The sequence below is a fragment of the Anabrus simplex genome, chromosome 6 (assembly GCF_040414725.1).
Source record: "Anabrus simplex isolate iqAnaSimp1 chromosome 6, ASM4041472v1, whole genome shotgun sequence".
Taxonomy (NCBI): domain Eukaryota; kingdom Metazoa; phylum Arthropoda; class Insecta; order Orthoptera; family Tettigoniidae; genus Anabrus; species Anabrus simplex.
This window is the reverse complement of record NC_090270.1, coordinates 218,712,705-218,856,883: the sequence shown is the minus strand read 5'-3', so window position 1 is coordinate 218,856,883 and position 144,179 is coordinate 218,712,705. Positions and strand designations below refer to the sequence as shown.

The 144,179-nt window shown below is 40.5% G+C and overlaps 1 protein-coding gene across 2 annotated transcripts; it reads right to left on the bottom strand.

Annotated features, from left to right (window-relative positions):
• Positions 1-24,015: 24,015 nt before the first annotated feature.
• On the bottom strand, positions 24,016-137,301 carry LOC136876344 (nuclear receptor coactivator 6). 2 transcript variants are annotated; one of them, XM_067150200.2, is made up of 4 exons: positions 137,079-137,301; positions 136,378-136,421; positions 56,384-59,219; positions 24,016-28,428 (listed from the first exon to the last, which is right to left on the bottom strand). In XM_067150200.2, exons 2-4 carry the CDS (start codon positions 136,412-136,414, stop codon positions 28,104-28,106), a joined length of 3,198 nt encoding a protein of 1,065 aa, XP_067006301.1. In that variant the 5' UTR covers positions 136,415-136,421; positions 137,079-137,301; the 3' UTR covers positions 24,016-28,103. The 2 variants fall into 2 exon arrangements, with proteins under 2 accessions (XP_067006301.1, XP_067006302.1); XM_067150201.2 differs by lacking the exon at positions 137,079-137,301 and adding an exon at positions 136,647-136,771.
• Between the last annotated feature and the right edge of the window lie 6,878 nt (positions 137,302-144,179).

Here is a 144,179-nt window from a genome sequence, read left to right as displayed (position 1 = left end):
AGGATGTGACAGTGTTGCCAGCTTCTCTTTTTCGACTTCTTTTCCAACAGCACCAGATCCGATTTGGCTATAGACACTTTCGTCTTGCAATGGGATGAGGAATCGCATGCCGACCCCCAAGTGTGGCATTTTTTGTTCACCCTGAATATTGAAGCTATGACCTACATTTTTAATGAGCCATATATTGCGAGAGATTTGGCTCTTTTTCGTCTGCTGTGGATCGAGGCACCCGTCCACTCCAACGACGTTTGTAAATATCGATAGTTACTGGTAAGGTTAGTTTTACGATACCTCGCCAAACCACGTAACAAAATTTAGGGGAGAGTAGAAACTCTCACCTGGGGAAATGAAGGGGCCGCCGTGAAAATGTTTGGTTCGCTATACACATTGAGTGTAGTTGTCAGTACCTATCAGAAGGACTGTGAGATGTAAGGCCACAGTCTTAGTCGTACCCTCGCAACATTTAGAGATTGGAGCTATGGAACCCAATCCCCCATTCTTTCTTAAGTCCAACAGGAGGAAAGAATAGCATATGTAAACTGCGAACATATTATCTCACATTAATTGAAACAACCGTTATTAATTAAATTATAACCAGAGAAACCTAATAGTCAGTAATGAGTGTTGACCATATGACTATAAATGAATTAAGCCAAACAAGTGTTGACAATCAGATATCAAGGAAAGCGAAGGTGAAAGGCATTCACCCCAGTGAGTTGTCAAGACCAGATAACGGACTTTCCGCTCCCCTACCGTCAGGTATCTCAGTGAATGCGAGACGACACCCTTGCAAGGAAGTCTTGATCTATAAAGATGAGATTTTCACCCCTCATAGGGTGTTGTGAAATAAATTAGACAGTGTACCGGTAGTCTTCGAGTATAGGGTTCGATGACCTAGTGCAAAGAGGCATGTTTTGAATGAGTCTGTTGACCTCACAAAATGTGTATATGGGGGGTAAAATGAAATACAGTGGAACCTCGATATATCACATTACATCTGGAGCTAAATTTTATTTCGAGTTATCGAAATTTCGAATTATGAATAATACCGTTTTTGAGCATGTATAGCACGTAATTGAATCATGTATATCTACATTACTTTTAACAGTATTTAAAAATATACTAACAAACTCTCTTTAAGGTATCACTTTAACTATATCTGTTATTGTAGTAACTTTTTAGAAGAGAGGATACCGTAGTGAAACAAGAAACATACCTCCGTTAACACCTCTGGAAAAAAATCTGTTGGTCTCCTGTGTTTTTACCTTCTTTTCTTACACACACACACATTTCAACATTTGTTGCTTGGAAAACACTGTCATTTACATTCGAATGACTCTGTATGTAGGATCGAAGAACAGCCACTGCACTTAACGCCTGATCTGCTGACGGTACAGGAGAAGGTGGCTCCAAATCTTCTTGTTGGGAATCTTCTTCTTCTTCTTCTTCTTCTTCTTCTTCTCTTCTTCGTCTGTAGCAGCGCTGACTGTATTTGTAGGAGGATCGGCCACTATAACATCACAGTCCACATTTATGTAAGCCTGAGAATCAGCTTCGCAGTTAACAATCTACTGGTACTCCACCCATTCTTCAGGAACAAGAGTGGCTTCCACCTCTTCTTGTTCTGAAGCTCCTGACTCACCTTTCAAAAACCCTGCTTAGCGGAAACAGTCTGTAATGTTTTACTTCATAAGAACACTGAAATGTCATAAGTTACTGATTTATTCTTACAAAGAATCATCCTCTGCTACAACATCATCAAAACATCACCATGACTACTATACTATTACTTTCATGGAGTCCATATTAAGTAGATAGCAAGAGTATGTTAACGTCCATGGATGCTCAAACTCCTTAGCTGCGTAGCGAACAGGTACGGTCAATTAGATAATTCTCCACACTCCCCACCTTGAGCCGTATCACGGTTGCTCAACTCCAATGGATGTACCAATTGAATGGGTCTTCGAAACACTCTCCCCTCTTTATCAGTCAGCTCACAGGACCTGATCTTCCCATCTCGTCCCATGATGAGTTTGGAGATTCTAGCTATCTTCCAAATTTGCCTTGGTAGTTTATCGTCGCTTAGCAGTGCATGATCTCCTTGTTGAAGAAGTGGACGATTCTGGTTCCGTTGCTGAACTTCATGGAAACGATTTAGATCCAATAGATACTCGTTCCTCCACTGCTTCCAAAATGTGTTCAGTGCAGACTGTTTTTCTATCCACATCTGATTCATTTCTTCCTTTGTTTTGTTACTATCTTCAACATTGGTCTTTCTGTCTGGTAGCCTTGTTGTGTTATCACCAATAAGAAAATGTGCTGGTGTCAACGCACGATGCTGAGGATCGTTTTCCACATACGTCAAGGGTCTACTGTTGACTGTTGCTTCAATTCCGACGAGAACTCTGTAAATTTCTTCATCATCGAACCGCCTGCTTCCTAAGGCTTTCTTCAAACAGCTTTTCACTGTCTGTACCATTCTCTCCCAGAATCCTCCCCACCAAGCAGCGCGTTCGAGTATATATTGCCAATGAATATTTTTACCATTCAAAAAATGCACAATGTCTTCTGTTTTCAGATTTTCCCATAATGTGCTAAGTTCTCTTTCAGCTTTCTTAAATGTTCGTGCGTTATCGGACCAAATTGTTCGACATAAACCTCTTCGTCCAATAAATCGCTGTAAGGCGTGAATGAATTTCTCCGTACTCATATCTGTCACAAGCTCCAAGTGTACAGCGCGCGTGACAGCGCATGTGAACAATGCAATGTATCTTTTCCGTAATATGCCTCCATTCTTGGAATATAACGGACCTGCGAATTCCACACCAGTGGTCTCAAATGGTATGCTAGGAGTTACGCGTTCTGTCGGAAGAGGGGGTTCAACTTCCGAAGCTGCCTTTGCTTTCAGTTTTTTGCACGGTAAGCACTGTCTAATGATTTTCTTGATGATCTGTCGTCCTCGAAGTATCCAAAAGTCTGTCCTTAAAATACTCAACAAAATTCGAGTTCGTACATGAAATTGGGTTTTATGTTCTTCTTCTACTAACAGTTTTGTGAAATGGTGGTCACCATTTAAAATAATGGGATGTTGCTCGTTTTCATCTAAACTGGCAAATTGTAAACGTCCACCAACTCTAAGAATGCCATGCTTGATGAATGGAAAAAAGTTTCTAATTTTGGACTGCTTGGGTAGTTCTGACCTTTTCTGTAGTGCTTCTGTTTCTTCTGGGAACGATTCTCTCTGTGAATGTTTAATCCAAAACAGCTTTGCAGTTTGAATTTCGTCTAATTGGAGTGGGCCTAACGTTTTTTCTTGACAGCGTATATTTCGTGTAAATCGCCAAATCCATGCTGTAATCCTGAGAACTTTGGTTAATCTGCTATATCTTGTAATATCGAAAATCGCTTCTGTCTGTTTAGCTGCGGTAACATGGGAAACTGTTTTCTTCAGTTCTGTTCCAGTTTTATCAAGTTCTGTTTTTGATATTTCAACTGATTTCGGCCAATACTCTTCTGGTTTTACAAGCCAGTCTGGACCATGCCACCATGAGTTACTTTCACGCAGTTGATTTGCTGTTAGCCCTTTTGTTATATGATCTGCAGGGTTTTCCTTGCCGGGGCAATGACGCCACTGTGTTGGGTGTGACCTTCGATGAATTTCATGTATTCCGTTCGAGACGAACACGTTCCATTCCGACGCGTTTCCTCTTATCCAGTGTAATACAATGGTTGAATCGGTCCAAAATTGGACGTGGTGTAATTCCAAGTGTAGTTCACGTTTGACATACTCCGAAAGACGAACTGCTATGATAGCTCCCATGAGTTCTAGTCGTGGTAAGGATATTTTCTGAACTGGTGCGAGTCGATTTTTGGCTGTGATTAATTCGATCCTGACATGTTCGTTTATGGTCGTCTTGATGTAAACTGCTGCGCCATATATTCGTTCGCTGGCATCATTGAAAATGTGCAGTTCTCTAGTCTGGTCTTGCTTGATCCAAGATCCTATCCATCGTGGAATTTTAACTGTTTGTAATCTTTTTAAACCTTCTAGCCAGTGGTTCCACTTCTGAACTAAATCATGTGGCATAAGCTCATCCCAGTCGAGGTTTCTCAGCCAAGTTTCTTGGAAAATAATCTTTCCTGTAATTGTTGCTGGTGATAGGAGGCCTAATGGATCGTAAATTCTTGCTGCAGTCTTCAGGACAACTCTTTTAGTACAGGGCATGAGTGCTGCTGTACTTACGGTATTCTCGAACGAGAAGTAGAATTCATCTGTATCCGTATCAGTTGGAATGCCTAAAATAGATGTATTTTGGCGGACCACTTCTTTCGTTTCTCGCCACATCTGGTTCATTGTTATTGAGTTTGATAACCATTTGGAAAGTGGAATGCTGATCTCATTGAAACAATTTTTCATCTCTGTATAAATGTCTATCAATTCTTCATCCGTGTCTCCGCCTGCTGCTAGATCGTCAACATACACGTTGTCTTATAGAATTCTTAATGCGTTTGGATATTTGTCTTTCATCACCATTGCTAGTTGTCTTAAAGTTGCTGTCAGCAAATACGGGCTGCATGTCAGCCCAAATGGGAGTCGACAGAAACGGTATATTGTGGTCTCATTGGTTCTCAGCCACCCTTCTTCTGAACGAATCATTTTAAACCAGAAAAAACGAGTGGAATCTCTGTCTTTCTCATTCAGAATCAACTGTAAAAAGCTCTGTTTCCCGTCTGCTGCAATGTATTTGTTGAACGTTCGTAACCGAAGTAAGGTTGCTGTTGAATCTGGATTCAGATTGGGGCCAGATTCTAAGTTGCTGTTCAAAGACAATTCGCCTTTCCCATGTGAAGAAGCGTCAAATACGATCCACACTTTGGTTGTTCCATGATCATCTCTAATTACTGCATGATGTGGCATGAAGAATGTTTTGCCTCTTTGTGATTCCTCACTACAGAATTCAACTTGTTCGTTCTCAATGTGTTTCTGCATTGCTTGTACATAGCGTTCTTCGTATTTCTTATCTCTTGCAAATCGCTTCTTCAAACTATCGAAACGCTTTAATGCAATATTCCTGTTGTCATGTAGATTAGGTTCATCCTTTTTCCAAGGTAGGAATACTGTGCGCCGTCTTTCAGTTATCGCAAATTGTTCATTGGTTGTTGTCAAGATCTTCTGTTCCTTGTCTGTGAATTTGCGAGTTTCATCATCCCTGATTCCGATGCTCTCTAGCTCCCAGAATCTCCTCAATAGGGTGTCTGTTTCTGAGTGAATGAAGTATGAATTTGTTTCTTTTATCGAAATCCCAGTGCGACTTCCAAATAGAATCCAACCAAAAATACTTCTGCGAATGGTGAGCGAGTCTGATAAGCGGATGATGTCATCTTGGAAGATACGTTCATGGTAATCAGCGCCAACTAATATTCCAATAGAGATGTTCTTCGATATTTCATCCGCATCTGCAAATTTTAAACTGCTGAATTGTTGCCTAATATCCATTGGGACTGGTCTCAGAGCTTGAAAAGTATGTGTAGCTTCTAAAGCTTCTATCTTGATTGCAGTTCCCGTGGCTGCTCCTGTAAGTTGAAATCGTACTCGGTTGCGTATTGTTGCTTTACCGTGATGTTCAAGCGTTGAAATAATTAAGGACTCTTTTCCAATGTTTTCCAAGTTTAGTTTATCTGTTAGATCTTTGACGATATAACTGCGTTCACTTCCGGCATCAAGTAGTATTTTTGTCATATGCTGATTGCCGTTGCGATCAGAAATCCACACTAATGCTGTGTTCAAAAACATCTCATGCAATTGTGTATTCCTTGTCTCTGTAGTATGGACGGCTGTAACAGTTGTTTCTTTCGTAAGTGACTCCCCTGCGGTTACTGTCGTTATTGTATTCAAGGGTGACTTGCAAATGGATTTATGATGTCCTGTGTTATTACAGACTCGACATTTCTGATCTTTCTTTCTACAGTCTTTCATTTTGTGGTTTTTGCCTAAACAGATGAAGCATCGTCCATCTTTCTTTAATTTTTCTGATCTGGCTGCAACTGAGACTATTTTATGGCATTCGTTACTCCAGTGGCCTCTTCTATCGCAAAAGGCACATGTGATTGGGTTTGTTTTTATTTCATCGCTGTACGTTAGTTTAGGTGGATTATTTTGCTGTTCACTATGGTTACTCTTTTTTATTTCTTTCTTGTATTGACTGGTGTGTAGATTCATTGTTGTAGAGAACTGTTCTCCTAAACTGTCACTGAACTCGTTCAACTTCTCTGATTTTTCTTTGCTGAGTACCCTTTTGTCCAGGAAATTCATCAGGGCATCCAAGTTACCATCATCGCCCTGCGTAGTGTACCAGGCGAATTTTGTTTCATCTGGAAAGGCACGTAAAATATCTGCAGATAAAAAGGAACCAAGCATGCAGGCATCAAACCCAAGTCCTTTAAGAGCTGCAATATTCATCTGGCAACTGTTATATATGGTTCTCAACTCGGTAGTAGTTGGATCTGAATTTTTTCTCAAGGCACGGAAGAAATCGATATGTTCCTGTTGCTGTAACTTAATGTTGTCGAAGCGTTCCTTCAGCTTCTGAAGTGCGATCTTGTAATTTTCCTCTGACATTTTCAGCCCACTGATGAGATTCCTGGCTTCTCCTTCTACCAAGTTCCATAGATACAGATGTTTGTCAACTGGCGTAATTGCCGAATTATTATGAATTGCTGATTCAAATTGCTGATAAAATCTTGGCCAGTCTGAAAAGGTGCCTATGAAAGATTTAATTTCAAGCTTAGGTAAGCGTGGTCTCACGATTGCAGACTGAAGAATAGTTGTGTCATTCTTTGCGTTTGATTGCTGCTGGGGAAACCTAATTTCTTTGATCTTCTTGTTTGCTATTGCAATTAGTTTTCGGCCTTCTATTTGACGGTTTTCACACTCTTCTGCATTCCGTTCGTTCGCATCGTCTTCCTGCAACGCCTGTATCCGTTTCTGAATTTCACTCAAATCTAGTAGTAGTTCGTGTAATCTTTGCGATAATACTTCCATTTCGATGTCATCATATCCATCTTCGATCGCTGTTCGTAGTCTTTGAATGAGTCTAGTTTCCGACGATCTGGTTGCTGTTCGAATGCGTCTTTCAGTCTGTAAAATGTTTGCATTTGAAACTGTAAACTGAGCAGTAGGTGCGTTAATATTCGTATTCTCCATGTTTCCCTGAACTGAATTATGCACGAATACCGTTAACGAAAATAACACACACTACGTACATCGACATAACCGTATTCCTGTCTTTAACCTATATCTGTAATGTAATTGGTATTTCACTGCAACCTGAAGTTACACTGCATTCGTAAACAGTCCGGGTTTCCGTATTATGTTTTTACGACAGTAAATCTTAAGCGTTGGTTTCGTATAGTACTGATCCTGTCAACAGAGGCTTTACACTCTTGTAATATTCACTGTTTTTGCGACGCACTTTGAAACGTACACTGATGTTTCGTAACACTTCAAATGAGTCTGTTCGTAATGTATATAATTTCGTATATTCCTTCAAATGTATATCCGTTGCTTAAGAAATTGAATGTAAGTAGAGATCTTACTTGGGTTAGCTGGTTTCTTGTTGATACGGCGATGTTGCGTGATGCTGCTTACTGTTGTCCGTCCGCGTCTTTCTTGCCGCTGATCGTTCCACAAACGGGTTTCGGCACCATTATGTAATGTTTTACTTCATAAGAACACTGAAATGTCATAAGTTACTGATTTATTCTTACAAAGAATCATCCTCTGCTACAAGGATCATATAAGAGAAATAGATCCGTCACTCCTGTATAATATAGTTCACTGAGAAAACAGGTCATGGAAGCTATAGTGGCCCCTGTATCTCCGCCAACATACGGAAATAAATACCACGATAATACCTCGTAATAAACTTGATAATAACAGTTGTTACTTTGTTAAAATTTTAATTGTGATAGAGATAATGATTGCATTTCGGTAGGAAAGTTGTATCTAAAGCTTCTCTCGTGTCTTTTACTTGAAAAGCAAATTGCAATTATCGTATTTGTATGCTGGCAATACTGCTATAATGCTAGCTTGTATCGTTGTTTCACCGTTCGCATTTTAATGTACATTTACATCTATTAAATAATAAATGCAACATTGATTACTGAAAATGTTAATGCAATTCATATAAAACCCCAAAACACCCGTATTTGCCTAAATCACGATCTAACGTAACCTCATTCTTTCGCTCGTTCGTTAAACCCTTCCCACGACTTTTATGTATGGGAATGGAAAACAGGAGAAAGAAAGGAAGAAGTAAAACACAGCATAATGCACACAGTTTATATTTTGAATTTTATTCCAAACAGCAGGTAAGAAGCACAATCACACACACGTTTACTCGCAACAGCTAGGTAGTTCAATGTGAAATACGTTCATGATCATAATACTATTTCTTCACACTAAGAACGCGTATAATTGTAATTTCACTCCATACTCTCAAAAAACTGGATCAAAAATCTCGTTCAATGCGAAAGAATCTCAAAAATATTTCGTCTAACAAGCACTATTATTTACCGTACGACCAAGTTCCCTTTACGCGCAACGATAACAGTGTTGTGTTTTGAATTTGCTGTACCGCGCAACTGAATGTGTAATGCCAACCACTGCCTACTAAATTAACCCTCTATAAGAGAATTTTAGTTTTCACTAGTTGGCGGAGATTGAGGAGCCCATCTCGGAACTGCTTCGGACGCTCCCTATGAAGTGTCACCCCCTTGCTCTGCTACAACATCATCAAAACATCACCATGACTACCATACTATTTTACTTTCATGGAGTCCATATTAAGTAGATAGCAAGAGTATGTTAACGTCCATGGATGCTCAAACTCCTTAGCTGTGTAGCGAACAGGTACGGTCAGTTAGATAATTCTCCACACAGTCTACGATTGCTTCCTGTTTCACATCAGCCCACGATTTACTCAGCATTGTTATCGACTGTAGTAGATTAATGTCTGTTTATGACTCCTCGGATTCAATTCCTCTCAGAATTCTCTCAACAGTCCTCTTCCTATTGAAAGGCTTCTAGTTTTTAATCACGCCTTGGTCCATGGGCTGTAGTTTGGATGGTAAGTTCCGTGGCAAGAAAACCACGCGCACTGCCTTTAACTCCTGAACGAGCACCTTGGGATGAGCAGAGCAGTTGTCATCGGAAAGGAGGATTTTCCTCCCTTTACGCTGAAACTTCTGGTCAATACCACTCAGCCAAGATTCGTAAATGGAGCTTGTCATCCGCGACTTCGGGGGTTGCTTTCGTATTAATTCACACCCGAGTAAACGAGGTTTCACTTATTTTCCGATCACTAGAAGATTTAGTTTTTCGGTTTCCGACATGTTAGTTCCCAGCACCACAGTAACCCTTTCTTTACTTGTTAACTGTGTCTCACAAACCACAAATGCCGTATTACACAGTTAATGTTGTACGAAACTCGAGTTACAGAGTGTTTTTTGCTTTAAGGAAGAAAATGCTTGCTTCGAGAAATCTTGGCTGCGTGGTATTGACCAGAAATTTCGAGTAATAGAGGAATAAATACACGCGAAGAATACGACAAACGGCCGGGAAATTTAAGTTTCTTCGAGATAGAGAAAATTCGAGTAATGGGGGTTCGAGATATAGAGGTTCGGCTGTAACTTAATGAATTACTTTGTGAGAATGGATATCTCACACCGAAGACAGTTTTCAGTACTATTGTAGCATTTGTACTTTACGGTGATGAAATCCTAAGAAAATAGAATTTTTTAACTGACTACCAAGGACCAAGGGGGATGTTTTCATTCCCCTTCCCGAAAGGAAGGGGCGGGCCACCTAGAAGGTTACGCCTCCTCTCTGGCCAGGAGATTTCGCGGGGTTTGGGGATTTGATTCGGTTGGATGATAAAAAGGGGAGGGAGCTTTAATTTGGTGATTTGGAGGTATGGCCTCTTGGCTAAGGGGTGCAGCGTCTGCTCTCATGCTCTTTATTTATTTAGTTTTAGATTGGTTTTACAATTGCGGTTTACAAAAAAGTTACAGTGCTTCAATGGGTTTACAATGTGTTTTAATACAATTATTCAAAGTTATTGTTGGAGGTTAGGGAGGAGGAATTGGGTGATTTGCTGATATAGGGTGGAGAAGTTGAGTAGAGATGTGAGTAGGACTTGGAGTAGGTAGGATCGGTTTTGGTGGGATTGGGGATTGGGAAGCCGGGCGCGGTTGTGAGAAGTGGAAGGGCGTGGGGAAGGTTGCGGGGGATATCGGGATGGCTCCACACGGTGGTGGCGGCCGAATAGTCTTATTCCCTGCTGTATCAGTCGTTGGGCTTCTTGCGCTGTCTGAAGTTGGAGCCTCAACATAAAGGTGGGTCCGGCTTCGTTGAATATCCTGGATGCACGGAGGAGATGGAGTCCGGCCTGTCGAAGTTCCTGGTTGATGAGGTGCAGAGGTATGCCGGGGTTTACGCCTCTCACGACGCAGCTGGGGTTGCACTCGGGCGGTAGTGGTGGTGGTGGAAATGATCCATTGCATTCGCATTCGGGCGCTAGTGGTGAAGGTTGTCTGGAAGTTTCCATTGATTCCTCATCGGGTGGCCGGGCTGTAGTATTCGGTGGGGTGGCTGGAATGGGAGACATCATTATAGGGGAGGTGTGGGTCGAGACTGTGGTGGTTATGGGGGTATTAGGTGAGGTGGGGGTAGGATACGTTGCGGTAGTGGTGGTAATGGTAGTAGTCGGAGTTGTGTAAGTGTAGGACGGGGGCTGTTGTGGTGGGATGTAGGGAGGTGGCTGGGTGCAAGGTTTCGGTGTCTGCGGTGGGGGAATGTATACAGGCGGCCGGGTTCCCGGTTTTGGTTCGAAAGCATTCTCCATGTGCTGTGGGCATGAGGCTACGAAGTGCTGCCGTCCGTGGATGAATATTCCATATTTCAGCGCCTGCTGAACGTCGTGAGTCGTGGCCAGTTGCACCAGAAATTTATCTGTAGGGATGTAGTTCTCTAAGATTCGGGATGCGTTTGTAGCTGGTACGCCGCTAACTGACTAGTCAGCACGGGCTTATTTTCCTTGCATGCAAAGCATTCACTGCGTGCGTTATTATAGCGCAAAGAACTGTCTGAAGTACGGTTTTAGGTTGTTTCAACTCTATTGTGAATTTCATTTTTCAGAAGTTCAAAATTTCTGCGCAACTGCACTAGTTCCCTTGGTATAGTCTCGCAATTTAATCCACCGTAGAAAGAAAGAGAGAGCAAACTGAGAAGTTAAGGACGTAACGCATTCAGTCTTAAAACTGCATTTGGTGGCAGACATAGTTCTGAAACCCTCCGCATGATGTCACTGCACTTGAATCTTTGTCACCATTCATGTGCTACCCTCTGCCAACAGTTAGCAGCTTGGAGGAAGTCGGAATGTCCAGGGTAACATCGAGCGGGAAGCACCGATTACCCCCCCCCCCCCCCGCTCCCCTGGCGAGAACCTAACGTGAAGAAAGTGAATAATGCCACATCTCCTCACCAAACTCCGAAATCTGATTAATACACGCCTCGAACTTCTTTTTTCGGCTGGGTGGCATATATAGGCAGACGCCTAGTTGGCAGTCGCCTCCCCTACAACCATGTCACACTGCTTAATCCCCGGCGTGGACCTCACCGTACAAGAAGAAAACATCTACTACGACTTGCAAGCAGCTGATGTTCCGGCTATTAATACATATAGACTGACGGATCGCACTGCTAAGCCAACATCTCACGTGCTAGTACATCTACCAGGGGACCAAGACTAGCGGCACCTCTTCGCCTCCGGAGCCACAATACATAATAAAACTTATGCAGTTGGACCACCTCCGCCATACATCCTACATCAGCTAGCCGTAGACGCCCTACATATTTCCATCCTCCAGGAGCCTCCACTTATGCATGCCCCCACCCCCCCTCATCTCCTTCCCTCCCATCAACTACCTCCACTACAACCATTATAACGTCAGTTTGCACCCTTTCCCCAATTCCAGTCACCAGTACTATGTCCTTTCACCCATCACCCGTAATGTCAGCATCCCTCCCGCAATTCACACCTCCCCACCCCAGCACCCCCCCCCCCCTACCACGCAGGAAGTGACAGAGGCTGCTCTACCATCACCACCAAAGAACGCCGCCGCCCCATCAACATCAATACAGCAGACATCACCGCCTCCTCATACCAGGTTCAGCTGCGTACTATGGGGAGTAGCACAAGACATCCCAGACACAGAAATACTAAAGAAACTAAGAACAGCAGGCATCCCTGTCCAACGAGCCACCACGATACGCAGCTTCCATGACCCCACATACAAGGTGAGACTGCAACTACCAAGCGCAAATGACGTCAACCAACTCATCAGCACCGGAGTTCAAATCCAAGGACAACATCGCAGAATGGAACCCTCGCATTCTCCACCCCCACCTATCCGCCGTTCCCCCGAAAACAAACATCGTCGAGCCCGGCCAGCCCCTCCACCCGCCCAGCCATATCCACAAGTCTGCCCTCCCCCTCTCCAAACAGGTTTCATCCTCCCATCCCAACCAACGTACGACCCCCTTCGCCTCTTCATCTCCCCCCTATACAACTTCACCGCCACTATCCATCTCCTCACCTTACACCTAAATCCAAGAACCCCCTTCTGACCTACCTAGCTCATCCTAGATTAAAACTCCCCCTCTCACCAACATGTATCTGAACCCATAATTTGCACTTACACTGTATATGTAATCACATCTGTATATGTAGCTGTAATGACTCAATATGTATTTGTAACAATCTCAATAAAAAGCACGGAACAAACTACACCTCTTAGCCAAGAGGCCACATCTTCACATCTCCCTAATGATATCTTCTCCCTTATCCATCTCCTAACTCCATCAGTTTTCCACAACCCCGTCACCTCTCCTGGCCAGAGAGAGGCCGTCACCCTCTAGGTGGCCCACCCCTTCCCTTCGGGAAGGGAAATGAAAACTTCTCCCTAGGCCCCTAGGTCCTAATGCCATTTGGGGTAATTTACCTCCAGTGCTTGAGTAGTGGCTGACTACTGTGTTCATTCATTGTGTGTTTTGTTTCTGTGTCATTCCTCGTGTTCGACCTTTTATTCTGGTTTTTGTACATGTAATCTTAACAATGAACGAGTCTAAAACGGATATAATTGCTAATCTGTTTGAAATGCCATTTGCAACCCATTCGTCCAAAAAGTAAACAAACCCATAAATAAATAAATAAATAAATAAATTCTTGTCTTCATCCCGAGGTGTTGCAGGTCTTTTCAGGCACACCCCCCAATGGAGGAGAGCTGCATGTACCAATTCAACCACATACCAGCCTTCCTGCCAATCTTAAATTTCTTGCAGTACCGCAAATCGAACCCAGGCCGCCGAGAACGGCAGCTAATAGTGCTAACCGTTAGGCTACGGAGGCGGGCATTCAAATAGTTAAAGACAAATTTAAAAACAGAAACCAAGTATTGTATTCGTACATTCAATCCAGAAATATACAGCTATTTGGCTCTGCGATTCCGAGTCACTAAACAAATATTATTCTGTTGGCCTTGCTCATTGTTAGTGAAAATTCCCCCTTGGACCAGCAATAAAACTGATCCACTCTTAGCAGGTCAGCTGAATGGTGTGCAAGCTAAATTAAAAATAGTAGTTTCTAAGGCTGCTACACGCACAAGATTAATTTTGTTCTCTCTCAAGCCGTGTCATGCATGAAGAAATATCGTATATTCTTTGCAACGATGAGTGGATTTGCGACAGTTTTTAGCAGTTCTCCTGCTTGCTTGTTGTTTTAAGGGGCCTAACATAGAAGGTCATCGGCCCAGCAGTTCTTCAAATGGAACTAACCTGCTGGACAGTTTCCTCAAGAAAAGGTTTCCTAAGCTAGCTCCAAGAAGGCGAAACTATTTTAGCTGTTTAGTACAGACCAGTCCGCCTCTGTGGTGTAGTGATTAGTGTGATTAGCTGCCACTCCCGGAGGCCCAGGTTCGATTCCCGGCTCTGCCACGAAATTTGAAAAGTGGTACGAGGGCTGGAACGGGGTCCACTCAACCTCGGGAGGTCAACTGCGTGGAGGTGGGTTCGATTCCCACCTCAGCCATCCTGGAAGTGGTTTCCCACTTCTCTTCCAGGCAAATGCCGGGATGGTACCTAGCTTAAGGCCACGGCCGCTTCTTTCCCTCTTCCTTCCAATCTTCCCATCCACCCGCAAGGCCCTTGTTCAGCATAGCAGGTGAGGTAGCCTGGGCGATGTACTGGTCATTCTCCCCAGTTGTATCATGGACCTAGCGTCTGAAGCTCCAGGACACTGCCCTTGAGGCGGTAGACGTGAGATCCCTCGCTGAGTCCGAGGAAAAAAACGACCGTGGAGGGTAAACAGATAAAGAAGAAGTAATACAGACTGCCGTGGAATATAGTATCATCTCCAAGAGCTTTACGAAAAAATTTGGAGGAACCTCGAAACTGCTATATAATTATAAGCAATGAAGCAAGCGGGTGTCATGCGAATATAACGGAATTTCAGTTCAATTTTCTTCCGAACGTTGGTTTTTTTGTTTGTTTTGCTTTACGTCGCACTGACACAGATAGGACTTACGGCGACGATGGGACAGGGAAGGGCTAGGAGTGGGAAGGTAGCGGCCGTGGCCTTAATTTAGGTACAGCTCCAGCATTTGCCTGGTGTGAAAATGGGAAACCACGGAAAACCATCTTCAGGGCTGCCGACAGTGGGGTTCGAACCCACTATCTCCCGAATACTGGATACTGGCCGCACTTATCGAATGTTTATAATGAAGTATTTTCACTGACTTATGTTACATGTAACATCCTTCAATCCAAGAACCCAGACATTGCGTTTGCACCAGACAAGTGAATTCTTCACGAGTTAAAGTATCGATAATGCGAAACAGTGGATTTTCTAACGTCAGGGCCATGGGCGCCCGCAAGGGGGGGGGGGGGGCAAGGGGGGGCACTTGCCCTCCCCTGGAATTCTAAAGATGTTGATGTTCAATTGTTTAATATCATACCAGATTATTTCATAAACTGAAATTACTGACAGTCATCTAGCATACGTTATAACTGGAAGTTTCTGTAAACAATTTAATGTTGCTGACGTTATATTGGTTTTTATATTCAAGAAAATTGTTAATGTGCCCCCCCCCCCTGGAAAAGATCCTGCGGGCGCCCAGACTCTGGGCCAAAACAGAACAAAAATTTGATCCACCAAGAAAAGAAGAACATTTTCGGTTAAAGATGAGAATAGGAGGGTTTACCTCGTAATACATGATATTATTTTTGCGTAGTAATAATAATAATAATCGTATGGTCTCAGCTACCGCGTGCAGACATTTATATTTGACACCATCTGGCTGCCTGCTCGTCAATTGAGACGTTCCGTTTCACTCTAGGCCTACTAGATAGCAGAGTAAACCGAATGTCTCTTGGGCGTCTGTAGCTGAGATGTAATTAATTTTGTCGGATAAACACCAAATGTGTCGCCAGAGATCTTTTACTTGCGGATATCGTACGACATGGAGCATCGAATGGTCTTTCTTACACCCTTCAAAAGTCCGACTATCTCTGCCGGGTTTGAACCCGCTATCTTTGGATCCGGAGGCCGACGCTCTACCACTGGTCTACAGAGGGAGCTGCACACGGTAGTTGAGGCCATATGATTATTATTATTATTATTATTATTATTATTATTATTATTATTATTATTATTATTATAGCACAGTTAAAATGATCGCTTCTCTTCATTGCGAAATTTGTCCATCATTGAAATAGGCCTACTTGATTGTAAGACATCTTCATTTTTTCCCCGGCGATTTTCCTAAAGAGCAATTCAGTAAATTGATTGAAGTCTACTGTATAGACAGTATCTTTTGTATAGTGCGGCTTAAATCCGAATTGAGGGTAATGCTCACTTCTGAACACTTTCAAAGATAAGACTGCATTAAAATCCAGAAGTTCCTTGACCAGTGGTCTCCATAGTGGTTTTCCTGAGGTTTATAAATTGTGCACATTGATTACAACGCTCTTTTTCAGCCCTAAAACGAATAAAATATTTCATTCGCAATTCTCAAAGTCAGAGTCGTCTGTCTGCAATAGAAATGATGTCTATAGAGAAGGATCTTGTTGTGATGAAAGCACGTGAGAAGTTCTACAGTGACGTCACCAAGGAATTCTGCAAAAGAACCGTAGGATCGAGTTCACCTTCATGTTATTAGGGTGTGTAGAATTGGAATTTATGTAATACATTGTGCTACGGCATGGTTACTAGTCTAATGCCTCCGTGGGGAATCCAGGATACGCGACTGGGTCTCGAGATTTCTCGAGACTAGGGCAGGCACTGTTTCTTACGAGAAATTTCGAGAGATCTCGAGAGCGTTGTCCTCGCATTGTGTGGCGAGCAGCGTGTCGTAGACCTACGGGTAGATGGAGCTGAATGCTGTTTGTACCGAGTGTGCGAATAGCCATCCACGACCTTCTCCATTCCGTAAATACGTGTCAACAAGCGACTAGGACGTTCATTTCTACCGAGGCCTATTTTGACGCATCAGAACATAATTATAAAGGATACGCATTCTGGCATCGTACGCAGCGGTAAGTACACGAATGAGTAGGATAAGTACAGAAACTGACGGCTAATGTAGGTGTAGATCGTTATGCGATTCCACATTCAATATCCATGTGACCAGTGCTTGTGTTTACCGATATTTTGGTGACGAAGGAAATAATTCCTTACAATGTTATTGAGTATTCGCGTCATAATTAGGTTCTTCGGTATGTGACGGTGCAATCTGTAATTGTGTCTAATTGTACGCGACAACTGTAAGACGATTTCCGAAACGCAACGTAAATCGTGGATGTAGGTTATTTTGAAGAGACGCCACATAGCACAGCCTGCTGTGTTGTTTATTCAAAGGAAGTAAAATTACCTCACCAGAAATACTTCTGGGATGATCTGGCACTTAAAATCACATATCACTGAAAGGGAATCGTCACAGAGAACTCCTCCGGCCCGGTCTGCATCACAAGAAGCTACTTTGTGGACAATAACTGCGAGGTATCCAGGTAGGTTGTGGGATGAAAACGAATGTGATTGTCATCACCAGAAGAAACACGTTTATTAATATTAAAATATTCGTTGCTATGTACAAAAAATGACGATTGCTATGTTGCCAATTCGTACAGTTTAAGGTAAAGAGCAATTAAATACCGGTATCGATATTATTTATAACTACGAACATTCACAGATTATGCAGAGTTATTCAGCTAAGATGTCCTCTTCAAATAACTCGTGAACGATGTGAGATACTAACATTCTGTTTTCACTTTTGTTAATGATATTAAGGGGCTCATAGTTGAAGATGCAGTACTTAACAGGCTTTTGACATTTATCGGCACACACGTTTCCATATGAGAACTGCTGATGATAAACTATCAAGCTTAAGCTCGTAGCTACTGGGACGTCGCACAGATCGCAGCAAAGGAGAATCGGTCTCGAGAGCATTGCGCATCACTACCCTGTCGAAAGAATTGGAGCAAACTCAGGCATTTTAAATTACACGTTCCACTCATGCGTAATGGTGGTTGCATATGTAGCCAGGCACATTTTGCCCAGTCTCATTTTCGAAAATGTACGCCTCTGGTATCCAAATAGGTGTACATATGATTTACATTTATGGTGAGTCCGAAGCCTTGAAGCAACCTGAGACACATTCTCAACAATAACGAAGACATTCCGAGGCGTCTGCATACCAAGCCGACCAATCAATGGATTGAACTACGATTCCTTCAAGGAAGTATCAAGAAATATAAATAAATAAATTATTTACATTTATTCACAAATTATGCAGGTTATTCAGCTAACATGTCCACCTGAAATAAATCGTGAACAGTTTAATATACTGGCATTCTGTTTTCACTTTCGTTAATGGTATTAAGGGGTCCATACGCTAGTTGAACACGCATTACTTGTCCAGGTTTTTGCCAACATTTATCGGCTCACACGTTTCCATAAGAGAACGTTACTTCACGCAATAACTGCTTTTGATACACTATCAAGCTTACACTCGTAGTTACTGGGAAGTCGCACAGAACGCAGCATAGGAGCATCGATCTCGAGTTTCGAGCGAGAGCATTGCCCATCACCAAGTGACACTATCCACAGCCTCGTGGCACAATCTTTGGACATCGGCAAGCTTAGACGTATTATTTCTCTTTGCGTCGGTAGATGGAGAGTGGGTTTCAGCCGATGAGTGGCCACGGCTGGTCTGTGGTCCAACAATTCTGTACTCTGACCGGCCAACTGAGCAGAAAAGGGATGGCCACGACTCTACCGTGGCTCTACGCCTATGCATTCAGGAGACGGGACAGGGCTGTCCCCAACCGTTGGCTGTCATGAGAATGGTTTCCCGTGGTTTTCCATTCTCCTGCACTAACTCGAATGCCAGGACAGTTCCTAGTGCTGACCACGGCCGCCAAACACCTCACTTTCAACGTAACAAATCTCCTGGCATGAGAGACGGCGTCACCGTCTAAGAGGCCCGCCGTCCCTCTTCAGGGGGGAATGAAAACATTTTAGTAGCAGTTTCTCTCTGCCACGTAACCCTTCACCTGTGCCCACATGAATTCAATCACTTTGTACTGGCAGTGGTAAAGAGGTCATCTTACTACCTTATGACCCTGTCTTTCTGCTATATTACACAGTTCATACACTTTATTCAAGAGGTCTGTACGCGTATTAGCAGCAACAATTATTCCCGTGTATGCCTGTCATCGTATGGGATGTTGTGCTTCGTTAGCCAGCTTATTATTTCACTTTTCCTCGAACTTGTGGTTGGAGCTTTGTCTTACACCGTAGAATGATAGAATGATTGTCCAAAACAATGTCCACCTCTGGATAAGGTAGGAACTGTTCAACAACCCACTTTTTAAACAATTCAGAGTTAATTTCTCCGTGGCAATCTGTATTGCTACTCGATTTCGATCGATAGATTAATTTAGTTTCTGGGATGAATCTATTGACAGCTGATCCATAGTCTATTATTAGTCTACCGTCTTAACCTGTATAGTCATCTGGCCCTCAATTGCCAACAACCCTTTCTGATGTGATTTTCGTTCACCCAGCACTCATCAAAGTAGTACACAATTGCAGTACCACTTTGCCTTACTTCATCGTTCTTAAGAATGTTGCTCTAGCGGCTACAGTATCACTACGTTCCAACAGCCATTGCACTTCGCATACTTGGAATCCGATATATTTTAACATCCGTGAGGTTTCACTTCCTTCAAATTCTACGTCGTCGTTCATTTTAACAACTAATTTCTTTGGCGTAGGAAATTCTCCCTTTTCGTAAAATGCAAACTTTTTACGTCGCAGTACATTTTGATCGAATTCGTCTATACCGGTAACTATTTTAGGCTTTTGCCGCGTTTTTCCTGGACAATTAAATACAACATGTCCAGTCTGATTAAGTGACGTTTTTCCTTCAAACCATATATTTCAGCTGTCCGTTCCTGACACTTAGCAACATCGTGAATTGGCCCACAATTTTCAGCTTCCCTCCTGAAATAGTTCAGAACTTCCAACACCAGAATGGAAGGGGTCAAAATGACACCCGCCTCCTTCCTTAATACTATGCGCACTCTTATAATTTCCATTCAAATATCTTGACTTTTCATTGTTTTTGTTCGGCTTGCGGTGATGTATCGCACCCAACAAAATATTTACATTTTCAGAGATTTTTGGCCAGCAGAAGGGGTCATTTTGAAACCTGTACAACGCAGCAGTTTGCTCTGTCAGACAACAGAATGTGCCCGTTCTGGATTTTTAGTACTGTTGTCCTCTTACTGCCAGATGAATGTTCCAGTTAGTGGGATTATTGTATTCATCTTATCATTAGGAAGTGTTTTTCTTGTAGAAATGTCATGTTACGATCGTTTTTCAACTGACGAAATGTCTCGTATACTAAAAAATTCCAATGTGGAATCTCAAAGTGAACTATCCGATTCAGATGATTATTTTTTTGCTCGAGACAAGTGAGGACGATCATGAGACAGATGAACTATCAGCGGAAGTCGAAAATGCTTATCTGCATCCGAACTTGCCCCAGATATCAATCTCAGTAAGGTGTTTCATCAATGAAGATGGTCGCTCGAGACGGAACCGAGTGAAGTCCTGGATTCGAACTCATCTGGAAGGCCGGGCTACAGTAAACTTCCTGAAAGAGCGGGGAGGTCCCATAACATATACTTACCACCGAGTAGACGACTCGGTCATTAGTGCCCTTCGTCTCCTCTTTGATCAATCGGTGCTTCATCTAATAATACACAGAATCAATCGCTCAGAAAGAACTCAAGGAAACGGACTTTACCCTGTCACTCGAGAAGTTGGAGGCTATGATTGCCATCATGTATATCCGGGGTGTTCTGTGTTCAAAAGTCGTATGTGGATGATGTATGTGGTCGCGTATTTTGTGGACAGCAATTCATGGAGGACACAATGTTAAGAGAGAGCTTCTCAATTTCATCCATTTTGACGAAAAATCAACCCAATTGAGTGCCTGCCAGCTAACAGGCCTCTGAATTCTGGGACAAATCTGTGGAAAATTGCCTTCACTGTTACTGCCTAAGTGAAAATATAACAGTCGATGAACAGTTACTTCCCAGCAAAACCAGGTGCAGATTTACCCACTTTATGACAAACAAGCCCGACAATTACGGTCTCAAACGCTGGATTGCTGCAGGTGTGGCCATAAAATACATCTGCAATGCCTTTCCATACCGTAGTAAGGTTGACTCGCGTCCGGGTAAGCAGCCACCGGGAGAGTGCGTCGTGCTTTACCTCATGGAGCAGTTTCTAAACCGAGGGAGAAACATAACTGACAGCTTCTTTTTACAAGTAGCTTTACGTCGCACCGACACGGATAGGTCTTATGACGAGGATGAGGCAGGAAAGGGCTAGGAGTGGGAAGGAAGCGGCTGTAGCCTTAATTAAGGTACAGGTATTTGCCTGGTGTGAAAATAAGAAACCACGGAAAACCATCATCAGGGCTGCTGACAGTGGGGTTCGAACCCACTATCTCCCGAATACTGGATAATGGCCGCACTTAAGCGACTGCAGCTATCAAAGTCAGACAGCTTCTTCACATCCCTCCAACTGCTAAGAAGATCCAATACAAAAAGACTTTGTTGGTGGGAACAATCAACCCCATTTGTCATGAAATCCCTATTGAAGAGAAGTCCAGGTTTGAATTATACTCTACAACCATCTTATGATAGACTGGGAACACACAGTGCACCTTGAGAGTGTACCACGGGAAGAACAAGATCATTCTTCTTAACACACGGCACACTCAAGTAACAATGAGCACAGAAAAAAAGAAGCAGCCAGAACTGTAACTTTCAACAACATCATGAATCATGGAGTAGATGTGGTTGACCAAATGTCTCTTAAATATACCACCAAGGGTGCATGCAGGAGGTGGCCAAGACATGTCTTTCACAATATCCTAGACCTAACAGCTATCAATGCTTGGGTCATTAACAACGAACGGGTAGAAAGATAAAGCGGAAGAAGTTCATCCTCCATCTGGCATGTGAACTAAAAAGATGAGCAAGGGCAACAACAAGAGGAAGTGGTAGGACTGTGTTCATCGAAAAAGGAAAAGAAGTACCAAGTTGGTCTGTGTACAATTAGCCTACGCAGTGGCCTCCACGGTATGCACTAGCCAGCGTCTTGGTAGGTGTGCTAGGTACCAACTGATGAGCCCAGCCTAGCACACGGGGGCGAAACGCTGGCAACCAAGAATGAGTTAGCTGGAAAATTTATAATGCCCAATAAAGGACCATTTATATTGGTCTGTGTAGAGGCAACAAATCTAGTGATGCCTGCAGCAAGTGCCTCAAAGCAGTGTGCAGAAAATGTGCACGAAATGTAGTAGTTGTTTAATTTTCTTTAAGTATTTCTGAAAATGTATAATTGTTGCAATTAGGACGACTAACAAAAGGTGTTCAATTGGTTAATTTTGTGATAACTCCTTAGAGAAACATAATGCAGTTGTTTGTGATTATTCATGTGTCCATCAGTAACATTAAAGGACCATACACAAAAGTCAGGTCTTTTGTGTGTAAAATTAATTTGTGGAAACACAGTAGAAGAAAATACATCTCTTACTGGGTTCTAATTTGAACATTTTCAAGCATTTCTTTTGATGGGTCAAAATGACCCTCTACTGTTGTTCTAGAAATGTAAGATTCTCAGCCATTCTAGTGTTACAAATGTGTTCTCTATCTTGTTTATGTAAGACCGAATGCATACTTCTGTTGTCTTCTATGAGAATATATATTAAACACTATGAATACTAAATTACACCCCAATAATACTGACTGCCTTGGAGTGAACATGTCACAAGACTTGCCACTGCGCAGCTACGGTAAGCTGCCATGTTCATCTACCAGTCCGCATAGTTATGCCACTGCATAAGATCCTATGAACATGTCCATTTAAAATTTCGAATTAGTTCTTAGATAGTAATTAAGACTGCCAACCTGTGAGTTTTATTTATAAGGTATATTAATATGCTCATTTCAAATTTTCAATTACTTTTCACACATTAATTTTGATCATTGAAGACAGGTTTGTATACCAGTACCTACGAGGACGGTTTGAAAAGTTCTCGGAATCACCGCTAGAGCTAGAGCAACGAGGTTCCCGCGCAATAATCACACATCCCTTGTGAGTGAACACGTGGTGCGTCAGTGCAGGAGTGTGGTAGTGACGACTCTTTGTTGTTGTTCCTGCGTAGTGATTTGTGACAATGGAAAAAACCGAGATTCGAGCAGTGATTAAATACTTTGTAAAGAAAGGTATGAAAGCAAAGGAAATTCATGCCGACTTTCAGAACACACTGGGGGACTCTGCTCCTTCATTTTCAACTGTTGCCAAGAGGACCAGAGAGTTTAAATTTGGTCGGGAGAGCTTGGATGATGATCCGCGTAGTGGACGGCCAAAAAGTGTTACGACCCCAGAATTTATCGCAAAAGTGCATAAAATGGTCATGGAGGATCGTCAACTGAAAGTGCGGGAAATTGCTGAAGCTGTAGGGATGTCTTCTGAACAGGTATATTATATTTTATCCGCAAGATGGGTGCCACGGCTCTTGACATTGGACCATAAACGCACCAGATTGGAGATGTCCGAACAAAGTCTGACCCGTTTTCAGTGCAACCAACAAGATTTTTTGCACCGGTTTGTGACTACAGATGAAATTTGGGTCCACTACTAAACCCCAGAGACAAAACAAAAGTCAAAGCAGTGGAAACATGCCGATTCACCACCACCAAAGAAAGCAAAGGCAGTGCATTCGGCCGGAAAGGTCATGGCCTCAGTTTTCTGGGATGCAAAAGGCATTCTGCTGATAGATTATCTTCCTACTGGCCAAACAATTACGGGGCAATACTATGCAAACCTCCTAGACCAATTACAGGAAAAGATACGCGAAACAAGGCCTGGTTTGGCAAGTAAAAAGGTCATCTTTCATCAGGACAACGCTCCGCAGCACATAAGTGTTATTGCCATGGCAAAACTTCATGAACTGGGGTACGAATTGTTGCCACATCCACCTAATTCACCTGATTTGGCACCATCAGACTCATCTATTCCCCAAGCTGAAAATTTTCCTCGCTGGACGGAGATTTTCAACAAGGGAAGAACTGACAGCCGAATTGGAGAGGTATTTTGCAGGCCTGGAGGAATCTCATTTTCGAGATGGGACAAGGCATTGGAACATCGCTGGACCAAATGCATTAGTTTACAGGGAGACTATGTTGAAAAATAAAAGCAGTTCCACCGAGGTAAGATACTTAATTCTAGTACATTCCGAGAACTTTTCAAAACACCTACGTATATAACAGTATCGAGGAAAAGTTATTAGGATTATTGTTCAGTAAGGTAACTCATATTATATTCATAAATTTTTTAATATATGTTAAAAAATTAACAAGGTACACATGTCTATTTTATACAGTACCACACTCCAAGAAACATCCTTACCAATGCAGTAGTACAAAAAGTATAAAAACATTCACACTATACATTTCAGTACACAATGAAGGCAGTCATAAAGTCTTTACTAATATTAAATTAACAATTGCACTCAGTTTAGCTGGTGATGTAACTGAATAAATCATGACTTGATCAGTAGAATATCTTAAATCACTTTTTGCTAAATAAGTTTTCTAACTGCAAATTAAGAGAAAAACTAAGTAGCACCTTTTGGCAAAACATTACCTTATTGCATTTATGTAGTAGCAATGTGCAGTAGCAATGGAGGATACATTTCATCTTATCAGCTGAAATTTTGTTTCTATTATTTTTTAACTAACTTCTAAAAAACAGCCAGTGATGAGAAAGATGAAGTTTTGTTATTCTGTAAATTTGTAATTTGTTTTGAAGATGTTTAACTGTTAGAATTTGATATTACAGGTTCCAAAACATTAATGAAAGTAAAATGCAAATGGAAGATACAGAAACAAAATCTACTGATTTGCATAAGCACACTTAACAACATATCACATTTTGAGAGATAGAGAGGAAGAGATAACATTCTCTTCCAGAATCTGTACAGAAATCATCAATTCATATACATCTACACAAGACATTTTAAAAATGCAAAATGTTTTCTTCATGAAGTGAGTGGAGCAGGTGTAAGGAATCGTTTTGTAAAGTAAAATTATACCAATTTTAGTAGGAACAATCTCTAGCTTATGAAACCCCAGATGAAGGTGCCTCCCTCCCTTCTTTCTCTCTCTCTTTTATGGTTCATTAGAACAGAAAGGTTAGTAACTGGCATTGCTTCGCGTGCGCATAAGAAATGCAAACAAATTTCACTGAAAGTACTGAATAAAATGTCATTCAGATGACATATTAAAATGAGAAACAATCATTGCCACCAGAATGTTGTGCCTCTACATGCAAAAGGACTTTTGAATCTACTGAAGCACAAATGAAACAATGAATTTTTACTCTTATATCATCTTGCAATCATACTGAAAAGTGAATAGAAAGTAGTTTTATGTACATTCTAATTAAAATGTATGTATCCTGAATTTTCAATGATTCTTATGGGAGAAAATAGGAAAGCTACTAAAAAAAAAAACTAGCAAGGTATTTAAAAAAAACATGCTATTAACCTTCCTAGACAACATTCAGGCTATATGCAATCATCAAGTAAACAAATTTAAAATACTTATCAGTTCAGAAACAAATAGTAATTTGAAATAATGGAAAGTAAAATAACTCCCACTTTTGCTCAAGGACTTGCCAAAGCTTGCACCAAGAAACTTGGAAAACAAGAAAAGATGTGCAGTACCATCTGAATATTACACAAGCTTTAGGAGCCAAGAGCTTCACAGCATCACAGATTCACATTTTAACAGGTTTCAATAAATTTCACCAAGTGTTAATATATAATGCTGGAAAATGTTTTAAAACACTTACTGCATATGCATTCAAATTTATGATTAAAACCTCTTTGTCAGGAGGGAAGTTCTAAGAAACTGATCCAAACTTACACACTGAACTCTAAATCTGATGATGCTAAGCACTTGATTAATATTACCCTCTATTCCAGTATGGAAATACTGGTAATTGTTCACATGAAATAACTGATGCACGAGTCTGAGCATAAAAATAATAAAATGAATTTAAATTGCTTTACAAATGCATAATACTTTTAAAGTGCCGTACTGTATGCACTGTTAACTAAAATATGAAGTTGGTAAATTCGGATCTGTGCTGGTATTTTCAATTACAGAAACATGTCAATGGCCTGTACTCTAAAATATTTTTGCAGTCAGTACCAGACAAAGATGTTGTCAACAGTAACATAAAACAAGTATCAATGAAGAACTGTATGACAACTTTACAGATTTCATTGAAACTCTTGTCTGAAAATAAACATACAAGGAAAATGAAGCACAGTTAAGGAATGTCTTTAAAAGGGATACTCAAATCACTTTAAAAAATGAACACTTTCTTCTACAGCAAGGTTACCACAAAAACGCATAAAACTATGCTGTATTTTTTTAAATACCATTAATAGGATTATTGAAATCATGGTCATGTAGTTGGTAAGTAAAAGTACTTGAATTCTGTAGGTTCAACTTCTAACCCAAGGAGGAGAGACAAGCTGCAAACCAAAGTTGTTGGGTTATATCTTTCAAGCATGAGTCCAATCGAAAGGGCAAAGTAGAAAATTCAATCTTGTCATATAAAAACTCACACCATTATTCCCTTATTATGGAATTCATATACATGTTACTCTAAAGTAAAATACTTTGATTTTAAGCATACATCTTTAAAACAATGCATTTTAAGAAAACATCTTTCACTGCTGACAGTTTGAAGTTATTTCCTTGACTTTAGAAGTAAGTAAAAGAGTCAAATATAGGAAAGAAAATGTCCAGAGTTGTCTGAAATGATTACTCTCGGAAGAATTTTATTTCTTCCATATATAAACCGAGATACAGAAATTTTGAAAACTACCCAGTATGTTATACTTAGTACACAATGTTTATAACATGACAAAAAGAAAAGCGACTTGTTTTACTGTGCTAGAGTACAAAAATGTCTTGAAAGTGCTAGTAGATAACAGAAATCCATAAACAACATTCTTATATTTGTTGTTATAAAAAGTGAGGCGGAATTTTCTTCTGAACGCTATATTGATTCAAAGTTTAATGGCATAGAAAAATTCAGTTCATTTGCACCAGATAAAGCAGTTTCATAAAAGTTCTTAAAAATAAAACAGATCTAAGAAACAACTTTATAACAACAGTTCTGCCTTCATAATGAAAAAGAATGCAAATAGAGATCAAAGACAAGAAAAATAAGCTGCAACTATCACATCAGTTCCTTGGCCAGATCATGACCTCTACTCAGTCTTGTGTTGTCACAGTTTATACACAATTATTCCAGCACACGTTCCATACTTACATTACTTACATATTTAATTTGTACAAACAATCTTTATACTACAAAATATACGTAACAATAAAATACTTTTTCAATCTAGGGTAGAACACAGATTACTTCTAAAATGTGAAGTCAATTTTGGTATTTAAAAAATCCATGAGTTTCCATTCCACCTGATAGAGTAAATCAGACTAAGTCCATTCTGCCATCTGGTAGCATTTATGGACAATGCTAGGGTTTAAACAGATCTCTGTAACTGAAATGGAAGCAAGACCTCTTGATAATTGTAATATTTCATCCTGAGAGCAAACAGTAAGAAACCAAAGTAAAAAAATAAAAATAAGAAAGTCCTTTCCTTAAAATGATCTGATGTGAAAGTAACAGCACTTTCAGGCTGCATCTTTCATTTTTTTAAAATATAAATGTTTCACAAAGTTTTAAAACACTGTTCCCAAAATATCTTTTAGCAAGGTGAATTTGTAGTCAAATACAGAACAGCTTTATATCAACTTCTTTTTGAATTTTACTCTCCCAGAAAGGGATCCTAGTTTCCTATATCTATCTAGATCACATCAGAATCACTCATCCTATTAATAAAGTAATGAAAAAAAGACACATTTTATTGTTTCTATTTCACATCAAATTGATGCCTATTCCTGCAGATGAATTAGAAGCTCATGGAAGAAGCCAACACCTCTGTGAAAGACAGAGTTTCCATTGGTAATACTTGTCAAAAAACATATCTTTCCTTGCAGCTATTCACAACCTTCCCGTTTTATCAGTAACAGGCTGGTCACGTATCACAAATCCGAACATGATAATAAATTAAGAGTATGAGTCAACATAACAGTGAAAGAACAAATTAAACTACTCCAAAGGAAGACAACTCTTACAACTATCAGTTTTGCTTTCCTGATAGATCAAGAGCATGTTAAATGACAAATTCAAAATTGTAATAATAAATAATTATCTTATTACACTTGACTACACATTTTGAAAAAGCAAATTTTCTCACATTCTTGAACACAAAAAGGGTGGAGTTGTTCAGGTTATAAAAAAATATCATGGCAACACTTATCGTGGCAACTGCTTGATAGGTCCAAGTGACAATACTGCAGATGAGCCTAGACCACTTAGATTGCAAACAGGAGGTCTACTGCCATCCAGAGACACAATGGGTAAACCATAGTAACCACCTGATGAATTTGAGAGCTGTGACAATGGAATATAATGATGTACTCCAAGGCCAGCCAAACGGCTCAGAGTGCCTGGTTGTTTCAGATCTACAATAGGTAACGCAAGTTCACTTCCAGGTTGTGGACTAGTCTCTTTGTGATAGGCTTGTCGATGCTGAAGCAAGCCTTGTTGTGTGGGATATTGTGCTGAGCAAAGACTGCACCTGCAAAGAACATAAGAGGAATGAAAATTAAATTTACCTGAAATTATCAGTAAAATCCCTCTATTAATTACCACAGGAAGTCATATTGTCAAAGAAATGTTATTTAATTAGGAACTTATTACAGAAAGGAGGCCAAAATAAACATAGATTAATTCCAAAGTAGACATCAATATCGATGCCATTTACATATAGTTCTGACTCGTTAAGACACAGTCTGTTTTAAGAAGTTATAAAGAAATTCTCGACCCTCTCCCTAACCATCTCGATATATGTTAACAGTGAGCAAAGACCAATTTCAATACAGCCCTCATTAGCAAGGTGCAAGGTTGTCAATAACATAAGAGTTTAGTTCCTGATTTGATGTGAAGTTGTAAAAATACAGTGGTGGTCAAAATAATAGAGCCACCTGGCAAAGGTTTGGAATAAAGTGCAAATTTATTACTAGACATGTTTGTACTATGATGGAAACAAAATTTTAAGTTGTACAGGCACCATTACAACAGAGTCACACTGTACCACAGTCAGTTATACAGATAACACAACTCAAACTAATCAATAATATTCAAAAGAATACCAGACCACAGGGTCAAAAAAATAGAGCCAATTGACACAAATATTTTGTACTTGATCTCAGTCTTATGAAATTTACAGGAACAGTCGTTTTTGCATAGGAGTGCATTAGTACTTTGTGGGGTAACCCTTATTTTCGAGGATTGCCCTGCACTTCTTACTAATAAAGTCGACTAAACGCCTGCATTCGTCGCTGCTGATCGCATACCAGGCCCTCCGGATTTCTTCCTAAAGTTTATCTGAAGATGTAGCTTTTGAGCGGTCAATTCTCTTGGCTATGATCTCCCAGAAGTTCTCAATAGGTGATGCGTCAGGAGATTGAGGTGGCCCCTCTAATACTTCAATATGGTGATCTTGAAAAAACTGCCTTATGATCCTTGCAGTATGCTTTGGATTATTATCGTGCTGGAATTCCCATTTCAGCGGCATTTCCTCTTCAGCATAAGGCAGCATCACATTTGCCAAGATGTCTTTGTACATTTCTGCATTCATTATGCTGCTGGCTATGATTGGACCAATGCCGTACCACGAAAAACATCCCCATACCGTAACACTTCCGCCACCGTATTTCACAGTTTTTAAAGTGTACTTGGGATTACATTCCTGGTTTGGTGGGCGGCGCACATAGACTTTTCCGTCTGAGGCAAACCTATTATACTTGGTTTCATCGGACCAAAGGATGTTCCTCCACCAAATATAAGGTTTTTGTTCATTTCTCCAGGCGAAGGCCAACCATTTCTGAACATGAGCTTTTGAAACACGTGGCTTCCGTCTCGCAATGCGCCCATTCAATTTTGTGGATCTCGGTCGTCTTTGAATCAATGAGGTTGATGCTTGATCATCATTATTGTCGCTAAACAAAATGGCTTTCAGTCGTAGTGCTGACAAAAATGGGTCTTTCTTTACTTCCCTAGTGATGAGTCTGTCTACGCGAGGAGTAGTTACACGAGGTCGCCCCCTGTTTTCCACCTGCGGCTTCGTTTGTTTTGCCAGTCTAATGGCGTTCTGGACTCGTTTTCGCGAAACGTGTAACTATTTGGCTATTTGATTCATGGACATCCCACGTTTGAATATCTGGAACATTACTATACGCTCATCATCACTTGTATGCTTTGCTCTGCCCATCTAGAAGAATGTAAACAAAACCAAACGTCAATTTACATACAAAATAATACTGAGTGGAGGTTTGTTGACAAATAATATGGCTAGCGCGCAAAACAACTGCAAAACATCAATTTGAACGGGACTTCTGTACAACGGCTCTATTATTTTGACCCATAAGATTCTTACCTTTATGCCTCTTTTCACACGTCTAGCTCAAACTCTTCCTTTCGCCCGACTACAGATAGCAACGACGTCTTCCCTGACGTCTAAAAGGGACTGACAATACGGCACTCGTGGAGATTTTGCGAACTAATAGATATCCTAGTTCTTAATCCTGTCAATAGAGGTGGCTCTATTATTGTGACCGCCACTGTATATGGTGTGTGTTGCGTGGCTGTGTAATCCGAAATGTCAATTCGAACAGTATCCTTGATAAAGGAAAAAAGAATTAAAAATATTTCTTGCAATGTAAAGAAAGGATTTATTCATAGTACTGTACCTAAACTTCAAAAAACAATTTGCTTTACATTTCACTGATAAAGATAAGTCTTATGGCGACAATGGGACAGGAAACGGCTAGGAGTGGGAAGGAAGCGGCTGTGGCCTTAATGTACAGCCTCAGCATTTACCTGGTGTGAAAATGGGAAACCACAGAAAACCACCTTCCGAGCTGCCGACAGCTGGGTTCAAATCCACACCACCCCACCGAATGCAACCTGACAGCAACGTGACCCAAACCATCCAGCCACTTGCTCAGTAAAGAGTCACTTAAATTAGTATTTAGCACAATAAAATGTAAATACAGTATACATACATACAAACATTATCATAATAGACTGTTATGCCTTTCAGCGTTCAGTCTGCAAGCCTCTGTGAATTTACTAAATGTCGCCACAATCCTATATTTGCAAGTAGTGTTGTGGCCTCATTTAGTTCTATACCTCTTATCCTTAAATTGTTAGAAACCTAGTCTACCCATCGTCGTCTTGGTCTCCCTCTACGTCTCTTACCCTCCATAACAGAGTCCATTATTCTACTAGGTAACCTATCCTCCTCCATTCGCCTCACATGACTACACCACCGAAGCCAGTTTATGCATACAGCTTCATCCATCGAGTTCATTCCCAAATTAGCCTTTATCTCTTCATTCAGAGTTCCCTCCTGTCATTGTTCCCACCTGTTTGTACCAGCAATCATTCTCGCTATTTACATGTCTGTTACTTCTAACTTATGAATAAGATATCCTGAGTCCACCAAGCTTTCGCTCCCGTAAAACAAAGTTGGTCTGAAAACAGACCGATGTAAAGATAGTAGTTTCGTCTGGGAGCTGACTTCCTTCTTACAGAATACTGTTGATCGCAACTGCGAGCTCACTGCATTAGCTTTATGACACCTTGATTCAATCTCACTATATTACCATCCTGGGAGAACACACAACCTAAATACTTGAAATTATTGACCTGTTCTAGCTTTGTATCACCAATCTGACATTCAATTCTGGTCAGTTTCTTACCTACTGACATCAATTTAGTCTTCGAGAGGCTAATTTTCATACCATACTCATTGCACCTATTTTCAAGTTCCAAGATATTAGACAGCAGGCTTTCGGCACAATCTGCCATTAAAACCAAGTCGTCAGCATAGGCCAGGCTGCTTATTACATTTCCACCTAACAATCCCTCCCTGCCATTTTATACCTTTCAGCAGGTGATCCATGTAAACTACGAACAACAAAGGTGAAAGATTACAGCCTTGTCTAACCCCTGTAAGTACCCTGAACCAAGAACTCATTCTACCATCAATTCTCACTGAAGCCCAATTGTCAACATAAATGCCTTTGATTGATTTTAATAATCTAACTTTAATTCCATAGTCCCCCAGTATGGCGAACATCTTTCCTCTCAGTACCCTGTCATATGCTTTCTCTAGATCTACGAAACATAACCACAACTGCCTATTCTTCTCGTAGCATTTTTTAATTACCTGGCGCATACTGAAAATAAGATCCTGACAGCCCCTCTGTGGTCTGAAACCACACTGGTTTTCATCCAACTTCATCTCAACTACTGATCACACCGTCCCTTCCAAGATGCCAGTGAATACTTTGCTTGGTATACTAATCAATGAGATACCATGATAGTTGTTGCAATCCTTCCTGTTCCATTGCTTATGGATAGGTGCAATTACTGCTGGGATCTCTTATGAGTTCACCTGAATTACTCAAAACAGTGTTTATTTCCTTTTTCCCTCCCTGCCTGAGATTCTTTATTACTGTCCAGGAAGGTTTCCCTGCTGCTTTACCTAGCCTTTCCCGGTTATTATCTAAATCTTCTCATGACTTCTTCTTGGATTCAGCAACTATTTGTTTCACTTTGTTTCTTCCATCTACGTACAAATCCCCTGTCTGCCTCTGTCTACTGTTCGAAATTTCTCACTAATCATACCAATGTACTTCTGTCTAATTTCCTCGTCCTGGAGATTTTCTACCCTTATTCGTTTGCAGACAGATGTCACTTTCTCTACCCTAGGTCTAGAGATACTTAGTTCACTACAGACCAGGTAGTGGTCTGTATCATTGAAAAATCCGCGGAAAACTCTTACATTCCTAAAAGATTTCCTGAATTTGAAGTCGGTTAAGATGTAGTCTATTATGGATCTGGTACCCCTAGCCTCACATGTGTAGCGGTGAATAGCCTTATGCTTGAAGATTGTATTCGTAACTGCTAAACCCATACTAGCACAGAAGTCCAACAAACGCTACCCATTCCCACTAGCTTCCACATCTCTCCCACACTTACCAATCACTCTTTTGAATCCTTCAGTTCTATTTCCAACTCTCGCGTTGAAATCGCCCATTAGCACTATTCTATCCTTGCTGCCGACCCTGACCACGATGTCACTCAATGCTTCATAAAACTTGTCCAACTTCATCCTCATCTGCACCCTCACATGGCGAGTACACTGAGACAATTCTCGTCCTAATTCCTCCAACTGCCAAATCTACCATCATTCGCTCATTTACGTGCCTAACAGAAACTATGTTGTGTGCAATGATATTCATGATATACAGCCCTACCCCATACTCTGCCCTTCCCTTTCCAACGCCCGCCAAGTACACTTTATAATCTCCTACCTCTTCCTCATTATCTCCCGAATATCACTTACTCCTAGCACATCCAGATGCATCCTCTTTGCTGACTCAGCCAGTTCTACCTTCTTTCTTCCGTAAGCCCCATTAATATTGATAGCTCCCCATCGAATTCCATTTCGTTCGTCAAGTTGTTGGCAAGGAGTCCCTTGCCCGTCAAATGAGAGTGGGACTCCAAGGCTTGCTTAAAATGTTCTGAGCCCGGTAAATTCACGAAGCAGGATGCTACCCTACTATCACATAGTCCAAGTGAGTATCTCTCCTCTTAACGGGTTATGGACCACTGGTGGATTGTATAGTCCTAGCCGCCTTAGCACAAGGAGGGTCATGACTGAGAATATGTCCGAGATGCCCACTCCCATTCCATAGCAACTGGTAACCCAACTCTCAGGACCACTTACTAGGCCACTCAGCCGTTGCCCATGGTTCACGAACTAGGACGTGACTACAGTAACCCACACCATGAACCATACAGTATATTGTTAATTAAATTCTAGTGTGCTGTAACTCTAATAGAAGCCAAGCTAGAAAACAGAAATTACCCAAATACTGTAAGCAATTTTGTGTTGTATTTTATACTGTACTTACAAAGCATGTTTCTTGCAAAAAAAAAAAAAAAAAAAAAAAAAGTCATTACTGTATTTTGTAAGATATTGTTTAACAATGCTGCATTTTCCTCTTTATTTATGTAACTTTCACATTTCATTGAAAACACAGGAACTTTCATTTGATTAGAAAAATTGGCATTGGTAATCCCGTTTCGGCGTAAGAAACTACACGTGCTTGCGATGCCTGAACATAACATAGGTCGCTGCAGCAGCAACATACCGTTCTACAAAACTTAATGCCAATGGTAAAGATTATATTTCCAGTCAGTCACTCTACCCTCACTCCTCTGTTTCATTACTACGGTGCCTTACAGCTGCTGCAGCTGTAACTGTAAACCAAACTGTATATAGAGCATTACAGGTTTCTTTTGGATAATCCCAGTACAGTAGAACCTTGTTTACCGGGGTCAACTGGGACCAGGGCCGATCTGAGTTAACGAAAATCCGGGTTATCCCGAGAATGACGGAAAAATGATTAAAAAACAAGTACTGTACATCACCAAAATATTTTTAATAGAGTTTAGAAATGATTATCAGCACACTTTCACCTAAATCACATACACTGTATGTATTTGCTCTATACAAAATATAGCTACAAATTAAGTCGGTAGTAAAAAAAGGCAGTGAGCTTCTGCTGTTCAAGCTGCGGAGAACAGTATGCGATACTTTGTGGGGTGGCGTCTGGATATACTGATACTGTGTGTGTCTGCTGAGAGATGCAGCGCGTGGCTTGCAAGGTGGTTGGATTAAGGATTTTTCTTGGCCAGTATGCTTCACGACTGAGTACATGTTTAACCACAAACATTGGCCAAGCCATCACATATAGTATCCAGGCCATGTACCCTGTGATACGTGCGAGGTTATCCTGCTGTACCCTAGGTAACACATTCAAATAAGTTTGCACACGACCTATCACTTCGGGGGTGAGGCGGAGTGTTTGGGTATTGGTGTCAATCAACACCCCTAAGTATACTACCTGGTTGGTAGGCACTAACACAGATTTGGAACTATTCACTGTTATTCCTAAGACTAAATCCAAATATAATAATATGTCATCAACCGGTATATGATTACTGTATATAAGCCAATCGTCCAAGTAACAAATAGCTTTCACTCCGAACTGTTCCTGCAAGATATTGGTCACTGCTATAGCCCAGCGCTGCCTAATTGCCGGTGCTAAAGGGTGTCCCATCGGGAGACGGGTGAATCCATAGGCGCGTCCCCTGTAGCACACTCCATAGAACCGACGGTGATTCGTTCGTATCGGTATGTGTTAGAAGCCGGAGCGAAGGCCTATCTTGATGAGTTGAGAGAAGGGTGGTATCTTGGCCAGAGCTCTAGCTGGCCCCACTAGTGAACACTTGGGCGTGGTGTAGAAAGGCATCCATCTGCCGAGGTCGTGAATAACTCGAGCACTGCCATTAGGTTTTGCCACTAGGAATAGAGGGTGTGCGTCAGTGATTTCTTGAGGCACCAAGAGCTGTTGCTGGCGACGATCCAGTATAATTTTGTCCATCAGTGGCGATGGAGATCTTGGTACGTAGACATGTGGAGCTTGTGTGGGGCGAGGTAAGCTTGCACCATCTTTGATGAGTTGTTCAGCGAACCGACCTATGGGATCATCTTGATATGGAACTGCAGATGCTACTGGTACCGCTACTGTTGTGTAACTGGTAGGTTTCTTTTTTGAGGTAACAAAATCAGGCACTGGTGGTAGCGGCTGTCCTTCCGGCGGTGGAATAAGCCTAACCGGTCTCCAAAAGCTTGGGTCATCAAATGTTTCATAGACATTGTCGGCGTGGATAGGTGAAGAATCATCCTCGGCCTCGTCCGGCGTGGGCAAGGTGGAGTCACCGAAATCTGCGGTATCCCATGGTGCTGAGTCCCGGGGAATATCCCAGTCATCACGTGACTGGCGGCTGCGGCAGATGTTGGAGGTAGTCTTCGGGAGTGTCATCATCTCTTGGATTAAATGAAGTCCATAATTCTCGTAGGGTGACTGGAAGACTGGGCTGAGAGCAGGGGGTGACTCCTCCTGAAGGACGTGTAAGACCGCTCTGCTTCAGAGACCCGTGAACAAAGGCCTGGATGTCTGCTCTCCTCCTGCGGTGAGTTGGCCTGCACATGCTTGTTGTTGCGACTGTCGGTGCCTCGGCTACGACCAAACTGACACTCCTCTCTCGGGCGCGCTGCTTATATGACTTCAGGCTGTACCTTAATTAAGGCCTCAGCTGCTTCCTTCCCATTGCAAAGCCTTTCCTGTCCCATTGTCGCCATAAGAACTATCTGTGTCGGTGCAACATGAAGCAAATAACAAAAAACTATTTCTAGAATTCCTCGGTCCATCAGTTGAACAAGAGAAGTTACATTAGGTGGTAAAAACGTCAATGACTAGCTGATTGACAGACAGATGCGAAGGTGCATTGTCAATCAGCAAAACTGCCTTGTAGGGAAGGCCACACTTCATCAAATATCTTTTTACTGATGGCAAAAATTCTGGAAAAACCATTGCTTGAAAATGCCACTAACCATCCAAGCACTTTTTTTGTGAGTGGTGGTGATGGTGATTATTGTTTTAAGAGGAAGTACAACTAGGCAACCAATCCCTATATAACATTAATCAGAGAGAAAACTGGAAGGGGTCCGACACTTCAAAAAAAAAAAAATGGTATCGGCCAAAGGAAGACGAGGGCCATGAAGGGCGTGAAAATGAAAGACTCCCTAGGCCTCCCTCGTCGGGCCGGAAAAGAACAAGAGTTGACCAAGAGAGGTCGGATAGAATAGATGAAAGTGAGGAGCCTGGCACAAGTGGAAGAAATGCCAGGACTTGGCTAAGGGCCCCGTGGTTGCCAACCCACGCTCCAAAGTTCAGAGCCCCTGGGGCCCCTTTTAGTCGCCTCTTACGACAGGCAGGGGATACCTTGGGTGTTATTGTACTGCCCCCACCCACAGGGGGACTTTTTTTGGGAGCTGTAAACAACAGACAATGAATCTCGTTTCACATTTTTCAATGCACAGGGTATTTTTCGACTTCCTTATTATAAGGAGAGGAAGTTTGTGATTTTCTGGCGCATTACTGAAAGCAATTATGGTGAGGCGGTCTTTCCTTTTCTTATACCCTTTCGCTGAATCTTTTACTTTTGATGCTAGCATTTTACTCGACAATATTTGGTAAAATAAACAGGATTCATCGGCATTGTAAACTTGATCTGCCGTCAATTCTTCCTTTTTAATAGTCTTCAAACTCTCTTTAAAGTTTTTCTGCCGCTTCAACATCACCTGACAAGCTTTCCCCAGTGATTGAAAGTTGACGCAGTTCATGCCGTTTTTTCCATCTGTCCAACTATCCCTGGCTAGCTGTAAAACCTGAATCAGCATGGGGCAACTGTTTGTTCAAATTCAATGCTTTCTGTTGGATGATAGGTCCAGAAATCGGCAAACCACGTTCTCTTTCAGCACAAAACCAGGCTTTCTAGTTTAGCAGTTTTTGCTTTACACTGATTATTTAAATCTAAGAATTTCATTTTTGTCCGTATTGAACTGAGAATGGAAGATAGGAAACTTAAAAGGGTCCACCTTTTCAATACAAATACAAATAATGCAAGCTGTCCTTAGAAATCATTTTGAAACTAAAGTCTTCAATGCGTTTTCTGGTCTTCTTTCAATCAGATATGGTCGATGTTCCTACTCCAAATTCAGCAGCAATGTTCTTTAAAGATTCTCCCTTACCATTCTTGTCAATGCTTCCATCCTTTTCTCCATTGTCACAGCCATGTTCTTTCCATTTCGTCGCCATCGCGGATGAGCGAACGAAACAGCACAACGATACTGTACCTCGACCGTGACGCTAGGAAAACTGAACACTACCAATATTGCAGCGCAACTCAGGAACATTGTTTCTTGGTCAATGTCAAGTGCAAGGCGCAGGTGGGGGAAGGAGAGGGTTGAGTCACTAGTCTGCTGCGTGGCGACAGCAGGTGGGGTGAGTATAATGAACTCGCCTGCTGGCAAGAGAATTTCAGTAATGTACCTACTGAGAATAGCAATTTATTTTCTGTAAAACGAATCATTTACTACGCTAAGCAACAATTTCTTTTTTCCAAACTGGTCCAGGTTAAAGAGATTTTACAGTATTTCCAAATCCAAACAGACCACAGTCCCTATTAGTTTGGATTACTCTGTTTTTACTGCATTTCTCTTTTTACACCGTGCTTAGGCAGTCATGAAGTAAATAAACCAAATGCTAAAAGAAAGATTATTCAAATCCTGGTCCTTCGACTGAAAGAATCCTGACGAAGAAACACCTTGTTATAGGAAGGGGGACAAACTGTCCAGGTAGTGCAAAATGTTAGAAATTTTTGAGTGTAAATGAAAAGGGAGGGGTTTTATCATCCTGAAACATAAACAAATTAACAGCTCATGCTACTGGAATAGGAAACTGTACAATGCAGAAAATTTCAGCAACGGATCAACCTCACCTACTACCACACCCCAATACACAACGTATTAACAGAACCAAGTTACCTTAAATAGTTTATTTTATCCATAATCTCATGAGCCAAACAGTTTACAAGCGCTACCAAAAGGGCGTACGAGCTAGTACACCAAGTTTTACTGAAATAATGTGAGAAAAGACGGCAGGAACACATTACGAATTAACGTATAAAGGCAAGATGATCATTAGGTTTGTGCAAAATATGGGCTTTGAGTATGGTTCCACAAAAAGGAAATCAAGCAGGGTTGAATCAAATTATATTATCACATGACAGTATAAGTACGCGAGTGAAATTGGGTTCAGGCACAAGGCTGCAGCAACATTTATTAACACAAAACTTTATATGACAGCAACTCCTGTAGGATAAAAAGCTTAGTAAGATGACATAGCTAACTGCACTATAATTGACTCGTGATAAAGTAGAAAAGACTGATCATTCATTCGGAAGAAGACAGGAACAATGAACTATGGAATTTTTGAGAACAGCTTCAAAAACAAAATATTGGGATGTTGTCCAAAACAGTGACGGATGGTTCGTTTAATTTGTGTCCCACAGTCCAATCCTGCCCCTGACATACCTGTACTTTAAAAAAATAATGAATGGTGCATCTCCACAACAATGGAGAAACTATATGTAGCAGGTAAAAACTACTGAAGAGTTACAGGAACATAAAATCTGTGCCTGACAGTGACATCACAATATGCATGAATTCATTTGACGAAGTAGATGATAGTGTAAGTTGGATTTTATATTCTTAACATAATATGTAGCAAACAGAGTTATTCTAATTAACATTGATGCTTTTATGGCCCGTACTTGTAGACATGATAAGGGCATAAGCCCTAAAGCCCATATCATGTCTCCAGAGTTATTTTTATTAATTTATTGTCTGTGTGGGTAATATTTAATCTGGGTGGGTAATATTTAATAGCTAATTATTTATCTATGTAGTGTTATTATAATAACCCCAGATATCGTGCAGTTACGTTTATAAATATAATTAATAATAGTAATTATGATTGCAGCCAATGGCCATCATAATGAAAAACATGTAATCTATATATACAATCTATATATATAAAAATGAATGTATGTATGTAAATTACACATCTCCTCCTAAACTACTGGAGTAATATCAACCAATCTTGGTACACTTATAACTTCTATCTGGAGACGAGCAATGTGGGGAAACACTAAGATGAACAGTGACACTCTGGACTTTTTAAGAGTAACTTCAGGCCCCTTGGGGCGGGGAGCGAGCGGGGAGTGATATATTCTTTTTAAAAAATAGTGTTGAATCCGTACTTTTCGGGTTCGCTGAGATGAATAGTGACACTCCAGACTTTTTATAGTACAAGTTCGGCCCCCTATGGGCTGGGGGGTGTACAAACATTACCTACTATCTGGAAAAAATACTGTTGGGGTAAGACACCCCTAGTGGAAGAGGGTGAAATATAATCTATATTAATACATGGAAGTCTGTGTGGAGCAATCTATATATACTGTGTATGTGTGTATATTTCTCTATAAAATACGAGTTTTGTCTGTACATTGCTCAGAATTTGAAAATCATGGTATTTCTGTATCGGTCATGTAGACAGTAACAAGGAAATGCACTTTTTACTTTTCTGTAATTTCTGTCTGTCTGTATGTACATGTATCACGAGAAAACGGCTGAAGATAATTTAATGAAAATCGGTATGCAAAGTCGGGAGTTGAGCCACTACAATCTAGGCTATAAATCATTTTATTCACGCTGAGAGAAATAGTAGTTTAGGGGAAGGCCCAAAATGTAACTCTCAAATATTTACATTATTAGTGGTCCTACCAATAAATACAACATAAGTTATATAAAATTAAATTTCCGATCATTTATGTCTTATACACTTTTACCATACCACCTATGATAACAGAGGTATTCATGAATTTGTATTTTTGTTGCTAAGTCCATATCAATGCCGAGCCACGACAAAATGGATTAACAGAATTTAATGAAAATCGGTATATAGAGGCGGTATTCAAAGTCGGTGAATAAGCCGCTATAATCCATACAAGAAAACGGCTGAAGAGAATTTAATGAAAATCAGTATGCAAAGTCGGGGAATAAGTCGCTACAATCTAGACTATAAATAATTTTAATCACGCTGAGTGAAATGGTAATTTAGGGGAAAGCCTAAAATTTAATTCTCAAATATTTATGTTATTAGTGGTCGTATCTTAATGAAAATTGGTATTCAAAGTTGGTGAATAAGTCGCTATAATCCATGCCATAAATAATTGTATTCACGCTGAGTGAAATAGTAGTTTAAGGGAATGCCTAAAATTTAATTCTCAAATATTTGTTATTAGTGGTCGTATCTTAAAGGAAGTCGGTAAGCGAAGTCGCGGAATAACTCCCTACAATTTAGGCCATAAATAATTGTATTCAGGGCGACAAAAATGGTAGTTTAGGGGAAGGCCTAAAATTCAGTTCTGAAATATTGTTATTAGTGGTCCCATTTTAATGAAAATCGGTATACATATTTGGGGAATAAGTCGCTATCATTCTAGGTCATAAATAATTTTATTCACTCAAGGCCTAAAATTTAATTCTCAAATATTCATGTTATTAGTGGTCGTATCGATATAAATACTACACAACTAAAGTTATAGACTATTAAATTTCCGATCATTTATGTCTTATTCATAGTTAATAATAATGTTATTTGTTTTACGTCCCACTAACTACTTGTTAAGGTCTTCGGAGACGCCGAGGTGCCGGAATTTAGTCCCGCAGGAGTTCTTTTACGTGCCAGTAAATCTACCGACACGGGGCTGTCGTATTTGAGCACCTTCAAATACCACCGGACTGAGTTATTCATAGTTAACGTACCGGCTATTATCACCAATATATTCAGAAATTTGGATTTTTCTTACCAAGTCCATATCAGCGCCAAGTCACAAGAAAATTGGCAAACAGAATTTAATAAAAATCGGTATGTTAAGCTGGAGAATAAGGAACTACAGTCTATGCTATAAATGTGAAGGCCTACAATATAGAAAGCTCATAAAATTGATCAACAATAACATTACTTTGACCATTGTTTGTTGCGATGTGCTTTGTGTCATCTGTTGCCACCCAACTCTGATAGATAGGATTACTGCTGCGTACCGGATATTGTTTTAAAATTTACCTTACGTTGCACCGACACAGATATGTCGGCGACGATGGGATAGGAAAGGGCTAGGAGTGTGAAGGAAGCGGCCGTGGCCTTAAGGTACAGCCCCAGCATTTGCCTGGTGTGAAAATGGGAAACCACGGAATACCATCTTCAGGGCTGCCGACAGTGGGGCTTGAATCCACTATCTCCGGGATACAAGCTCACAGCTGTGTGCCCTTTAACTGCACGGCTAACTTGCCCAGTTGTACCGAGTATAACAGCCTGCCTGATTATTGGCGGGAAGTAGCTGGGAGTTAGATAACTTTCTTCTTTAGCATGCCATTCCTCTGGTACATAAATTTTCTGTCACTACTGGTGCGTAACACACTGGCTCATCAAAGCATTCAAGCTATTCAATCCCTACTCTGAGGCACTGATTGGAATGAGCAGAGTGCATATTTAACGGAATAATGGCAGAGGAGTGTTTACGGTTGTCTACAGCCCTGGTCATTCCAGCTCTGGAACTTTGGAGTGTTAGATCGGCACTATAGTACTGTAATTAATCTCATAGTGTAGAACCGTATTGAAGATAATATATTAAAATTATAAAACCCTTTTTCTTTCATTTCAGATTCCAAACTCCAATTTGTGCCATAATCTGCTCTATTCATCTAAGGATTGCTAGAACTCTCCCTATATTCAAGATCATCGTTACTCTTAATGAGTCCATTATTGGTGTTCTATGTTACATACGATTTTAGTTTTACTGCTAGCGCGTGAATATGGACTAGTTTAACTTGTATTTCCTTCTGGCATCGAGATCATCTCTCCTACAGAATTCGTAACTAGTGGAGATCACGTCATATCAACCTTAGTTTCGTCGTTATACGCCTTTTGACTGGTTCAATTTGGACTCGTACTATTCAATGAACTCTATTTCAACTCTTGTTTTTACATAATTGAACGAACTCCATCTTCAATAATTAATCCATGGTTCATGCACTGACGTATATTTTAATGCCCACAATATCTATTTTTTACTTTAACAACCCCTTGATTGTTTTTAACATCACAGATTACCATCGTTCAATGTATTCCACGACAAACTCTCGCTGTTAATCTCTACATATTGTTACAATCTAAGTCTAATGTTATATTATTACTTTTTATTACAACATTGTTATTCTTTTAATATGAGACCACAATTTTGATCATTTTAAGCTCAGGGCCCTGACCTAGTCTCTGTACATTAATGGCTGATGACGTTTGCTATGCCGAACGAAACATGTTCCATTATTTAAGACACTTCATGATTATTTTATAATTCAATGAGTGTATTGTATTGTATTGTGTTGTACTGAGTAGGTGGTTGTAAATAAAAGGATTTTATAATTTTAATACCGTAGAACTGTTTGTTAAAAGTGAGAAAATGTGCGGTTTTTAATTTGATCGAGTATTTTATATGATAACATTGCTTTTAATCCTTACTTTCCTACTGACGTTTTTGTAATGACCTATGTTGACTTCAGTAAGGAAAACCACAAAGTCAGCCGTTCTGAGAATCCCGTAGCGAAGCACGGGTACATCACCTAGTATATATATACATAAAATTAAGGTGCAAGCATAAATATACACATGAATTAATGAGGCACTTCCAGGCATCTTAGAAACTTAAAACTTGGTAACATAAAACCTAAGGACTTCAGGATACCTAGAAAAATCGGAAACTCTCAAAATTCCCCGGATATATTTATCCAAAACGATAACCTATAAGTTTCATGTGCTAAAAAGCTTCCTGAAATTCCTAATTTTTAACCATTCTCCTAAATAAAGATGGCGGCACAATCTGTCAGACGAGCTAGAAATTTAAATTTGGCAAAATTATGGCTTTTAGCCTGTAACTGACGGAAAAATTCAGAGAGGTTTAAATTTTTAATTTTTACCCCCCACCCCCACCCCCAAAAAATATCAAAATATGGAGGCAATCTTAATGATGGTGCATACCTTCCTTTCGAAGTATTTGGTGGCTACACGGTGTCATATCACGAAACGAATGGCACAATATCTGTTCAATTTGAAATGATCTACAACAGCCCTGTCCAACGTGGTGCCCGAGGTGCCCTCTTATGGCACCCTTCGCAATTAATTTCCAAATTAAATTTTACTTAATATTTGAAAACAATACTTTTGTATTTCAAAAAATATTCTTACTTTTCTCTTAAAAATACCATCTTCAAAGTCAGGAAATTTGTTATATCCGTACCTCCAAATACACAAAGAGCTCTGAGTAAGCCATAAATGTGATCTCGGCCTAACTGACTCGTGTCCACAATTAGTGAAGAGATAGAAGAAAGGTTCAGAAAGAGAGCTATTCCACAAGTAAGTAGTTGCGACAAAGGGAAATCCTCCACAAACCTCTCACTGTGGGGGGGCTAGCGCCAGGTATAAGGCCCTCTCTACTCACGGAGCCAAATATAGCCACAAATTTATTCTGCGAACAGAACCACTTCCTTATGATTCACTTGATTGCAATGCCATAAACTACTATGACAGAGTTTCAACAGGATGACAATGGGACACCCAATGTGCCCACAAAGAAACTTTAATCCCAACAAAGCTGTGCCGTAAACAATGAACCAACGATTTATGAAAGTCTTGCAATTGGAATGTTCCCAGTTCCTAGCTTTCAGGCGAACATTCAGTATTACTTGTGAGCTTATGCAGGGCTTATGGAATATGTTTTGAGTGCCTTGTGTTGTGATAAGTTGTACATTCAACATGTTTCGTGTGCTTATTTTTTTATTTTATGGTTCATGCTTGTGGGTTACTGTAGTCACGTCCTAGTTCGTGAACCATGGGCAACGGCTGAGTGGCCTAGTAAGTGGTCCTGAGATTCGGGATACCAGTTACTATGGAATGTGAGTGGGCATCTCGGACATATTCTGAGTCCTGGCCCTCCTTGTGCTCAGGCGGTTAGGACTATACAATCCACCGGTGGTCCATAACCCGTTAGAGGAGAGATCCTCACTTGGACTATGTGTAAGTAGGTTAGCATCCTGCTTCATGAATCTACCGAGCTCAGAAAATTTTAAGCAAGCCTCGGACCTATGGGAGTAACGGAGTCCCACTCCCATTTGACAGGCGAGGGACTCCTTGGAAACAACTTGGCGAACGAAATGGAATTCGATGGGGAGCTATCAATATTAATGGGGCCTATGGAAGAAAGAAAGTAGAACTGGTTGAGTCAGCAAAGAGGATGCATCTGGATGTGCTAGGAGTAAGTGATATTTGGGTAAGGGGAGATAACGAGGAAGATATAGGAGATTATAAAGTGTACTTGACAGGTGTCAGAAAGGGAAGGGCAGAGTCTGGGGTAGGGCTCTTTATCAGGAATACCATTGCACGCAACATAGTTTCTGTAGGCACGTAAATGAGCGAATGATGTGGGTAGATTTGTCAGTTGGAGGAATTAGGACTAGAATTGTGCCCGTGTATTCACCATGTGAGAGTGCGAATGAGGATGAAGTTGACAAGTTTTATGAAGCATTGAGTGACATCGTGGTCAGGGTCAACAGCAAGGATAGAATAGTGCTAGTGGGCGATTTCAATGCGAGAGTTGGGAATAGAACTGAAGGATACGAAAGGGTGATTGGTAAATGTGGGGAAGATATGGAAGCTAATGGGAATGGGAAGCGTTTGCTGGACTTCTGTGCTAGTATGGGTTCAGCTGTTACGAATACATTCTTCAAGCATAAGGTTATTCACCACTACACAAGGGAGGCTAGGGGTACCAGATCCATAATAGACTATATCTTAACAGACTTTGAATTCAGGAAATCTGTTAGGAATGTACGAGCTTTCCGCGGATTTTTCGATGATACAGACCACTATCTGATCTGTAGTGAACTAACTATCTCTAGACCTAGGGTAGAGAAAGTGAAATCTGTCTGCAAACGAATAAGGGTAGAAAATCTCCAGGACGAGGAAATTAGACGGAAGTACATGGATATGATTAGTGAGAAGTTTCGAACAGTAGACAGTAAGCAGGTTCAGGATATAGAAAGTGAATGGGTGGCATACAGGGATGCTGTAGTAGAAACAGCAAGGGAATGCCTAGGAACAACTGTGTGTAAAGATGGGAAAAGGCGAACATCTTGGTGGAATGATGAAGTGAGAGCAGCTTGTAAACGTAAAAAGAAGGCTTATCAAAAATGGCTCCAAACAAGGGCCGAGGCAGACAGGGAGTTGTACGTAGATGAAAGAAACAGAGCGAAACAAATAGTTGTTGAATCCAAAAAGAAGTCCTGGGAAGATTTTGGTAACAACTTGGAAAGGCTAGGTCAAGAAGCAGGGAAACCTTTCTGGACAGTAATAAAGAATCTTAGGAAGGGAGGGAAAAAGGAAATGAACAGTGTTTTGAGTAACTCAGGTGAACTCATAATAGATCCCAGGGAATCACTCGAGAGGTGGAGGAAATATTTTGAACATCTTCTCAATGTAAAAGGAAATCATCCTAGTGGTGTTGTGAACAGCCAAGCAAATGGGGAGGAAGAAAATGATGTTGGTGAAATTATGCTTGAGGAAGTGGAAAGGATGGTAAATAAACTCCATTGTCATAAGGCAGCAGGAATAGATGAAATTAGACCTGAAATGGTGAAGTATAGTGGGAATGCAGGGATGAAATGGCTTCATAGAGTAGTAAAATTAGCATGGAGTGTTGGTAGGGTACCTTCAGATTGGACAAAAGCAGTAATTGCACCTATCTATAAGCAAGGGAACAGGAAGGATTGCAACAACTATCGAGGTATCTCATTGATTAGTATACCAGGCAAAGTATTCACTGGCATCTTGGATGGGAGGGTGCGATCAGTCATTGAGAGGAAGCTGGATGAAAACCAGTGTGGTTTCAGACCACAGAGAGGCTGTCAGGATCAGATTTTCAGTATGCGCCAGGTAATTGAAAAATGCTACGAGATTAATAGGCAGTTGTGTTTATGTTTTGTAGATATAGAGAAAGCTTATGACAGGGAACCGAGGGAAAAGATGTTCGCCATACTGGGGGACTATGGAATTAAAGGCAGACTATTACATGCAATCAAAGGCATTTATGTTGACAATTGGGCTTCAGTGAGAATTGATGGTAGAATGAGTTCTTGGTTCAGGGTACTTACAGGGGTTAGACAAGGCTGTAATCTTTCACCTTTGCTGTTCGTAGTTTACACTGATCATCTGCTGAAAGGTATAAAATGGCAGGGAGGGATTCAATTAGGTGGAAATGTAGTAAGCAGTCTGGCCTATGCTGACGATTTGGTCTTAATGGCAGATTGTGTCGAAAGCCTACAGTCTAATATCTTGGAACTAGAAAATAGGTGCAATGAGTATGATATGAAAATTAGCCTCTCGAAGACTAAATTGATGTCAGTGGGTAAGAAATTCAACAGAATTGAATGTGAGATGGGTGATACAAAGCTAGAACAGGTCGATAATTTCAAGTATTTAGGTTGTGTGTTCTCCCAGGATGGTAATATAGTAAGTGAGATTGAATCAAGGTGTCGTAAAGCTAATGCAGTGAGCTCGCAGCTGCGATCAACAGTATTCTGTAAGAAGGAAGTGAGCTCCCAGACGAAACTATCTTTACATCGGTCTGTTTTCAGACCAACTTTACTTTATGGGAACGAAAGCTGGGTGGACTCGGGATATCTTATTCATAAGTTAGAAGTAACAGACATGAAAGTAGCAAGAATGATTGTTGGAACAAACAAGTGGGAACAATGGCAGGAGGGTACTCAGAATGAGGAGATAAAGGCTAATTTAGGAATGAACTCGATGGATGAAGCTGTACGCATAAACCGGCTTCGGTGGTGCGGTCATGTGAGACGAATGGAGGAAGATAGGTTACCTAGGAGAATAATGGACTCTGCTATGGAGGGTAAGAGAAGTAGAGGTAGACCAAGACGACGATGGTTAGACTCGGTTTCTAACGATTTAAAGATAAGAGGTATAGAACTAAATGAGGCCACAACACTAGTTGCAAATCGAGGATTGTGGCGACACTTAGTAAATTCACAGAGGCTTGCAGACTGAATGCTAAAAGGCATAACAGTCTATAATGATAATGTATGTATGTATGTACGTACATTTAAACTTTAAATTATTCAGTTTATAATCAGTTATATTTCATTAAACATAACTCTTCGTAACATGGCTAAAAGGCAAAGAAATTATAACTTTAACAGTGAATGGGAGGACCAGTATTGCTTTATTGAAAACAAAGGAAAGTCTGTGTGTTTATTGTGTAATGCTAGCGTGTCTGTTCCTAAAAGAAGTAATGTACAGCGACATTTTTTGACTAACCACAAAAAATTTGACAGTGAATTTCCTGTTAATTCTGAACTAAGAAAACACAAAGTAAAAGACCTAAAATCTAAATTAGGATTGCAACAATGTGCGTTTAAGAAGCCAGTTCAGCAAACGCGTAACGTGACAATAGCTTCTTACACGACCGGTACGGAAATAACATTCTTTTTAAATTCTGAGCAATGTACAGACAAAACGCTTATTTTATTTATATTGAGATAAATTAAAATTAGTCAGAATTGTCTCCAAATGGCTCCCAAAATCTCTAGAAAAGTCACCAGTCTTTGTCACTAAATTACTAAGAAAAACTCAATATCTAGCGATTAGTCTCTAGAATTGACCAAAGAGAACGGAATCAACTAGACTGATGTGAACGAACACGAACATAGCACGCGAGAACGAGAGATCGACAATCGATATACGCGTCGCGATATACAAGTTTCAATAAACATCGCACATTCGCGCACATTTCTCGCATTAATAAACGTCGATATTTCATTTGAAAGCGGCCAATGAGTGAAGGACTTCCGGCCACTGGCGTAAAAAAGCTGAAATGGCGGGATTTGAAAACAAATGTTTGAAGTTCACCAAAAAATAAACTAAAATCGGGAGAAATAAGAGAATAATCGGGAGGCGGGAAAAACTCTCGAAAATCGGGAGTCTCCCGCCTAAATCGGGAAAGTTGGCAGGTATGCATTAGGCAATGTGGCCTGCTATTATAATCGAAACTCACCAACTCGAGTGTGACTGGCAGTAAGTTGATTGGCGTTAGGAAAGGGGGCAACCTCTCATTATAATGATAACAGCACAACTCAATTTTGTCTGGCAGCACGGAAGGTGCCTGCCATTATAATAACTCCTCAACTGTAATATACCTGGAAGTAGAAAAGTGGGTCTGACATTGTAACGAAAACTGCCCAAACTGATTGTGACCGCGCAGTAGACAAGGGGGTCTACCATTATAATGAAAAGTTCCGAACTCCATTGTGAATGACAGTGAGCCTGACATTATCATCACAACTCTGCAACTCTGCAACTCGCACTTTACATTGGAAAAAACATATGGGGACCTCCCCATATTGTTTCTTGGATAAAATTAAGACACATGGAGTTCAAAATATCCTTTTCACTGCGTGTACAGTAGTTTACTTCGATATCCGTATACAATGCAGAATACCGTTGCGAAGCATGGGTACATTTGCTAGTATATATAAAAAGGTTTGTATGCATGTAAATGACACATCTCCGCCTAAATCACTGGAGCAATTTCCACCAAACTTGGTTCACTTATGACTTATTACCTGGAGACGAGTATTGTGGGGGTAAGCCACCTCTAGCACACTTAGGGGTGGGGCTGAGATATCTAAATAATCAAAAACAGTCCCTAATCCATAGTTTTTAGGGTCACTGAGAACGAATAGTGACACTCCGAATTTTTTCAAGTCTAAGTTCAGTTTCCCTTGACAGAGGGAGTGAGAAAGGGTGAAAAAATAAAATGACCAGGATTGTGGATGTATGTGTGTATGTTCCAGCACAGCTGTCAACTAATTTGGTACAAATAATATTATCTGCAAAAAGATATTGTGAGGACAAGGCACTCCTAGGACACTACGGGAGGGGATGAAATATAACTAAAGATGACCAATCCTAGTATCAAATCCATAGTTTTTTGGACTACTGGAGTGGTTTCAACCTAACTTTGTACCACAGGACTTACTATCAGAATATAAACAGCGTAGGGATAAGACACACCTTGCACCCTTGGGGGTGGGGAGTGAGATATACAAATAATCGAAAACAGTGTTGAATCCATAGTTTTCGGGGTCGCTGAGATAAATAGTAACACTCCAGATGTTGTTTAAGTTCAAGTTGAGCCCCAATCGGCAGGCGGGTGAAAAGAGGTTATAAAACAGTCCAAAGTGACCAAGATTATGGATGTATGTATGTTCCTGCATACCTGTCAACGAAACATGGTCCAAATATTTCCTACTATCTGGAAAAAATACTGCGAGGACAAGACTTTCCCAGAACCGCTCGAGGAGGGGGTGAAATATAAATATAACTGAAACAACCAATATTAGTGCCGAATCCATAGTTTTCTGGACTACTGGAACGATTCCAACCAAACTTAACACTTGACTTATTATCAGGAGACAAACTGCATGGAGGTACGGCAACCCTAGCACCCCTAGGGGTAGGGATAGGTGGGGGTGAGATATAAAATATTTAAAAAAACAGTATCGAAACCATAGTTTTCAGGGTCGCCAGGATGAACAGTAGCACTCCAGAAGTTGTTCCAGTCCAAGTTGGGCCCGAGTTGGCATGGGAGTGAAAAGGGGTGAAAGAAAAAAAAAAAAAGTTACCAAAGTAAGCGAGATTATGGAAGTATGTTTGTATGTTCCAGCATAGGTGACAATTAAATTTGGTGCAAGTAATACTTACTATCAGAAAAAAACACTGTGGGGGCAAGGCACCTCTAAAAACCACGGGGACGGGGTGAAATATAAAAATTACTAAAAACAGCTGATATTAGTGTCGAATCCATAGGTTTTGGGGTCGCTGAGTGAATGACACTCCGGATGTAGTTTATGTCCAAGTTCAGCCCCCATCGGCAGTGTGATGAGAAGGGGTGAAAAAGAAAAATATCCAAAATGATCCAAATTTATGAATGTACGAGTGTTTTTTCCAGCATAGCCCTCATACATATATGACTTACTATCTGGAAAAATTACTGTCAGGGTTAAGACATCCCTAGCACAACCAGGAGAGGTGTGATACGTAAAAATATTTTAAAAACCACCAATAGTATTGTCTAATCCATAGTTTTCTGTATTCCTGAGGTGAATAGCAACATTCCGGATGTCATTTAAATCCATGTTCATCCCGCATTGGCATGGAGGGTGACAAGAAGTGAAAAAGAATGTGCAAAATGACTGGGATTGACCATATTAAAGAATACAACTAGTAGCGCATAGAAAATCACATTATTGGTTGTTGTTGTTGTAGGTGACTGGAGCTGTTTTTGCCCTCTTTTTCTTGCATTTCTGAATCTACTTCACAGTTGTAAGATTATCCAAGATCTTGCTGAAGAGAGATGACCTGAACTGAGTCTTGTTTTTCTGACTAGACTGAACATCCTCTCACACTCTGCATTTCTATGCGGAATGGTCAGAATGGAAAGCGTCACTTTAAACAATTTGTCACACTTGAATATCCTTCCACAAGGTTTCATTTGGACTACCAGTGCCCACTGCACATCAATTCTCTCTTTTACCTGAACACATGTCACATTGTCAAGTTGGAAGATACAGAATTAGGAATGCAGAGCATCCATTTGTCATTAAAATTTCCTTCTGTGTTGGTTAGAATGCTAGGAAACTTATCTACAAAAACTTAATTTTGGAAGATGCATCATTAATACTGTTGATGTTCACCACTTCTGCATTCAATAAAAGATCACTGTTGAAAAGGGAATTTGTGGATCACATAGTCACATGAAATAATACTGTATTTACGCAAATAATCCCCGCACCCTAACTTTAGGAAGGCTGATTTTGGAAAGAAAAAAAAAAGCCAACACCGACTCAAATAAAACCCGCACCTCAATTTCATGCCTCATTAAAAAAAAAAAAATATATGCGGGTATTATTTGCATAAATACGGTAAATTACTTCCTCACAGGATTAAAGAAGGAGCACTTATCCTTCTGCCTAAGATTGGCAACGATAATACTAGTTGAATGTCCTACCATCAAATCATAGAAATCCTGATTAGAGATTATGTGACAATCTATATATATATAAAATAAGAGTTGTCTGTACATTGCGCAGAATTCAAAACAAATGATATTCCTATATCGGACGTGTCCACAACAACAAGAAAATGACACTTTTTAAATTTTCCATATTGTCTGTCTGTCTGTCTGTATGTATGTATGTATGTATGTATGTATGTATGTATGTATGTATGTATGTGCATCAAGAGAAATCTGCTGGAGAGAATTTAATGAAAATTGCTATGTAAAGTCAGGGAATAAGTCACTACAATCTAGGCCATAAATAAATTTATTCATGCTGAGTGAAATGGTAATTTAGGGGAAAGCCTAAAATTGCCACCACTAACCAAAAAATGGTTGAAAGTGATGGTTACCGATAAGCTGAGAAAGTTAGAAGTGTCACCTTCATGGTTGTTCAAGGAAAACCAAGTATGTATGCCTTCACTGCCAAGATGCCCTTTGTCCACAGCGTTTTGAGGAATTCCATAGCAGGAAATAACAACAAAGGCCACTCCTTAATGCAACATTTGGTTTGGTAAAACGTGCGTGTAAAACTGACATCCAGTGTACAGTATCTCCCGAGAAAAGTATTCCCCAGTTCAATTGTGTTGTGGTGTGGTGTGTGTGTGTATAGGCCTCATATGAGGTCCGTGTAATTTTCAAAGAAAAAGGAACTATTATTTCTTTTTCTTTGATGTGATTGTATTTTGTAACCTTCCAATGAATAAAAAATCAAGACAATATTTTTTTCACTTCAAACTGAAAATGCGTGCACGAGAGGGTTAATAAGCTTTAAATACCTCTTAAATATAAAATGTTTGTATATTACATCATCTTATTGAAAATATGACTATTTATTGAGTTTGAAACTTTAAAACCTTATTCTGATATTTAAAATACAATGCCATTACTTCGTCTCTATATAAATACATTCACAATCTGCTGAATTGCTGATTGTCTTAAAATTATTTGTTGTATATACATTAAAACATTTTGTTACAATTGGCATGAACTTTATCACTTGTACTATATGGAATTTGAATCTTAATACACTCTCAAAACAGCTGAGTTTAGGCTTGAATATTATTCTGTTTGTCTTTAAAAATACGATGATGATTATATACCATGTATGAAACATAAAGTAACAAATCGCTACAGAGCTGTCAGGGAAGAGGTGGCGTGGAATGACATCAGCAGACAAATATGTTTGAGTGAATCTTTAAAAGTAGGAAAGATCACCAAAATATGAAGATAAAGCTGGAATTCAAGAGGACAAATTGGGGCAAATATTCATTTATAGGTAGGGGAGTTAGGGATGGGAATAACTTACCAAGGGAGCTGTTCAATAAATTTTCAATTTCTTTGCTATCATTTAAGAAAAGGCTAGGAAAACAACAAATAGGGAATCTGCCACCTCGGTAACTGCCCTAACTGTAGATCAGTAGTGACTGATTCATTGAACCAACAGATTCGAAAAGAGGGTAAGTATTAATTCTGAAGAATTTGTAAGCTGTGAAAATGTTATGGATGAGAAACACGAGATTCTAGATGTATGGATGTAAGGCTGTAAGATGACGAGCAACTTCATGATTTTGGGGTGTAAAGACCTGGAAAGGGTGGTGCCGACACACAATTATTTGACACGTTAACCAGCTATATGGGAAACAACACTGAAAGGATCGTAATTGTAGTTGGTGACCTAAATTTACCACATTGTCATTGTAATGACCTATGTCGAGTTCAGTTTAATATTTGTCTGCGACTGTTACAGCATCAGAAGAAAATGGACAGGTGGAATTTTAATGCATATTGGTGTTTCAGTTTAGGATAAGGTCAAGTAGGAACTTTGTTATAGGGTATCCAAAACATTTCACCAGGATGGGGTGCTACAGAAGTGGCCTAAAACTTACAACACTGTGTGTCCCTCTTACGGTTCGTTTTACACAAAAATAGCTCATGGCATATTTTTGCTGTAAGCCTTTCTTCTGAAACAGTGATATATAAGGGCAATATCAGTGGCAGTCATGTGAAATTTTTAAGTCCAAGAGCCTCTATAGACTGTGAAGATAGTTGCTGTAGAGATCGCTCAGTATTTTTTTAACTCCTTCCCACCGTCAACCGCGTATAACCATCAAGTGATAAAGATGCTGATTTCCATAGGGAACCTGAAATATATGTTCTGAATTAGTAAATGCGCTAACCCCCGAGAGTAAAATACAAAATAATTTAGCACACAGCGATATTGAGCAAATGCTCTTGCTGTGCGATGAAAGTGAATACGAAAGTGACAATTACTCTTCCGAATTGAGTGATGAATTTCACGACCACAGACATGAATGTGAAGGAATTTAAGACGTTCAGACAGACCGGAGGGCTGTGCAATAGATTTGATTTTCCCAGAAATAGTGGGATTTATGCCACCTTCGGGGATAATCTCGAACCATTGATAACATTTGAACATTTTCTTAGTGACGAAAAATTATCCGAAGTAAAAAATTAAAAAAATACGGAACACGTGGAAAATGAATGCTCAGTTAAGGGGTTAATATTAACCTGGTACTTGGCTTCCTTTTATACTGGAAGGAAGTGATCAAATTAGCGAAAATGAAACAGAAAATAAAATATGAAACTGACAAGTCACAGACAGCAAGGAAGAGAGTACGCCAAGACAAGCAGCTGATTAGGAGAGACATGCCCACTTTTGTGCCTCAGAATCTGGGAAAATATGTGAGGGCATTGACAAAAATGTCATCATACATATGATAAGTGGCTGTCCCATCAAAGACAGGTATTACAGCTAATAACAGGCTATAATTACAACTCAGGGAAGACATATGACGTCACCGCAACGTGGCGTAATGAAAAGTTATGGTACGCAAATCAGCTGGCACAACGCCAGTGTTAGCATATTGCACATCACCTTCCTAGGTGGACAAATGAGGAGAAAAGGACCAACCACATGAGGAGTACTTAATTAATATAAATGAGAACATTTCAACAATTATTAGAAGAGTGAAGACAGGTTTTAACATAAATGGCTTAACACTTCTCCCTTCCACTATAACAAACTTTCAGATTCAAAATGCAGAGACAGTAATTGTTTCTAGCACAGTAGTATATCTAGCAAAGAACATGAAAGTGATTCAGCAGTGCAAGAATGGGAAGAATCATTTGACTCATTCAAGATGTTAAACTACTACCATAATTTAAACGCAGTGTACAGAGTTTATCTACATTAGCAGCCATATCAGCCAGAAATGCATACAGAATATCTGCATCATTACATCAAACACAAAGCACAGACAAATAATGTGACCGAGTGCGTTGGTTACACGCTTGGGGTCATGAAGCTGTAAGCTTGTATTTGGGAGACAGAGGGTTCAAATCCCACTCTCGGCAACTCTGAAAATGGTTTTACATGGTTTCCTATTTTTTTCATGAGGCAAATACTGGGTTGTACCTTAATTAAGGACACAATCTCTTCCTTTCTATTCCACTGTCACTACAAGACCCCTCTGTGTCGGTGCGACGTTAAACAATAGCACAAAAAAAGCCAAATGTATACTGCAATCAGACCACTGAGTTTTATTCTGTTGGCTGGCCACAATACATAGAGACGTTTGATGCCAAGAGTCTACTACAGAATCAATGCCAGAAACTTACGCCTACATTTGTTGCAGCTATAAAGAAGTAGTTCAGAACATCCATTCCTTGTGGTTTATGGAAACAGTTATGTCCCTGCTTTTACCTCAGATCTAACTGCCCAACTTACAGAATACACAACTATGTTTGTTTCTTAAATCCTCATCACATGCTGCCCTTAATGACAGTTTTAAGTGATCACTGGATCTACAGTAGATCTAACAAGGAACGGCTATCGAGTACAGAGGCTATTTAAGCACTTGAACAATATGACAAAGACCAAGGAACACCATATCACTGCACACCACGTAATAAATTACATATTCTTGGGCAAGGAAGTAATCAATAGTCAGAATGCCCAAAACATAAAGAGAGGACCCAGTACACTGAAGTTGGATAAGGTTAATCAAGAATTCAAAAATGGAAAGTCTGCAGGCTAGGATGCCATTCACACAGAATACTGTAGACTTAAAATTTCAGGCTTTTAACCTAAGGATGGGTTTGGCACCTCTTCGGCAAGTGTGTGAACAGAAATAATGCTCGGCTAAGCTCTCACAACCAAGAAACACAGCAGGAACTGTAAATTGAAAGTTTCCATAACACATAAGCTGCTATGAAACAAACTGATTCGGAACAACTTAACATTTTCCTAAACATATCTAAGTACGGTTACCAACTCCATTGCTAACAAAACTTGAAGACTATTATGTAATATTTAAATGTTATCTAGACTTAGCTACTATCATCTTATAACCTAATATATTGGGTAGCTTGTCCTTGTGTCCAACTACTTGCAACTGAAATTAAGATGCATTTACATCAAAGTCATCAATCAACCTCATGACTGAGGCAAAAAAAAAAAAAAAAGTTCCAATCCCTCGAACATACATCTACATGATCTATAAACGTATGGTAACAGTTACCAATGGTGGCATTCAAACCTATAATCTCCCAAATAACTTACAACCACATGTACTGCATTTTCCACTTGCTTGATAATCCATAATATTATATTATTACAGTAACTGACTTGAAAGACACATGTAACAAATGATGGCCCAAAATAATGCTACTTCATATACTTTCAATACCACCAAATGAAAAGCAATACAAACCTAAATGGCAGTTTGCCTGGGCTCCTGTGCATGTTCATGTGCTGATTCAGGCTCTCCTGTGTAGAGAAGACTTTGTCACACACTTGACAAACATATCGGCCAGGTATTCCAGTTGATCTTCCTCGCCCTCTGTTGCGCAAAGCTTGGAGAGAGCTAGATGGAGGGCCATCACCAGTTAGATCAACAGTGGGTGGTCGTGGAGGTCGTTCTACAGGTTGCTGTTGAACTCTAGCAGGGCTTCGTCCTTGAGGAACCTGAAAATTTCCACTCGAAGATTGCTGACGCGAGGTCTGTCTCCCACTTGCTGTTGGTATAATTGATATGGCTGCATTTAGGTTCAGAGTAGGCACTGGGGCTGGAGGGGCAGACTGTTGCTGATTACGGTTAACGATTTGTCTCTGTGGGCTCTGCTGACCCTGACTTGTCCTCACGGCCCCTCCCGCTGGGGTTACTGTAATACCACGGGTAGCAAGAATATTTGCTACAGCTTTTGCATCACTTTTCTTACCAACATTAGCAGGTACATTAGTCTGACCAGGCTGAGGTTGACGCACAGAGAGTGTTATTGAATCTGTCAAGTGAATCATAGAATCAGGACGATTTGATGAGCTTACAGATGTATTCCCAGATGATCCTTGCACATTTCCAATAACAGGGCCACTATCAGTACGTTTCTGCATTGCAATCACATGGCAATCTGCATCATCATGTCTATCAGGTATTAAGACATCCAAGCGTCGCTGTTTATTGCTGGGAGATCCTGCGGCATTTGGACCCTGAGCTCTCTTCATTCCCATATTTGCACTACCCTGTGATCCTGGCTGTGGAGCTCTCTGACTTGGACCAGGCATTCGATGTGATAGTTGTGGTCGTGTTTGTTGATGATTAAGTTGCTGAATCATATTTGAGTAAGGTCGAGGCTGAATAGTACCTTGACCAGGCTGCTGATAGGCTTGGCCTTGTTGATATGCCTGAGAGTACATCATAGGTTGTTGACCAGAGTATGGAGCATGCTGGGACATTCCTGGAGCTGCCATGCTAGCAGGAGAAGGACCACGATATAAAGGGGGAGGGCGACGTACACTTCCCTGGAACTGATTCTGTTGTGGCGGCATCAATGTGTGCATCTGAGGGGAGAGTTGCTGCACCATCTGAGGACTATGCTGCTGTTGTGGAGAAAGTTGTTGAGGAGAAAGCTGCTGCTGCTGACCCATAGATTGCATAGACATCTGTGGCACTGGCAATCTCTGTACCTGCTGCACTAATTGTTGAACAGGAGCTTGCTGATGATTCATCATAGGAGGTTGTCCATATGACTGATTTCCATGCATTGTCTGTTGATGAGCCATCAGTTCATCTCCTGTAGGAAATACCATGCCACATTCTGCTTGGCTGCACTTGAAGTGGCCAGCATGTGTCCTATGATCTTCTAAGGCTTGATGGTCTGATGCACTTTCACCACACACATCACAATACACTAGTCCCTCACCTAAACGTTCTATTTCCATGAACTCTGAACCCAAACCCAACCCCTCAATATTTCCTACATTAGTTACAGGAACAGCAGTCTTGTCAGGTGGCTGTTCACACAAAAAACCTCTTAATAAAGAATCCCCACTTTCTAAAGCTCCAGAATCTTGGTTCAAATCCATGCCTACACCACTGTCTTCCTCTCCACTTGAAGAAGGAGGAGGGGCACCTTGGTCTGGAAGGAGTAAGGGGTCCCTGTCTTCCAAAGGACCACTATTTGCAGAGTCACTATGAATGCCTTCCACATTTGATGAAACTACACTATTCCAAGAGAAACTCTGTTGAGCATCATTCTCAACAGCTTCAGACTGGTCTTCGCATCTAACTTGCTCTGGACCAGGCAATATTTGCTGACTATTTAATGATTCATCTCCATTCATACCCATCTGTGACTCATTTGAAGGTGTTGGGGGTTGCGGGACTCCTGGAGAAGTACTGGGATATGCAGGAGATGGGGCTTCTGCCAGAGTGGATCCATTTACTTCAACCATGTTTGGAGATGAACCAGCACCTTCAGAAGGAAGAAATTCAGATCCAACCTGATCAATGGGATTTGGACTTAAAACAGATGGAGTTGGAGCTACACTTTCACTTTCCAGTTTTGCTTCTTCAATATCCAGCTTGTCTTCACCTACCAGCGATGTCACGTCTGTAATGTTATCGCACCCTGCATCGTCACCCGAATCACTTCCACTGCTACCACTTTCACTTTCTTTCCTAGTTTTTGTTTGTTCCTTATCCTTCCCCACGGTGGCTGTCTTATGAGGTGTCCCTCTATCTGTCTCAGCCACCTCCCCCCCTTCCACCCTTTTATCACCGGACCCTTCCACACTTCTTGTGCTGACCTCTTCACGTTCAGTATCCTCCGTCTTTACTTCGCTTGGGATTTCCCCGTTTACCAAGTATGATTCTCCAGGTCCAGAGAGAATCTTCGGCTGTACAACTTTGAATGACTCTGAAGGTGATGATTTGTTTTGCTGAAAGCGTTTCAGAGTTAATTTTAAAGATCCACTCTTAGGTACAATATACGAACGAATGCGTTTCCTCGCAAATGCACCACGCTTCACTGGGGAAGGAGATTTGTTGGATTTTATCTGCAGAACAAAAGATCGCTTGAGGCGTTGAACAGGGATGTAAGGTAACTGTACGTGAGTAAGAAGATGAACTTCAAACTCTTCACGATTACTAAAGGCAAGATTTTCACAATCGCGACAGCGGTAGTGTTGGTTGTTTGGAGGACTGGCGTTATGTGCCTCTTGTGACTGACTCAAGACTGAATCATTGCTCTCTTCATTGATCAATTTTTCTGAAACAGAACAATTCAAAACCAAATCAAACAGGGAATTGATGTAAAAGCCCTTAACTAGTAAAATGAAAGCAAAGCAGAAAGGTTTCCATAGAAGTCTAATTTTACTGTTAATGAAAATATTTTTATTGTTCAAAATAAGGCACAATATTTTAAAAGATTAACTCATGGGTGTGGTAGGTTAAGTTATTAGGACTAGACAGGGAAGGCCAATGACAGGAGCCTGTGACAAGTAATTGTAAATTATGTCAGACATGACTAGAACTTGACAGTTATCACAGACATTCAAAAAGATACAGCTCTGAGTAGCATTAATCTCTGTCATTTGCCCTTTGTCATAGCTTGGGACAGAATAAATCTAAATCTGTATCGAACATTTTACAAGAAACTAAGAAGTTATATCAATAACTAGAGAGAATCCTAGAGCAATTGCACATATAGTTTGCCAAGATATTTCCACGATATGTAGTTTGTGGAGTATCAAAGGAAGTTCCACAATGTCAATAGTGAAATTGCTGCTGTAATCTGGGCCATTTGTGTTTTCTTCTCTATTCTGAGAGTAGTAGATTTGAGAGTAGGTCAGTTAGAAGACCATTAAGTTTAATCCTAAAGATGTATGGCTGTAGCATCTAGTTCACATAGTTAAAGACAGCAAGTGTCTAAGAGGGAGTGTGTTCCCTCCTTGTAGGCCCATAAGAGCAATACTGTTTTCTTAACATGGAATGATCTATAGTATACGATATATTCAGGGAAAGTATCACACTGGTAAATTGCAAACTATTCTTCTTCAGAGAAAGTATTCAAGAAATGAACAGGTAACTTTCATTCTAAGAGAGATGTCTGCAACTTCGGCATTCTGAAGAAATTCATCACGGGAAATTTCCTGATAATGCAACTGCAAGCTGCCATATAAAACTCTCCTATAGAATGGCACCTACTCACCACAGTCATTCTCATTCAAATATGCCCTGGCTTTTGCTACTACCACTAAGTCTCACCGCCTTTCAAGTACTTCCTCTTCTTGAATTCAATACGTGAAAGGAAGGTAGAATCTGACTGAATAAATCTGACCAAGAGGTCAGTTAGAAGACCATTAAGTTTAATCCTAAGAATCCTAAGATGTATGGCTGTAGCACCTAATTGCAGAAATAAATTCGCTGAGTCAAAGAGAGCAAGTGTACTCTGAAGAAAACGGCAAAATGGATCCAGTAAGAATGATTTTAGAGCTTCGAATTGCTTGATGCTCTCATTTTTATGGTTGGGCTCACTGCAATACATGAGTGTCAAAGCTTACCACTGCTCAAGAACTTGATTAATAGACTGCAGAAGTGAGAGCCAGCAAGTACTGTTATATTTCAAAAAATTTTGTGACTCTCTGTGCCACAAACAGCCTGATATACTTTCAATATGTTTTGTCTTTTAAAACTTACCAAGTTAGTAATATGACTGAACCAAAATGTTCTCTACACTGACTGGTAATTGGGCTGCTACTTTTTGGGCACAGATGCGTACAAAATGGTATGAACAACCTGAAACATAAACAGAAGAATGCCTGTCCTGCACAAATTTGGCAACACTTTTATTTGCCCTATCATTGTGTATGCATTGTCTGATGAAAAAGAAATGCAATTTGCAGTTTTCCCATGGAATGGCTGGAGAAGACAATTCACTATTGATAACAGAAAATATTCCCTCACCTGCATTGCCAGTACTCACTAACGACAACAGAAGAGTCAATATTTGTCTTATATGAGCATGAAAGAAAGAAAAAACTACAGGATAAATTTTAACTGAACGTGAATCCATGCTACCATCAATAGCCAAAGAAAAAGGAGTTTTCTTTGCAGAAGTTCACTTATTTCCTTTATTTTGCATCAGATTAAAAGACTAATAGATTAACCGATTAATAATCATCTCGTCCACCACGAACCACAGAGAAATCACATGAGCACACACTGCAGAACACATGACTTTCACTAGCACGTGAAGCAAGTAGGCATGGCATTCCTTAGTGTAAATATCTCGAATATTTTTTGTAACACTGTTACTGCTGGCTTCTCAGAAGTAGATCGATTTGACAAATGCGCCGCTTGATTTTTCAAAACCAATTTCTAGAATAAAAACTAGATAATTTAAAATTGTAACGTACTAAAGTACACCCCCCCCCCCCCCCACCGCACACAAAATGACGGACACTGGAGAAAAGCAGAATAGAGCTGCTTCATTTACAATGAATTTCACAACACTCGTGGGTAACGAAAGGAAGCAACGATCAAGTATGGAAACTAGAAAGGATGAGCAGTAAAGCTAAAAGGATTTTTCTTTAAATTCCTTTCATTTTTTTTTTCTACATAGAAACTTATTTCTTCGTGATAATGCCTCTTGTCCATTATAATTTCCCCTTTGACCGTAATGTTGTAATTGTGAGGTGAATACTGTCATAATTACAGATGATCCATAATAGCAGGCCCCCCTGCAAAAACAATATTACTGATTTCACATCTGAATAACTGCTTTTACGGTTTTCAGAGATCGGATCCACTAACATGGATTTGGAAAGCAGTTTACTGTCAGAACCACTAAGTCCGGCAGAAAATTATTAACATCTGAACTAAAATAAGTAATTTCCTGCATGTCGAGCGTGGTGTTTCTAAATATACATTCTGATGAGCAGTGAATCAACAAGCGTGACATTTTTTAAATTTTTATGCAGAGCCTAGCTCACACAGGATGCTGGTCTCCAGCCACGAAAAGTGAGGAAAGTAAGTGGCTGGTTGGTTATAGACTCCCACTGGGATTACCAATGTCGAGTATGCGTCACTTGTAAATACAGAGAAATGCTCTAGTTAATAACCTTGCCAATTTAGGCAACCACCAACCCCATAACCGTAGGGGTAAGGGTGAATTTCTGGCAACCTAAAAGTGTGAAAAATCTTGGCAAAGGTATGGTAACACTGACAGAGGAGTTGATCCTCCAGGTTGGTAGAAGAGTTAAAAATCCATAAAAACTTCCCTAGTCTTTTGAGACTTCAACAAGAAAGAAAAAAAAAAATGATGTGGCTAATGGCGATGGACATGGGAAGGATAAGGATAATGATAATAGACAAAAGATAAAGGGAAAGGTGGTGGTGATTATTGATAAAGGGAAAGTGACAAGGTGGGGAATAAAGAGCAGAAGCCAGAAATATAAATTGGAATGGACCATATGGTCCCTGTATCCCCAGGAACCTTAAATATGCTGTTACAGATCACAATGAAAACTGATGTTCAGGAAAGAGCATATGATGACTGTCCTACTTATGATATTAACCCTTTTGGGTTCAATGTCGGACTCAGTCCGACATCATTAATTTTCAGTTCCGGTCCTATGTCGCACCTAGTCCGACAACTTTTTGTGTGCTGGAGTAGAAATGGTGCCGAGCTTTACGTAGCATACAGCCTTGGTATTTCTCTGTTCCTACTGCCATCTGCTATTCATTCTTTTAAGATAGATTGTGTTTTCTTCAGGCATTTCCTCACTGTCACTGACCGGGCGAACTGGCATTGCAGTTAGAGGCGTGCGGCTGTGAGCTTGCATCCGGGATACAGTGGGTTCGAATCCCACTGTCGGCAGCCCTGTAGATGGTTTTCTGTGGTTTCCCATTTTCACACCAGGCAAATGCTGGGGCTGTACCTTAATTAAGGCCACGGCCTTTCCTATCCCATCATCGCCATAAGACCTATCTGTGCCGGTGCAATGTAAAACCACTAGCAAAAAAAAAAAAAAAGAAAAAACCCGAACACTGTCACTGCTGTGTTTACTTTCGTTATCAATATGGCGTCCACCAGCCGTGGCATCGAGCCTGATGACATTTACGGAGGTATGTGACAGTGGCGATATCAATGATGATTTGTTGACGGATTCTGATGGTGTCAGTATTCCCAAATCTGAAAATAATATTTCAAGTGAGGACGAAGATAGTGGCGAAAGAGGTGATGTAGGGGTGACAAAGTTTATGAAGAAAGTGAACTTTTTTTTCCTCCAAGTATTCTCACAACTGTGCCATGAAATACATTCCTCCTACTACAGAAAAGAAGCCGGTAACTCCTTTGGATTTTTTTTTTAGTTGCTGTTGCCGGTTTCAACGTTCTCCGAAATATATAAAACATTCTCTGAAATATGTCAGAGAATGTATTACCAAACGTATGCCATTGCAGCAACATTCCACATGGTGGGACTGGGTCGATGTTACTGTCGCTGAAATGACGGTATTTCACAGTGTTGTTCTGAGTATGGCACGTAAAAAAAGGAAAACTCTATAAGAACATTTTTCAGACTTGTGGCCCTATTCATCGACCTTCTGTAAGGACATTTTTCCTCGGAAACGATATCTTCAGATATTCTGGGCCTCATGTTTCTTCCCCTCCACAATGAAGTGCATCAACAATGGTTACAAGAACGAGTAAAAGTTAGAAGTGTCTTAGAATGTGTAGGAAAGTCATTCTTAGAATTTTATAGGCCACGTCAGTATCTGTCAGTTGACGAATCGACTGTAAGCTTCAAGGGGTGCGTCCTTTTCAAAATGTATAACCCACAAAAACCAACAAAGCGGGGGATTAGGATATATGTTATTGCTGATGCATTGAATGGGTAAGTTTTGTCCACGATTCCTTACATTGGCTCGTTTACTACACTAAACTTACTTTTCCCTGGTTTGACATTTAGCAGTAGAATTTTTCTACAATTGGTGACTGATGTACTTCAAGTTACTCAAGCCGTAGGTTATAATTTGTTTACTGACCAATTTTTTTTTTAGGTCGCTCTGCAGCACTATTCAGAGCACGGCGCAGCTGGTGCAATGACACTCCATCGCTAGCCGGTATAATGCGTGCTTTTCCTCCCCACTACTCACGGCAATTCACACTTACAGAAATCCATTTCTAGTGAAAGTGTTAGCCTAAAACTTACCTGGCATTACATTTGATGTTCAAAATATTGTCCCTCAGCTGTCAAACACGCCTGACACCTCGCAGAAGGTTTGCAAACATGAATCTCATCCAGTCTGACGTTCTTATATGTGTGAGGGTTGTTCACATATACTTTTCCTTCAGCATCCCCCACAGGTAATAATCAAAGGGATTTAAATCAGGAAATCTAGGGGGATAATTAACCATACGATCCTCGAAAACTTCCCGTATTACCTCCATAGAACGATTAGCAGCGTGTGCCGTCGTATTACCTTACATTAAGTAAACCATTACTCCTTTCTTCTTACGTCAGCTCTTGAAAGAATTGTCTGAGAATGAGGTCGATAGAACGATCAGCATTTATTGTTTCATGCAAAAATATAGGCGCTATAATTCTACGAGCACTTATTATGCACCAAACTCCTATCTTTACATCATTAAGTGGACAGACATGCAGCAGGCGGGGATTTTCTGCACACCAGCAGAGAACGTTTTGACTGTTTATGTAGCCATGCTTCACCACAATAAAATAAAGGTTCTGAGTCAACATACCATCGTGAAATGACTGAAGCAATCAGTTACAACACCAAACCCCAGCGAAACTGTGAGGTCCTCTTAAATATAGTGCTGGGGTGGGTTTGTACCATTTTGCTTTTAAACAGTTTTGTTGCACTGTGGGCAGAAGATGACACATTAGCTTGTATGGCGAGATGAGACAGGAATTTGCTGGAGGTCTTTCCAAGAGAGCTCCTATTTCGTCAAGTAGTGGTACTTCCGGAAGCATTTGTCGGGTGTAGTCCTGGGTTCTCTGGACAGATCTCACAAAAAAATTATGTCTCCTTTCACTTTTCTGTCAGAACACACGGCACAGTCCGTGGTATTTTTGTGTCCTCACAAGCATCTATGATGTGCAGCTTCCCGCTCAGTTGAAATTCTTTATCACAGCGCTTGGCCGTGCTTATGGGAATTTTTGTTCCTAACAAGCCCCATAATAACTCGGTCCCTGAAAGTCTTGCGATTCACCTCGAGCTTATTTTCTACTTTTTGTTGCAAATTATATAGGTGAAAACTGTTCACCAAAGCTACCTCCAACATCCAGAAATACAATTTCCTCCACCACTTCAGGCTTTTCACTATAAAACCGTAGGATGAGCAGTAGTGATCAGCATGATCGAACCCTCCCATTTTGGCTGTGTAATCTACGATGGCAACAGGCTTCAAAATTCTTTCTTCTCCTTACCCATTCCAGTTGTGTCTGACTATACCCTGTACTAAGAAGTGACACAGTGCGCTTGTCTTTCCACAAAAATATCACGAACTTTACTTCCTTCCACAGACCACGGAGTTCATGCTTCTTCACATTTAGTCTCCTATCTTTCAGCTGAGGTGGTAGTCACTTCTGATTCAATAGCACAGTCCCAGTTAGGGCAATTTTCCTTTTCAACAGTTCTCTTGCCAGTTCCATACTACAGGATCTTTTTTTTTTTTTCCTTTCTTAGCTCGCTCCGTGTTTTAGGGGAACATGCATGGAAGGCGATAGCGCGGCTGGATGACTCATTTGCCGAGATATACAGTATACTGCTTCATGACCAGCTAAGATGATCTAATGCAGTACAGTAGCGATAACCATTGCTCCACAGCAATAGTTCAGTTTAACATCTGCAGTATTGGTAGCATGTTCAGTGTGTTCGCTTTAAAATACAGCATAACCCTGCTTAACCGAAACCCGGCTTAGCCGAAATGCTCTGGCAAAATTGTATTTAAATATTTTGTTTTTACCCTTCGATCTTAGCTGTTGATATTAGTAATTCTTTTGCTATATGTGCTGAGAGCTACTAGGCAAACCCTATTTTTATATAATGACTTATACCAGAATGCACGCGTAGCATAAAACAAAACAGTTTCTTACCATCTAGTTCGTTCCATGAAACATTTTTTCTTCAACAAGCAGGAATTATTACTATTACTGCATTATTATTATTACTGTATTTGCGTCATGACGATTATGTAGACTGTGGTTAACGTTGCTTCATTTGCGGGAGTTTCATCTTGTTTACTGTTTGGACTATACTGCAGCTTCTGTTAGGAAACCAGGGAAGTCCAGCGACCCTTCTCTATTCATATTTTTCTTTCACCCAAGATCGTTCCACTGCCCTTGCGGTTTTATAGTGTAGTTTCAATGCTTTTCTTACCCCATTGCAAAATAAATTGTTTCATGATTTCAGATTGCTTTGCGCTTTGTTGAACAGAGCAATGGATCTACACCAGCTGGTGTATTGTTGATTAAATGGTGGCACAAGATAGCTGCACAACAGCAGTGCACCAAGAATATTCAGAAGAAAATCAATGATTTTATACAATGAGTGAAATTATGTAAACATTTTAATGTTAACATACAGTATGCACCTTTGCTTAACGGAGTTAATGCATTTTTACTTCCGACATTTAACTTCCAAAAATATTTACCATGTTCCATCCAAAAAAAAAAAAAAAAAACCACTTCAACCGAAGTAGCTCCGCCCCTTTTATTTTGGATAAACCTGGTTCTATTGCAGTACGGTTTCTGTAGGAATAGTTAAGTAATAGTATGTTTAACGAGTGATGTATACAGTAAAACAGCGGGTATTCATTGTGCTGTACTAGGTGAAGCATTCTTCTTATACAGAGTGCTGTTTTCGATATATTCGCAAATTTCCTGGCATCTTCCCTCCCCATAGGAGTACGGTACATAAATGAGTAAAGAAGCATGAGGTCCGTTCTTAACAAGAAATAATGCAGGAGATGAACAGTTTTAACAGGCTCTCTTCAAGAATTGCAGACGGTAGTCGATTCAAGACCTCGTGTTTGTTGAGAGGAAGGCTGCAAACGTCCACTGCAGTTATTCTTTGACCCACTGTCTTCCAGAATCCGGATCGCAAGTTTTGTTCTGTGCTCGGCTCCAAGGCAGTCATTCGGCTCTTGAGAAATCGAGGGAATTCGTCCTTGGGAATCAATGAGCACCTACTTCCTGAGGGAGTCTTTTTCCAGTCGATGAGAACTTGTTTCCAATGACTCTTCAGCGGACGAAAGAACGCAACATCTAAGGGCTGAAATAATGCGTGGCGTTAGGTGGTAAGGCAATTAGATTTTATTTTTCCTCACAGAGGCGCAGCGCTTCCAGACTAATATGGGAAGTCATCTCCTATTATCACCTTTGTCCCTACTTGTCTTTTCAAAATCGGCAGCAAATATTTGGCAGTTAAACCATCCCGATTCGTCCGGTTATACCATGTACCATCAGGTCCATTTTCTGTCCATGTAGTCCATAGTTTCTCAGCTTTGTAATAAACTACAATTCAAGAAAATATTTGCGGGGTGACTTTATGACACTGTCGAACTGTCACAAGGACACCCCGCAACCCATAAACTTTTTACAAACTTACTAATAACTTTAATAACAAACGTCCAATAAACGTAATAATTATACCACATTGTAGCTAACATATTAAACTTCATGGGTAATTACCTGTCTTGTTCTGCTTGTAAGCAAACAATACTCCACAAAACAAAGTACACAGACTTTCCCGCACCAATGTGACGGGTGGTTTCAACAAGAAAATGACTGCTGGAAACAAATGAATCGCTGCAGCCTTGAGTCTTCAGCGGTTGGAAGAACGCAACATCTAAGGGCTCAAGTAAATGAGTGGAGTTAGGTGGTAAGGCAATGAATTTGATATTATTTACCTCACAGAGGTATCGCTGCAGCCTTGAGAGTCTGCTGCTAGGAAGCCCTACATATGCGGACACCCACTGCAGTTATTCTTTGACATTTCTCCATGACGTTTGTGGCGCCAAATTAAAAAAAAAAATACAAACCTTGTGTGTCCAAAGCCACCCCCACCCCCCTACGGTATATAAGAGTTTTACACTGAATGCGACAATCCCCTAATTGCTACTAATCAGCTTCAGAACAATTTTACAGAGCCCTCAGATAAACAATTAAGAACAATTTTTCAAAATTTGTTGCACGTGGGTATATTTATAAAAATTAACAAATTTAAAGAACATTTCATATATCGATCGAGAATAGTCCATTTCCAGTAGTCATGTTCAGGAATAAAAAGTTGTCATGGCTACTAGGAGTATAAAAAAATGGTAATAAAAGCTTGCAGATTTCTTACAAATCTGTTGTACACCATGGTGAGCTCCTTATATTTACAGTTTCTACCTACCTGCTCCTCAGTGTAGAGAAATCAATAAACTTCACAAGAATGCCACCACAATTTAACCCATTCCGCCACAATGACGGGTACAGCCGTCCCAGTGTACTCAAGGCGGAAATACATCTGTCTGACAACTGATTTCTTTCTATTTTGATGTTGTACTTGAGAATTATGTTCCAAGATAGTTCTAGTGTGTTTATATGACAATGTTATTATCTGAAGGCTATTTTGTCAATGTTTATTCTGCTTCTAAAGTTGGTCATCTTGTTCATGAAATGAATGCTACCACAGAGCAAGATGCCGTGTAAACATCGCGAGGAGGAAGGGGAATGAAAGGCCTTTCCTATCCCATTGTCGCCATAAAACCTATCTGCGTCGGCACGACGTAAAGCAAGTAATTAAAAGTTGGTCAATAAAACTTTCATAATTATTATCTACTGTGAGCAGAATCTTAAAACATTTCTGTACTTAGCTTACACAGCTATAACAGTGAGTAGCTTACACAGCTATAACAGTGAAAAAATTAAAAAGGCTACATCAATGATCTACAAATGAAAGTACCTCACTGGCATCATTCGTACTTGACATCTCAATTGATACAAAGATTTTCAGTTCCTACATCAAAAAATATTTAGCATGTAAGTGTGTTATTTAAGAAATGTACAATTTTGGTAACACATTTTAGTAGACAAATTAAGGTTACATTCTACCTCCTTTTCTTTACTAATATTACCAAGGTGAAGGTTAGGAATAAACATTTCTGAAAAATGTCTTCAATTTTTCATGCACTTTAATGTACCCATGCATACACAATGACATGCATCACTCCAGGTGAGAAATCCTCATAAAAAGCACCTAAACCACATACGTGCGTTATGGTATGTTTAAATAATCAATAATAGAAAAACTAAATTCTCATCCCTCCCACCCACAAATAATATTACTGATCTTAAGCTACCAAGAATTGCAAGTGCCAAGAAACTTCACCCATAAGCTTGAATCGTGCTAGGAAATAGCCACAGGCCACATTGAACAAATAAAATTACATACTTCCGTAGAGCCACACACTTGGCCTGGTCCATTTCAGAGATGCAAATCTTGAAGGTTGTGGTGTATGCTGCAATCAGGATGAAACAACCACCAATGTTTATCTAGCCCATGAAGTGCATAAAAAGGAGTACAAGTAGTAGTTTTCTAATCTAAGTTTCTCATTACAACAGAGCTGGCAAAAACAAAACAAACAAAAAATTGGAAAAGAAGAAGTAAGTTTCAGCAGCCACAAGCCAAGCAAGGAACTAGACAAAAACAATGTTTCGCTCATTCAAATATAATGGGAATATCTTTTAAAAGTATTTGCATACTGGATGGGAGTACCAACAAACTAATTATACTGCTGTATTACTGTAGGATGATTGTATGAAACACACAATGCTGTGCGACAGTACTATTTACCATGAACCGTACTAATTGGTAAATATAGTTGGGATTATAGAACTAGCCAGGTGATTACACTATCTGACATAATTTTAGAGTTAAAATCATTTCCAGGATTGCTGACATCTCCTCCTCCCAGACCCAAGCTCAGAGTTTCACATGCCCTAGCCCATGCAGACTCTTCCATACATGCACAGTACCATAAGTGATTGTTACCATACAGCCTTAACTTTCAACATATGGTTTAAAAGTGCTCAACTAGTTGATATGCCACTGCCATATGGTTAAAAAATTCATATGGTGATAAAATGAACTCTTATTATGAGGGCTATTCTAAGTTTTATCTAAATAAATTTCCTGGGACACACATTTTGTGCCATTCGTGGAAAATTTGAAAAGAGAGGGGAGAAAATGGGGCATGGGAACCTAGTGCATCATGCAACAACAGAGCGGCTCCCTATAACTGCAAACAAAACTGTTTTCATACTGTGCTACTGATGGATAAATAGACTGAAGCAAGCTTGTAGTTTTACAACACTGTCAATATCATGACCATAGTCATGGGATCTTGGGATCTCCAGCTTTACATGGAATACAAACTTCAGAGTATACATTACATTTACAAAATCAGAACACTTGCATTCACCAGGATTCAAACTGCAGCATCTTTGAGAAAGAAGTCAGTGCCAATGACACTAGTCCAATTCCTGCAGAGGGTAAAATAAAGCCAAGATTGTTTTGTTCTTTCAGTATTATGTAGTACATATCAGATGATAATCGCATAGCAAAGTGCATAAATTTCCTGTTCTGTCAAGCTTTGTCACCTTGTTCAAGAGATTTTTGGATGACTGAGAAGAAAAAACCTGCTGTATTTGGCTCTGAAGAATGGTATACACTCTTTAGAGCAAGCCCAAATGAAATGACCCACAAATTAACACGAATGACCTAGAAAGATCCTTTTGTTCCTATTGGCCCTATATAACAAATGCCAAACTTCAGAGCTACCAGCGTAAATAGTCAACCTGCACATCTACGTAGAACAGCAACATCCCAGACAAATGTTCATGGAGTGCTCTTGACTTGCCAATGAAGTATTCAGGAAGTAAACATAGGGAAGAAGGGACAAACTTCAAATGATGTTATTCTTACAAGTTTATACCATGGAAGATGGCCTTCTCACCTTAAAAGCTTAAAGAAGTTTGAAATCTGTGCTTGTTTCTTCGAAAGAAATATCAAAATTTTTATACAGGACCGTCTTCTACTGTCCAAAGAAGTCTGGTGAAACTCTGGAGTGGTATTGAGGACAACAGACAGATGTTGATATGCCAGGGGGAATCTGTCAATTCAGAGTAGAAATCTGTAGGATATCTTGCAATGAGAAGTATGAAAACTAGATAATTTTCAGAACTCATTCCAATACAATTGAGAATATACATGCTACTGATGTTTAATATAGCACATTTTGGAGATACTTATGCTTTTTAAAAAAGCAAGACTACAGTTTTATGCGACTGCTGATATTGTGATTATAGCAATGGGACCGCTAGCTTTCAGAGGAATCTAAACCAAAGGTATGTAATTTTTCATTTCTAAAAATCATACACACATTGACCAGGAGTTGAACCACAACTTTGGTGAGATATACCAAAGTTTTCTTCAATAATAATAATAATAATAATAATAATAATAATAATAATAATAATAATAATGATAAAGCATAAGATGAAAGTTCATGCAGAGATCCAAACAGTTAACAAACACCCATAATTGAAAGATTTGTCCAACTCGTTGGCTGAATGGTAAGCGTGCTGCCCACCCTCATCGGAGGGTCTGCTTTGCAAGGGCTGCACTCGGCTAGAAATAGCCACACAAAATTATATTATTATACTGAAAGATTTGACAAAATAACTATACTAACCAACAAGTGGGTCAGGATTTACTATGGAATATCTTACACATTAAAACCCTATTTCAATTACGTGTTATGTGTTCTTACACCGTGTGTGCAATTATGGTTACTTAATAAGAAAACTGCGGATTTTGCCTGTAAGCGACGACATTTCTGTGAAAGTCGAACGAAAAACGAGTCATTCGTACAGAGCATTATCACCCCACTTCCCCTCCCAACCCTGAAGCACAGCAGCAAGCTGCGGTATGCGCTCTGGCACTGCAAATACAGCGATTCTGTAGATTTGAATCTGTGCCCAGAAGTAACAAAGTAGCCTAATTTTCTAAGGTAAAATTTAGATACATCCTGTATACTCATAAGACCCAGTCAGCAACAAATGGCTGGACGATCCTTTAATGTATAAATATAAATAACAAAAACTCACAAGTTTATTCCTTTATTGTATGTACCAGTTATATGTCCATATCATAGGTAATGAATTTCAAATTAATCTGTATTGAAGAGCAATATAGTGCAAAATGAAAGCAAAAGGTTTCCACCTATTCAATACTGTTTGTTGTAACCTTAAAAAATTAAATGCATTTGTTGGAACTAGGTTTGGTCTTACCAGCGACCATCATCAGTCAAAATCAATGTAAAGACAAGACATAAATAAATAAATAAATTAATTAATTAATTAAAAAATAAAAAATATATATGAAGCAGGCATGATATTCAAGATAAGTAAAGATTTAAAAAAACACTCATCACAATCACATGTCCTGTGAAAGTTCTCAGCCTTCCTCCAATTGTTTCAGCTGAGCTGAGTTCTAGAAGATTCTTCAAGTGCTGCTGAGCTGACTTCTAAAAGATTCCTCTAGTGCTGATATATTAGTGTTTCACCTGGTCTTCTGTGACGTGCAGTTTTCCAATTAGAGGAAAGCTGAGAGCTTGCACAGGACATATGATTGTGATGAGTGTTTTAAAAATCTGTACTTGTCTTGAATTTCATGCTTGCTTCATATATATATTTTTGTTATTTGCTTATGTCTTGCCTTTACTTTGATTTTGACTGATGATGGTCTCAGGTAAGACTGAAACTGGTTTCAACAAATATATGTAACTTTTTTTAAGGTTACAACAGTACTGAATAGGTGGAAACATTTAGCTCTTGCTTTACACTACATGTCCATATCATTTAACCTACAGCTCACCGATGAATACTAAGGCAGTGGGTGAGATTATGAAATGTAATCATTATTCTTATATTTTAGATGCTTTTACTTCAGTTATTTTTGATATTGTACCAATCATGGCTACTAAAATTTACAACTTTCCTGGAAATGCATTGTAGTTCACAATCGCACTCATGTGTGAGAGCAGCATTTTATAATTATGTCAACAAACTTTTAGTTTTAACCTGTAGGCTACGTGATATGGACATGTAACTGGTACATACAACAAAGGAATAAATACATCTATGTAGTCGCTGAGGATGAGCTCACAATTTGAGATCGAAACTAGTACCAATGAAAAGTCTATGAATAAAACATAAGTCATTTCATTCCATGTGTGTAAGCTACTCCTTGTACTGTATCTATTTATTCCTTTCTTGTCTGTACCAGTTACATGTCCGTATCATGTAACCTACAGGTTAAATCGAAAAGTTTGTTGACATAATTATAAAATGCTGCTCTCACGCGAGTGCGATTGCGAAATACAGTGCGTTTCCAGAAAAGTTGTAAACTGTAGTCTCGTCATTCAGAAAATAGAAACAAACTCAGGGTCCTTTCAAGACAACAAATTTCTTGCAGGCAGAGGACAGTTACAAATATAGAGTAAATATTTTATTTTATTTCATTTATTATCATCATTATTTACATTATTTAAAATTTCAAGTACACTAAAAATTTTGTCAGACAGATGCATCCGATACATTTACCGCGTTAAGGCCTCTCCTGTTTTATCTACGGCGACTGCATAGATTGCACTGAGCTGGCAGACTACTAACAGATAAAACGAACATACATTCTCTGTCCCATAAATATGGCATGCAGCCAAGTTGACTTACATTTATCTTCACTTCCTTCCCATATCCCTTTGAATGCTTATTTACATAATTCAGTCACTTTCTTAAAAGTAAGACTAAATTTCCAGTGTCATTTCCTATGAATACCACTTAGAATGAAATCTGAGTATTGTGACAAAAACTCTCTTCCCTTTGTACGACGGTCAATATTTCACTAGGGACTTAGTTTTTCCGAGCAGTTTAAATTCCGCGTGAGCAGTGTAAACACTGTACGTGGAAACACCAGTCAGGTGTGCGGTCAGTTTCAGTATCTCTTCCACCGTCCACTTTGGATTCTCATCCTAAAAGCTACTGGACACATTCAAAACAACTTGCTTCAATTTTATACCTAATTTTACAGGTGACTCAAGCATTGCAGCAGCAAAACCCACATGTTCTTCACAGCTGGCAGCCATTATGGATACTGAAATACATACGTGCACGTGTTTTCAGCATGACAGGTGTCTTGCTCGCTATGCACTCATGCTAGGGAAGTCGCTAAGAGTCTTTCCCTGACTGGTGGTCTGGGCATGGAGGCACAGGTAGCTGGCTAGCACGTTAGCCCAACTTTACTCCTTTGGATTTTTTCTCTGCAGTACAGTGAAGGGCAAAGTCTACCAGCAAGCCCCGACAACTCCAGATGACCTAAAGCACCACATCGTTGCGGAACGATGTACAATATTGAGGGAAATTCAGTCCATACGCACGTCTCTCACTAGAAAATGGCAGATGTGCATTTCGGTTTATGGTGACGTGCTCAAACACATGTTAAAATAGCAACTTCAACTCAAATTGCCAGTAGCGAAAAAGTCCAAGACAAAAAACTAGCATCACCATTCCATTTCCAGGAGCAACGGAACTACATGTACAAAATTCGGGATCCCTTCCTATTTATTACCGCTGAAAATGTACATGATCAAAATTCACCTGTAGCCGGTGGTCAAACTGGACTGGTATAGCATATCGGTATAACATACAAATAGTCAAAAAGCATAACTACAATAAGTATTTAAAATGAAACCATCAAATGAAACTATATTCCTTACTTCAGAAGGAATTTACCCTCCACAACTCGCAAATTGTAGAATGTGGCTTCCCTAGTGATTTCCGCTTTTCTCCTTTGCATACCCTACCCTTTCTCATCAATATTTTTACTTTTCAAGAGGCCCACCTCTTTCCTCCTTCAACGTATTTTATTGTTATGAACAGCTTATAACCTTGATGTTCCACCCTTAAATTAACAACAAGCACCATCACCAGAAACGATTTGTACAGTTCCTAAAAAATTATTCAAGTGCATGGCATTTTACATCTCTCAGCAGATCTGTGCTTGTGTTAAACCATCTCGCTCAGTTTATTCAAACGTGTTATTCAGGAACACACAAATCAAGCGAGGTAGTTTAACGCAAGCATGGATGTGTCTGCGAGAGACTTAAATACTATGCACTAAACCACTTTTGAGCAACTGTACATTTCCCTGCACAAGGGAAGTGGTTGAAAAGAGGGAGAATGGAATAATACTCCTAAACAATTCCTGAACCATTTTGTCTTAACAGCACTGTGTGATAGCACACCAGAGGTAATTTATTCCCAACTCGAACACTGCCTCTTGCTTGTTGCTAAGGTACATAGATCTTACATACCGGCTTTTCGCATTCAATGAGCATGTCCTTCATTGGATTTTGAGGTTCTTTATTTCATTTCATGTACTGTGTACTCATGAGAAGGACAATAAAGCACTTGAAGTATTACAATTTCACTGGGTTATCTCATCTCCGCCAACGGCCGTAGCCGTGTTGAAACACCAGATCCCGTGAGATCTCCGAAGTTAAGCAACATTGGGCGTGGTCAGGAGTTGGATGGGTTGCCACGCGCTGTTGGTGGGGGGGGGGGGTAAGGGAAAGGAGGAGCGGAAAGGAACTGGCCAACCTACCGCACGTAAACTCCGGCTCAGGAACACCTCTGCGGAGGTTCGGACCTGCCTTCAGGCAGAATAACCCTTACCACCTCATCTCCTTCCGAATGATAAAAATGCTTCATCTCTGCAATGCTGTAAATCATACAATTGTTTCTCTGAGCTGGCTCGAAATAAGGGCAAAGTGTGTGTTTATCAACGTGGAGTGAGTCATGCAGGAGAACCGTGCACGAAAACACAGCATGTGCCTACACATATACAACCCTGTAATATCTCCAAAAATACTCACCACATTTGTAAAATAAGCACATCACTGAACTCGTTCGATTCTTAGTCATTCTATTGGGTGAAATTAGTATAGCCCCTTTGTTTTTAAAGTTGCTGCCGGTTTCTCAGAAGTATCTACCTACGTGATGGAGATTAATTGGACAGTGTTTTACAAGTACTTTAATACAATTTAAGAATATATATCTTTAAAGGATCAGAAGATATCTGAGGTGGACAAGTTAGCTGAATAACTCTGTATTGAGATTATCACAAAAATTTTAGGGGATACAACAGGTTATAAAAAACAGAGCACATGTATAAATTACTGACATTATTCTTGCCCCCAACAGTCAGATCAATTGTGCCCATCAAGTTGTTAAATATGGTTCTTATCTACACCAAGGATACCATATCCTACATGGTTGCCAGTAGGTCTTTCAAAGGTTGGCTCTTCAGTAACGTCTTAATGGATATAGCAAACTGATCATTACGTAGAGGGTACAGAAAAGGTACCAAAATAGCACTGTTGGATGTCTACAAAACAGCAAGTGACGACCGAGCAAGTGGCTGTGCATTTTGGGTCACACAGCCATCAACTTGCATTCGAGAGATAGTGGGTTTGAACGTCACTGTCGGCTGCCCTGAAGATGGTTTTCCATGGTTCCCCATGTTCACTAAACGCTGGGGCTGTACCTTAATTACAGCCATGGTCACTTCCTTTCCACTTCTAGCCATTTTCTGTCCCATTATTGCAGTAGGACCTATCTGTGTCAGTGTGACGTAAAGCAAATAATAAAGAACCAAAACAAAACAAATGTCAACTATACACTGCTACAAGGCTGGCATAGACCGTTATGTAGAGAAAAATCACATCATAAAATGTGAAGACAACCAATGTAGGTAACCTAGAACTGGCAGTCTATTTACAGTGGTTAATCTATACAAACTCTAAGGAACATAAAGACAGTATCATTAAGGTAGTCCAACTACCATGACATACAAAACTTGTACAGGAGATCAAACATTCAAAAGTCCACCCCATAATGCAAACTAACATTTACTCAAATATCAGTAGCTCTACTGAAACATGAAAAATAAAGCATTAAATATGGAGTCATGCCATGCAGATATTCAATGATATTACAGCAAACAAGACTAACACTTCATCATGCTACCATGCAAGGGCATAGCGTGACTGGCTTTAAAAGTGCAAGTTTAGAATATTTTACATAGTCACACAGGTTAATTATATTTAGACAATATAATGTTCAATAAAATAATTTAACAACTCAAAATTTGAATTGACTTTTCGTCTCCTGAAATTATTACTGCTAAAAATCAATGTGAACTTATTTGTATTTTAAGATAAAATATTAACAGGGTAGACCTAACCATTATTTTACAAAATTGCTGATAAATAATCTCTTGAAATTAAGAGAATGTGGTAATAAATAAAAAGAACTATCCATACTTCCAAAACAATTAAAACACTTAGTTAACACACCAATGACCCGCAATCACAGCTACAAAGGTGCAAAGCAAGTGGCTAAGAAATGCTGGCCTACCCTGTTGCCTGTCCTTGAACACCTTTGTCAATTCTCCACTCTCGTCAAGTAAGCCTGTGTGTTATGAGACTCAAATCTCTCTAGTGTCAGATGCTGAGTCTTTATGCCTAACTAGCATTTGTACCTGTTTTTCGCACAGGAATTGGCTGTGGATTATGTGTTTCTTTTGGGAATTTATGCGAAGTAAGATGGCTCTATTCACACATTTAATACGACATGTTAAAATGATATTTTCCTACAAAAGCACGAGGTAGTAACGTTAAATATGATGAAGCTGAACAAAGTTGAGAGAGAATGAGGATCTCAAATATTATTATAATATTTATAGGTCCACCTGTTCAATACAATATAATCCACAATTTCATGTGGTTAAATGAGGATCTCTGGTCACTGGTGCGGCACTGACAATACCTCCCTTAATATCTGCCCTATCGAAAAGAGTAAAGGTAATCGCCCACTGCAAGGAACCGCGCCGCGCCGAACAAGCTTGTGGAACATTCCACGGGCCATTTTCCGAGACTTCGCCCATACAGCACACCTCACCGCATCTCTCCAGTTGGGGAAGTGCAGCTCACACAGAAATATGAGTTCCAGTTCCGAGGAGGACTTATTATTTGCAGTTGCGCTACTTGCAAATGAGGAAGAAGAAAAACGCGAAAGAAAAGTTTGGGTCCACAACATTTATGAGAAAAGGGAAACGTACGTAGAGGTTCACCATTCATTTCCTGATCTACTAAAGGACTGAAGTAAATTTTCCCACTACTTTCGTATGTCCCAAGAAAAATTCTATAAACTACTGAACCTAGTTAAGCCGTGTGTACCGAACTCGATAGCTGCAGTCGCTTAAGTGCGGCCAGTATCCAGTATTCGGGAGATAGTAGGTTCGAACCCCACTGTCGGCAGCCCTGAAAACGGTTTTCCGTGGTTTCCCAATTTCACACCAGGCAAATGCTGGGATTGTACCTTAATTAAGGCCACGGCCGCTTCCTTCCCACTCCTAGCCCTTTCCTGTCCTATCGTCGCCATAAGACCTATCTGCGTCGGTGCGACGTAAAGCAACTAGAAAAAAAAAAGCCGTGTGAAGAGCGAGAAAATACCACCTTTCGCCGAGAAAGGGGTACAGTGCACAATACCACTAACCGCGTGAAGGTAGGAGCGTGCTGGCACTAGTCGAGGACTGCCAAAACGGCACGAAACCACATTCTTTCCGTTATTCCTTCCTTCTACCCTCGCCCACACAAGCGCGCCGAAAGGAAAAAGTTCCGTTCCAGAAACCTGGAGGCTCCTGGCGCGGAAATTTCACAAGCTTGTTCAGCGCGGCGCGGCTCCCCGCAGTGGGCGTTAAGCCATTTCATTTCACAAGAAGCAAACCACGGAAATTTCTTCTCGGCTGCGCTGCGCGGTGTAGTGGGCGATTACCTTAAAATGGCTCTATAGGTTTTTTCCATTACCCACCTTGAAGTGACTTGCATGACAAGTCCCACGAGACTTTTGACTAAAAATCCTATTTCTTGCAATCATCTGCGTTATTATCCATCGTACGATAAATATGTACATGGCATAAATGAATGGAAATAACATATTCCTTAATGTTTGTTATACTGGATCTGTGCGCTAATGGGAGAAATGCACCACTGTGGTGCGAGTGGCGAACTTTGTAAGTTAATGCGTTTCACCGCGCACATAACCGCTGTCGTCTCACCGCGTGCTGTCTCGGCTGACTAAATAATAACAGTGGGATTTCAGAATGATTTGTGCAACAATTGGCCACATCATTCCAAACTTACAGAAAGTGCACATGTATTAAATTTATCAGAAAAACAGTTCACAGGAAATAGCAACAGAGTAACAACTGCAAATGTGATCAGAAAGTAACATTGGTTCACTTGATACCCTACCATTTCACAATAGAGGCAACATAGTAATTTATGTATTAGTAGTGGTGATAACGAGATTAATGTCCATATACACATTCAACAATGCTGTCTTCAGAAAAATATCCTTGGTCTATTTCTAATACGATATCATGTTAGCAAAGGTTAATGCAGCTAGGGAGGAGATTAACTTTAAATTTAAATAAATTTTTAAACATAACCATGTTTTCTAAGGAAGGCCTTGGTAACAACTGTTATTTCATGAAGGCGGACAATTGTTTCCATGAAATATAAGCATGTTTCAGCTGTTATTTATGCTGTTTGCCCAGAACATGTCACTTCGCGTACTGGATGACCCTGTGAATGGTCTTGACATCGCATCTCAAACGTAGGAAAAGAGGGGGAAGAGAGTAGAGAAGTTTTTCTGAAAAAAGGCTCAGGCTTGATGTTGGACCTATTGAAATTCATGATACTGAAATCGCACGTACACTATAAAAAATTCTGCATGAGAAGAAAAGTTCAGAATCGCTTAAAAATTGCCAATAAGTGATTATTTATATTGAGTGTCTGTATTTACAATATGATCAAGTCCACCTCTGTAATATAACGGTTAGCACTACTAGTTGCCTTCCTCGGGAGCCCGGGCTTGAATCTTGACATTGCCAGAAACTTAGGATTGGCATGAGGGTTGGTGTGTGGTTAAAACAGTGGTATGCAGCTCATTTCCATCAGGGGTGCGCTTCAAAAAGAAATGCACCACCTCGGGGCGAGGACATGAATTTACGGATGCAAAATACGGTATTTTCGTGAGCTATTGATACTGCATGATGGAAACCTATTTATGTAATTATATTTGTCTACTGCCTTTCCAAATCCATTTTGTTAGGTTGTAACAGAATACTATAAAATTCCACACTTTGGTCTGAAGTACAGTACGGTATATTATTATTATTATTCTACTGGCTATAATTAAGACTAAGGTAATAGAATATAATGTGTATCTATTGTGATGTGTGTGCTTTAAAAATGATGGCCTACTGCAGCCTGCTTCGCAAATGTAACATTCCTATAATAATTTGTTTGTAATTTTTACCTATTTGTAAAATGGTTCAAATAGATTTTGTAAGGAGTTATTTTGTATTAATTAAAATTTATAAATCCTGAATAACTCCTTGCTATTTACTGCTACGATCCACCATCTTTTCAAATGTATTTCACGATGTCGTGAAGGAAACCTCGTATCACAGTATCTATTAATGCAGCCAACAATAAGCATATACAGTAGAGTCCTGTTAATCCGAACCCCGCTAGTCTGAAAGTCCGGTTAATCTGAACTGAAATATTAATTTCTTTTAAAAATCTCCTTATTGAAATGTAATAATAATGTTATTTGCTTAACGTCCCACTAACTACTTTTTAAGGTCTTCGGGGACGCCGAGGTGCCGGAATTTAGTCCTGCAGGAGTTCTTTTACGTGCCAGTAAATCTACCGACACGGGGCTGTCGTATTTGAGCACCTTCAAATACCACCGGACTGAGCCAGGATCGAACCTGCCAAGTTCGGGTTAGAAGGCCAGCGCCTTAACCGCTTGAGCCACTCAGCCCGGCCCTTATTGAAATGAACGAACATATTATTATAGAATGAAGATTTACTTGCATTTTATTAGTCATGTTTTACTATAATAACTTAATGTAAACATAATTACACACCATAAACCATCAATCACTGGTTGTTTATCTTTACAAAGTCTGTTAGTTTCTTTTGCCGTAGTGATTGGAACCTACTCGAAGATGCAGTGTTAGACCAGCGTCTCATAAACATCACATCAGTGGGCATAGCAGCGGAGTGTTGCTCGACGCAGCGTACCGCAAGTTCTAAGGCGGCAGCGGCATCTGAATGTGACACTTGTTGTTCATTGTGGTCTTCTGCGTAGTCACTCTGTTCCTCATCAACTTCAGATTCTTTCTCCATCATAGCTACAATTTCTTGGTCTTTTTTTTTTTTTTGCTAGGGGCTTTACGTCGCTCCGACACAGATAGGTCTTATGGCGACGATGGGATAGGGAAGGCCTAGGAGTTGGAAGGAAGCGGCCGTGGCCTTAATTAAGGTACAGCCCCAGCATTTGCCTGGTGTGAAAATGGGAAACCACGGAAAAACATCTTCAGGGCTGCCGATAGTGGGATTCGAACCTACTATCTCCCGGATGCAAGCTCACAGCCGCGCGCCTCAACGCGCACGGCCAACTCGCCCGGTATTTCTTGGTCTGTTTGTAATTGATGACAGTCAGCTTCCATCCACTCGCCAATGTGATTTTCATTGTTTTCTCCTCTATGGGTTCATAACTACCCTACAGTAATTTTATTAATGCAACTGCTAAAGAATGGACATTTCAAATTACAGTATGTACCGTACTGTATTGTAGAAACTATTTTCCTCAGACGGTTGAGGCGCTGGCCTTCTGACCCCACCTTGGCAGGTTCGATCCTGGCTCAGTCCAGTGGTATTTGAAGGTGCTCAAATACGACAACCTCGTGTAAGTAGATTTACTGGCACGTAAAAGAACTCCTGCAGGAGAACATTCCGGCACATAGGCATCTCCGGAATTGTACAAGTAGTTAGTGAGATGTAAAAACAACATTATTATTAGAAAATATTTTCAGGTTAATCCGAGAATTTCGTAATCCGAACAGTCTCCGGTCCCAATTAGTTCGGATTAACGAGAATCTACTGTAGTTCTGTCCGAATGTTATGATATTAAACAATAACTATCTGAAGACAGCACTGTAAAATTCTTATTCTTCTTAATTTATTTATTGGGTCCACTTTCGCGTGACACCAGCCACTCGTTTTATCGAGTAATGCCAAAACTATGAAGGATGATATGTTAATTGTAAAGAGGGGAAGGTATTACCTGATAAAACATACAAGGTATCATATACTGTGTCAAAAACAAAAACAAAACTAGGGGCAGAGAATGCACAGGGACAGACGGTTCTACCGTTCACGCCAGTGTTATCCATCACGTCGGCTATCTACATCACAAACATGACTGGATCAACACATAGAGAATGTAGTCAGATTCTAATAATGGCTTTAGACAAAAACAAAGAAAGGGATTCAGCAATAGAGGGACACTGTAAAATGACAATATATGTATGCAAACATTACACATATTCCAGCTTCTTAAGGTCAGCTGTTGATGAAGGTGCCTCTAAGTAGTTCTCATAATTTCCACCCGCACCAGCACATAGCTTTACGCACGTAGCCTATAGTCTTTTGATAGACCTAATGTCAATGAAAATATTTGAGAATAATCTTCCTACAAGCACCAACTCCATATGATCACCATGTCAACATATGCACCCAATAATACAAACCTCAGCGAATAAATACTAATAACCAGACAGACAGACAGACAGAGAGAAAAGTTCTACCTAATGTTTCCTTGGTGTTCAGTTACATTAGGTGTGGTTAATTTTCAAGCCGAACAAAATTTTCTCCCCTTATGGATCCTTGAAATAACTGTAGGCCTGTGAGGATATCTGTCACTGGCTGCAGGTCATGAAGCCCATAGAAAATAGTAATTTTCTCAGTTATTTCAAGAGTAAGCAAAATTATGTAGCTAACAAAACATTATTTAAAATGAAAGGACGCTTCACATATAAACTACAGATTTTACATCTAATCAAAAGTGTAAGAGAAAATCGAAAAAATTATTCTGATCTTCCTATAAACCCCCAGTCTATTCAGTTATTTTTAAATGATGTGCACATCGAGAACTGTTCCTGGATGAGTAAACTATAAATATGAAGTTTGGTTGAGATCTATTCAACTTTTTACACGTGATGATGGAACAAACAAACAGACACGAAAGCTAAAAGCTACCAATACTATCATGAGGCAACTTAAAAACAGATAAATATATAAAAATATGGCAAAATGAACAACATTACAGACAGTGAACCCCCTAAAACTTTTTAAGATTTGCAGGATAAACAAGCCTGCATTTCCTCAGCTCAAAATTTAGTGGAAAAGATATATAACTCTCACTTCTTTGAGACTGACCATTCTAGTTTCAACTCTACTGCTCTACCATCTACAGCAACTTTAAGGCTACCCAAACACAAGGCACCAAAAGACAATCCATAATAGAAGGGGCACAATGAGTCATGAATGCCAGTATACTTATTTCAGTAGACTGATTTAATGTCTCCTCCGGTGCTAAGTCACTGCTACTATATACACAGCAACAACAAATATATCCTACATAAAAAAGGCTAGAAATTCAGCTCTGAATAATAAAAAAATTTATTTGGCTGATCCCAGTTATTTCTGTGGTTGCTTGAACCATTTTGACTCTTTTGATGTTTTGTCTGGGATTATGCCTGAACATCCTTTTTGACAATGTACAATTTTTCATCAAGGAATGATATGGCACAGAATTCAAAAAAGTCACTACCTTGAGCAGATTTTTATAATTTATTTCATTTATATCTTTAAATTGAAATGACATTCTCTTAAAGATCTTTCCTTTTAGCATTAATACCACAGAACAGACGTATACATAATGACTCAATAATCCCAGATTTTCAAAATAAAATCTTTTAAGGATTAGAAAATCAGAGATAGTACTTTCTCTTGCATCGCTCACTCTATATATTCTAGGTATACAATTCTCAAGGAATGTCATCACTATTTCTCATTATCTTCTTACTCCCCTTTTTAAATATCTGACGGTATTTGAAGAGTTTAAAGGTATCTGAGTACCTGGGAATTGACTCATTTATCAAAATCAACTTCCCAACGTCATGCCCGTTGATTGTAATGGAACATCACCTTAGATTTTGCATGTACACGCTATCTCTTGGGAACTGCGTGATTCACGGGAGCCGTATCCTGGAGTGAGACCCGCTATCTGCATCAGTCTGCCATCTAGCGGCATTCTCCGTACTCAACTTGTTCTCGTGATCTACGACCTCCGTGGATATCTATGACGCCGACCGGTTTTTGTTTTGACTATTGTAGTGGTTGTTGAAGCTTGTTGACGTAAAAAAGATTTGATCTCATCGCTGCTGGTGAAAAATATACTGAAATCTAGGAAAGAAGAAGCAGGAGTCGTGGTGTTCGACACTGGATAAATCCCTCGCCAAGCGGCGAGAGCCAAAATGTCTGCATTTCCTTTGTTTTTCTTTATTATATGTTCGGCGAGACTGTGAGTATTGATAACCCTAAAGTCTTCATCTGGGTCCTGGATTCATCTCAAGAAATGCATGCTAACTGAAAGTCGAATTGTTTTGGTCCTTCGAAGCGGGAAAATTCTAAATTATATTGTGCATGATCTTTCTATAACCAGGGATTTACATTTGAAAATGTTTTGACATGATGTTACACTTCGTAATAACGATATAATTTAAGTTATTGGGGTTTTCTTTAATGTAAAATGTTGGCTATGTTTACGCCTATTAATCAATTCAAAACGAGTTATGTTGTACTTTTCATCTTAAAATTCAAAAGAGATGTAACTGCTAAAAACTGATGTTACTCATTGACTGTGGCATCTAAATAGTATTTATCAAGCATTATATTATGGGTGGGTTAATTCTTATTGTTTTAGATTTTTGTGTAAGTTATCAGTTCATTCTGGAAAAAGGTTAGTTAGTGAGAAGAAAACGGTTCATTTGACTTCCTTGATTGTTTATGGGCAGCCATTGCCTGAGGTCACGTGACCCGGTTCCTATGACGACTCTTGTAAACATTACTGTGATGGGAGCTCTCTGTTACGAGCTAACAGCTGACTCTCGTCTGTCGTGAGTATTATTTGGTGTTGTCAAGGATATGAGGTTGATTGATTTGACGATTGTGAAGACTGCTGAGTCTACCGCGGGATCCGTGTTAAGAGTTTAATGTTTTTCCTTTCTCGTTTCGTTCTTGCTAATTCTTAATTTATTGAATTAATTCAATTTCCCTGTTTGGCCTTGATGGAACTTATTCTGAGGAGATTTTGCTTGGAGTTTACTCTTCTATAACCAGCAATTGTTTCATAAGGAACCGTTTTCTCCTCTCGTGCTGCAGTCAAGTTTTACCTTTTGCCGCATTAATTTACTGTAATTTTCTAGCTGTAGTTCTGGGATCCCAAGGTCTGTTTAAGGGTTTTTCTTTACCTTTTATTTTTTTTTAACGAGATCTCGCCGCATTTTATCCTTAATTTTTTTCAAAAGTATTATTTTAATGAAAGACTTAAACATTTCTTTTCCAATTAAATTCAGTACATCCTTCAAATTGTTGTTTTATTTTAGTCAGTAGAAACTTATTTTACTTAGTTGTAATTTGTTTGTTCTTAATCCACCTGACCTCGGTGGGCCCTAGTAATCTTCCACGTGTTGCTATGACCTTCTATTGGGTGCTTCCCTGTTCTCACTGCCCTGGGTCGTGCAAATACTATCGTGCTATACCTCCTTGAAAGTACGCGATAAATATAAGTATGATTACTCCTTTACTCCAGTCATTTGGTGCAGATTTTTCTTTCCAAATACATCTAAATAGCAATACAGCCAATGTAGATCAACTGCTGCTTTTACAATTTCACACCAGCCACAGGCTGAATAATATATGGCATATTTTACACTTCAATCTTACATTGTAAGGACTAGGACAGTATGTCATTTATGTACAAATCATGCATCATCAATGTATTTATTCTAATGAACCTGAAAAACTGGACTTTTAAATTGCCTAATCCATACCCAGTAACAAAGGAAGAAACACTCAAAAACCTATTTTATGATGAAATCTATATCCTCAGAGGACTGATCCAATAAAAGTTACAGCAAAGTAACCAAGGCAATCTGTTACGACTTACCAGATTCGAAAAAGATGGGGTGAAACTCCGAAAAGGATTGAAAATCCATGACTCCCTATTAGAACGTTCCATTTAAAAAAACAGCTGCATCTGCTGGAGTTGAAAAGAAAAGAAAAAAACAATCATAATGCCCCTGAACTACTACTGTGGCTATGAACAATACACAAGCAGTAATCACAATCAGTGAACTGATTCAGTATCTCTGAATCACTGACCCAAGAATTTCCATACTTGGTAAACTCAAACCCCACTATTAGAAAAAAAAGTTTCAGATAAATCAAAAATACTTCTTTCCTCACATATCTGCCACTTCAGAAAGCACTCTGAACTTTAAAAAATAGAAATAAAATTACATATATGCAGAATGGCTAGGAAAAGTACAGTGGAACCTCAATTCTCCGTTTTTGGAGGGATTACGGAAAAATAAAGGTACAACGCGGGAAAACGGAACATCCGGGAACGAATGGAAACCATCAACAATTTGGCTAATCATCATAAAAATGAAATATGTATAATAATTATCTTACAAACGCTCCTAAACAAAACCAAACCACAGCCCCAATAGGTCTTTGCCTACCTAGCGAACGTTACTCAGCTCGAAGGCCTGCACATTATGAGGTGACGCATGATCAGTGTGACGGATCCTCTCAGCCGTAATTCCTGGATCTCTAGACCAGGGTCGCCATCTCACCACTAGCTAGCTCATCAAAAAGGTAATCAGTAATCACATAGGCTGAGTGGACCTGGAACCAGTCCTCATATCCAGGTAAAAATGCCTGACCTGGCAGGGAATCAAACCCGGGTCCTCACATAAAATACTCGATCAAATGAAAAACCGCACACTTTCTCACTTTCAACGAACAGTACTACGGTGCCGATCTAACAGTCCAAAGTTCCAGAGCTTGAATGACCAGGCCGCAGACAGCCGTGAGCCAAGAACACTCTTCAGCCATTATTCCGTTAAGTGTGGACGCTGCTCATTCGAATCAGTGCCTCAGAGTAGGGATCGTATAACTGGAATACTATGGTGAATCATTATGTTACGTACCAGCAGTATCAGAAAATGTATGAACCAGAGGAATGGCATGCTAAAGAAGAAAGTTGTCTAACTCCCCAGCCGTTTCCCGCCAATATTCAGGCAGGCTGTTACACTCGGTACGACCAGGCGAGTTGGCCGTGTGGTTAGAAGCGCGCAGCTGTGAGCTTGCAATCGGGAGATAGTGGATTCGAACCCCTCGGCCGGCATCCCTGAAGATGGTACTCCGTGGTTTCCCATTTTCACACCAGTCACACCAGACTGTACCATAATTAAAGCCCAGGCCGCTTCCTTCACACAACTATTTCTTTCCTATCCCATCATCGCCATAAGACCTACCCGTGTCAGTGCAACGTAAAACAAATTTTAAAAAACCTTTGGTACGCTGCAGTAATCCTATCTATTGGGAATGAGTGGAAACAGAAGACCAAAAGCACATCACAACAAACAATGGTCAATGTAATGTTATTGTTGATAAAGTTTATGAGCTTTTTATATTGCAGGCCTTCACATTAGTTTTCTTTCAACTCTGTGATATTAGGGCGTCTTACAAAATTATTTATATCATAGACTGTAGTTCCTTATTCTCAGACTTTACATACCTTTTTTCACTAAATGCTGTTTACCATTTTCCCATGACTCGGCGCTGATGTGAACTTAGTAACAAAAATCCAAATTCATGAATATCTCTGTGATTATATGAGGTACGGTAACAATGTATAAGACATAAGTGATCGGAAATTTAATATCTTCTTACATAACTACTACTAACTTACGACATAACTAAAGTTATGTTAGTTATATAGTATTTATCGATCCAACCACTAATAAAGGCCTTCCCCTAAACTACCATTTCACTCAGTGTGAATAAAATAATTTATATCCTAGATTGTATTGGTTCATCACCCGACTTTACATTCTTATTTTCATCAAATTCTGTTCAGCCGTTTTCTCGTGATGCGTGTACATACAGACATACAGAAATTATGGAAAAGTAAAAAATGCATTTCCTTATTACTATGGACATGACCAATACAGAAATACCATTCTTTTCAAATTCTGAGCAATGTATAGACAAAACTCTTATTTTATATATATAGAGATATAATGGTCCGTTATTGGACAGAATTTTCCGGCTAACTCATTTCTGGTTGCCTGTGTTTTGCCCCTGTGTGCTAAGCCGGGCTCATCAGTTGGTACTTAGCACACCCACCAAGACGCAAGCCTAGTGCACACCGCGGAGGCCACTGCATAGGCTACTTGAAGCCACCAGCAGTGCCAATGCACTATGAGAGACTGTCTCTTTTCCAAAATTGATGCCTGCCTTCAGTCTTCAAGCAGAGTTGTTGAAATGCACTCTGTCTCCTTCAAATGTTCAAGCCACTCTCTGCTTTATGATTTTCAAGGATTCCCTAAACAATACCACACGAATGCAATGTTAAGATTGTGGTCCCATATGTAAGTTCACCACCAATCGCTTTTTACTTGCTCCGATTATCGCAATGACGGGATGTTAATGCCAAGATCCATAGGTACGCCGTAGCCGTCCTTTCGTGAGATAGTTTCTTGAAAAACTCTTTATCGAGGATTCAGCATTGATGGGACTGAAATTTCTGGACGGTTGATCCGGAAAATCACTTCTTGGAGTAACGGATAATGCGGGATTTTTACAAAGTGATTTAATTAGGATACTCGCGGAACGACGTAATCTGAACAATGAATCCGGAAAAAACGTAGTTTCCAGAACGAATAATCGAGGTTTCACTGTATTCTGGATATACAGAAGGTCAATGGAGAGGGATACAGTAGAATATCTACAGCCCTCAACAGGACTATCAAGAAAGAAAAAAAAAAAGAATCATGGAATTTCAACTGATAAGAGAACACCAGAATATGAAAATTTTAAAATCCAGCACTACCACAGAAGTCCTAAAATAATGCACAGCAGTGGAGTAATTGTCACAGACAGACAGGATATTGCTAATGTTGTATGTGATTTCTGCCATATGCTGTTTATCTCAACTACTGGCAAACCACACGAGGAATAAAGCCTGGTCCAAGATGAGAGATATGATGAAATGCCAGAAGTAACTATTGCTGAGATTGAGACTGGGCTCTGACTGGTAAAAAAGAAAAAAGAAATCTCCCGATAAAGATAAGAGGCACGAAATACAGAAACTAAGAGAGAAAGAACTACTAGGAGCCATGAGAATACTTGTCAACTGGTGCAAGATGCCGAACAGTCTAAGAACTGAGAAATGCTCTTCCAAAAGGACAACACAGAAAATAGGGAGAACTGCCCATCCCATAAGTCTGCTGTCACATCTTTAAAAGCTTCGACTCCCTGCAGAATTGGACTTCTATCAACCAGCCGAACAAGCAGGTTTTTGAAAAGACTTACAACTAGTGATGACATCTGAACAATTCACCTTTTGATTCAATAGAAATGTAACCAATCTTGCAAGGATAGACTCCATGTACCCAAGACTTCTGAAAGGCACAATGAAAGTCAGAGTGGATGAAGAACATATAACCAGCAAGGTCCTAGAGGACAAAGGAGTTTGACACAGAGACACTATCTCTCCAAAGTTATTCACTCTTGCCTTGGAAGATGTATTCAAAATTTCAGACTGGGACAGTAAAGTAGTAAAAATCGATGGCTTGTATCTGAATCATATTCAGATTTCCAACAATATCGTGCTTAAAAGCAAAAATCTGGAAAAACTCTAAGAGTATGAGCCTTAGCAGTGACTGGTCTGAAGATAAACATCAAGAAAACTAAAATAGTAAGTGCCAAAACGAAACGTCTCAAAATTCGGCATCAAACCACCAAAGCTGTCGAATACATCTATCCCGACCGTAAAATCCAACTAGGAAGGAACAGTAGAATTGCAGAAATACAACTATCTTGGCCATAAAATCCAACTAGGAAGGAACAACCAAATCCTAGAAATGTCTCAAAGAAAAAACAAACAACAGAGTTGGGCAGTGTTAAGAAAACTTAGATTCATCCTGACCACGAAGGATATCCCAGTTAGCTTGAAGCTCAAGGCACAAAACACATGCATCTTGCCAGTTACAACTTATGGCTTTGAGACCTATGCCTATGACTAACACAGGCAAACAGTTTATAGTAACACACACAATGTGGTATGGAAAGAAGGATGCTGGGTATCAGTCTTGACAACAAAATTATGGAGTGAATGAAATACGAAGAAGAATGCAGGAAACAGACGTTCTGGAGAGAATTGCTAGACTGAAATGTCAATGAGTTGGACATGTGGCTAGACATGATCTCAACAGATGGATTCACTGGAGACAGAGGTGGTGGTGGTAGTGGTGAGTTTTGCTTTAAGAGAAAGTACAACTACATAACCATCCTCTCTTAGAAACAGGGGGAACACAGAGTATAGAACACCACAGAAGAGATGGCTTGATGATGTAAAGAAGGTAAAAGAGATAATAAGGAGAGAAATAATGCATCTATTTCAAAAATCTCTAAGCATACACTAAACAAAATATTTTGAACTGAACTCACCTGTCATATAATAAAGAGAAATACACCCAAAGAGTTAAATATTCAACATGCATGCATCCATCCATCCATCACATAATCCTGGATTATCTTTAGTATACTGTTCTACAACACACATGGGGAGGGTTCAGACCAACTGTCAGATTTAGCAAATTTGCTGTATTGAGAGCACAATGGGCAAGAACTGTTTCATGAAAACCAAAATCAAGGATAAAGTCTCCTACATGATAAAACAGAAGGGGAAGGCTTTGCTCAGGTGAATTTCAAGGAAACGTGCAGGAAAATGAACAGTGTGTCCTGATCTAATGAGGGTCTGGTCAGTCCTATCACTGTGCGGTTCCTCTGAAGGTTTCATATGTAAAGGGTTGGTAGTGATTTTGATACATTCTTCCAATAGGAAAGCAGGTTTCAATTGGTCTGCTGAATTACGCTTAGTTGATACATCGACACTCCACAGTTTCATATGGCTATTAAGGTGTTGCTTTATATGAAACGTGCTATAGCATACAGAACATTGGTAAAGCCTCCCTTAAGAATGAGTTCAGGAAGAGTTTAAATAGAGCAGGAGCTTTCAGGAATGTGAAAGATCAACTGAGGAAGTACCAAATAGAAATAGCAGTTTTGCAGGAGATTAGGTGGAAGGAAATAGGCACAACTGATTCGGGAACTACACAATGTTTTGTAGTAGTAGTGGAACAGCTAATTTTGGAACAGGCTTCCTTGTATAGAGCATATAAGGCAGCAATATTGAACTTTGAACCAATTAATGGTAGGATATGCACATTGAGAGTTGAAATTCTTCAATATGACACTGATCTGTGCTCATGCACCAACAGAAGAAACGACTGATGAGGTTAAAGATTCCTTTTATGAACAGCTGGAATGCACATATGATACAATTGCTGAAAATGATGTGAAAGTGATTCTAGGAGATATGAATGCCAAGATTGGAAGGGAAAACGTGTATCGGCCGAATGTGGGAAAGTATAGTTTACATGAAGAGTGCAATGACAACGGAACAAGGCTGGTTGACATTGCGGTAAGGAAAAATCTCACCATAAGCAGCACTATTTTCCCACAGAAGGATAAACATAAAGGAACCTGGACTTCACCAGATGGAACCACAGTCAATCAGATAGATCATGTGCTTATTGAAATGAAATGGCGTATGGCTTTTAGTGCCGGGAGTGTCCAAGGACAAGTTCAGCTCGCCAGGTGCAGGTCTTTTGATTTGATGCCCGTAGGCGGCCTGCGCGTCATGATGAGGATGAAATGATGATGAAGATGACATATACACCCAGCCCCAGTGTCAGCGGAATTAACCATTTATTGTTAAAATTCCCAACCCTGCCGGGAATCGAACCCAGGACCCCTGTGACCAAAGGCCAGCACGCTAACCATTTAGCCATGGAGCCGGACATGTGCTTATTCAAAGAAGGCATGGCACAGATATAAGGGATGAGAGGGGCAGCTGCTAATTCAGACCACTATACGGTGGTAGTTAAGTACAAACAGGAGATATCAACAACCATCCATAACAAAAAAGAAAGGGATAAAAAGTATAAAGTAACTAGAATCAGCACCGACGAAAAGGAGAGGAATTTCAAAGAGGAGTGAAAGAAGCAATAAGAGCGATTACCTTTGAGGAGGAGGAGGAAAGTCCTGAGATATATTGGGAAAAAATGGAAAGAGCATTACGGCAGACAATGGGCTCCAAACTGGTTCAGGAAAATAGAGATAAGCAAAAGGAGTGGTACAATGAGGAATGTGAGAAGGCAATAGAAGAACAAATTAGTGCAATGAAGAAGATGCTTCAAAAGGACATGTGGGCCGCCAGACAGAACGTGTTAGACGAACAAAACAAAACTTGTATCATATTTTTGAGACGCCGCGTTACTGAGATAGTGGATCACAAACCTTGATTTTGTACTAAACCCTCTTCCGTTGTTATCCTAGCGTTCCCTACCTGGAACTCTCACTCATCACACGTATCAGGCCAAAATGATTGAAAGAAAGAAGGCAGTTGGGAAGCAGCACACATGCACGCTGCAGACTGCAGTTTTGTGTTGGACTGTGTTGTGAAATGGTGTTGTCATGCCACTTGTTAAAAGTGCAAGAAGAGGCCGTGTCTAAATGGATTGAAGGAAAGGAATTCCTAAGAACGGATGGTAATGTAGTTTATTGAGATTGTTGCAATAAAGATGTAAGTACCCGCCCTTTATTTTACTTACCTTTAGTAATTTATTTTGTTTTAAATATTTATACTAGGCAGTGACCCACTTTATTTAAATTTTACTATTTCTGGAAAATGCACACTTAAAAAAGAACATGTTTCGTTTGCAGATCAAATGTTCAAAAAAGTTTCAAGTTTATCAACATATAGCCTAAGTTCCGTTTCACACACTGCAAAAATGAAACAACAAAAGGAAACCAGAAAGTAATGTGTCCAAACATTTATTACCACAACACCAGCTATGATGCTCTAGTGGGAGCAAATATACCTCTTGAAAAATTGGCAAACCCCGTAGTGAAATAGTTTTTAGAGAAGTATACGATATATGATATCCCAGATCCAACAACCTTAAGAAAAAAGTATCTTCCAATTTCATATGCACAGGTACAGAAAAGCAAATTTTTATTAATTTATTTATGCTACGTTTTAGCTGTTCTTCAATAATATTATTTGGAACTGTAGAATTAATTTTTGAAAAGAGGTAACCTCAAACTTACTTTGTTTAACTTTGAATCTTTAGCTGTTATTGAAGACATTCAAACGTGTATGCAATCATTGCACGGAGAAGTAGCTGCGGCAGTTAGAGATAAGCTGAACAAAGTCATCCGGTCAAATCCTGATTTTGAATTCATCTGGCTTATAAAAGATATATTGTATGATGAAAATGCAAAAGATGTACAATTTGACCTCACTTTGTACCAAATATCTTCATTTAAGTATGCACCTGTCACTTCATGGGACATAGAAATATTACTTTCTGTGTTTAAAAATGTACTGACAGATAAACGGATGAGCTGAAGTGAAGACAATTTGGAGAAATTAGTTGCCGTACAATGGTTCAAAAGGGACTGAAAATGTAACCATGTGAACTGAATTTTGATAGTGCATATTTTCCACTATATTGTGCATGTTTTGCTATATGATAGTGCATGAATGCATGCATATTTTGAGATTTGATAGTGCATGGAAATCCGGGCTCTAGTTATAAGTAAGGAGAAAACAAAATATGATCAACACCAGAAATAAAACAAGGCGGAGAGGGACAGAGCAGTTTGAAGGGTTTGAAAGAGTAAATCAGTTCAAATATTTGGAAGGAATGGTCACGGAAGATAATGTAGTACCAATAGAGATAAAGTCAAGAATAGCAGCAGGCAACAGTGTCTGATAGTTTCCATATCTTGTTGCAATTGTCAAACGTCTCAAGGCAGCTGAAGTTGACAGTGTATATAACGATTATAAAACCTGTAGTTATGTATGGATAGGAAACATGGACAATTACACAACAAATTAGAAATACTTTGGATGCATGGGAACGAAAAGTGAATATATGGAGCAGTATACGAAAAGGGTGGCTGGAGAATTAGGACCAACAAAGAGCTGTATGAACTCTATAAAAATCCGTCAATAACTGCAGATATAAAGATTAGAAGATTACGGTGGTTGGGACATGTGCAGCAAATGGAGGAACAGCAAGTGCCAAGGAAGGTGTTGGTCACCTAGTCCGAGGGAAGTCGCTCAGTGGGACGACCAAGATTGTGATGGCTGGACGATGTAGAGGCGGACTTGAGAAGACTAGGTATACGGAACTGGAGAAGGCTGGCTGCTTCAAGAGACAACTGGAGAAGACATGATCAACAAGGCTCAGGTCCTTCAAAGACTGTAGTGTCGGATAAGTAAAAGTTTCAAACCCATTCAATGGATTTTCGGAAAATGGTGAAATACAGTACGTGTCTTGTTATTTTTAAAGTAAATTCCAAATACCAATTTTCATGTCTGTAACATCTATTTTTGAGATAGAAGTATCCTCATTGATATAATTTAACTCATTTTTCATTTCTCACAAATCCCCCTCCCCCACTCAACTTTGGTTCAAAACCCACTGTCGGCAGCCCTGGTTTTCTGTGGTTACCCCATTTTCACACTAGGCAAATGCTGGGACTGTACATTAATTAAGGCCACAGCTGCTCCCTTCCCACTCCTCACACTTTCCTATCCCATCGTGCAAAGTCAGTTTTCCAAAAGCAAAAAAAGACATGTTTCTTTATTCTTAAAGAAGATTCGACCATCAATTTTCACGCCTAACATCTACAGTTTCTGAGATATAAGTATCCTCTTAATAAGAATTCAATCCTTTTAACTCCCCACGGGGATTTGCCCAAAACAAAAAATATGCATTTCTTTATTTTTGCATCTGTAGCATGTTAAGTTTTTTAGATATAGGGGACGTTGCCCCAGCACCAGATGCAACACAGTACTGGACAGTAGAGGTCTACACATTCCCTCACTAGACCGAAAAACTTGACCGACAAACATGTGTTAGTAAGGAATGCAGATGTTCATGCAACTTGCTTTTTTACCAGACACTACATATGGCCACAGTACCAGACAGAAAGACAGAAACTTGTGACAAACATACTAATGCTTTATCAAAAATTAAGTTCCCAGAAGAAAACCATAATTTAATTTCATTGATTGCAAAGGTTATGTTTTAATACTAATGCTATTCATCGGGTGAACGAGGGAGGAACATTATATTTATCCTTCGCATTAACGCTACAGGGGATCAGTTTATCCTCCTCCACCCAATTGTTTTTATCAGAATGCAAATGGATCCAATGTGACCAAAGACGCACAGATGGAAGCATCTCTGATGCTCAAGAAAGCGGTTGGATCACTGTCTCAGGCTTCCTGAAATGGTTGAAAGCTTTTGTTGAGAGAACTCTGTCAGAACAAAGTCCAGTCCTTACCTTGCAAAGACCTCAGTCATTCCATACACCAAGAAAGACCATGTTAATATACTGAGTTTGCCCCCTCGCACAACATGCAAGGTCCAACCTTTGGATCAAGCAATTATGAGGCCATTTAAAACTGCATTCAATTCAGCATATGGTGTGGATGAGCAAATATGGAAGACAAGGATTGAAAATTACTGAAAGAGACATCTGCAGATTGATTGGAACTGCCTTTTCAAAAATTTGCAGGATGGACCTAGCAAAATCAGCATTTGAGTGTACAGAAAACTACCCACTCAATGAAGCTATTTTTATGGAATTGGATTTCCTCCTAGCATCAAACACCATATCAGTGCCAGAAGAAAATACCACAGCATTTAGTGCTTTTGATCAGCCACCAGCAGTGACCTTAGGGATCTTGAACATCTTGCATGTGATCGTCCCACAACAGGACCCTACCCTAGTCTATAGGTGGGCCGGCACAAGGTTGCACTTGACAGTTGTAAGTCATGTTGGCACTACTACAAAAATGAAATGAAGAACGTCACCCGTCAGTCAGAATCACCAATCCACTACTTTTTATGTCAGATACAATTACGCATTTTATTAATGTTAATTCGTATTTAATTCCGTATAGTGTTCATAATCTTTTATTTGCTTACACAAATATGAGCATTTAAAATATATTATAAGGTTTAAGCGAGCTACAAAATAAATACGAACTATTTTCAGCTGATTGTTGTTGGCAATATAGGTAGTATAGTGGTGCCATCTATAAGTAGCTTGACTACTGTATTGAAGTGTTGCCGTTTTGTCTGTCGCCGCTAGCACGTGGTCAGGTGTGATTCGCGCGTTTATGAAAGTTTTGTTTTCATTGTGAGATAATTGTGAAATTTTATTTTAACGAATGCAGTGCGATGTCTCGGAAATGACAACATAGTCATGAAGCGCGAAGTGATAATTCTTTGAGCCGCGGAGTGTCCCTTAATAGTCAGGCATTAGAATTAGTGCAGAGAACTCGTGAGTTTTACGAGAGGGAGACGAAATTCGTACGCTTGTATAGCCGTCTCTCTGTTCCTCTAGGTCATGTTGTAGATCATGTTAGGGCTTTCAAAGCGTACTGTCATTCAGACAGGTGTTCGCCTCCAAGAACAGAAGGAAAAAGTGACTGGGGTACATAGCAGTAGCAAAAACGGGGCTGATAGTAGGGACTTGTTTCACAGCACTCCGGGAAAGAAACGAATTAAGCTGGGGTGAAGTAAAACATTACGTACGCACTTATAACAAGTCCTTCACAGTTACTGAAGTGGAAGGACTGTTCCGGGAGAGTATTACTCGAATGGATGCGGCTTTGTGCAGGAAGAAATTTAGCCATGTCGCAGCATTCATTAACTCGGCAATGGCAACACATGGTATCATCAGTGACTCTCAGCAGTTGATGATCTGCCTAGACGATGATGACAATGACAACGAAGGCGACGGTAGTGATGGCAGTGAACTGGAGGGTATTGAGCCTCTGCCTTTGTGAATCAGGTATGAAAATAAGGTTTCTGAATTTTCGTAAATTTTACTTGAAACATTGTGTTAGCACCGGTGTATATTATTCTAACATTTATTGGTGTATTTGAAGCAAGATCCTTGTCGGCCGATTTGTGCCGTGTTTTCTAACATCGCGATAATAAGAACTTCGTAGTATATTTATCTCGTATAATTTTGTGTAATGAATAATCGGTGAGTTCAAAGTTCAATTTTTGTCGGCAGATTTCATTTGTATTGTGTATCATCGCGATGACATTAAAAACATTTCTCCCATGTTTTGAAAAACCCATGTGTCGTGCAATCAGCTGTTGTTACGGCGGCAACATCGCTTCGTGCGCCATTGCAGTGTGACCAATATTGTGCGCAGCTGTCATGTGCAACCTTACGCCGGCCCACCTATATGTGGCTGCTGCTTCCACTTCTAAAACCTGCCAAAATGCCACTGATCAGATCTCCCCCGTGACTGAAGTTTCAAAGAAAAATCACTAACGAAAAGGAGAGGGGGGGAAAAAAGCGAGATTTTGACGTCCTGACATGCTGTTAGGGAAAAAAAATTTGAGGAGACAATGAAGACACAAAAAACATAACATTGGAGAGAGGTCAGAAAAGGAGTCAAGGTAAGACATCACCTTCACAAAAAGGTGAGATTGAGTTCGAAAAAAAAAATTGGGATAAGACCCCAGATGAAAATGATTCAAAGAAGACCGAGTATTTCATTTATGGAGAGTCTTCCGAGGAGGACTGGGTACAGTATTGCAAGTGTAGTGGTTGGGCTCACATTGCGTTTGCCGATAGCGATAATACAATCACTCTGTGTGTGAATGTGGTAAACAATGATTTAAGTGATTCATCTCAACTTTTGTATCACCACCTTTAATAATATGGTATGAATGGATATGTTCGATGAGGCTGTGCATATGAATCTTACTGTTAGAATATTGTAGAGTAAATGGTGGACAGTTTATGTAGGAGGGCAGAAGGGCGTGTGGGGCTGTGGACCTATTGGAGTGTTTTAGAGGTGGTTTTTTGTTCATAGACTCTTCAGGATTGAAGAATGCAAGCTGTGTTGGTCTAGGTGTGTCAGAAATACAGCTACATGTTTGATTGATTGCTGATGGTTGATTATAACTCTTACAGATTGAAGAATGACATCGTCGGAGAGTCTGACGCTTTACATGTTGCAGGACAATTTATTATGCCGGACCACATGTCATCCTTTCTTTTAAAACCATTCTTCAGACATAAGGAAATCCCTTTAGAATGTTTGTACTATTTTGAATGCAAAGGGAGAGAAGGTACACCGGAATGCAGTTCTACCTAGTTGTGTACAGGCCTATTACAAGAATTCTAATTGCCCAGAAATGCTGCCAGAGACTGTTGACTCACAAGTTACCTGGAGATTTACTTCCCTTCTTGCATCATTCTATTCATAACTCTGATTGTCGCTGGTAAGGTCGAGCTCAGGTAGTCAACTTAAGAAGAAAAAGACAGTACAGGCGCTAATTAGTGAGACAGAAATACCGTAGTATTTCAGTTGTTTGTTAAACATGGATAACAAGGGATGATCGTTTTTAGATCTCGAGGCAAGAAGAAATGTGATTATAGGAAGTGACAAGGGACTTTCAGTGAGAAAGCTTGCCAAAAAATTCAACTGTGGGAAAACTCAAACAGTATTGCGAAGTATAGAACTGAAATTTTAAAGGAGTGGGAGGAAAAAAGGAATCGAGAAGTGAAAAGAAAGCGGGACTCAGTTTCTTCAGAAGTGAACATTGCGGTATGTGGGTGGTTCAAGTGTGCACGAGTGAAGAAACTGTATGCGAGTGGACCAATGTTACAAGAAAAAGCTCAAGAAATTGCAAATAATCTGAAAGTTGATACTTTTGTCATCCAGAAATACGGCTTTCACATGTAAAACTCTTGTTCTTTCCACCCAATACCACTTCTCATCTTCAGCCATTGGATCAAGGATCATTCAAACATTCAAATTAGACTATCGTAACAGAGTATTACGGTCATTAGTGGCACACATGGATGAAGCCGACTCAGCTTTCGATTTGATGAAGAAGATCAATGCTGGCGATGCAGTTTCGTAGACAAAGGCAGCCTGGTATGCAGTCGGCGAAACCACAATCAGGAAATGCTTTGCAAAATGCGGCATCGCTAATTCTACAGTTGAAGAACAAGGAGAGGTAGAGGTTCTAAATGCATATGATGAATTTCAGACTTTAGCAACAACAGCTGGAACGACTATGATACCGAAGCCGAAGAAGAGAATATTCCTTGCTGTGTCAATCTTGAGGGCGACGGGCAGTCCCGACTCCGGGACGCACTTTACGGTAAGATTTCTGTGTTGCCACGTTATACAGTAATTGTGTGTTGCACGTATCTTAAGGTCCATGTTTGTTTGCACCTCAACACCTCAAATCATTTTCTTCTTGTGATAGACAGCTTTTAATTCTTTTAAGCTAAATTTTCAGCTTTAATTTAATTCACTGCACTTCGTAAATATTTCTAGCTATCCACAGCAGCCTTCATTAGTCGTACAAAAGGACCATGTTGAATAAAACTAGTTATCGTTTTACAGAGCCCGAATCAGGAACAAAAAGTGACGACGGTGAGGCGGAAGAAGAACAAGTTCTGTCAATGAAGCAGGACTAAATATGCTTCAACAGATAAAGAATTTGTGTCTTACGCTGGATCACGAGTACGGCGAGAACACTATGGAACAATTGAAGACGTTATTCCCTTTTCCAGAATATCGCAGTTAAGAAAACATGCACTAAATTTACATAGACGAAGCTTCACGATTACTTCACGAAGCTGTAATGTTTGTAGGCTAAATGATGTAAAATCACTTATACAAACTCTCTATGAAATATTAACACAGAAATGACTTAGAGTAATAAAAATAAATATATGTATGCTTATATATTAGGTGGATGTTTTTTGCCCTTAAAATGTTTGATTATTTTTATTAATTTAGCGGACACCTCTCGTAACGGACATTTTTCCTTGAAACCGATGGTGTCTGCAGAAGAGAGGTTCAACTATACCGTATTTCTCCGAATCCAAGACGCCACCACCTTCTCCTTCAAAATATTTATATCAGTCTTAAAAAGTGCTTTGTAAAATCATATGAATGCCTTTCTTATAGCCTACAGTACACATTTTAGACTATTTTTAGATGGTGATCATTGGCTTTATTTAGGGGTATTATTTTTCAGCTATTTCAGCGGGTTTAATAACCATTAACATAACTGGCATAATAGTATCAAAGAGAACTCGTTGAAAATTTGCAGGCAATACCTATTTCACGCGTCTCTACAATACGACGTTCCAACAGGAAGATATTCTTGCTTACTATAAAACTGCTACTTTCACTCAGTGTCAGATATAACTGGTTGCCACCACATGCACGACTCCCTTGCCGGCTTCGGCCAACTTCAGCGGCTAGCATTGTATAGGCCTAATCGCGGAACGCTGAAGGTCAACGAACAAGTTTATTGCACCACAGTATGACAATTCCGCCCTTACGTATTTTGTGCACATACCTCACAATTTCATCTGAGACTTCTTTAAAGTGACCATGTTGCATGCGGACCACTGAATGCATTTTTTGTGCAGTACGCATTTTTAAGCTATCCTTGTCTTAATGCTAACGCAGAATACTGGCTTTAGGTAAGCCTATGCCATATTTTCTTTCGGCTGCACGATTATCCTACATTTCCGTGAGTTTAATAACCAGAAACTTGAAATTGTCATCATAATATCGATGAGCACCCGTCGAAAATTTGCCGGCCGCTGTGGGCTAGTGATGTATAATAAGGAGACGGTCGCTTATTGTCAACGAGTTTAGCGTGCACACGCGCGGGGGGGTGGGGGTGCGCGTGATAAGTAACTAGACGCGAGAAAATATAAAGTATCCCCTGAAATCAGCGATGTACTCTGCCATATCTAGAGGTGTATCATATTCTTACTTAATTTCAGTATATAGCATTAAAATTAAGAAACCGTTTACTTCAGCCTTTATTTTTAAGGAGTTAACAACAGCTATTGGCCACAATGTTTATGCATTTATTACAAAAACGTGTTACCCTATTTCATTTTGAATTTCCTGTAGAAAACAGCAGTCAACGAGTATTACTAATCAACTCCAACATCGCCTTCGAATTTCAACGAGAGAGCTTGCAAATGCACATAGCGAGAAAACTACACCGTACCGAAGATGAGCGATCACATTTTGTGGCAAACATTGCAGTTTTCTTATTCAAACAGCGTGACCAAACTTAACTTAACCGTACTATATTTATCGTGAATACTTATGTATTTCTACCGCCAGTAGAAAATACCCTCCTCGCTATAAATTTACATGATAATCGCCTTTCTGAAATTAAACAGACATGAGAAAATAGAAACTAACATCAGAAATCAATTATGCACGCTGCCATATCTTGAGGTGTATTCCATCCTTAATTAATTGCAGTATTTAGCATTAAAATTAAGCGATCGTTTCCTCAACCTTTATTTTTAACAAGTTGACAACTGATTACGGACATGTTATTTACGCATTTATTATGCAAAAAGTTCTCTTTCATTTTGAATTTACTTTACGGAACAGCAGTTGACGGGTATTACTAATCAACTCCAACATCGCCTCTGAATGTCGACGAGAGAACTCGCTAGTCGACGTAGTGAGGAAACGATGCCGAAGGAGATTGATCGCATGCGACATAATCACTCGGGTGCATAAATATCGGTAACGGAAAACAAAATCGCTCGTAATAACAGATGCGTCGGTGAAAAGGCTCTCGCCGCAACCGAAGGATAATATACAGTTTAATATAGGAATTTTGAAGGGACCGACAAAAATTGTCATTATAGCAGGGTTCTTGTTATATGCCGTACTCACTATAGCGGACTTCTACTGTATATATTTTCCCTTCATGCTTCAGGTGAAATTATTTCCATGTTAGTAGAATAAATAACGAGATCCTGGGTATGACAAGAGCTGGAAATCCCATCAACACAAAGAGGAATCTTGCCTTTCTACTGTGTAAAAAGTTGTATTTGCTATACCCAGTCAGTCTCAGGTCTGGAATATGGAACGACTGTCCAAAATGCCTAAAATCACTATTACTTGCAGTGAACTGGAGTTGTGCCCAAATTTTGCAAGGTGAAAACCAAAAGGTAGATTTTTTAATGTGACTTGTTTATTTTACTTCATCGCCAGCGATTACAGAGCTGTTTTAATTCGCAAATACAATATATACCAATTTCCCATAGCATGGACAGTCATCACGTTCTCCATGTTCAACTGAAAAATCACATTTGCACGTTCCACGGAATTCGTGTTCTGGTGAAATTTTCCATAGTCATAGACATGAAAACACTTCTATGTACTGCTTTCGGTAATACTGATTTGCTGCACATCGTTCTCCATGACCACTCGGCTCTTCATTGTTCTTAAGTTGACACAAATTCTTATTATTTTAGTTTGTGCTGTTCTTAACATTACCAAAAATAAATGCTTGTATTACAAGACAAATTTTCAGCAAAAACATGCAACGGAAGTAATAATCAGCGCAGGCAAGCCATTAGTAAATCACAGATAATCAGAAACCGAGCAGATATGCTGGGAATATCAAAGATGTTACGCCAGCTGCTAAAGGTGCAGGTATGTCCATTCCGTCATTTTTTAAATGAAATTATTCGTAACACCAAGTTTCTAATATACGAAATATTTTTATGTTCGCAGGAGAAATAGAGGATTCATAAAGAGCATTTTGATTTCATGAAATCCGTAGTAAAAATAATAATAAAAAGTACTGCTCCCGTATTGCTGTAGTATACGAGAGAAAATCGTAGAAACTACGGAAAACCCGTAGTACTTGGCAACTCTGGAATATATAACCACCTTTATAAAACAAGTAGTACATTCAAAGAATGAAATGGTAGTTTACGGGAAGGCATTTAAAATTTAATTTAATTTTTAAATTCCTGTTTTTGGTCCTATTGAAAAGTACTACATAAGTTATAGAGAATACAATTTCTGATCATCTATGTTTTATTCAGTTTTGCTGTACTGACTATAATAAGAGTGGTATTTCAGAGTCGGTAGAAAACTAAATGTGAAGGCCTACAATATAGAAAGCTCATAAAACTAATCAACAATAACATTACACTGGCTATTGTTATTGTGATATTCTTTGTCTCTTATGCTGCCACTCATCTCCGATAGATGGGATTACTGCTGAGTACCGAGTACAACAGCCCGTCTGAATATTGGCGGGAAACAGCTGGGGAGTTAGACAACTTTCTTCTTTAGCATGGCATTCCTCTGGTTCATACATTTTCTGATACTGCTGGTACGTAACATAATGATTCACCATAGTATTCCAGTTATACAATCCCTACTCTGAGGCACTGATTCGAATGAGCAGCGTCCACACTTAACGGAATGGCTGAAGAGTGTTCATGGCTCACGGCTGTCTGCGGCCTGGTCATTCAAGCTCTGGAACTTTGGACTGGTAGATTGGCAGCGTAGTAACAAAACATATCCTCTATTATTCACCTCACATGACCACCACCAAATCCGGTTTATGTATACCATTTCATCCACCGAATTCATTTCTATCTCAGCCTTTCTCCTCATTCCAAATACATCACTGTTTGCACCAGTGATCATTCTCACTACTTTCATGTCTGTTACTTCTAACTTATGAATAAGATATCCTGGGATAGGAAAGGCCTAGGAAGTGGAAGGAAGCGGCCGTGGCCTCAATGAAGGTACAGCCCCGGCATTTGCCTGGTGTGAAAATGGGAAACCATGGAAAACCATCTTCAGGGCTGCCAACAGTGGGGCTCGAACCCTTTATCTCCCAATTACAGGATACTGGCCGCACTTACGCGACTGCTGCTATCGAGCTCGGTCCTTTCCTTTTCTTAACACCTTATAATCTTTCTTCCCTGTTATATCTCCTTATCCGAATATCGTTACCTCCTAACACATCCGGAAGTATCGTCTTTCCTTACAGAGCCAGTTCTACTTTCTGTCTTCCAATAAGCACCATTACTATTGATAGCTCCCCCATCGAATTCCATTTTGTTCACCAAGGTGTTTCAACAAAGTCCTTCGCCTGTCAAATGGATGTGGGACTCCGTTGCTCCCATAGGTTTAACTAAGGCTTTCTTTAAATATTCTGAGCTAGGCAAATTCTGCGAAGCTGCATGCTACCCGGCTTACACATAAGTCCTAAAACGCTTTTCATGAGAGTTTAATCCTAATGTAAACAAATAGGCCGAACACCTTTCCTTTACACGTGGACATAGACGTAGTTGACTGGAGAAGAAACTGTCGCACTCCGACTGTATGCGAGCTCGAAGAAAAGTAGTATGTCGCATTCATTTTTATTTTATTACATTTAGAGTGTCTGGAAGAGTACGTAATCAAATTAAAATATGGTTGTCATATGAAAATGAAAAACCTACAACCTGTTTTCGAGTCATTGACCGGGTCTGAGCCACGGAGGCTTCCTGGTCGTCATATATATATGTATATACGTATGCTTCTTTTATAAAATAGTGATTAAATAACGAGAAATGAAGGCACAAGGCATGGTGTAATACAGGAAGTCTTCTCGTAGCAGAAGAAAGTACTAAGCTGTACAGGCGGAGATAAGGGGTGATATGAATAAACTGGAGACGTATCTCTTGTCTCATAAATATTAAGACATGTCTCAAATGTATATGAATAAAAAAAGCGATGTCTCAGCAGTGACCTTTGCTCCTTGAGACACAGCTCGTTAGCGGATTCTCCCGGAGACACGTCTCCAAATGTGTATGAATAAACTGGAGCTTAGTCTCTCTGAATGGAGACTGGTCTCAGAATTTCTTGAGACTGTCCAGAAGGTGACTCAAGCCGATAGAATCAGGCTGAAAACGTGATGGCGGAGTTTATGATGGTTTTACAACGGAGAAGAAAAATTTATAAAGCACGAAGAAATTCTCTCGAACATGATTATAAAGATCTCTACCGTTTCCGGAAAGAAAATGTGGAATGGTAAGCACATTTTCTGGAGCCTATACACGAGACATTCATATAACAATAATGATAAAGATGATGACGATGATAGCCATTTGCGATAGGATTTACATGCATCATAAAGTCTAAAATGTTCAAAATCAAACCAGAAATATGCAAAACTGTGCAACATACAATTCTGATAATTTTCTTAGCAATTATTAAATTAATTTAATTATTCTTTATCTATTCTACATTTTTGATATTTTCTGTACGTTGACATTTTTTTCTATTCACAAAATCCGACTAACATTTTATAAATAAAATTAATTCACAATCAGAGAAAAGGCCGAAACAAAACATAGCTATGTTTAAGATATGACTTACAATTATTCAAGGCTTTCATTATTCACTTTGTCCTGCTTCTTAGCTGAATGGTCAGCGTAGTACTTTTTGGTTCAGGGGGCCCCCGGGTTCGATTCGCTGTCGGGTCAGAGATTTTAACATTAAATCTTCAACATTCCTGCAACTCGCACACAACACTATCCTCCACTACAATAACACGGCAGATGACACCCATCCTCGTCGAGGATCTGCCTTACAAGGGCTGTACCAGGCTAGAAATAGCCACACAAAATTATTATCTATTATTATTATTATTATTATTATTCACATTTTGATATCTGGAAGGATAATTTTTCAAGTCTGAACATTATCGCTCTCTATCACGTTGGCCAAATGGTATTGAACAAATGTGTGAGTATCTTTGGTCCTGGTGTAAGCTATCCCATTTATGTTTAAGTGCCGTAAAATTCTTTGCCCATGCCTTTTTCGATTGCACTGTTTCTAAGTTTATTTAAAAGTTTCAACCGGCAGCTCGTGCCCTTGAAATAAAAATGCTGTAACTGGTTTCTCAACATTTAACAGATTCGCATAATGACGTTATTCGGCCAATGATCTGTTGCCTCTATGAGTGCTGCTCTTTCTGAACCATCGCACCAAAATCTCACTTGCGCCGAATAATACGAGGGAAGCATTTGGTTTGGATCAGACAGATTTCGATGAAACTTCCATGAATTGTCAATCCACCTGTCTTAAATTTATTGCCGATATTCACTTTGTCATAAAATCAATGACATTGTTATAATAAATTGCTAAAGAACAGCTGGGTGGTTTCCTGCTGTATTGACCTCGCGTATGCACTGTAGAAATGCACTGATAGTTCTATTTTAAAGTTACATTAAACAGTGGGAGAGTGAAAATTAGATTTTGACAACATGAACAGAATGTCTTGCTCGTCAAACCCATGCACAGTGGATGAATATTTCAAAATATTAGGCCTTTAATACTTCTTTGTCGTTTACAATTGAAGCTAAAATATGTAATATGAAATCCTCGTCACTTGTATATAAACTTGCAAGCTATAAATAGCCTTAAACTTTCGGATTCTTGTTGAGAGTTATTCATTTTGTCACACTGCGGGAAACCTATATAACAACGTCAATCATGCAGCGATGTTCTGATGTCTTAATTGATCATCCTACCATGTTTCATTGAAATCGCTGCCATCTACACCCCACGTTCCATTTAAAACTGGAGCAAGAATTTACTGTCAATAAATACTGGTACGAAAATATTATTTCACGGCAGAACGGTTAGCACCACTGAGTTCCGGATGTCTTAGCTCATAATGTTACTAAGTTTCATTGCAATTTGTCCGGTCCAAATCAAACAACTCCCTTGTTAGTTATATTCGTTACTGAATATGGATAGCATTTTGTATTATTTCTATGTTTTGAAAGTTTGAAATTTATACAGTTTATGCAACAGTATATAGGTATTGGTTGTATATTATATACCGGGTGAGTTGGCTGTGTGGTTAGGGGCGCGCGGCTGTGAGCTTACATCCGGGAGGTAGTAGGTTCAAGCCCCACTGTCGGCAACCCTGAATATCGTTTTCCGTGGGTTCCCATTTTCACACCAGGCAAATGCTGGGACTGTACCTTAAGGCCACGGTCGCTTCCATCCCACTCCTAAACCTATCCCATCATCGCCATAAGACCTATCTATGTCGGTGCGACGTAAAACAAATTGTAAAAAAACTCCTCATACCCGTGAAGAAGGAAGTACGAAGCGTGTTTAAAAAGTGTTTGAATGACTTTTAATGCCCGCAGAAAATTATGCATTTGAACGTAGATCCTAAATGTGATGATAAATACAATTTAACTTCTTACAGAATATCTTGAAGGAAACTTACAAGAAAAGAAACCTTAAATCAGTTGGTTCCAAGCTGGGGTTCCAGTATACCAAGTGTACGAGCCACTATGTTTCTGTAAGCCTAGAAAGAATTGAAATAATAACTGTAGTGATTATTGAATATTGATTAATACGAAAGGTAGCCTATAGTTTGCAGAATAGGCTCCCAAGTGAAACATAACTGTTGAGGATTGTAAATAGACAGTGCCCCGCCATCTACCGGGGAGTTTAAGTACTATTCATGTATCGACATATCTGTATCGATTCCGACATTTCTGTATCGAGTTGAGTGAATAGCAAATAAATGTATTGAAGGCGTGCTTGGTGTGTCGTGTTTTATTCCCTAACATTTTGGTGCCGAAACCCGGGAGTGACTGTTACAATACGTGATACAGCTGTGTGAGAAGACGAACGACAACCTCCAGGAATTTGGACGTCCACGCAGCGAGAGAAGAGTTGAAAACGACGAATGTGTAACCAGCCACTCCAGACGCCACGAACACATCACCACAGAGCTAAGTCGCATGGACTTATATTTGGGACATATACTTTACAGATTACTTGGAACTAATGCATGATTGCAAATATAATAGAAAAATCGCTAATGCTTAAAGATAATGCATCACAACAAGACATACATTCATATTAACAAAGCATGATACCAGCGATATCTAGTAGCAGTGAGATATACTAACAAGCACGCTGATTTTCATCGCGATTCTAGCGCCTAAGACGACTCCACGACGAACGTTGCAGATTTAGCGCCATCTATCACCTATTCACTGTACTGTAATCTCAGTCTACGATCTCCATCTAACGGCTACTGAGAGTACCACTGCTGCTAGCCTTCACAGTTGCTTCATCCCTCTCACGACTACCCTCCTCTGCCAGCGAGCAGGTAGTGAAAGGGATTATAGCCAGCCGGTCCCTCTCTTTACTACTTAAAATATTTCAGCCGACCAGCACACCATGACAGAAGACAAGCCTGATTTACAACTGAGGAATTTGAAAAGGAAAAGGACGACTTCCAGGGCGCTGCTAACTAAACTTAGCACTGCAGTTAACGAGGCTACTGTGGACACAGTAATTGACTACGAATACAATAGCATAAGACTTCAAGATACACTAGATAATCTCATCACCCTGGACTCTGCTATACACGATCTTTTATCCGACGAAGAATATGAAACTGATGCCGCTAAGTGCGAAGAGTACATCGACACAGCCAAGAGAGCAATTCTTAAGGCAAAACGCGCGATCGAAGAGAGACTTTCCTCATCGGTCGCCAGTTTGAACCTCACTCCAGTCACTCCAGCAGTACAAACACCGCAACCCTTTACGCATACCGTGAAACTCCCTGTCATCAGATTAGAGCCCTTCTCTGGGGACGTAGAAAAGTGGTCCCGCTTCTGGGAGCAGTTCCATTCATCAGTAGACAGCAACCCTTCAATCTCTAATATCGACAAACATGTCTTCCTCCGCGGGTACCTAGAGGACGAGCCTAAGGATTTGGTTGATGGAATACCAATAACCGGCGACGCATACGAGGAGACAAAACGGATCCTAGTTTCACGATACGGAGACAAGAATCGTATAATCCAGGCTCATCTGGATTATCTCGAAGCTCTCAAACCCATATCACACGCTTCTCCCGATGCCTTAAATAGCACTTACATTGAATGTAACAGACGCATACAGGCATTACGAGCATTAGGGGAAAGGGTTGACGACTACGGACGGATGCTAGCTCCCAAGATATTACGCGCGTTTCCGGAGGATATCGTCCGCCGGTGGATCATATATTCTAAGAGAGAAAAGATCGCAGAAAGTCATATAACGAAACTTATGGAATTCCTGAATGACGAAGTGGAAGGTGCCGTGACTTCATACAAAATTAGAGGAGACTGTACCTTTTCAGACACGTCCACACCCACAGCTGCTATGCTTCACGTGAATGCGAAATCTAAAACAGTGGACAGAAGAACGAAGAAAGGACCATCGGCATTCTGCGTATTCTGCGAGTCGCGAGACCACTGGGCACAAGACTGTTCCAAGGTGTCCAACATTAAGGAACGAACTGATAAGCTACGAGCTGCTCATCGATGCTTCTTGTGTCTCAAGCGAGGACACAATACAAAGGACTGCAGCAAAAGAAGCAAGGTAGCTTGTTCAAAATGCAAGAAATCTCATCATGTGTCAATCTGCAACGAAGAACGGGAAGTTTCAGTAGGAAAGATCGACGTAGAATTGCCTCACTTCACGCATCTCCAGACTGCCAGTATTTGGATCACGGGCCCGACTGGGTTAAGGAAACGTACACGTTGCCTATTTGACGCAGGAAGCCAATCCAGCTTCATCAGCATGGAACTGGTAAATCAATTGAAGCTACGCGTCGTGGGACACAAGGCTATAACCGTTACAGGTTTCGAATCACCTCACTCTACATCCAGAAATCGTCGTCTCATCCAGTTCAGCATTACCGGAGTTTGGACAAATGCTACAGTAAACCTCTCAGCGTTTGAAAGCGAAAACACGTACTCACCACATCCAGCTGTCCCGCACGACATTCAAACCTTACCACGAATTAGAAAGCTGCAGCTTGCGGATCCCAATGATGACGGACATGACCATCCTATTGAAATCCTAATAGGTGGAGATCAGTATTGGAAGGTGATGAAAGATGATGAACTGATTCGCCTTTCAAGTTCCGCAGTGCTCCTTCCATCGATATTTGGTTGGGTTTTAAGTGGCAAAAAATCCGGTATCACTGTAAACCATGTCGCTGTGAATCACGTGCACTTCAACGACGAACCTCCGGCATTGGACCACGAAATTCGCCGCTTCTGGGACCTGGAGACCTTGGGAATTAAGGAACAGCAGGAGCGATCACTAACGACGAAAGACGCTGCCATTCTACAAGACTTTCACGACACCTACCGAACAGAAGATGGACGGAGAGTGGTTTCTTTGATTAGAAAGGAAGACGCATATCCGTCTTCAAACCGCTGCAATGCAGAAAAGCGTTTCCAAACACTTCAAAGAAAACTTAATGGCAATTCCGAGTTCCGCGAAATGTACCATTCTCTAATGATAGACTACATTGGGAGAGGACACGTCGAGATGATCGACACTCAGGACACCACGGACGACATATTCTACCTTCCTCATCACGCAGTGAAGAAAGAGAGACACGAAACAACCAAATGGAGGATTGTCTTCGATGCTTCATCCCACGACAAGGATTCACCATCCCTCAATGATTGTCTGGAGGCAGGGCCTAATCTCTTGCCAGAAATACTGTCGACCCTGATCCGTTTCCGAATGTTTCAACGAGCGATCATCGGGGACGGAACTCAAGCATTTTTGCAATTGTCTTTGGACAAGTGTGACAGGAACTTAACCAGGTTCTTCTGGTTTCGCGTCGAGAAGGACGAAAATGGAACTTGGTGTACGACAGATGACGTAATTACGTACAGATTCACTCGTCTACCATTCGGGCTCACGTGTAGTCCCTTCCTCCTCTCTGCTACTCTGCGTGAATTGGCTACCATGTTCAGTGATCAATTTCCCACGGCTGCGAAACTGCTTGACAAGAGTACGTTCATGGACGACTTCGCCGCCAGTTCCGAAGACGACAACGAGGCTATAACCTTGTACTACGAGATGACAGCGCTGTTGCGGCAAATACGCCTACCAATGGCAAAGTGGGCTACGAACTCCGTGCCATTCAAAGATATATGGAGGGCAGAAGGGCAGGAAATCAAACGGGAAACGACAGTTCTGGGCGTCAGCTGGGACACTGAATCTGACTCACTGCTCTTCGACCATCGCGATGTCACTGCCAGGCTGCAGGACGAACCCGCTACCAAGAGACAGGTGCTTCACACTATATCCAGATTTTACGACCCTCTCGGCATCCTCTCTCCAGTATCCATCGTGGGAAAAATCCTCTTCCAAGACACGTGGTGTAGGGGCATAAAATGGGACGATATTCTTCCATCAGACTTTGCAGCAAGATGGCAAATTTGGATTTCAAGCCTATCTCACTTGTCAGTCATAATGGTCCCTCGTTGGTTAGGGATGTCTAGTCGCACGCAAGAAGCTTTCCAGGTTCATGTTTTCTGCGATGCATCCGAGAGGGCTTACGGAGCTGTGTTGTACGTGAGAACACAACTCGGGGACAATATTACGGTTCGTCTAGCATGCAGCAAAAACAGAGTGTCACCAGTAAAGAAAGTGACGCTGCCAAGACTGGAGCTACTGGCCGCCTTGATGGGCTCACGCTTATTAAAATATTTCTGTAAGTCAACTGGATATGACATCACGAATGCAACGATGTGGAGCGACTCTATGGTAGCACTGGGTTGGATACGCAATGACCCCAATCGATGGAAGACGTTTGTCTGTAACCGTGTCACGGAAATTCAAGAATATCTGACTCCAGCTCAATGGCGACATTGTCCCACGGATAGTAATCCAGCAGATCTCGTGTCACGTGGAATGTCACCGCAAGAAATACAGTCTTCCGTGATGTGGTGGCAGGGACCACCATGGCTCTCCGAACACCCAGATACTTGGCCTCCCAACGTATTCCCCGAGGATTCACTTCCAGAAATCCGAAAGACGCACCAGCAGGTGCTAACGATGAGTACCTGGGAACCTCCCATCGACGCCTCAAAATACAGTTCCTACTGGAAGTTATTACACATGATGGCATGGATTCTACGTTTCATCCATAATGCAAGGCACTCCGAGAAACTCACGGGCCATCTGACCGCACGCGAATTGGAAGATGCAAGACTGCGTTGGATCCGAATGTCCCAGCAAGAGAGTTTTACCGCCGAGTACAACGCCTTGAGTGACAAAAGAGAACTTCCAGGAAGATCCAAAATTGGACGCTTCAATCCCTTCCTGCAGGACGGCCTCATACGACTAGGAGGACGCCTCCAATATGCAGAATTGACTCAGCAGGAAAAACACCCTCTTCTTCTCGATGGTTCCCATCCATTTGTGAAACTGCTGATAAAACAGACCCATATACGCCTACATCATTTGGGAGTTAGGATTGTGTTATCGGAGCTACGCAAGGAACTTTGGGTTCTCAAGGCAAGACAGTCAGTCAAGAAGGTCATTCACAGATGTTTACCATGCAAAATTGCCAAGAACGACCGAGGACGTGAAATTGAAGTTCCTTTGCCACCTGCTCGTGTGCAACTCACGCAACCATTTGCCGTCACGGGTGTCGATTTCGCCGGGCCACTTTACATCAAGGTGGGGAGCCGGCCACAGAAATCCTACATCGTCCTCTTCACGTGCGCCACGACAAGAGCTCTGCACCTTGAACTAGCATCGGATATGAGCACAGAGAAATTTCTAATGGCGTTTAGACGGTTCTGCGGTAGAAGAGGAGTACCACATACTATCTACTCTGACAACGCGAAGACGTTCCAAGCAGCTAATAAGGAACTGGACATTCTCACCCAACTGTTCACCAGCCCACTCACGAGCCAGCACTTCGCTCACCTTCAGGTCTCTTGGAAGTTCATCGCTCCACGGGCGGCTTGGTGGGGAGGCTGGTGGGAAAGGATGGTCGGAACGACCAAACGGTGCCTGAGGAAAGTGTTGGGACGGTCGCAGGTTGACGAAGAGACACTTACAACCTTACTGGTAGAAATAGAAGCCGCCCTAAACTCTCGACCTATTATTCAAGATGGCGCCGAGACACTGACACCAAGCCATTTTTTAAATGGTGAAAAATTGACGACGTTGCCCACTGGTCCAGAGCCCAGTATCCTCAAAGACCTCAGAAGAGAAGTGAGACTCAGACAAAAGCTGCGTGAGGACTTCCTGAAGAGATGGAAGAAGGAATATCTTCTCGAACTCAGGAACTACCATGAAGTCCAGAGCCCGAAAGGAAAATTGACGGAGTTGTCCTTCTTCAAGACGACATGAGACCAAGGCATATGTGGCGGAGAGCTTGCATCACAGAGAGAAGACCCGGACGAGACGGGAAGGTGCGGACCCTCATCTTACGGACAGCTGACGGGACCACTATCTGCAGGCCCATACAACTGGTCATCCCCCTCGAGATCGACCAGGGTGGGGAGGATGTTGAGGATTGTAAATAGACAGTGCCCCGCCATCTACCGGGGAGTTTAAGTACTATTCATGTATCGACATATCTGTATCGAGTTGAGTGAATAGCAAATAAATGTATTGAAGGCGTGCTTGGTGTGTCGTGTTTTATTCCCTAACAATAACTGAAGAAGAAGAAAAGGTTGTCAAAAACTATTCTAAATGAATAAAATATCGGTGGGTGTTCCATTTCAGTTGTACTTGTTTGTTCTGCTCTTTACTCCCTTTCATGTTAAAGATTTTCCATTTGCAGTTGCAAAATCTGTTTTTGCACTGAAAAGAGTTCTTCTGTTTTTTCGAGAACATACTGTCGCTTTTCAATCTTTTTTTGCTTGTAAATCTAACACTTTCATCTGTTCCAACAAAACCACTCTGTGTAGCTCTCTGATTGTTAATTCACTCGTCAGCTGACAGATACCAGAGCCAGTGTGCGAGACTCATCTCAAGCGGAAGGAGACAAGTCTCAGCGAGAAACAAACTTTATTCATATACATGACGAGTTCTGTCTCGCAAGTGACTTCCGTCTCAATCCTCCTTCGAGACTTGTCTCCGAGTTACATCTCATTTTTATTCATATCACCCAAGGTTTTGCATCTTCCAGCAGTCAGCAAGTCTGTATTCTTAGTGAGAGAAATGGAGCAAGAGGTAGGACCATCGTGTGTAATGAAGCACAAAAGTGGAAAACCGCTGAGAAGTGACCATAGGCAGTGCATTGTGAACGTGTTCAACAAACTAAGTGAACAGAGTCCAGGTTTAGTCGTTTTTTTTCAGAAGTTCAGATCTTCGCGCTGTTGTCTTATGCGATGCGCAGCACTGTACTTCCGAACACGAGACGTTGACGGGTTGTGGTAGGCACTACACGCTCAGCAAATCACCCTTTATGTTTACATAAGGGTTAAATTCTCGTGAAAAGACATATAGTCAGAATCACTCCTCTTAACAGGTTAAAGACTACTGACTGACTGTATAGTCCTAGTCGCCTGAGCAGAAAGAGGGTCACAACTCAGAATATGCCCGAAATGCCCACTTCTGTTCCATAGCAACTTGTATCCGAACTTGCAGAACCACTTACTAGGCCACTCAGCCATTGCCCATCGTTCACGAACTAGGAGACCACGAACAAAAAATAACCAAATGTAAGTAATAACAGATTATTTTTAAGGAAGGAAATTCAACATTTCTAGCACTGTGCAATTAAATCAAACCAGGAGAAAACTGCATAAAGGAGAAAAATCTTAATCAAATTTTCTGCAACGCAACAAGAAGAAGAAACTTCCCTTTACTAGCTTTGTGTCCATCAGAGCTTAATCAAAATTTGACATGGAATAAAAGAGAGGTATTTAATTATTTAATGATTATCAACAGAATGTCTTTACAGAAGACTAATAATAGTTTACTACATCACTAGCCTACAATTCTATAAATAGTCAACATCAGTGCATTCCCTCTACCTTCCACCACAATAGTCAACATACATGCCTTGTTGTACAAACAGGGATATTACACCCAGAACTCTAAACATATTCCTTTTAAAATGAAAACTACCTGTCACATTTCCTTTACTCCTGTTGAGTGCATGTTTCTTTGCCATTAGTCCTCAACTTCATATGAATATCAGATGTAACACATGTAAAACAATGAAATGTTTTCAAGGTGCTCCAATCTGCCACACAACCTGAAATTCAGTAGAGTATTTCACTATGATGGATCATTCTAACAAATTAAAGTGGTGATAACAATGATCAAATGTTCTCACTGAATGAGATGGTGAATTACAAACAGAAACTTCAAGAGAGAGAGAAATATGTCCCCTATTTCATAATAAATTTCAGTCTACAAAAATAGTCTAGTAAATTATTGTTGCATGCCAGCCCTCTGGTAGCCCCCTTTGGTACTTCATAGAAGGGGACAGTGAGTCAGATGACTGGAAATCTCCCAGCTGGCCTTCCTGTGTGTTGTTCTCCTTGGATTCCCATAGGTTTCTGAGAGATGCAGCGAGAATGTCCTGTCTCTAGCCACACTGCAAATATTTTGGTACACATCACCCGAGCTATAAAAAAAAAAGAGGCTAGCCACGAGCAGTTAGTCAGTGTTGGACTCGGTGCTGGGGTTCGGTGGCTGGGCTGAGGAAGACAGATGTTGGCTGTCGCTAGTGTCCCATCAGAGTCTGAACAAGAAGTGTTACGCCGGACTGTCAAATGTGTAACTGACCGAAGACGGCAGTAGGTTGCCGTCATTGTCCCACTGGAGTCAGGGTATCGTTAGGTACAAGACGGAGTACTGCGTGTGCACTTCCAAGGACTGAGGAGCGCCGTGGAGCCAGCGACTGGAGCAGCTATCGTGAGCGTAATTGTAACAGTATTAACGGTCATTTTGTCAGGAGTACTGCCCTGCTGCTTAGCACTGTTGAACTGTTGCTGTTTAGTTGTTCCCTGTATGCAACTATGGAACTTCGCTGGACACAAACCAAAGAACAGTCATCGTGTGCTGTGTGACCCGTAGCCCTATGTTCAAACTTGCTATCGGCACACGACTGCAGTGTGGGGTGACTGGACTGGTAAGTGCAAATGAAAGGCCTATCGCTCAGGATTATAGCTTCCTTTAGGTAAAGACTGTCCAGCTGGAGTCCTGCTGTGAGAGACTTGTAAACAGCAGCAATTAGTGAGCATGGTCATTCATGGTCAGGGGGGGGGGGAGAGAGAGAGAGAGAGAGAGTGAAATAAAATTAGAATGATAGAACAGACTGCATTCTACTTTACAATGGCAAAAAATTAGAGTATCCTCCTATTCAATACATCATATATTCCGTCATTAGACAGAGCAAACAAATTCAAACATGTTTCAGCTCGCTTGAGCCATCTTCAGTGAAAAATTTAGGGGGGTTGGAATAATTTACATAATATAAGTTGAAAAAATGCTAAAAAAAATAATGAAAGAGCAAATGAAAAAACAAACAAAAGAGAGCCTAGACAGAAACAAAATTAGCACAAATATGTAAATTATTCCAACCCCCCTAATTTTTTCACTGAAGATGGCTCAAGCGAGCCGAAACATGTTTGAATTTGTTTGTTCCGTCTAATGACGGAATATATGATGTATTGAATAGGAGGATACTCTCATTTTTCGCCATTGTAAAGTGAAAACTGTCAACACGGAATGATTCTAATATCTTGTAACAGACTGCATTATATTTGTACCGGGCGGTACACCTCCACACCGCTAGTTTAAAAATGTGCGCCACTTGAAACTCCTCTGCTGGAGGAAGTCTGAACTTTATCTACGGTATTAATTTTCTACTTTATCAGAAGATGTCACTACCTGGAAATTTTGGAGTTTTTGAACTGTGTCATTTTCGACGTATTTTTGTTTTGCTTGTAGTAAGAAGTGTGAACTTTCTCTTCTAGAGGACACTACTGAAAAACTACAATGGTGCACCCTAGTGCGACATGAAAGAACTATTTTTTTGGAGAAATTTTTATTTCAAAAGTTTGTTTCTTGTTAAATTTCTTTCTGTTATTGTTTAAGTTGGCTGTATACCCCTCTCTTTCCCCTTGTTTTGTATTTAGCCAATCCCGAATTTCTTTTATTAATTTCTGACCAATCAGATGTATCTTCCCCCAACTTGAATATGTTGCTGTATCCTACCCAATAAAGAGTTTGTGGGAGGGTGTTCTCATTCTCCTAACGCCTCGAACTTTCCGCGAGAGTATATAAACTGCTGATTTTAGGGTCTCCGGGCCACTTCTGTTCCATCTTTTCGTGTGTAAAGTACATAGCAGGGGGCGGGAAGCGCCTCTTTCTTCGGCGGCGGTCAACAACCAGGTAATGGCCGATTAATTACTTCTTTTCTTGCTTGCTCAGCACTTTAACTCTCGGGGCGGGTCCGAAGTTTTTCCATTATGTAACCTTCCTTAAATGTAAAGGAACTTGTATCTATTCTATCTTTTAAACTACATATTGGGATAGAGAGTGCTTAACCCTCTCGAGCTCCCACTCATATTGTTTTGAGGTGAACTTGTTTTCTCAACCTATTCTTCCTTAACATTATGTAAATTTGTCAATTTCTAAAGTCACCTCTTTAGTATGGGATTAGCCCTTGCATCAGTGGCCTAGAGCCAAATTAGGTTTTGAAACAAATACATTAGGAGTGCAAATCGCCTCCTCTCAAATTGTTGATTTAGAGGTCATGTAATTAACCTTCTTGTCATTTAACAGACCTCAGTAGGTTGGGTATTTTACCCTTGTGTATATGTCCTGAGAGGACAGCTTGAAAGTAGAATTAGGTGTGGCCTTTGACAGGCCTGAATTTTGAGAGCAAGTTGCTCTTTTCCCGAAAATTTTGTTTTCTGCGCGCCTCAAGGAGGCCTTACTGTGTATTTTGGAGCAAGTGCTCCTAGGTATGAATGAGGTTCTCCCCTCTCTGTTGACACTTGTGTTTGGGGTAAAACTGAGCTGATTGCTCAAGGATTGTGATCGCGGGGCTCGAAGCCCAAATCCTGTAAATACTGTAATTGTACTTTTGTTGCCTTGCTACTCTGTACCTGCCATATTGGTTATTTCTTGATTTTGAAAAGAAAATATAACCTTGTTAAATTTTAAATTCACTTTAATTTCGTAGCCTGAGACCTATTCACCACCCCGCACCTTCTTTCACCTCTAACTACCACGGAAAACTCCGTAACAAGTGGTAGCAGAGCGTGGTTGAATGGGTCTCATTTTAGCCCCTTTTGACGGCTAAACATTGCTTTGATTACAACTTTAACTATTTTCTCAGTTGCTGGAATTTTTTTGATTTTTTTCTTTTTCAAAATTGTTCTGTCATCATGCCCGGCCCTCCCGATGTTCTCCATCTTAACTATTTGCGCAAGGAGGAGTTGATCTATGAGTTAACTATCAGAAATGTGCAATCTGGAGGCACGGTTGCGATAGACTCCAACAAGCTTAGAGAGTCCCTTGATTTGCCCATTTCCATCCCCGCTTTGGGAGAGAAAGAAATTGACGACTCTCTTTCCACGATCGTCGAGAATATTACTGGGCTAGCATTTGTACTTAGTTTTTTTGATGAAAATGATCCTTCTCCTAATCAAATCAAACGTGTGCAAGCCAGGCTGTTTCATTTTTCAAATAGAGTTAACGATCTGTTGTCTCTAAAGTTGAATGACGTTCAGAGGAAGGAAGCTAGTACGCTGCTTGAAAATATTTCTGAATTATCTAGCAAGGTCACTCAATTGTTAACTGGGGAGGTTCCTCCCAAAACTGATCAACCCGTCACGATGAATGTAGGTAGCGAGGAAGAGCCTCCTAAGGGAGAAGTCAATAGGATAACCGTTGCTGCTCAAACTATCTCTGCCCCATTGGACAACGAGTCTGAACGCCGTAACTCATTGAATAATATAAGTTCTGAATTAACTTCCTTGCCACTGAAACCTTTACCTACTATGTCACCCGGGTTCAGCAGCTTGCCTCATCCATTGGCAATGTTGCTCAGAGGTATATCGAAGTTTTCTGTTAATACCACCAGTGAAGTAATTTCACTTTTAAGATTTCTAGTTGAATTTCAGGATCATGCCCTTGTGTTTTCTCTTTCCCCATGTCAAATTTTGCAAATCATCATGCCCTTGTGTTTTCTCTTTCCCCATGTCAAATTTTGCAAATCATCTATCCTTATGCAATTGGTATTCTCTCCGACAAAATAGTAAGAGCCATAGCTGAACAGTCATCTATTGAAGATTTTCACGCACACTTGCTTGCAAATTTTATTCCTGCTCGCGCGAGGTCATCTCTGATTCAGAAGTACTATTATCGTGTACAGCGCTTGGATGAAAACTTGGCTGATTTCATACAGGACATTAAGTTTTATACTAGGGTGTTCGCTCTTCACTTCCCTGAGGATCAGATTGTACAAGCCATTGTGGAAGGTATCTCACCATCCTATAGGTCATATTTGTGTTTCGCGGCGTGCCCGCAAACTTTCTCTGAACTTGAAGCATTGGCCGTCTCAGCGGAAGGAGTTAGATACGCCGATTCTTTGCGTGTCGCGAAAGAACCCCCTCCTTCTTTTAGTAATCCTCGGCCTCCACCTCGCCGACCAGTCAATCCCCGTAAATGTTATGCTTGCGGGTCGCCTGACCATCTTCGCAATAAGTGTCCACTGATCAAGTCGAGTGGGACAAGGAATGGGACTGGTTCATCACAAGGCTGTTTTAAATGTGGGGCTTTCTCACATATCGCCAAAAATTGCCCAAATTCAAATAGCACCCCCTCCTGCTCAACTTATGGTGCAACTTCCAACAAGAATCAAAAGTGACTAGTGGCTTCGGCTGAGTCAACTAATCCATCTTCCCGAGACTCAGCCCCGGGTAAACAGGTTGTAAATTCAGAGAACGATCAGTCTTCAAATTCGTCTTTTGAATGCCCTAAAGAGTGTCTTAGGATTGCGGCGGGTTCCCCCACGCCTGTTCCTTTTCTTAAGATTGAGTTAAATAATGAACCTGTAACAGCTCTCTTAGATTCAGGCAGTGTTTGTTCGATTATTTCGGCTGAATGGTATTCTAAATTGAAATCTGTTTGTAAACTACCTGACTATGTCTCATCTCCTGTTCAATATGTTTCGGCTAATTCATCTCCATTAGAAATTCTAGGTTCTTTACATGTCAAAATTCGTAATTTTAAATTTACATGGAAAATTAAATTGTTTGTGGCCAAGCATTTGTCTTGCCCCATTATATTGGGAGCTGACTTCATTTCTCACACTGGTCTTGTGCTCGATCTCCAGAGCAGGTCGTGCACATTCAAATTTGCGTCCAATTGTAAAATTCCCTTGTTAAAGTGTAATTCTGTATCATGTTCATCTATTTCGCCTACCCAGGATGAGATGTTGTTAGACCTTAGACATCTACCTGAGGAGCAGGCTGATAGTATTCGTAAGTTGTGTCAGTCGTTTCCAGAGGTGTTCTCTGATACTCTTGGTGTTACTGACCTTATTGAATACAAAATTGAGGTCACGGATTCGATTCCTGTCCGTTTTCCACCTTATAGGCTATCTCCACCTAAAATGAAGGCTCTGAAAGAAATCATCGATCAGATGTTGAAGGATGGTATTATTAGGCCCTCTAAGTCGGCGTATTCGTCGCCTATTTTTCTAGTCCCGAAACCCCAGGAGGGCTTCAGGCCTGTCATTGATTATAGGGCTCTCAATCGGAAGGTGGTGTTGCAATCCGTGCCCCTTCCTGACCTTCATTCTTGTTTTTCATGGTTTCGTAAGGCCAAGTTCTTTACTATCTTGGACTTGAATCAGGCCTATAATCAAATTCCCCTTGCCGAAGAGTCTAAACATCTTACAGCGTTTGCCACGGACTGGAACTTATACGAATACAACCGCGTGCCTTTCGGGCTCCCCACGGGAGCAGCTGTACTCACTAGGCTACTAGATAGGGTCTTCTCCGACATCAAATTTGAGTACTTATATCACTACTTGGATGATGTCGTTGTATTTTCAGAGACTTTTGAAGAACATCTAGATCATCTGCGAGAAGTTCTCGATCGCCTTCGTAAGGCTGGGTTAACTGTCAAGTTGTCCAAGGTTGCCTTTGCTAAGCCCTCTATGTCATTCCTAGGGCATATTTTGTCACCTGATGGTGTAGCAGTCGATCATTCTAGAACACAGGCCATCCGTGATTTTAAACCTCCCAAGGACATTAAAGGTATCGCCAGGTTCATTGGTATGGTGAATTTCTTCAGGAAGTTTATTCCTAACTTCGCTAATAGAGCGGCGCCCTTAAACCTTCTTAGTAGGAAAGGCATCAAATTCGAGTGGGGACCTTCTCAACAAGCCGCTTTTGAAGATCTTAAATTAGCTCTCTGTAATGCCCCTGTACTTGCTATGCCTGATTTCTCAAAGAAATTCATTGTCCAAACCGACGCGTCGTCGTCAGCAGTAGCTGCAGTCCTTCTTCAAGAGACTGAACTAGGGAGGCGACCCATCGCCTATGCATCTAGGACCTTGTCGGCTCAAGAAGCCAAGTATTCTATCTACGAGCTCGAAGGTTTGGCAGTCTTATTTGCCTTAGAAAAGTTCCGTCTCTATCTTGAACATGTCCAATTCGACCTGGAGACAGATAATCAAGCCTTAAGCTGGGTCTTAGGTAGGCCGCGTCGTACTGGCCGTATAGCCCGTTGGGCCATCCGTATTTCTGCCTTCCAATTCGATGTCAGGCATATCAGAGGTACCGAAAATGTTGTTGCTGATGGACTCAGCCGTATGTTTTCCAACGACGTCGAGACCCATGAACCGGTCGACAGTTCATCACCGTCCGAGTCCATACTATCTGATGTTAATGCCATCTTAACAGATGCTCCCATGCTCTTTAGGGATATCGAGAAATACCAACGTGAAGATCCGACGCTGGCTCCGATAATGGAAACCCTTTCATCTGGGGAACATGTTGTCCCTTATGTTCTGAGGAATGGTGTTTTATGTTGCCCATCGAGGCATGATAAGATGAAGGTTGTCGTTCCAGCTGTTCTTGTGCCTATGATCTTCAAATACTATCATGAGACCCCATTAGGGGGGCATCTTGGAATCTTTAAAACTCGTGAAAAGATTCGTGAAAGGTTCATCTGGAAAGGTATGGACGGTGAAATCCGTGAACTAGTAAAAGCTTGTAAATCTTGTTTGCTTAGTAAACCAAACATGTCCACCAAGGTAGGCCTTTTGTCTTCGCATCAAGCATCGCGCCCCATGGAACGCCTGTATATTGATTATGTAGGACCCTTCCCCCAGTCAAAGGGAAATGCCAACAAGTTCATCTTTGTATGCGTAGATGGTTTTACAAGATTTTCCTGGTTATTTCCGACTAAGCTGTCTACCGCTCAGTCCACCATTACTTGCCTAAATTCTATTTTTGCTTCTTTTGGTCCGTGCCAATATATTGTGTCTGATAATGCTAAGGCGTTCACATCAAATCTTTTTCGTAAATTCTGTTTTGACTTGTCCATCTCTCATGTAACTACTTCTGCTTATTACCCTCAACCATCTCTGGCTGAACGGGTTAACCGTAATCTCAGGTCCGCGCTTATTGCCTATCATCATGAAGATCATTCCAGGTGGGACATGTCCCTGCATTGGTTAGCTTTTGCTTTGAATTCGGCGGTTCATGAATCACATAAATTTACTCCAGCCTCTCTGATGTTCAAGTTTGTTCCCAACACGCCGCTCTCTAACCTCTGGTCTCTGAGTGACATTCTACCCGAGACAATAGATCCGGACAACATTAAAGATCTTTGGAAGAAGGCTAAAGCCAATCTTAAAGTGTCTCATGAAAAGGTTAGGGAAAGGTATGATCGTGGACGGAGACCCACCCCTTTGAAGGTAGGTGACCAAGTAATGGTCAAGAATTTTGTTCCCGCGGGCAAGCTTGCCCCCAGATTCCATGGGCCGTGCGTCATTCTCGATTTCCTTACGCCGGTTACGTTGTTATTAAGCAATCCAGCCACCGAGAGGATATTTAGGGTTCACTTGTCGCAGGTGAAACCTGTATAAATTCTGTGCTAACTTGCCTCATATTATCTTGAAAGGAATATGAAGGTTATATTTTTTTTTGAGTTTCACTTTTAAGGCTTTCTGCCCCTTCTATAGTATTTTGTTTTATATGTAAGCATTTTTGTGAAACCTGCCCCGAACCGTTAAACTGCCATCCTGTCCTTGCCACGGCCATTACCACGCTCCCGTCTCCTGCTCCACTCTATACAGTGGCTTAATTAATGCCATGGATATTTGCACGCCGCTGGCCCCTCAACCTCTCCACAAGCCTGTGCCCTAGAAAAAAAAAGATGATGGTCCAACAAATTCTGCCGCCTAGTTTTAATGTTTCAGTGCCCCCGCAGCCGCGCGGCGCCGTGCCGCGACTGGGTTAGAGGAAGGGCCCCCTCAGCCCCAGCGAGGACGACATGTGCACGGCGAGCCGGAGCCCTCCTCCCGGCCAAGGCTGATGTGCGGCGCACGACCGGCTACTTGCCCGCAGCCTGTATATGTTCACCGCGGGCGCGGCGTGCTTCAACACCACTGCTCCCCTCATAGTGCGGGCGAGCGGTATCTCAGGGTACTTGTGGGGTCCGAGCGGCCGCCTTTGGACGCAAGCTGCAACGGCCGGTCTGGCCATCCAACTTAATCAACATCAACTATATGGACATTCCAGATCAACTTTACTACCTTTTCTTGGGTATTCTACTGCAATATTTGGTGGACTTAGAAAATTTTCCTCAACTTTAAAAACTAAAGTTTTCCTCCTGAATTCAACTTCTACAAACATAAAGACTTTACTTCGCCTGTCACAACAAAAATTTTGAAACTGAATCAAACCACATTAAGAAAATCCTATAAATACTTCTGCAATTAATCTCCATATCAACATCAAAACTTGAAACTTGTTTCCAAACAAATTGCCAGTGTCACCCCTGGAGGAACTTTTGGGGGGGGAGGTCTGTACCGGGCGGTACACCTCCACGCCGCTAGTTTAAAAATGTGCGCCACTTGAAACTCCTCTGCTGGAGGAAGTCTGAACTTTATCTACGGTATTAATTTTCTACTTTATCAGAAGATGTCACTACTTGGAAATTTTGGAGTTTTTGAACTGTGTCATTTTCGACGTATTTTTGTTTTGCTTGTAGTAAGAAGTGTGAACTTTATCTTCTAGAGGACACTACTGAAAAACTACAATGGTGCACCCTAGTGCGACGTGAAAGAACTATTTTTTTGGAGAAATTTTTATTTCAAAAGTTTGTTTCTTGTTAAATTTCTTTGTTATTGTTTAAGTTGGCTGTATACCCCTCTCTTTCCCCTTGTTTTGTATTTAGCCAATCCCGAATTTCTTTTATTAATTTCTGACCAATCGGATGTATCTTCCCCCAACTTGAATATGTTGCTGTATCCTACCCAATAAAGAGTTTGTGGGAGGGTGTTCTCATTCCCCTAACGCCTCGAACTTTCCGCGAGAGTATATAAACTGCTGATTTTAGGGTCTCCGGGCCACTTCTGTTCCATCTTTTCGTGTGTAAAGTACATAGCAGGGGGCGGGATGCGCCTCTTTCTTCGGCGGCAGTCAACAACCAGGTAATGGCCGATTAATTACTTCTTTTCTTGCTTGCTCAGCACTTTAACTCTCGGGGCGGGTCCGAAGATTTTCCATTATGTAACCTTCCTTAAATGTAAAGGAACTTGTATCTATTCTATCTTTTAAACTACATATTGGGATAGAGAGTGCTTAACCCTCTCGAGCTCCCACTCATATTGTTTTGAGGTGAACTTGTTTTCTCAACCTATTCTTCCTTAACATTATGTAAATTTGTCAATTTCTAAAGTCACCTCTTTAGTATGGGATTAGCCCTTGCATCAGTGGCCTAGAGCCAAATTAGGTTTTGAAACAAATACATTAGGAGTGCAAATCGCCTCCTCTCAAATTGTTGATTTAGAGGTCATGTAATTAACCTTCTTGTCATTTAACAGACCTCAGTAGGTTGGGTATTTTACCCCTGTGTATATGTCCTGAGAGGACAGCTTGAAAGTAGAATTAGGTGTGGCCTTTGACAGGCCTGAATTTTGAGAGCAAGTTGCTCTTTTCCCGAAAATTTTGTTTTCTGCGCGCCTCAAGGAGGCCTTACTGTGTATTTTGGAGCAAGTGCTCCTAGGTATGAATGGGGTTCTCCCCTCTCTGTTGACACTTGTGTTTGGGGGAAAACTGAGCTGATTGCTCAAGGATTGTGATCGCGGGGCTCGAAGCCCAAATCCTGTAAATACTGTAATTGTACTTTTGTTGCCTTGCTACTCTGTACCTGCCATATTGGTTATTTCTTGATTTTGAAAAGAAAATATAACCTTGTTAAATTTTAAATTCACTTTAATTTCGTAGCCTGAGACCTATTCACCACCCCGCACCTTCTTTCACCTCTAACTACCACGGAAAACTCCGTAACAATATTCATAACAAAAGTGGTGAGAGAAGTTGGAACAGCGTGAATCGGGAGACCACATAATGCAGGTTTTGACCAAAATCGAGAGCATTCTAAAACATTTGTTTATAGTAAGAACACATACAAACAAAATCCTCAGGCTTTCCTCTTGTGTTTATTTCTGCATGCCAGTTGAGACCTGAGGCCACATGAAAATGCAAGGCTGTTAAATGTGCTGTTCCATATGATGAAGATGGAGGAGAAAATAGAAAACATCGACAAGATGAAAGAAGACCAGAAAATAATGCAGAAGATGGAAGTAAGCCAGAAGGTGATGATACAGGAGATAAGACGGCCAGAAAAAGTGGGGAAGACTGCCAGAGGACGACGAAAGATGGTCAGAAGAAGATGAGTGACAGACAGAGAAAGGTCAACGAGGGTCTCAAGATAAGGCATGTTCCAATGCTCCGTCCCGAATACTGCAAGTTCTGCTCCAACAGGGAGGCTGAGCACAATGTTCCTTGCCGAATGACCACGGTTGAGTTCAAAGGAAACTGAGCCGTGACACCTGCATCGAAACGCAGAGGGAAGGGGAACATCACCTTCCCCTGGCTTACCAGTCTGCGGTGCATGAGACTACAGGATCTGCACCAGTGAGGACACCGACTAACAGAGAGCTGCTCTTTCCAGGACGATTTTACATTCGGCTGACCTGAGGACCATCCTACCCCAACCGAACAGTACTGCCTGGAATTAACAAGGAGACTAGAGGAGGTACTGTACATGCTGCTTCTCGGAAGAGTTTGAGAGTTGTCCCATTGATTGAAGACAGGGTACGACCAATGAGCGGACGCCTAGGAGAGCCGTATAACCCCAAAAGAAGGAAAGGCTTGTCCTTCAATCTCCACAGAACACAGAAAGACCCTTACCATGTTCTGAGGTGAATATACGTCGTCAGCCATCGAGTACAACAAAGGCCAAGTTGCTAGATGAAGGTGGTACATCTGGAAGAATTTGCGCTATGCCGAGGAAAAGCTGAGAAGATAACTGATTGGAGCGATGAGCTCTTGAAGGGGGGACAATGTTACATGCCAGCCCTATGGTAGCACCTTTCAGTACTTCCTGGAAAGGGCTAGTGAGTCAGACAACTGGGGATCTCCCACCTGGCCTTCCTGTGTATTGTTCTCTTTGTCTGTTTCCCCATGTGTTTCTGTGTGATGCAGCAAGAATGTTCCGTCTCTAGCCACAATGCATATACTCGAATACACATCACCCAAGCTATAAAAAAGAGGCTAGCCGCGAAGTCACTGTGGGACTCAGATGTGGAGTCAGTGTTGGACTCAATGCTGGGATTTGCTGCGGGAACTCAGATGTGGAGTCAGTGTTGGACTCAGTGCTGGGATGAGGGCAACAAAGGTGTTGGCTGTTGCTCGTGTCCCATCGGAGTCTGAACGAGGAGTTGTTGCGTCAGTGTCAAATGAGCAGTTGGACTGAAGATAGCTGTAGGCTGCCGTCATTGTCCCATGTATACTTCTGTGGACTGAGGAGCGTTGCTGAGCAGCTACCACGAGTGTAATTGTAGTGTGCCAGTGTTAATGGTTATTTTGTGAGGAGTATTGTCCTGCTGCTTAGCACTGTTGAACTGTTGCTGTTTAATTGTTCCCTGTATGTGACGGGGGCCCTAATGTTGTAGGCAAACAAAGAATATGACCAAACACTTGGAGGCAATAAATTAAACATAGGCCTACAAATATTTTTGTATATATATCAAGAAACCAAAATATTCAAGTCATATTAGACCTGTTTTGTTTTCTTTCTCTATTTTAACAGTTAATAGTATAGAATATGAATAGGCACGCAATGTATCTTTGCATCTCCAATGGGCTCAACTTACTTACGCCACTGATCTGTTTGTTATCAATCCAACAAAATGTGCCACTTTGATGTCAACAAATGGGTGACCTTAGCCCTCAACCGTTCATCCTGGAGATCTTTAGTTCATCACGGCACACCACTTTTTGAAGAAAACCGAAGGCGAATAGCAAAAGATAAGAGGCAACGAAGGAAGGAAAAAGAACGAAAAAGAACAGTGGCTGCTCCACCTGGGACTATCGGCCATCTCTGCGGAAAATCCTGTGCCTCTCGTATTGGGCTGTTCAGTCACCTATGGACTCGAAGATGGAGAGGAATTCTGATTGGAAGACCAACCTACTTGTTTTTGAGTGTTTGCTACTGAAATGCAGAGAGGTACCAAGCTGACATTTCGACGCCGTTCTTCCATCAGTTAATGGAAGAAGAAAAATCGTGTGGGTGGTTTCAACAAGATACAGTAGAAGTGTTTGCGGACAGAGTGATCAGTACGGGTCTATTTCCACCTTGTTCTCCATTTCTAACAATGTGGATTTTTACTTGTGGGGTAAACTAGAAAAAGTGTATCGAACAAATCCTCAAAGATTGGAAAAACTGAAAGGAAACACTACAAATGAAATCAGAAATACTACAGTGGCAAAACTCACTCGTGTCAGCCAGAATGTGGTTACCAGATACATTGCCTGTATAACCCAGAAGAACGAAACTTCCAGCATCTTTTATAAGATAAGATTTCATATACCACTGTATACTCCCTTAAAGCAGAATGGCCGCACGCAACGTAAGTTCAGCTGAAGCAGCTGCTATAGTGCAGAGTACAAACACCTTGCGTTCAGTCTGAGTTTATAACACAGACACCTTATGTTAGTACGTATTCCTGCTTGCCTTACATTATTGGTACCAATGTGGAAAATTACCACCTTCTCCTTACCTTCCTCCCTCAGTTTTATTTTTCTCAACATCTCCCTTAACCTAATTCCTGGATAACACACTACCTGATTCCCTTTCTTCTACACACTTTCCCCACATGCCTGTCCATCTTCCCTCTGCTGATCTAACTGGAGTGACTTACAGATTCCTCACACATACCTCTCCTGAGCCTGAGGAAAACCCTTAGCCCTCATTTTCCTCAACATTAAAACATTAGCCCACCTGTCTTCCACAACTTCTCCGCTTCCTTCCCCTCCCTCTTGCCTACCTACCATATCCTGTACATTGATTGAGGGAGACCTTTCTGCATTCCTGTCCTCCATTACAAGTCTAATCAACTCCCTCAAACTCCCTATCTCTTCCTTCATCTTCTTTAGTACCCACTCACACCCACAGACCTTACGCTTGTCCCTCAGCCATTCTATTATCTCTTTCAGGATATGTGAAACAATGCAAAAATATAAACAGAAATAACGTCGTGTATTACATGAATAGAAGTAGGTATATACGTAAGAGGAAGGAAATAATGTATTTTACAGAAAGATTTCACGACAATAATGCAATGAGGAAACCAACAGATAAGAATACACTACAATTATACTACTAAACGTATCCTGATTATATAATACTTTGAAAAGGAGGCTAACTATAGAAACGTATAGCTAAACTAAACACATTTAGGTAAAGATATTATCATTATCAATACCAGCAAACATAAAAAGAAAGCAAGATACTGTCTAATAAGAACAGTTATGCTACAATTCTAAACTGCAGCCTATCCTAATTACAACAACAAATTCTAGTAAACCGGGCGAGTTGGCCGTGCGCGTAGAGGCGCGCGGCTGTGAGCTTGCATCCGGGAGATAGTAGGTTCGAATCCCACTATCGGCAGCCCTGAAAATGGTTTTCCGTAGTTTCCCCATTTTCACACCAGGCAAATGCTGGGGCTGTACCTTAATTAAGGCCACGGCCGCTTCCTTCCAACTCCTAGGCCTTTCCTATCCCATCGTCGCCATAAGACCTATCTGTGTCGGTGCGACGTAAAGCCCCTAGCAAAAACAAATTCTAGTAACAGCTAAATTTCTAGAGATATATCCCTACTTCAAAAATATGTTGAAGTAATACAATATGCATCCTAATTTCTAACAAATTAACCACACTATAATAATTCGCCGGGCTGAGTGGCTCAGACGATTGAGGCGCTGGCCTTCTAACCCCAACTTGGCAGGTTCGATCCTGGCTCAGTCCAGTGGTATTTGAAAGTGCTCAAATACGACAGCCTCGTGTCCGTAATTTTACTGGCACATAAAAGAACTTCTGCGCGACTAAATTCCGGCACCTCGGCGTCTCCGAAGACCGTAAAAGTAGTTAGTGGGACGTAAAGCAAATAACATTATTATTATTATAATTCTAAACTGTGTTCAGACGTATCTCAATTACAAAGAGCCGATTGCAGAAATGGTATTTAGACAATGTTTAGGTTAAACGAGGTCAAGGTATAGCTGCTGCATTGCAACGACGTTATTTAACACTTGGACACTGTCTAAAGCCGATCTTCAACAGGCCATGTTTAATTAGACGTTATTTACCATGAAACATATGGCACAAGGGACAGTTTACTAACTGTCAACTTGACTACAATTCTTGACAACCGAAATATTTTATTATATTTGGGATAAGTTCACATCCTTATCGGAATAATTTATCTCGATCGTAAGAGGGTTGCCACATACATCAACCAGGAGGGATTCAGTTATTACATTTATTGCCAAGGAAGCACATATTTATTTGTTTTACATTGTATGGCCTACATTAGACCACTCTAGTCAATTATACAAAGGATTTCTTAATTTCCTATCAACCCAATTTTTTTCCATTCTGAAAGATGCTGCCTTCCTTTGTTCTGTTGAAAATATCCTCTCATTACACCTTTTATTGATCTTGGTCTGTGTGTCAAGGGTTATGAACTTCACGTTGTTGCTCCGTACTGAACCGAGATAACATATAAATTATGCACAGTAGTTTTCCACCTATTCAATATGGCTGATGATGACCCCGAGTAGGGTTGAAACTAATCCCATGTATTGTAAATAACATTGTAAATACAACTTAGTATTGAATAGGTGGAAAACTCTACTGTGCATAATTTATATGGTGTGTGTGTGTGTTTTGAAATATCTTAATATTTTCTGTTTTGTTTTTGTGATTGTCTACTGTTATTTGTAGTTTTTTGTGCATAATCATTGCACTAATTCAGGTAAGCTTTCGAAAACTATTTTTATTTCAAATGACTTTATGTCGCATGGGATTGGAAAAGGCAAGGACTGGGGAGGAAGAGCTGTGGCCGTAACAACAGCCCCAGTATTTGCTGACGTAAAAATGGGGAAACTACGGAAAACAATCTTAAAGGCTGCTGATGGTGTGTTTCGAACGTATGGGGCAGATCGCAGAAACTATGACTAGTTGTAAGCCTTAGACAACGTCTAACTAAACAACGTCTACATCAATCATGATATTCCATTGCATAAACAATGTTCAGCGGGTGTTTAGCTAGAAGTCGTTTAAAGTTTCAAGGTTGCTTTGAAAATGGAAATACAAGTATTTTCCATGCAACTCTTCACTTGTCACAACCAATGAAATTCATCGGTGCGTGCGCCATCTTCCTACACACTACTCAAATATGGCTAAGCATAAGCATGACTTGCCCACAGATAAGAATATGCCTTTCAATGAAAATAAAATCTCATATTATTATCGACACTAAAGCGACACGCCACCGTATGAGGAAGTGTAGCTTTCATTAATGTGTTGTTACGGTAAGTGTAATCGAAATAATTCTGGGAAGAGAAGATGAAACTATATTACTGTGTAACCGAATGAGTTGCAGCTTGCATTCTGGAGATCATACGTTCGAAACACACCATCGGCAGCCCTGAAAATTGTTTTCCGTGGTTGCCCCATTTTCACATCCGGCAAATACTGGGGCTGTTGTTATGGCCACAGCTCTTCCTTCCCAGCCCTTGCCTTTTCCTATCCCATCAAAGACCTATCTGTGTTGGTGCGATGTAAAGCCATTAAAAATAAAAATAGTTTTCAAAAACTTACCTGAATTAGCATGATTATCAAAAAAACAAAAAAAGAACTACAAATAACAATAGACGATCTCAAAAACATAACAGAAAACATTAAGATACTTCAAGACACACACAAACGTAGCTACAGACCAAGATTAATAAAGGGTCTAATGGGAGGGCATTTTTAACAGAACAAAGGCAGGCAGCATCTCTCAGAACAAAAAAATAATGGGCTGATAGGAAATCAAGAAATCCTTTGTATAATTGACTAGAGTGGTCCAATGTAGGCCATAAAATACAAAATAAATAAATGTGTGCTTACTTGGCAGCAAGTGAAATAACTGAATCCCTCCTAGTTGATGTATGTGACAGCCCTCTGACAATCGGGACAAATTATTCTGATATGGATGTAGCTGAAGTAACCTATAATAACAGTTACCAAACTGTCCCTTGTGTCATATGTTTGATGGTACATAATCTCTAATTGTGACTCACTTCTAGAATTTGAAGTAAGACAGTGTTCTCAGCAGTGTTTAAACATGGCCAGTTAAACATTGGCTTTAAACAGTGTCTAAGTGATAGCCTAAAAAACATCTCTGCAATGCGGCAGCCATACTTAGATGTTTAACCATAAACATCGTCAAAATATCGTTTCTGCAATCGACCCATGATCTCTACAATGCAAGCTACAACTCATTCAGTTACAGAGTAATATAGTTTCATCTTCCTTTCCCAGAAGCTATTTCGATTACACTCACCGTAACAATACTATAATCAAAGCTTCACTTCCTCGTATGGTGGTGTGTCGCTTTAGTGTTGATAATATTATGAGGTTTTATTTTCATCGAGACATATTCTTAACTGTGGGCAAGTCATGCTTATGCTTAGCCATATTAGAGTAATGTATAGGAAGATGACAGCTGACGAATTTCATTTTTTGCGACGAGTAAAGGGTTGCATGGAAGATACTTCTATTTCTGTTTTCGAAGCAATACTGAAACTTTAAACAACGTCTAGCTAAACACCAGCTGAACACTGTTCATGCAATGGAAGATCGTGATCGACTTAAGACGTTGTTTAGGTAGACGTTGTCTAAGGCTTAAAATTAGTCATCGTTTCAGCAATCGACCCAAAGGGTTATTACTAAGCCCAAACAGAAATGAAAATTGCTGTTAAAAATTGAAATTCGGTTCTTGGGTGCTGTCAAGGTGCTGCTGCTGATCACCATTAAATAATAATAATAATAATAATAATAATAATAATAATAATAATAATAATAATAATAATAATAATAATTCCTGGCCTCTTTTTACCTGATTGAGATCAGCATTTGCTATGGATTTGGTCTAGTTTTATGACTGTATGCCCTTTCTGACTCCAGCCCTAAGCGTAAGGATATATTCACTATTGCCTGTTTTGTGTGCTGGTTGCCAGGCTGAGCAGTTCACACGGTAGAGCACTTGGCATTCTGAGCTCAAGTTGGTGGGTTTGATTCAGCTTAGTCCGGTGGTATTTGAAAGTGCTTAAATATGCCAGCCTTGTGTCTGTAGATTTACTGGCACATAAAAGAACTCTTACGGGACAAAACTTGGCACCTCAGCATCGCCAAAAACTATTATATTACCATCTGTGGTGGCTGGGTAGTAGTGTGTAGAATGGAAATGAAAAGAAGTTTATTGAGACATACACCCAGTCCCCAAGCAAAAGGAACTAACCATTCAAAGTTTAAATCCCTGGCCCAGCCAAGAATCGTGCCTGGAGTTCTTTGAACCCCAGACCAGCAAGTCCCTGATTACGATCATATTGTGGACTTTCAAGACACCTTATTTACTAGTCAGGTCAGGAACCACCACTTGTCGGCACAACTAGTGAATTTGTCCCAATTTTTATAGCCAGAAGCCCTTCCTTACGCCAACTTTATGCATTCACTATTACATGTCTCTGTGGTGGTTGGTAGTGTGATGTTTGCGCATGAAGAGAGGTGTGGCAAAGTAGAACAAACACCCAATACTCAAACCAGAAGTATTAACCAGATGTGACTAACATCCCCAGCATGATCAGGGACTGGACCTGAGACAATATGAACTGAAGGTTCCCACACTGATCATTTAGCCAAGGAGACAGAATGAGAAATGAAAATACACATAAGAAAATCAAAGTGAAAATGTTAACAAACCCAACAGTTGAAAACTGAGAGTTCAGATATGTTGAACAAAAAAACAACTTCAAAGAACACACATGAATTACTCTGAATTAGGCCTACATATGGAGGGAAAGAGAGGCCAAGGAAGACCCATACTATGATTCATAGACCTGAAATCATCTTCATCTTTATTCACTACTGATCTGCATCTAGGGCTGTCAGCCAGGTACCAGATTCCCCATCAATTGTTAGTCTTCTATTATTTTTTTTAAGTTAAAAATTCATTGAATATCTCCTTAAATGTAATTCCACGCTGTCTCTCAACTGGGACGTAACATTCTGCTTTGTTGAGCAGTCCGTCTCCTTATTCCCCAAGTATGATCATGATGATGATGCTTGTTGTTTAAAGGAGCCTAACATCCAGGTCATCGGCCCCTAACAGTACAAAATGAGACTAAATGTAATGACAATTCAAACGTCCAAAATTATCCACTGACCAGAATTCAAAACGTGATGATGAAGAATGAATATGAATTTAAAACAATCGGTAGATTCAACCCACAAAGCCCAACAGTCCCAGAAACTATCGTAAAGCACAATCCTGAATCGATGGGGCTTGTTGTCTAAAGGGGTCCGAAATCCAGGTCATCGGCACCTCATAATGGGACTTATCGCTAGTAAAGTAGAACTACGGTATTTGTCATGTTACGCTACTAATCAAAAGTACCGTAAACAGACTTGCGGTATTCCATACATTATGGTACTACTCACAATTAATGTAATACGCACATGTAACGCACACCTATGGTGTTTCTCACATTGCGCCGCCACTTACAGGCAACGCAAACCTATGGTGTTCCTCACACAGGTGTACTAATCACAGGGACTCGTACTATCCCGTGGTGTTCCTCACATAATGGTACTAATCATACGCAACGCAGACCCACGGTGTCACTCATATAATAATACTAATCACAGGGAACACCCAGACCCGTGGTGTTTCTCACATAATGGTTAATTACAGGCAACGTAAGCAGAACTACAGTAATTCAAAACGTCAAAAATCTAATCGGACTGTAAGGCCAATTAAAAAACCTGCCACTCATACAGCCTGCCTTGATGATCAATTACTATCAACAGGGTCTGCATACATTGTCGTTTCACAGAGTGCAACATCCTCAGCAATACTGTTTGCCTCCTGTCTCTCTTTTACTAGATAACTTCTCAGTTGAATTTGCAAGACTGAGCAAACTGTGTTCCAGCCCTTAGTCCAACATTAAAATCTGTGGACTGATAAGTCTTTGGGAAATCCTTCCAACCAAAATAACCTTTCATCTGAAACCTAAATTTCCTTTTTAATGGTGTAATGATGGCACAATATTTAAAGAAATATTACCACCTGCTGCACATATCATCCATGGCAGATATCAAATAAATAAGCAACTCAATGACACATGCATTCTGTACAGTTGCATATATGCATGTCAGTGGTTCATACAGTGAATTTCTTAATTACAACAAAAACTGGCCCAGAATCTTTGATTTTAATTCATCTCTTCAACTTACAATACATGCACACATATACTCAGATTCAAACGTTGGTGGTTGTTTTTTAGAAATGAATTAGATGTATAACGATTCAAAACTGTTCCAATAACCTATATTTTCACTAGACCAGGTAAGAAACTTATAGGCCTAACGAAAGAAATTCCTTAAGATGAAACCAAAATCTGAAGATTAGATAATTTCGTAACGAGTTTCACTTACACATTTACATTACACAACGAAACTAAATGAAATGATAACTTACCTCATGTTCTAAAAGTCGTGTTACCAAAGTAATTCAATAAAGTAACTACAAACAAGTAACACGGTGTGTTGTCGACTAAAATGACTAAAGATTTCCGTTTACATTAATAAATAAACGCGAAATCTAAAGATAGTAATGGTTTATTGATGAAAACACGTAGCATTTCAGGTAAAAATTCAAGTGAGAAAAAAAAAACAATAACATAACCTCAATCAGTAACGACAACAAAACCTTTGAATTTGCGTCATTCCCGCGACTTTTTGTGTCAACTTATTCATAAAATCAGCAGCAAGTCTTTCCCAATAGGCTAATAGTGCAAAATAACCAATCTACCGCACACAGTTTTATAACGAAATTGCAAGGAATATACAAGCAAAATTCGTACGATTCAAAGTAATAACGTGTTTCATTGCCTAACTATATACTTTAGGTAGCTTCTCCATAAACATATTTCTATGGTAAGCAGAAACCTCGGTCTAGCAATGACAAACTTGTTTTATAATATAGTCCTCCATCAACAAAAACATTGGTATCTTTCATTAAGTCGAGCAACGTAAACAATCTTTGAGATCCAAGTCAACGCAACTAAAATATTCAACGACAGCTTTTCCAAAACATCCACATTTCCAGAAGAAAAAGAATATCCAAATTAGAGGGCGCATCGAGCCGTGAGTCTCTTGCAACAATGCCATTAATGTTAACTTCCGTAAAGTCAATCGAATCCTTAGCGGGCCGCTAACACGTCGTGTCATAAATTACCTCCAATCGCATTACTAACGAGGCTTGCCTCTTAATGCAGAGTAATATGTTTAAGGTCTCTAACACCACTTTCTACCGCCAAAATACATTCGAATCTAAATTACAGAAAATCGTATACTCACCTATTTCTGAAGCTATCTCCCCAAGTACGTTGTTCATGGCCAACCTTAAACAAATTGAAATAATCAATCAGCATAAAATTAAAAATGAAGGAAATATTTACTGTAACTCCTAAAAAAAGAAAACTTCCTATGCAGGACCTGCTGCCATGTCACTTAAAAATTAACGTTAAAATATTACAGGACAGTAAGTTAATTTAAGTCCCAGGTAAGTTAACAACTAAAAAAGGCGCTAAAATAAAATAAAGTTATTTAACCGATCAGAAAATTACCAGTCTTATTATGTCCATTGAATATCTCCATTAACATAGTTAATCGGCTTTTAACGAGGATGTCAATATGTTTATTCAGTGCAAACCCGAAAACAACGGCATAACTCCCCTCTCTGAATTCCTGTTTCCTAAACGTGTAAACGAATATGGCCGTTGTTTAGTTCAATGGGAACACTACTAGGATTTGGCTTGAGGAGTGCATACTTGTCCTCCATTTGACCTCAAAACTAGCTTAGCTTGAGCGCTTGCACTAAATGGCTGTCCGATTGGTTTACCTACAATCGATAATTCCTATTTCCTGATCCTATCTTTGGCATAATTAGTACCAATTTAAAACTCAGGGACTAGTGTTTAGTTAGTACAATGAGAAACATGATACACGAGGCATTTTACGCAATACTATTGAAGCTACTCATAAATACAAACACTCACCAGTAGATGTCACAGTCATCGCTTGTCCAATGACTGACATGAAATACCAAAATACAAAGTAGTTCAAACACTTCTTTTTTCCGGATATTCAGGTCAATCACCAGAGAAGGCCCTCAGAAAAATTAACCTATGATAGCATGGGCCCAAAATTAACGTAACTTTCAACACACCAATACTACCGCTTTTCACAGATTCAACTACAATACTCGGTGAATATGTTCTTTTCCCCCATGACCGAAGAATGGACTCGTCCTCAATCCTAGACACTGTGACAGAATATGCCAGTGGCCATAAAGTGGAGGAGTGGGGGAAGAGGCGAATGAGAGACGAGAGAGAGAAGAGAGAATGTTCATAAGGCTGAGACTCGCGGGCTAACGGTATACGATACTCTACCCAGAAAGACCTAGCGCTAGAAACACGAGCATAGCCGAACACCAAGCGGGGCCCTGTGCGCCGAACGCACCCGAACACCAGTGGGCCTCAGTTGACGCTCGGCAAATAGCAATTCCGTTGGCTCTATCTCTTCCCCTCCTTTCTCCTACATTCACTCTAAAGTAGGGGCATTAATACGAATGGTAGAATAGGGGCGGTAAATTGGTTTTGCAACCTGAGGGGTGGGAAGGGGACGGTAGAATGTTGTATCTACTGCAGTGTTTATCATTGAATTGAAATGGAAAGCGACGCGGGAAGGGGAAAGGCAATGAGACCTGTCAAAGTTGGTTGAAGGCCAGCGAAACTGACATTTTGCTGTCAGCATATCAAGTGCTCGTCACCTTTTGTTTAGATCTGCTTTATGAACTCAAGGCAGACAATTGTGAGCACCGAACTGCTGAGTCTGGTTGATTCAGTGTAAAGTTATGAACGTGATGTAATGCTTTGCTGCTAATGTTTGTACCGTTGAATGTACTTCGTCGCATATTTACCGTTATTAAATGCATTGTTCTACTACTGTATTATCAGTGTGCGTATCAGAATTCACTAAACGAAATACACATCGAAAATTGGGATAAATAAGCTGAAACATCTGATTAGAAGCAACAAATGTTAACTCAAGTTTCAATGGATACCGTGGACATTTAAACTACCGTAGTTCACTACAACAAATGTATCTGAATACAGTAACTTATCACTGATAAGCGGTGGTTGTACAATATTGTAATTATTATGTATTCATTATTCTACTATTATCAGTTTTATGGGAAATATAATTTTATATTCCTTGCTTGGTAGTATTTGTGTTATTAACATTATTCAACCATTGATATTAGACAATCGAGTTTGGAACTTGGTCAAGGATCAGGAAAAATATAATTGGAAATATAATCAAGCTGTTTTAACTAGACCTGAAACCATCGGTCGATACAGCCATACCCGAATCCCGGGCAAAGTGCTAAAAAGAAATCACATCAAGTAAATTTGTTTCCATTAAAGAACCAACAGTCTTGTCTTAAAAGGAGAAGTATTAGAAAATTCATTACAGACCAAAATGGCGGGTATTAAAGTTGCAATGCGCATGCAACATTTATCTATAAGCCAGATAATGTAATCATGTTTTCATATGGGTTCACATTAATCTAGCTGTGCCCTGCAAAATTCCTCTCCTCTCACCACTTTTGGTCTCTCCCACCCTGCCAACCCTACGTGACCCACAAAAGCTAGTTTATTATCAGAGTCACGCTAAATGTAGATAATAAATCTGAGTTTCTGTAGCCTTTGTTCTCCCTCTCTCTCTTTTACTCTCCTCCCTTCGTACTCTCTACTCTGTCGAGTGTCGACCAACTAACACAGGCTTGTCAGTGTTAAATTACTTTGGAGTTCCCTCCTGTCTCGTACTATCAAACATGCTCTCAAAATCACTCGTTCTCTGTCTCTCTCCCAATAGCTGCAGGCGTGGCATGAGGCAAGTGCTTCGTGCTATCTCTTTCTCTACCCCCTCCCCCGTCGTACGCTCCCAAAAGCTTGCCTCTTTCACTCCCCACACACCGTATATACCATCCCTCCAAAGCTCCCTCTTCCTCCCCTGCTCTCTCCTGACAACCAACTCACGCTTATAATAGACGGGATATTGGTTGCTAGGTAACGCCTAACGAGATTCTTTGTGCTCTCAATGGATAAACTGGCTAAGCGACTATTGCGCCGTAAACGTTTCAAGCTTTAGCTACAAAAGGAAGTGCATGTAAAGAAAATAAAGCACCCAGCTAAAACAAAAACAAAAAAAAGGCATTAGCGGTACGTTATTCAACAACGTACAGAAATAATTCTTCTGCAATGGAAATCCACTTTTTAGAAATATTTTGACACGAAAAATTAATGCTATTCAGAGTGACCAGTTCCGAGCAATCCATACGCGCGGTTGGTTCCGGGGCATAACGCAATGCGGAGTTCAAGCGTGACCAAAAAGAATCCTCCACATTACGATAGACAATCGAGAGCTGAATTACACGTAACCGCAATTCATTTAACAGAAACGGAGGTAATAGTTTTCACACTGTGCTCCTCTAAATAATCGAAAGAAATTTAACTCTGGACGATGAAACGTTTTCCCGGCCACGAAAGCCATACTCGGCTGAGGATGTCATCACATTGACCACGTGGCAGTCCAATATCTGTAAGTCACATGGCTGGGCAACAGTCGTCTTGGCAGGCCAGGGCACATAATGGACTGTATGCGCCACGTCCCCCCCCCCCCCTCCCCCTTTTCAAGAAACATTTCACAGGCATATTTCCAACGCTACTTGGACCCATGCCACAGTATCCATAAATCTAGAAAATTCACCTTTCTTGAAACACACCAAACATGTACCAGCGAACGATTTAGCACGGTTTGGCTACTCTTATTTTGCGTTCTACCGAACTAGAAACTTCAAAATTGATATCAACGTCTGTTAAGAAGTGTTCAGTCCGGAGACTGGTAGGATCCTTAAAATGGACCACCAAAGATTATGCGGTTGTACCGAAACCGCAAAATAATAATAATAATAATAATAATAATAATAATCATAATCATAATAATAATAATAATAATTTCAGCATCATAACGAAGCGTACAAGGCATGATGAGGAGAGAGGTCGTTTATCATTCCTTTTTCTTTTTTTACAATTGGCTTTACGTCGCATTGACACAGATAGGTCTTATGGCGACGAAGGGACTGAAAAGGAAGTGGCCGTGGCCTTAATTAAGGTACAACCCCAGCATTTGCCTGGTGTGAAAATGGGAAACCACGGAAAACCATCTTCAGGGCTGCCGACAGTGGGGTTCGAACCCACTATCTTCCGAATACTGGATACTGGCCGCACTTAAGCTAATGCAGCTATCGAGCTCGGTTTTATCATTCCTTTCCTCACTGGATCAGAAAGTGCTATTGCACTCCGACCGGCCCAATGAGCAGCACCTTTCATAACATTCTGATGCACTACTCGTGCTCCGAATGTCATTAGTCCTTACTCACCGGGCGAGTTGGCCGTGCGCGTAGAGGGGCGCGGCTGTGAGCTTGCATCCGGGAGATAGTAGGTTCGAATCCCACTATCGCAGCCCTGAAAATGGTTTTCCGTAGTTTCCCATTTTCACACCAGGCAAATGCTGGGGCTGTACCTTAATTAAGGCCACGGCCGCTTCCTTCCAACTCCTAGGCCTTTCCTATCCCATCGTCGCCATAAGACCTATCTGTGTCGGCGCGACGTAAAGCCCCTAGCAAAAAAAAAAGTCCTTACTCAGCAGCTGTCATATTGTAACACATATATAAGACTGAGACTTTGGTGGAAGCTACATTTTTGCTGACTTGTATCAAGAGACAGACACAAAAATGCTACAGCCATCAAGAAATAGCAACAGGGAGATATCAACGTAAACTGATTAAATTAAGCGTTACGTTGCAATGCAAAGTTATGTCGTAAAGTGAAATGAAGAGCAGAAATTATATTGTGAATAACAGGTAGTCCTAATTCTCGATACAGGCCTCTGTTGCAGTGGCGGTGGGTTCTGAGGAGCACATTAGCACGTGAACACTCGGTTCTAATGCACATTAATTCATTCATTCATTCATTCATTCATTCATTCATTTATGTCCTAAAGGCAAAGCCTTGTCGCTGCAACCACATTAGTCTCTCCTCTGCTGAGCGTTTCAGGTCAACATATTTTTTCAACTTCAGCCTGTCCATCACGGAACCCAGATACTTCTTCCTCGGCCTTCCTCTTCCCTTCTTACCCAGAACTTTTCCTTCCAGCAGAGTCGTGAGGAATGGTTTTCCCCTTTTCTATAGTGTTGATCAATTCCCTTGTTTCGTCTATTTTTTTCAGGACCCTATTATTTGACTTCTTCTCTGTCCAACTAATTTTCAGCCTCCTCCTCCATATCCACATTTCCACTGCTTCCAGGCGTTTTATATCCTGTTTTTCTATTACCCACGTTTCGTAACCATACAACAAAACACTCCACACAAACATTTTGGCAAATTCTTTCCTAAATTTAATGTTAATGTTCCTGCTTGTCAGAAGTTGTTTCTTGTTACTGAAGGCTTGTTTTGCTAGAGCAATCCTCCTCCTGATTTCTGTGGTGCACCTGTTGTCCTGAGTGATAATGCTTCTCAAGTAGCAAAACTGACTTACTTGATGTAGCCTACATTTTCATCAGCTACCTTAATGTTTATTGGTATTTCCTCGGTTGATTTCTTGACAACTAATACTTTTGTTTTGGAGGTGTTCAGTTTCAATTTTGTTTCTTGTAGTGTTGATGTCAAAACTCGCAGCATTTTACTTATTTCCCTCTCTGAATCTGCAATTAATGCATCGGCAAACCTTATACAGTGGATTTGTTGCCCGTTAATTTTAATTCCTTTGGTTGATATGGCCTCCTCAATGTACATGTATGGAGATAGCGCACAACCTTGTCTCACTCTCCTTCTAATGGATAAACATTACCATTGATTTCTATTGTTGTGCTTTGATTTTTGTACAGGCGTAAAATGAGTCTTCTATCCCTCCAGTCCAGTCCTATATTCTTCATGTTGCTAAAGAGTTGTTTCCAGTTTACTTTGTCAAAGCCTTTCTCTATATCCACAAATGCAATGTATGTTTTCCTGTTAACACTCAGTCTTCTTTCTAGAATATTTCTTAATGCTAGAAGAGCTTCTCTTGTTCCCTTCCCTGTTGTACGTATAAAACCAAACTGATCCTGCGATGTATATTGTTCAATGTTCTTTTTAGTCCCGTTCTTAATTACACTAAACAGTATTTTGGATGCGTGCGATAGCAGTTTTAAGTGTTCTGTAGTTGGAACAAACAGTCAGTAACATTTCCTATCTTTGGTAAGGTAACTGTCCTACTTTTAATAAAGTCTCCAGGAATTTCGCCATTGTAATTGCATCTTGCAATAACATTATACAGTTGTTGTTTCATTATTTCTCCTATCCCCTGAGAAGTTCTGCTGGTATGTCGTCCGCCACATTCCCTGTTACTGTTTCCCGCAGTCAAACAGAAGTTAATATTTCATTACATAGCCGGAAGATTTCGCTAATAATTCTGAACAGGTGTTTGCAATCGCGGGAAGCAGTTTACTCTGTCCGAGGGTGGAAAATCGTTTCAAGTGAAACGAATTTGAGTTGCAATAAATGTGGTACACATTATTTGTTATGCATCTTATCATACGTAGGTGAACTTTGTGCTATGTAGGCCTAAATACCAAGAATGGTGCTAGTATCTTTTAATATTCGCTACAACACAACATTGTAGTAAAGTTGCTGTGCATGTTAATTTCGGCTGACAGTGGCCATGGCTTTACCATGGCTTTTCAACTCTGCATTCGGAAGACGGTGATGGCGCTGGTCCCACCGACGACTGTCATGAGAATGATTTTCTGTGGTTTTCCATTCTCTTCACTAAGGTGAATGGCGGGAAAGCTCCTTTCATAGGCCACGGCCGCCCCCTCCCACCTTCACCCTCTAGGAGGCCCGCCGTACCTAATCAGGGTACGAAGTGAAAAAGTAGTAGTAGTAGTAGCAGCAGTAATAGTAATTTTGATTTTCATGAGTTCTATTTTTGTGGGCTTATGCCGTGTAAATAATTATAAAACACACTCAACGTTTCAAAAGGAACCTTGCCTTTCTTCATCAGGAGACCAAAGAGAAGAGAAACGACGTATTGATGGTTGCTAGGAGAAAGCAACAAGGAAGCTACAAATGGTGCCCAAAGATGTAAAGGGGACGCCATTTTAGCCCAAGAGACAATGAATAGTGGCAGCAGAGCATTACTCTCTAATGGTTCTGATTATAGGTAGCCATGATTCACTGAGGTTGTAACCTGTATCGCGGTTGAAATTATCTGGATGTTTACGTATTTCAACCGCCTCCCTGATAATTCTTGGGCGATATTGCTTTATACGGGCAAGAACATCCACTTCTTGGAACAAGACATCATGACCAGGTGTTAGGGCATGGTCAGCAACAGCTGATTTATCAGGTTGGTTGAGTCTGATACATCTAGTATGTTCTTTGATGCGAGTACACACCGTTCTCGAAGTCTGCCCAATATAAACCTTGCCACAAGTACAGGGAACTCTGTAGATACCAGGTTGTTGTAATTTAGGCAAACTATCCTTAGTTGGTCGCAGGAGTTGTCTAATCTTAACTGATGTTCCAAAAACAGTTCGTACATGGTACCTGCGTAAGATTTTAGCAATACGATCCGTCGTGTTATGTATGTAAGGTAGGTAAGCAGTTCCTTTTACATCTTTTTTCTTAACAGACGTCCGATTATGTGCCGATTTCAGAACCCTTGAGATCAAAGCTCTGCTGTAACCGTTGCTCTCAAAGGTGGTTCTCAAGGTGTTAATTTCCTCTTGTAGATCTGACGCTCCACAAATCCTCCTGGCCCTGGTAGTCAGAGTTCTAAGGATACCATGTTTCTGGGCAGGGTGATGGTGAGAATCTGCGTGGAGATATCTATTGGTGTGTGTGGGCTTACGATACACGCTGTGTCCTAGAGATCCATCCTCTTTCTTGGTGACGAGAACATCCAAAAAAGGTATCTTGCCGTCAGATTCCATTTCCAAGGTGAAACAAATGGAAGGGTGCTGGCGATTAAGGTGATCCAGAAAGTGACCAAGA

Coding starts and splice junctions, on each gene's coding strand:
- LOC136876344 (XM_067150200.2), bottom strand. CDS start 136,414: ATGAACAACGTACTTGGGGAGATAGCTTCAGAAATAG. Junction 59,220..136,377: donor GGAGATAGCTTCAGAAATAG/GTGAGTATACGA, acceptor GTTCTGTTTCAG/AAAAATTGATCAATGAAGAG. Junction 28,429..56,383: donor CCAGGCAAACTGCCATTTAG/GTTTGTATTGCT, acceptor TGTTCTTTGCAG/GTGCAGTCTTTGCTCAGCAC.